This window comes from Chrysemys picta, chromosome 2 (genome assembly GCF_011386835.1).
Source record: "Chrysemys picta bellii isolate R12L10 chromosome 2, ASM1138683v2, whole genome shotgun sequence".
NCBI lineage: Eukaryota > Metazoa > Chordata > Testudines > Emydidae > Chrysemys > Chrysemys picta.
Genome location: NC_088792.1, coordinates 12,718,788 through 12,862,966, shown reverse-complemented (window position 1 = coordinate 12,862,966; position 144,179 = coordinate 12,718,788). Strand labels below are relative to the sequence as shown.

Genomic DNA, 144,179 nt, shown 5'->3' with positions numbered 1-144,179 from the left:
TTAAATCCATATAATCTATACCATTCCCTGCTATAAAAAAGTCAATGGGGGCAGACTCCGTAATGGCCAATAGAGGCGGCACCTCGATGTAGATGCTTTTCTCGATGCTGGTCTGCGTAGGGGCTATTTGAAACAAGTCTAGTTCGGATTTGGTGCACTCTTCAGACCCGCAGTGAACAAAAGCCATGTTGATAAAATATGTCTCTTTTACCAGGCAGAGCGTGTCTCCTCTTTCGCTCAGGCTTCCTCTTGGACTTTCGCTTATGGCCGGCCCTGCGTGTCAAAGCCCTTCTTTTAAAGGATTTCGGGGGACCTGTGCATCGCGGGTATGACGTATTTCTCTTTCTCTTCCTCCTTTTAATGTACATCAGCCCCGATCCTTCCTGTGAAGCTGTATTCCCCACCTTCTCCAGAACAGCACGGGAGACATGACCTATCACATCTTTAGCTATGTTTTGAGCGGCGGTTTTTACGTGGGGTTTAATAATCTCTAGCCCCCTCCTCAAAAGCGGTACGGCTTTTCGAAAGAGGCTATGAAATATTCCACCCACACCCGCCCCGTACATCATGGGGGCCCCATGATATCCAGGAAGGGCGTATCCAACCTGGGCTTTGTAATAGTTCCTGTAGATGGTGGGGTCACCATAATTTTTGGGGATCGCCATAATAGGGTTTTGCTTTTTTAGAAACCTCGCTCTCTCCGCGGCCGCAGATGCAGCTTGATGATCACCTTGCCGAAGCGAAATGAGACATGTCTGTTCTGATCTGTCTTTATTTCAATGGTGATGGTATCAATGTGGTGTTTACTGACAGGGACGTAATGAGTTTTGTCGTAGGTGATGGTAACAAACTCGTTGTTCCTTCCTCGGACAGGGATGCAGCTTAACAGGGGAACAGAAAAGTCCCCCACAAACTGGTGTTCTACGATATCCGTGTATCGATACAAGAAGTTAAAACCTCCTGTGATGTCTGCCGAGAAAGGCAATTTTTGGACGTTGCGTTTGTGGCCCAAACCAGAATGTTAGCTAGCTTCCCGTCAGTAGAAAACACATACATAAAATCGGTAGATTTAAGTCTCACTTTTCTACCCACAGGGTCGTAGTTCATGACCACCTCAGGCGGTCCGGGATGATGAGCCACGTTGCTGTTCATATGCTCCAGTAATTCGGGTATCGTCGAGTAATAACCTCGTCGTAGGATGAAATTCCACGTTGTAGCTCCAAAGGTGATTTCGAAAGGGGTGTCTTCGTTGATAGTATTCCAGCTGTGCGGGTATTGTATTTCCACTAACCCCACCTCCCAGGCACCCGGGAGATCCAAGGGCTTAATTAGCCGTATTGTAAAGTTCGATATGGTGTTTTGGGGAAAAACTGCAGAGCTGGCATTGCTGGGCAAAGTAATGTAAAACCCGCCATCGCTCATTTTTCTCTCTGTCTTTGCAGAAGGAATCTTTCTTTGTTCATGTCTAGATGTCACAGAGTTGAGAAGCTTCCACCCAGCTGTTAAACTTATCGGGCCACCCCAACCATTTCACCAGTAGCTGCTTTTTTCTCCCTTTTCCTTTCTCTGCTAGAACTTTTTCAATCCTGTCTCGTTTGGGGTTTACTTTTTGTAATTCTTCAGCGTAAAAAGATCCAGTAACTGCCTCACCCTCGTAATCTTTTAATCGGTATACAGGTCTCTGGCCCCTGGTTAAGGCTTCATCCACTATGAATATCTCATCGGTAAACGTCTGTTCATAACCTTTTTCAAAAGCGCCTTTGGTTTTAGATAGTTTCACGTGGTCACCTTTTCTAAAAGGGGCAACAACCGGTTTTATTTTAAAACCATCTCCATAAACCTTTTTCCATACCTTCAAAGAATTTGAAGGGTTAACATCAACAGGTCTGGTACGTATAGTTCTGTGAAAGCTCTGGTTGTAACTCTTTATAAAGTCAGGTAAGACGTCAATGTAGCGAAAGGTGTTATGGGCTGTAAAATATCTCCACATCCTAGTTTTTAAAGTTCTGTTAAATCGCTCCACAACCCCTGCTTTGACTTAATTATTGGTAACAAAATGGTGAAATCCATGCCGCTTTAACAATCCACTTAAAGGTTTGTTTAAAAATTCTTTCCCCTGATCGGTTTGTAATTTTTGAGGCACGCGACCTTCACTGAAAATAGCTTTAAAGGCCTTGGATACCTCACCACTCGTCTTGTCTTTTAGGCCTAAGCCCCAGGCATATTTGGATAGAATGTCTATCACTGTTAAGATGTACTTAAAACCACTGTTGTGTTCGGAGAACCGGTGCATATCCACCAAATCTGCCTGCCACTGCGCATCCACATCTGAAACAATGGTCTTGTTTCTTTTAAAACGTATTCAAGCCGGTTTGTGTAAAGTGTAAGCATCCTGGTCTGAAAGCCATGCTGTTACCTGTCTTCTGTTTAAAGTTTTACTATGCTTTCTGGCCACTTGAAAAAGAGGGTTGACCCCGCCGAAGCTCCCAACTTCCCTGGGGCGTAATATATTTTCTTTAACAGAGCCGTCTGTGTAGACATGACTGTTACTGGTACCATCTTTTACTACCACGAGTATGAAAGGGGACACATTCATATTGACACATTTAAATAAGTTTTATTAATCGCCTTGTTTAACACGACCTTTTACAGCCACCTGTAAAAATGAATGCCATGACCCCTACCATAAGGGAGTCTCAGGTGGTTCATTCTTCCATTTTGTCCTTTTCGACTTGAGATCTGTGTCTCAGACATGAGCAAAAACAGTTGACGCATGATATATTTACTCCCACAGGGCTTCCAATGTGTAAGTTCTTAAAGGCCTCTAAAAAGGCATCGTCGACCTGTTGAGAGATTTTCAGAAAAGAAACCGTGTAAACACCCCCACTGCTTGTTTTTTAATTTACGCAACCCCCCGGTTCCTACCCCATTACCCATCCCTCCTTGACCGCCGCTTCTTAATCATTCATTTTACCCGAGCGCCATCTTTTCCGTTCGCTTTGTCCGCTGGTGCCTCCCCCGAGCTGCGATCGCCTTCCACCTCTGAGGGGGTGGAAAAAGAGAGACCATCACGCTCATCAGGCTGCCTCACGAGGGTTTCAGGGTCGGGTTCCGACGTATCCATCAACGGCTGGGTCAAAGGGTCCTCCTCGGAACTGTTACTGATGTAGCCTTTCTCCAAACAAGTCCAAAGGTGGTCGGGCCTAAAACAAAGTCCGAAGCTCTCACGGGGGTGGTGGAGTCCATGTTTCCTCTCAGCACCCTTTCCATGATTTCGAAAACACGTGTCCTTGGTAAGAGATGGCCGCCTCCTCTGTCTGACGCTGGGACTTATGGGGTAATGGTGCTGCACTCTGATTGGCGGAGGGCCTTGAGATGAGTTCTTAGAGGGGTGACATGACCCACTTCCGGACGGGTCACCCCCGCCTCGGAAGTCACCCTGATTGGTCAAAATCTCCTCTCGGGGCGGTCCTATCAGGACGAAACCCCTCCTGATTGGTAGAGGGTGGTGGGAGGAGTTCTTAGAGGGGGTCACATGACACACCTTGCTTCCGGTCAGGTGGCACCTTGACCCCGGAAATAATACCCCCATGGGGTGGGGCTTCCGGTGACAGGTGGGAGGGACCAAGGGGTCAAGGGGCGGGGCTTAAAGGGCGGGGTTAGGGTTTGATTGACGGTAGGGTAATTATACTACTACTGCCAATACATGTGCAAAGATTGGGGGGAAACTGGGAACATTTTGGCATCACCAAAATCAGTTAAAATTGTTTGAATCAGCATCTGTCAACACTAACAATGTTTCCACAGGTGTCTCCACAGGTGAACTACAAGAGGGGAAGGAGGAAGGACTGAAGGGTGATCAGGACGACCAAAGCGACCATGGGGAGGCTCCTGCTGTGGCTCCTGCTGTCCTGTGGTGCTTGAGGAAGGACACAAGTAGTGTGCCATGTGAAAAGGAGGACTGGGAATGGGTCACTAACCCCCCTCCTCTGGGTTTGCTTCACTTTAATTGCCGCACTAAAGAAACACTTAGCTTTTGCAGAACACGTGCAGTGGCCAATAAACAAGTCTGGCCAGAAGTAAAGGTGGCACTGTGGTTAGGACATGAGCACGCAGTAGAACACAAGAAGGTCCAAATAAGATCGTACACTGATGCTCATAACAACAGGGAGGCTAGTAACATTACAATTTTGATAACAGCTGACTGCCCTGTTATCCGCTGGTGTCAGGTACCAGAGATTACGGAGTTTCATGGAGGCATTTGGAAGGAATCATGGAAGTGTATGAGCTACCCCTTTGAGCAGGGCAACACTCTTAGCTTGTTGTGGCCCTCTTAGAGGGACAGTGTCTATACTTAATGCAACCAGTGTCCGAATTACCTTTAAAGGGGGACAGCTGCGTACTACTAGTGAAGGGAACTACAAAGTCTTGGGCTATCCCTCATTTGAACACAATTACATGGCATATTCCATGATGGCTTGGGAGGAAACACAGACCTCGATACTGGAATTTGTGTGGGATTTTGTGGGAAAGAAACCAAACACCCATGAACGATTATGTGCCAATTATACTGACATGGTACCAGTGGAGGTTGGGCCTGCTGAGTCAGGATGGGGCTTACCACTTAAAGCACGGACGTAGGTAACCCCAAAGGCATGGCATACATTTGTTAAACGATGGCCCAAATTAGAATTTCCACGACTGGTAACAATTAACCGGGTTATCAGAGACAGAGTGGAACCACCCGACTGTGTGTCATGCCCTGAACAAACCCCTGTTCCAAAACCAGGATTGATAATGATAGGACCAGCACTACCGGTCCTCACCTCAGTGGTATTCCACACTTATAGGGTCGAGGTGTGCATTCTTTTAGAGGAAGTGAACAGACAATGTGCAAAGTTCAGGCCTCAAATGAGTAGAAACATTACTAGCTTAATAAACCAAACTGGTGAGCGCTTAACTAGACAGAAGAGGGGATTACTAGATACCCTTGCAGGATGGTTTGGTGCAGGTAATTCTGTTGGTAACACCTATACCATAGAACACCAAGCTGAGAGGAGAGACCGACTGGAATCAAGGCTGGCAGATGTAATCTCTAATGCCCGGGGAGGACTGGATACTACTAAGGCCAGTTGATTGATCCTAGACAGCTTAAAGGATCTGTCAAACTCTGTATCCACCTCATTAGATATAACAAAATACCTGGGTCAAGAAGTCACCAGCCTGCTAATAAATGAGATTAAAATAAAGGCACTGGAGGAAAGTTGTTGGAGAGCAAGACAAACTTTGGCTATCACCACACAAGGAATTGTAACCGATCTCCTTGATGGCCGGGTCCAGCCAGCCCTTATGGAAGTGGTGGGACCCTATCTCCCCAGTACCCCTCCGTGGGCTTGGGGAAACAGAGAATCAATGACAGTCCAAAGACCAGTTTGGACAGGTAACAGTATACTCTTTAGCCTTCTGGTACCTTTAGGCATCCCTCATTTACAGCGAGCCAGGATGGTGACCTCCTTGCCAGTATGGAGGAGGGGTCATGTTATTAAAATAGAAGGCATTGCATACGCCAAGGTTGCTGGGAGAGCATTGTATCCTAGTGAATGTTGCACCCACTCTGATAAGGAAATTCTGTGTACATGCCCATATAATGTTCTAACGAATCTGCCTAGGTTTGAAGTGGCCATTACTGAGAAACTGGCGCACATGGAGCTGGTCCAGATGAACGGTACCTACTGGTATGTGATTGCCCAGAACCGCTCCATCGAGCTAAATGGAAAGCCCTGCCCCTTGAGACATCCATCCGTGTGCATGACGGTCCCCTGAAGGTCAACCCTGACTGTTGACAGGACGCGGCTCCACTGTACTCCGCCAATGATGGATAACCTAACATGGGATCCGGAATGGCACTATGGCAGTAAGTATCTAGAGGAGGGTCTACAGACCCTGCAGGTGAAGATTGAGGAGTTGGTGGCCGAGGCCCAGAGGCAAATTGGGGAAGGCCGTCTGAGGTACACTTAGATAGGGGAAACCGTGGACCAGGCCGATGTGAAGTACTCGAAGGCGCGGAACCAGGCAGTGGAGGTTATAGCAATGATTATGGGCGATGCCATCTCAGGCCTGGTCTACACTAGGAGGTTATATCGAATTTAGCAGCGTTAACTCGAATTAACCCTGCACCCATCCACACAACGAAGCTATTTATTTCGACATAAAGGTCTCTTTAAATCGATTTCTGTACTCCTGCCCGACGAAGGGAGTAGCGCTAAATTTGACATGGCCATGTCGAATTAGGGTTAGTGTGGACGGAATTTGATGCTAATAGCTCCGGGAGAATCTCTGTTGACGCTCTGGACAGCAGTCCAAGCTCGGATGCTCTGACCAGCCACACAGGAAAAGCCCCGGGAAAATCTGAATTCCTTTTCCTGTCTGTCTAGTTTGAATCTCATTTCCTGTTTGGACATCGTGGCGAGCTCAGCAATGCTGGCAACGATGCAGAGCTCTCCAGCAGAGGTGACCATGCAATCGCAGAATAGAAAGAGGGCCCCAGCATGGACTGATCGGGAAGTCTTGGATCTGATCGCCGTGTGGGACGATGAGTCCGTGCTTTCGGAGCTGCGATCGAAAAGACGGAATGCGAAGATCTAAAAAGCCATGACAGAGAGAGGATACAGCCGGGATGCAACGCAGTGCCGCGTGAAAATCAAGGAGCTGAGACAAGCGTACCAGAAGACCAAAGAGTCAAACGGACGCTCCAGATCCCAGCCCCAGACATGCCATTTCTATGAGGCACTGCATTCCATTCTAGGTGCGGCCGCCACTACTACCCCACCACTGTATGTGGACTCTGACGATGGGGTATTGTCGGCCGCTTCCTCGGAGATGTTCACTGACGGGGAAGATGAGGAGGATAAGGCAGTTGACAGCGCTTTCGACGCTGATTTCCCTGACAGCCAGGATCTCTTCATCACCCTCACAGAGATCCCCTACCAACCCTCCCAAGGCGGTAACCCGGACTGTGAATCAGGGGAAGCATCAGTAGGTAAGTGTTTTAAACATTTATTTTGAATAGAATAGGCATGGTATGTTAGCAATGGGTTTTTAATGATTAGTTTGCCCTAGGCGCTTTATTTTTTAGTCGTTGCCAGTGCAGCTACTGGAAAAGTCTGTTAACATGTCTAGGGATAGAGCAGAAGTCCTCCTAGGACATCTCCACGAAGCTCTCCTGGAGGTAATGTGAAAGCCTTTGCATCAGGTTCCTGGAGAGAGCGGCCTTATTGCCTCCTCCATGGTAGGAAACTTTTCCGCGCCAGGCTAGCAGCAGGTACTCCGGTATCATTGCCTGGCAAAGCATGGCGGCATATGGCCCTGGTGTTTGCTGGCATTCACGCAGCATGCGGTCTTTCTCTGTCTCCATAATCCTCATCAGAGTGATATCACTCATGGTGACCTGGTTTGAATTAGGGGAATTTTAGTATGGGGACTGATTGCCTGTTCCTTTAAATAACTGTAACCGGCGGTTTACAGCCATGCAGTGGGGGCGGGGAGGCGAACCGTTCCTGCTGAGCGGTTTGCCGGCAGCGTGCAGGGATCTTTCCCCAGCCCATCCACGCGGTGGGGGCGGGGAGGCGAACCGTTCCTGCTGAGCGGTTTGCTGGCAGCATGCAGGGATCTTTCCCGAGCCCAGCCACGCGGTGGGGGTGGGGAGGCGAACCGTTCATGCTGAGCGGTTCGCCGGCAGTATGCAGGAATCTTTCCCAGGGACAGCCACGACGGAGGTGGGACAGGGGCAGAGTTCATGCTGGCCAGATCGCCGGCAGCAGGAACTGGCCAACGCTAGGAGCATTGCTTGGAATGTGAAAGGAGGGCACTGCTGTAAATTAAGCTTTAAGCAGCCAAAAGTCTACGGCTTACCATGGCCGCCTGCTAGCCGAATTCCGTTGTCCAGCCCTGCTTTTGTGATCTGTACAGCAAGACCCCAGGCACTCAATGTGAAGACAGAAAATTCGACCTTGTACTGAGTGCACATGTGATAGGTACTGTGCATGATCTTGTTCACAGAGAAAGACTATATTCATTGTTCACAAAAATGTATGTTTGTGAGGAATTCACTCCCTTTTTCCCATCCCACAGCTGCGAGTGTCTCCCCAGCTACCCCGACATCCCCCTCCCAGAGGCTGGCGCAAATTAGGCGGCGAAAGAAAAGGACACGGGACGAGATGTTCTCAGAACTTATGGTCTGTTCCCGAGCCGAGGCAGCACAGCAGACCCAATGGAGGGAGAACATGTTGCAATACCAGCGATCACACAGCGAACTGGAGGACAGGTGGCAGCAGGAAGACCAGCAGGCGACTCAAAAGCTGCTTGGACTAATGAGGGAGCAAACGGACACGCTCCGGCGCCTTGTAGATGTTCTGCAGGACTGGAGGCAGGACAGAGCCCCACTGCATTCTATCTCTAACCGCCCTCCCCCCGCCACAAAGTCCCATCCCCCCCTCACCCAAAGTCCCAAGAAGGAGGGGCGGCAGGGGCCGTGAAAACAGTCACTCCACCCCTGCAGACTGCTCAAGTAGCAGAAGGCTCTCATTCCCAAAGATTTGATATGTCCTTTCCTTCCCTCCAAATGCACCTCACCCAAGCCCCCGCCCCAGTTTCATCCCCTAACTGTGTAGTTTTTAAAAAAAATACGTTTCTGTTAATTACTGTTTCCATCATGTTCTTTTAGAGGACAGTGTGTTTGAAGGTGGGGAAAGGGGCTAGTAATTGGAGAGGACAGTCACCTTTACCAGGGTACAGACACGGGGGCAGGTTCAGCAGAAGGTCACACACACATTGCAGTCACTAGGCACTGTGGTCAGTCTGGGAGGTGGTTTTCATGTTCTGTGTGGGGGGGGGCGGGGAGGCTATGTGAGTTTGTGCGGGAGAGGGCGGTTACAGATCTTATGCAGCGGTCCTTAGCCTGGATGACAGAGCCACGCAGCAGGGGATCTGTAACCGCCCTCCCCCGCCACAAAGTCACATAGCCCCTACAAACAGAGTCCCGAAAAGGAGGGGTGGCAGGCTCCGTTGAAACAACCAGTCCACCACTGTGGACCGCTCTAGGAGCAGGAGCCTGTCATTCCTCGAGTTTAGAAGCGTCCTTTCCATCACTACACCTGCTCCCCACCACAGTCTGCATCCCAGTTTCAACCCTTTACCACAAAATCCTTAATAAAGAAAACGGTGTTAATGAACAAAGTTTATTTTATTTTTAAAGGTGTGTTGGAAGGGGGGAAGGGGGCTGGTAACCGGAGAGGATAGTCAACATTAACTGGGTAAAGAAACGGGGGCAGGTTCAGCTTCTGTTTAAACAAACGTAATAGTCACAGGTTACCCTGGTCACTCTGGAACCCTAGCTTTCAAAGCTTCCCAGATGCACAGCGCATCCCGCTGGGCTCTTCTAATCGCCCGGGTGTCTGGCTGGGCGTAATCAGCAGCCAGGCGATTTGCCTCAACCTCCCACCCCTCCATAAACGTCTCCCCCTTGCTCTCACAGAGATTGGGGAGCACACAGCAAGCTGCAATAACAATGGGGATATTGGTTTCGCTGAGATCAGAGCGAGTCAGTAAGCTTCTCCATCTCCCCTTCAGACGTCCAAAAGCACACTCCACCACCATTCTGCATTTGCTCAGCCAGTAGTTGAAGAGTTCTTTTTCACTGTCCAGGGTGCCTGTATAGGGCTTCATGAGCCAGGGCATTAGCGGGTAGGCTGGGTCCCCGAGGGTCACTATAGGCATCTCCACATCCCCAACAGTTATTTTGTGGTCCTGGAAGTAAATACCTTCCTGCAGCCCTCTAAATAGACCAGAGTTCCTGAAAACGTGAGCGTCATGAACCTTGCCCAGCCATCCAACGTTGATGTTGGTAAAACGTCCCCTATAGTCCACCAGTGCTTGCAGTACCATTGAAAAGTAGCCCTTTCGGTTAATGTACTGGCTGGCCTGGTGGTCTGGTCCCAGGATAGGGATGTGAGTTCCATCTATAGCCCCACCGCAGTTTGGGAATCCCATCGCAGCGAAGCCATCTATGATCACTTGCACTTTTCCCAGGGTCACTACCTTTGAGAGCAGTAGCTCAACGATTACGTTGGCTACTTGCATCACAGCAACCCCCACGGTAGATTTGCCCACTCCAAATTGATTCGCGACTGACCGGTAGCTGTCTGGCGTTGCAAGCTTCCAGAGGGCTATGGCCACTCGCTTCTGGACAGTCAGGGCTGCTCGCATCCAGGTGTCCTTGCGCTTCAGGGCAGGGGACAGCAACTCAAAGTTCCAGGAAAGTTCCCTTACGCATCCGAAAGTTTCCCAGCCACTGTGATTCATCCCAGACCTGCAGCACTATGCGGTCCCACCGGTCCGTGCTTGTTTCCCGGGCCCAGAATCGCCGTTCCACAGCATCAACATGACCCATTGCCACCATGATGTCCACGGCGCGGGGTCCCATGCTTTGTGAGAGGTCGGTGACCCTCTCAGACTTAATGTCCTCACCGCGCTGCCGTAGCCTCCTCGCCCGATTTCTCAGCATCTGCCTTTGAAAAAGGTGGATAAGGCGTGAGGTGTTGACAACGGCCATAACTGCAGCAATAATCGCAGCGGGCTCCATGCTTGCGGTGCTGTGGCGTCCGCGCTGTCAATCACCAGAAAAGTGCGCAAACTGATGGCCCGCCGGCACTTTCATGGAGGGAGGGCGGGAGGGAGGGTTGAATGACGACAGTTAGCCAAAACCATCCTCGACACATTTTTTTGCCCCAGCAGGGATTGGGGGCTCGACCCAGAATTCCAGTGGGCAGCGGGGACTGCGGGAACTGTGGGATAGCTACCCACAGTGCACCGCTTCCAATGTCGACGCTTGCCCCGTTAGTATGGACTCACAAAGTCAAATTACTGTCCTTAGTGTGGATACACACGTTCGACTTTGTAATATCAGTTCTACAAATTCGCTTTAAGTAAAATCGAACTACTCTCGTAGTGTAGACATACCCTCGGGTGATAAGATCCCCTGGGGATGGATCTGGGTGCTATTTTGTCAAGTTATGTGGGGAGTGTCTATCCTGACATTCCTGATGGTACTGGTGCTTTACCGGCGACACCGCAGTAGGCTGAGTACATTAAAATTGGTATATTTGACCTGGCGGGTTAGGGAACCCTAGGGTCAAGAGGAGGGACTGAAGGGTTAAAATCCATGTGCATTTTATATAACAATCTGGTATATGGATTGTGCCAGCTCTTTTGCAGACCCAAAGTCCAGAGTATGATCAAGAGACCAGAGGCCTAGCAAACAGTGATTAGCTGAGAGAAAAGCAGAATAAACAAGATAACATTGCCTTTGTTAGGATATGCTTGGTCAGTAGAAATGCCAGATGTTGAAGCAATAACTGATTATGTTTCAAATTGAACAAAGGATCCCTGTTCCTATTGTGTTAGTCTCTTCTGTAGGCAAACGTTCTTCCCACAGATCCAACCTTGAGTTTATGAAAAGTTTGCACGTCAGTATAAAATACGGCATCCTTCCACCTCCCTTCCCAGGGCAATGCTTGACCTCTACACGGTGTGGATTTATGTCCTTCAACGACCCTATGATTAACCCTTACACGCAGATAAGATTTATTAAAAAGGCCATGGGGCAATGTAATTGGATGCTGGATGATCAAAGTTTTAAGGGTTGTTCTAACAGTATACAAGATTGGGATGGTTCAAAATATATTTATGCCAGTATTAAATACAATGATAGCGTGACTCTAGGTCCATTCAATATATCCATCACAATGGGTATTGCCCCCATTAATATATCTTCTATAAATATAAAGGTCCTCCTCCCTAGTCATCAAAGGTATCATATTGAACTAAAATGTCCTGCTTGTTGTAATAAGGCTCCTGAGGAGGTTGTAAAATCAACATTTTGCAAAATGGAAGAACATCCCAAAAATTTTGGAGCAATATGTCTCATTTTGTTAAAATTAAATGTTTTTGTAAATGATACTGGGAACTGGGAATTGAAAGGTCCTTTTGGGTTAAAAAGGACATTTAGAATTTTTGTAGTCCCTGTGCCATACATTAATTTTGTGGGACTGTGACAGGGTTGGGACTCACCACCGGAGCATCTCCTACTGGTCGTCTCGGGGAATCGGTTCGATCCAGTAGAGCGCCTCCTTCTGGTGGTGTCCTGTCTGTCGTCCCGCCAGGGGTTGGCGTGTGGACCCGCTGTGCTCCCGACGCACAGGGTCCTCTTTCTGGAACACTGCCCTCCGACAGTGTCCTTCTGTCTATTCGCGCCCCCTTCCGGGGGGGGGGCGGGGGAGGGGTGATCAACAGTCCCACACCTTTAAGTCCAATCCCTACAGTCCAGGATCTGGCGTGGTTCCGGCTGGCCGCTCCCTGCGGCCTATGGCTGAGTGTATGGCCAAAGGGAACAAAAAGGGGGGAAAAGGGAGGGGCAGGCCCGCCCACTACTCTGAGTCCCAGTCCAGAGAGCCTCTAGCGACAGCCTTGCTGTCCTCCTTCTCCTTCCTCCTCTGACTACTCCTCTGGACTGCATCCCCAATGGCCCTTCTCCCCACTAGGCCTTTTCCTTCCCGGCCTGCCGCCTAGCAGGCCAGGGTTGGACCTTCTCCTGCTCTCTAAGGCTGGTCTGCACTGCGCTGTCCATGGTGCTGGCCTCCCAGTTCTGGAGACAGACCTTCCCCTCTGAAGGCCTGAGACAGACTGACTGCTCTCGCCTTGAGCAGTCTTTTATATGGCTGAGCTGGACCCTGATTGGCTGGCCCCAATCTGTTCTCTGATTGGCTCCCAGTAAGCCCTTCTCTGAGTGGCTGTGCGTCTACGCAGGCGCCCGGGCCTGCCGCAGCCCACCTTCTCCGGGCGTGGTGCAGCCGCCCCACCACAGGGACCATTCGTAGTAAAAAGAGATGTATTTCGCAGTTTGATGATAAACTCGCACTTTGTATTGAAAAAATTAGTTCTAAAAGTTTAAGTTTCTGTAATCCCTATGCATGCAGAATGTGCCCGGTATGTAACCCCTTTATTAATGGGATGGATGCCATGGGTACAAGGTAACATCTTGCAACAACCATCTCCCCACAGAGGTCAGAGAGATCTAGCTGCTAAGATCCTAGGAGGGGTGGGAACTGGACTAGGAGTGCTAAATATGGTAGATTAACAGTTCCTGACATCACATATAGGTGAAGTGGGACACGATATCTCATTAGCCAACCCCCTCTCAGCAGCATTGAATGATTTGGATGAATTAGGTTTTAATATTGTTAACACATTACCAACATGGTTAGAAGTGCAGGAAATGGATCACCTTCAGATTATAGGAGCACTGGAGATACTGCTGTCTAATCTAACAGAAGCACTTGCATGCATGCAAGTGCAGCAGCTGCTTCTCGATATTGCAAAGGCTATAATCAGGGATGGTTATAATGGTATAGTGCCACAGGAAACTAAGCACACTGTTAAGATATAGATATTCAAGCCTGTCTGCAAAAGCCTATACTTTAAGAGTTTAGGTGTATTCTTGTCACTTGGCTAGTTGTAGAGGTATAGAGAAGAGAATCAAAATCACTCTCTGTATATGTAAGGGACAGTCTGAGGCCTGGTTCTTGGGCTAAGGCCTTCGGCTAAGCAGCAGAGGCAGCCATAAACTGGGAAATGTATGGTCACATCCTCACATCCCAAACTAGTCAGATTTAAACAAGGTGCTATTGGGCTGTTAGGAATACAATCCTGTCGTGATATTCCTATCACCTCCAGAGAAAGGGAAGAGCCTAGAAGATGTAAAAGGAAACTTAGTTTGATAGCATCCTGTCTGGCAAGAACTCACTTATCAATAGCTGGGATGTGAAATCCTCATTTCTGTATTGTTCTATCACTGTAGTCTTCACTTCCCCATTGTTTTTCTGTATAATCTCTGTCTGGTTCTGTGATTGTTTCTGTCTGCTGTATAATTAATTTTGTTGGGTGTAAACCAATTAAGGTGGTGGGATATAATTGGTTAAATAACCATGTTACAATATGTCAGGATTGGTTAGTTACAATTCAGTAAAATGATTGGTTAAGGTATAGCTAAGCAGAACTCAAGTTTTACTATATAGTCTGCAGTCAATCAGGAAGTAAGGGGGGGATGGGAACAGGGACTGGGGGTGGGGGAACTGGAATCATGTTTTGCTAACTGGGGGGGAAATGGGAACAGGGAATGGGAACAGGGAGACAGGCAAGGCTCAGTGGTGTCTGAGCTGGGGAGGGGGACACTGAGGAAGGAAACTGGAATCATGCTTGCTGGAAGTTCACCCCAATAAACATCAAATTCTTTGCGCCTTCGGACTTCGGGTATTGTTGCTCTCTGTTCATGCGAGAAGGACCAGGGAAGTGAGAGGGTGAAGGACTAAGCCCCCTAACACACACTATCTGGTCTAATGCAACCAAATTCGAGAAGGAAAAACAGCAATGGTGGAGAATGGTGAATTTCACCTATGACCATGCTAATGAGACTATCGTGGCATACACACTTACTTTAAGGGATGCCATAGAGGAAATAATTCACCCCCTGATTCCTTTGGGAATGTTTGTAAACAATTCCCTAATGATGCCTATGGAAAATACCAAATGGGTGCATGTAAGAGGAGAGCCATATTATTCTTTAAATTTACAAGCTTGTGTGGAGCAAGATAAATTGGGTTTTACCTGTACCACTGGGGTACAGGAGGAGACTCATATTTGTTTAGACCCCCATGAAGGGAAATGTAACTACCGGCTTCACCATCCCATGTATTTTTAAAATTCAGCTATAGTGGTTATTGATAGTCATTATTTGTGTATAAGAACTGTATGTAAAATTTTGTTAATTAATGTTTTTTATCATATTGAACATGATGCAGGAGATAATATATGTTTATGTGCAGTTTTTCTGTGAGGGGCTGTGATATAAACATTCTTCTTCGAGTGATTGCTCATGTGTATTCCACAGTAGGTGTGAGTGCTCGCCACGTGCACCGGTGCCGGAAGTTTTTCTCTTAGCAGTACCCGTAGGGGGAGCACCGCTGCGACCCCTGGAGTGGCGCCTCTATATTGCGCCATAAGGGGAGTTGTGCACTCCCCCCCCTCCGTTCCGTCTCCCAAACTCAGTATGACGCCGGGTTTGGTAGGGCGGTACTCCGTCCTGGTAACCCTTAAACTCCTACCCACCTCCATCAGATATAGCTTAGAGTCACCTGCTGTGGAATACACATGAGCAATAACTCAAAGAAGGACAGTTACCTGTTCCGTAAAGTTCTTCGAGATGTGTTGCTCAGGTATATTCCACATCCTGCCCTCCTTCCCCTCTGTCGGAGTTTTCTGGCAAGAAGGAACCAAGGGTGGGGGGACTGCGCAGCTCCCCTTATAGCGTGATATAGAGGCACCACTCCAGGGGTCGCAGCGGGGCTCCCCCTACGGGTACTGCTAAGAGAAAAACTTCCGGCACTGGTGCACATGGCGAGCACACACACCTACTGTGGAATACACCTGAGCAACACATCTCGAAGAACGCCCAGTTACAGAACAGGTAACTGTCCTTTATCAGATGTGGAAGTGCAGAGCATAATAGCATCTTACACTATATATGACCATCTTCCACCTATTCATATAGGAGCAGACCTCCAAGCATTGAAACGTTTAATGAACCATAGGGATATGGTTTACCACCTAAAACAGCTTCAACAGCAAGGATCCCACACTTTACTCACTGTATATCATTCTGTGGATCAAATCAGAAAGGTGTTAAAAAGAATCGGTGATGAAATCAAAATCATCCTACTGGTGGGAAGATGAAACCAAAAATCATCCTACAGCTAGATCAGGTGAATATAAAAAGGCTTGGGAAATCATGCTCCATCCAATTGTAGTAATACTGATTATACCGGTGGTTATAGTCATATATCTAGTAATTATATCTGTGTATGTGTGCAAAAAGAAATCTAACGCTAAAGATTCTGCAGTGATGCCTTTTGTAATGTGTCAACCTGTATAACTTCATTATGGGTTCAAGGTTCAATGGTATTAATGTAACAATAATGCCAGATGTTTGTTGAAATGTTCACATCTGTCAAGGAGGGGATATGTAAGGTAATTTTGGTACATGGTCGTATTCTGTTACAAATGTTGCTGCAATTCAAAATGGAGTTTAGAAATTCAAGATGGCATATATGATAGGAAGGGTTTGAACTCCATCTTGGTACCCTTTCTTCATGGCATTTTCCCGCCAGAATTCTGTTTTCCTCACGGAACCTGAGGGACAGAGAACTGGCTGGAACTGGTTGGGAGCAATTGTATCTATCCCTTAATAAATCTTCTTTCTGTTTAAGGTTATATTCTCTCTATCCTTTATTTCAATACAACACAGGCGGGAGGCACACAGATTTCTAATTCTCCCAGCTGATAGATGCTGGTAGGAATCAAACCTGTTGTATATGTCACATCTTTATTATTCTACACAGAGATTTTGGGGTAACAATGTCTACTCTATCTAGATGACTGGCTCCTCCGGGGCCACTCCCATCAACAGGTGGAATCGCAGGTGAATATAGTCTGAGACACATTAGACCAACTAGGTCTCATACTCAACGTCAGCAAATCAGTGCTCACTCCAACTCAAAGGATAGAGTTCATTGGAGCCGTTCTGGATGCGACTCAAGCGAGAGCATTCCTGCCAGAGACACATCACCTGGCCCTCTCGCAAATAATCAGCAACTTTTCCAGCTTCCCTACCACCACAGCAAGGCAGTGTCTCAGGCTGCTAGGTCATATGGCAGCCTGTACATACGCGGTTCAACACACCAGGCTGCGACTCAGAGCGTGGCTCACGTCTGTCTATCGCCCAGGCTGCAACAGTCTGGACACAGTGCTGACCATCCCTCGCCACACCCTCGATTCGCTATGGTGGTGGCTGGATCCTCACGTGGTAGGCACCAGGGTTCCTTTTCACCCACCCTGACCTTAGTCACAGATATGTCCGCGTTGGGCTGGAGAGCGCACCTCGGGAGCCTAACAACTCAGGGCTTATGGCAAGTAGAAGAACTGGCTCTACATATCAACATCAAAGAACTCAGGGTGATCCGCCTCACCTGCCAAGCTTTCCTGACTCGCTTGCAGCGCCATTGCAAAGCGGTGTTGATGGACAACACCACGGTCATGTTTTATATAAACAAACAAGGCGGAGCCCACTCATCTCCTCTCTGTCAGGAATCCCTCCTATTGTGGGAATTTTGCCTAGCCCACTCCATTCTCCTCCAGGCTTCATACCTGCCGGGTGTTCAGAACGTGCTGGCGGACAGACTGAGCAAACGCTTCCTCGCACACGAGTGGTCGATTCGCCCGGACATTATCCACTCCATCTTTTGCAGTTGGAGGTTTCCCCAAATCGACCTGTTTGCCACACAGGCCAACAGGAAGTGCCCAACCTTTTGCTGCTTCAGGAGCCACAGTCCAGGCTCAGTCACAGATGCATTCATGATCCCATGGACCGGGCAGCTGCTATACGCCTTCCCGCCATTTCCACTGATCCACAAAGTGCTCCTCAAAATCCGCAGGGAAAAGGCGGACATCATTTTGGTGACCCCAGCCTGGCCTCGCCAGTACTGGTACCCCACTCTCATGGACTTATCGGTCCAGCCACCGATACAGCTACCTCTCATTCCCGACCTCATTACACAGGACCATGGTCGCCTCTTTCATCCACCTCATGGCCTGGAGAATCCATGGCTGAATCAGGCAGAACTTGCCTGCTCGGATCCAGTTTTGGCAGGTACTTCTGGAAAGCCACAAACCATCTACTAGGGCCACATACAGGGTGAAATGGAAAAGATTCTCCAGCTGGTGCACCCAACAGCAGGTGCTCCCGTTCCAGGCCCCTATCCCTTGTATCCTGGACTATCTCATGTATCTAAAGGACCAGCGTCTGGCGTTTGGTTCTCTCAAGGTCCACCTTGCGGCCATCTCAGCTTTTCACCCAGGCGATTCTGGATGTTCGGTGTTTGCTAATCCCATTGTGGGTGGTTTCCTGAAAGGCCTGGAGAAGATACATCCTCCAATAAAGCATCCCATCCCGGCTTGGGACCTTAACTAGTCCTCTCCCGCCTCACGGGTCCTCCCTTTGAACCCATAGCTTCCTGTTCACTCCTTTACCTCTCTTGGAAAGTAGCTTTTCTGGTGGCTATCACCTCGGCACGACGCGTGTCTGAGCTGCGGGCCCTCACTTCTGAGCCCCCGTACACGATTTTTCACAAAGACAAGGTACAACTTAGACCTCATCCAGCTTTCCTTCCCAAGGTGATGTCCCATTTCCATATTAGCCAGGACATCTTCCTGTCTATCTTTTACCGAAAGCCACATAACACCCCTCAACAACAAAAGCTGCACTCGCTGGATATCAGGAGAACGCTCACTTTCTACATCGAGCGCACAAAGCCGTTCTGAAAGATAACTCAGTTGTTCATTGCTATAGCAGAATGAACGAAGGGATTACCAGTCTCTTCTCAGCAGATCTCCTGGATCACAGCTTGTATCCTCACCTGTTATGACTTGGCGAAGGTTCCTCCACCTACTATCACAGCTTACTCCACAAGGGCACAGGCCTCGTCGGCAGCCTTTCTAGCCCAACTACCTCTCCGGGAAATCTGCAGGGCTGCGACATGGTCTTCTGTGCATACTTTCACGTCGCACTATGCCATCATCCACCAATTTAGGAACGATGCGGCCTTCAGTAGAGCGGTACCTCGGTCAGCAATCCCCACATCCTAGGTAAGGCTTAGGAGTAACCTAACTGGAATTGATATGAGCAAGCACTCAAAGAAGAAAAAACGATTATTCACCTTTTGTAATTTGTTCTTCAAGATGTGTTGCTCGTATCTATTCCATTCCCCCCCACCTTTCCCTCTGTCGGAGTAGCCAGCAAGAAGGAACTGAAGGGGGGTCAGTTGGCCCCAACCCAATGGCCTCCTTCCCTTAGGGAGTCCCCTGGGAAGGTAGATCAGCATTGTATGTGGCTAACACAGTTGCAAGCATCGCAAAGCATTCTGGGAAGGGTTAAAAGTGTGAGTGAGGAAAGACAGTTTCCTTTGTAGGTCACAAAAGGCTGAGAAGGGGGGAAGAAGAAGAAAAGAGCAGAGAACGAGTTAACTCAACCCTAGAGCTAGCTCAGTGTGAAAATAAGATGGTGGCCCCCACCCAAGGACACTGCTCACAGCCGAGACTTGGCTGACAGCCGAGAAAGACGGGGGCTTGAATGTGCCCGAGCGGCTGTGAGAAATTAAAATCCAGCTGCACAGACCTGCAAAACAGCAAGGCCAGCAGGAAGGAAAACAAAGTCTAGGGGCTGCAGAGATGGAAAACACAGATGAGACAGCAAAAGGGGGACCAAGCCTCGTGGCCCTGAAACCGGTGTGTTTTGGGGAAAGTTGAAGAGACCACAGAAAGCCGGTTTGGACTGGCACAAAGAGCACCAGGAGTAGAGTTCCCTGAGTGAAAACCCCCCAAGGGGCCCAGGACTTAAAACCCTCCTGAAAGCTGAAGCAACTCGGAGAGCACAGCGAATTCTTGGATGGCCTGGGCCAAGGACAGCACTCCTGTCCACCCTTCTCCCCGACCCCCTTCTTCTGATGTTACACCGAGACTTGGCCAGTCTGGGTCGTGCATGTGTGAGTATGAAAGTGGGTTAGAGCTTGGGGCATTAATGCGTTCTTTCTTCCCCTGAGTGACATGGGAGCACTGCCAGCACTCTCTGCTGTTATTTTATTATTTTATCAATAAAGCTTTAAAATTTAGTCACTTGGTGTGCCTAGTCATCTCTTCCCCAAAAAGATCCTGTGGCCCCAGCCTGATCAACCGTTGCCTCAGGCACATTGGTAACAAAAATGTGTCAAAGTCAGGCCAGCAGGGTCGTATATAGAGCACCATATCAGCACCACTCCAGGGAAAAAGTTTCCGACAGCCATGCACGCGGCACACACACACAAACAAACCTAACGGGAATAGATATGAGCAACACATCTCGAAGAACAACAGTTACAAAAGGTGAGTAACCATTTTGTCAATGGTCATGGTCAAGTTGTTGTTTGGACTCCATTTTGTGGGTCCTTTTGGTTGGGTGCTTGATGCCTTTTCGCCTAATGGCTGGAAGAAAAGTGTGGGAAAAGGTTACGTGCCCAAGTCTATTTAAAAGCCAGCGCATTCAGCACCAGGGGCTGTCCACCACAGAGGCAGCCCATGCCTAATTCTTCTGCACACGCGTTGAGAGGCAAAATTCTTCACAAGATACCCCGCAATGGTCTTCAGGTAGGTATCCTGATCCAGCTTCAGTCTGTGTCATCCCATCTAAGGCAGTTACAGGTCCGGAATCCAGCAACCAAAACAGTAGTCCGCAGTCACGACCAGCTGTCTGCCTTTCCATCCGAGTTGCCAGTGGAAGTCATCTCCTGGAAGTAAAGGAGTTCCCATAGCTTGCTAAGGGTAGAAGGGAGCCAGGCTTTATGCCCTTTTGGGTCAAACCTCTGAGCTATTATTCTATTGCCTTTGTTAATTTGTTTAATTTTAATAAATCTTAGTAAATCTATCTTTACACTGGGTTGTTTTTACTTACCTCATGGGTTTTAAAAAGTGATAGAGATATTTATCTGGGTCCGAACCTTAGTCTTATTTATCTGTTATAGAGTTTAGAGGTAACATCAGACCAATCATGGATTAGAAGTGTGAACCAATCTTTAGACTTTCAGTAATAATCTGATCACTAGGCTACTACTGAAACTTTTTGGAGAACAGAATATCAAAAAGGCCAAGTCACATTCACAATTAAAAGCATGTCTGGCAACATATGTTATTCCCTGCTACAGTCTGTTCAGATAATGCAGCACAGCTAAGTTTAAAAAGTTTAGTAAAAAAAGAGTGGATGTGTCATCCTGTAAACTCATCTTTAGGATACCTGCACAAGAGAATGGAGAAACAGAATTTGCAATGAAAGATCTGAAAGGTGGCAGGAAAAAGTTAAAAGTAAAAGGCTTTTACAATAGACTGATGCTGCCACCTGTTGTTTTTATAAACTACTGCAATTAAATAAATGTTCAAGGGCTTTTTTTGGTAGTACAAATTCAAATCAATATATTCTTGAAACAAAAGTAGTGTTTAATTAGACTAATTTTCAAACTTTGAGAGTGAGATTGTCACCACGCCCATGTTTGATTTTGAATATGCAGGTCTTTCAAGAGAGCGAGGCTTGCAAGGCAGTGGCACTCCAGACCAAGGACTAGCTTGCAGTGAAGATTTGTAAACAGGGTTTCAGGAGTGCTTCATTATTGGTTCCCTCTTTGGATCCTTTCTGCTGTAACTTAGGCCTGGTCTACACTAGGCGTTTATGTCGAAGTTAGCGCCGTTACATCGAATTAACCCTGCACCCGTCCACACTGCGAAGCTATTTAGTTCGACATAGAGGTCTCTTTAATTCGACTTCTGTACTCCTCCCCGACGAGGGGAGCAGCGCTAAATTCGACATGGCCATGTCGAATTAGGCTAGGTGTGGATGGAAATCGATGCTAATAGCTCCGGGAGCTATCCCACAGTGCACCACTCTGTTGACGCTCTGGACAGCAGTACGAGCTCGGATGCTCTGACCAGCCACACAGGAAAAGCCCCGGGAAAATTTGAATTTGAATTCCTTTTCCTGTCTGGCCAGTTTGAATCTCATTTCCTGTCTGGACATCGTGGCGAGCTCAGCAGCACTGGCAACGATGCAGAGCTCTCCAGCAGTGATGGCCGTGCAATCTCAGAATAGAAAGAGGGCCCCAGCATGGACTAATCGGGAAGTCTTGGATCTCATCGCTGTGTGGGGCGATGAGTCCGTGCTTTCCGAGCTGCGCTCCAAGAAACGGAATGCAAAGATCTACGAGAAGATCTCTAAAGACATGTCAGAGAGAGGATACAGCCGGGATGCAACGCAGTGCCGCGTGAAAATCAAGGAGCTGAGACAAGGCTACCAGAAGACCAAAGAGGCAAACGGACGCTCCGGATCCCATCCCCAGACATCCCGTTTCTACGAGGCACTGCATTCCATCCTAGGTGCGGCCGCCACCACTACCCCACCACTGACCGTGGACTCTGAGGATGGGATATTGTCCACGGCCGGTTCCTCGGACATGTTAGCGGACGGGGAAGATGAGGAAGGAGATGAGGAGGACGAGGCAGTCGACAGCGCTCACAACGCTGATTTCCCCGACAGCCAGGATCTCTTCATCACCCTTACAGAGATCCCCTACCAACCGTCCCCAGCCGTTACCCCGGACACAGAATCTGGGGAAGGATCAGCCAGTAAGTGTTGTAAACATCTAAACATTTATTTTTAACAGAACAGGAATATTAACAATAACAAAAATGGGTTTCTCATGATTAGTTTGCCCTAGGCGCTTAACGGTTCAGTCATGGGCAGTGCAACTATTGAAAAAAAATCTAACAATGTTTGGTTTTGCATGATTGTCCTGCCCAAGCCGCTCTACTGTTTTGTCACTGCTAGTGCAGCTAGAGTAAAATGCGGTCTATATGTCCGGGGATAGAGCAGAAATCCTCCTGTGACATCTCAATGAAGCTCTCCTGGAGGTAATTGGAAAGCCGTTGCATCAGGTTCCTGGGGAGAGCGGCCTTATTGGGTCCTCCATAGTATGACACGTTGCCGCGCCACGAGACAATCAAGTACTCGGGAATCATTGCTCTGCACAGCAGGGCGGCATACGGCCCTGGTCTTTGGAGGCTTTCCCGGAGCATTCTCTCTTTCTCGCTGTCAGAGATCCTCATGAGGGTGATGTCGCTCATGGTGACCTGCTTTGAATTAGGTAGGGGAATGTTAGTGTTGGGACTGCTTGCCCGTTCCTTTACAGAACTGTAACCGCTGGTTTGCAGCCACGCGGTGGAGGCGGGAGAGGGGCAGCCTACAGGGATCATTCCCGGGGACAGCCGCGAGGGGGTGGGACAGGGGCAGAGTTCCTGCTTGCCGGATTGCTGGCAGCAGGGACTGACATTGCTTTCAATGTGAAATGAGGCCATTTCTAATATTAAAGTTTTAAGCTGCCACAAGTCTATGGCTTACCATGTCTGCCTGCAACAGAAATTCCGTTGTCCTGCCCCGCTTCTCAAATGTGCTGTGCAAGACCCCAGGCACTGAATGCGAAGGCCGAGAATTCGACCTTGTGCTGAGTGCGCATGTGATAGGTGCTGTGCAACAGAGAAAGACTATGTTCTTTGTTCACAACTACATTTATCTTTCTGAGGAATTCACTCCCTTTTTCCCATTCCCACAGCCACATCTGCGACTGTCTCACAACCTAGCCTGGCATCACACTCCCAGAGGCTAGCGCAGATTAGGCGTAGGAAGAAGAGGACATGGGAGGACATGTTCTCGGAGCTTATGGCCTGTTCCCAAGCCCAGGCAGCACAGCAGACCCAGTGGCGGGAGAACTTGACCCGAATGCACCAAGCCAACATGGATCGGGAGGAGAGGTGGCGGCAGGAAGACCAGCAGGCGACTCAAACGCTGCTTGGACTACTGAGGGAGCAAATGGACACGCTCCGGCGCCTTGTGGATGTTCTGCAGGAACGGAGGCAGGAGGACAGAGCCCCGCTGCAGTCTCTCTCTAACCGCCCTCCCCCGCCACCAAGTCCCATACCCACCTCACCCAAAGTCCAAAGAAGGAGGGGCGGCAGAGTCCGTGATAACTCTCACTCCACCCCTGCAGAGAGCTCTAGTAGTAGAAGGCTCTCATTCCCCAAAATTTGACAAGTTCTTTCCTTCCCGCCTGACACAAGCCCCCGTCCAAGTTTCACCTCCCAGTTCCATGTGTAGTTGATAATAAAAAATACGTTTCTGTTAACTACTGTTTCCATCATGTTTTTTTGGAGGAGGAGGGGAAAGGGGGTTGGTAATTGGACAGGACAGTCACCTTTGGCAGGGTACATAGGCGGGGGCAGGTACTGCAGCAGGGCACATACACAGTGCAGTGACTAGTTACCCTGGTCAGTCTGTGAGGTGGTTTTCATGTTATGTGGTGGGGGGTGGGTTGCTCTGTGACTTTGTGGCGGGGGAGGGCAGTTACAGATCTTATGCGGCGGTCCTTATCCTGGATCACAGAGCCACGCAGCAGGGGATCTGTAACCGTCCTCCCCCTGCCACAAAGTCACATCGCCCCCCCCCATACACACAGTCCCGATCAGGAGGGGTGACAGGCTCCGTTGAAACAACCAGTCCACCACAGCGGAGCCTGTCAATCCTTGAGTTTAGAAGCTTCATTTGCGTCACTACACTACACCCGCTCCCCACCACAGTCTGCGTCCCAGTTTTCAAACATTCCCGCGAAAACAGTAATAAAGACAACAGTGTTCATTAACAAAGTAGAAGTGATTTTATTTCTAAACATGTGTTGGAAGGGGGTGGAGGGGGTATGTAACTGGAGAGGATAGTCAACATTAACTGGGTAAAGAAACGGGGGCAGGTTCAGCTTCTCTGTACACAAACTTAAAAGTCACAGGTTACCCTGCTCACTCAGGAACCTAGCTTTCAAAGCCTCCCGGATGCACAGCGCGTCCCGCTGGTCTCTTCTAATTGCCTCAACCTCCCACCCCGCCATAAAGGTCTCCCCCTTGCTCTCACAGAGATTGTGGAGCACACAGCAAGCTGCTATAACAATGGGGATATTGGTTTCGCTGAGATCACAGCGAGTCAGTAAGCTTCTCCATCTCCCCTTGAGACGGCCAAAAGCACACTCCACCACCATTCTGCACTTGCTCAGCCGGTAGTTGAAGAGTTCTTTTTCACTGTCCAGGGCGCCTGTATAGGGCTTCATGAGCCAGGGCATTAGCGGGTAGGCTGGCTCCCCGAGGATGACTATAGGCATCTCCACATCCCCAACAGTTATTTTGTGGTCCGGGAAGTAAATACCTTGCTGCAGCCGTCTAAACAGACCAGAGTTCCTGAAAACACGAGCGTCATGAACCTTGCCCGGCCATCCGACGTAGATGTTGGTAAAACGTCCCCTGTGGTCCACCAGTGCTTGCAGCACCATGGAAAAGTAGCCCTTTCTGTTAATGTACTGGCTGGCCTGGTGGTCCGGTGCCAGGATAGGGATGTGAGTTCCATCTATGGCCCCACCGCCGTTTGGGAATCCCATCGCTGCGAAGCCATCTATGATCGCCTCCACGTTTCCCAGGGTCACTACCTTTGGCAGCAGTACATCAACGATTGCCTTGGCTACTTGCATCACAACAACCCCCACGGTAGATTTGCCCACGCCAAACTGGTTCGCGACTGACCGGTAGCTGTCTGGCGTTGCAAGCTTCCAGAGGGCTATGGCCACTCGCTTCTGGACAGTCAGGGCTGCTCGCATCCAGGTGTCATTGCGCTTCAGGGCAGGGGACAGCAACTCACAAAGTTCAAGGAAAGTTCCCTTCCGCATGCGAAAGTTTCGCAGCCACTGGGATTCATCCCAGACCTGCAGCACTATGCGGTCCCACCACTCAGTGCTTGTTTCCCGTGCCCAGAATCGCCGTTCCACGGCATCAACATGACTCATTGCCACCGTGATGTCCTCGGCGCTGGGTCCCGTGCTTTCTGAGAGGTCTGTGCTACTCTCAGACTTCAGGCCCTCACCGCGGTGCCGTAGCCTCCTCGCCTGACTTATCTGCATCTGCCTCAGGGAAAGGTGGCTGATAAGCTGCAAGGCATTGAGAGTGGCCACAACTGCAGCGATGGTCGCAGCGTGCTCCATGCTCGCAATGCTGTGGCGTCCGCGCTGTCACTGACTAGAAAAGTGCGCGAACTGATTTCCCGCCGGCGCTTTTAGGGAGGGAGGGCGGGAGTGATGGACAGATGACGACAATTAGCCAAAAGCACCCTCGACACATTTTTTTTACCCAGAAGGCATTTGCGGCTCCACCCAGAATTCCAATGGGCAGCGGTGACTGCGGGAACTGTGGGATAGCTGCCCACAGTGCACCCACAGTGCACCGCTTCCAATGTCGATGCTTTCCCCGTTACTGTGGACTCACAAAGTCGAATTACTGTCCTTAGTGTGGACACACACATTCGACTTTGCAATATCGATTCCAAAAATTCGATTTAAGTAAAATCGAACTACTCTCGTAGTGTAGACATACCCTTAGTAGGTATTACTAGTTTTCTGTTCAGCCCGAGGAAAGTCCCTTTAATGTGCATTACTTGTCATATAGTATATTCACACCAGTGAAGCAAACCCACTTAGACCTCCACCCTCCACCATGTCAACCTTTAAATAAATTGACTTATTTGTTTTTCCACTTCCCCTAACTTCTCTCTAGTTTTATCTATTCTCAGAGTTGGAATTACTTGGGACAGGGACTGTCCTTGAATGTGTGGGAAGTACATCTTGGGTCTTATAAAAATACCATCCATCTCAGATTTCTTTCCCAGAGCAGGCACAGGTGTACCAAATGAGGACATGGCACAGAAGAAAGATGCATGCATGACAAGCAAACCTCAAGATCAGGTAAATAAAAAAACCTCGAGAAACTTCTCAAGCAAAACTTTGATTGAAAACGTAAAAAAGCAGAAATGTTTGTTATAATCATGCATGTGTTATTCATTTGGATGTCTGTATTGCTTATGCATATTGATAAAACGTTAATAGTGCAGCATCAGAAACATTACTCACTTGGTGCAGGTAGATCAGATACTTCACCGAGTAATATGGGACTATGGTGTTCCAACAGTCTTTTTTCTGAATTGGATCTTTCATATTGCATCTGAAGCTGCCTGCAGGGACCAGATTCATTCCTCCTACCCCCTTGTAAGAGAGAGGAAGTAAGTTACTGAACAGAAGCTGTGACTTCCACTAGAGGTATAGTGGGAGAAAATGAATGTTCCCACTTGCCAAGGTTATTTGCATATGCTGCTCTTTGGTTCTCCCATGGGGTAAAACTGATGGACTTTCTACTTGATGACAGGTATAAAATAGCACATTATGTCAACAGTCCCATAAAGTGGTCACATCTGTACAATCTGGAGTCACCCTGTGTATATGAATGGTGATAAATTTGCTGTGTAACTGAAGGTATATGGAAGAAAGAAAAAGTATGAGAACATACGGGGGTTAACCAATGGACAGAGGCCCACCCTAATCTCAAAGGCATTGGGCCCAGTTTGGGTAGCCTGCTCCAAGATGGTTAGGAGGACTGAATACCTTTTGAAATACTATTTTGGGAGAACAGAGATACTCTTTGCAGCACCGTTTAACAGGAGGCAGCACGGAACCCCAGCCAACCAGATGGGAGCAGCAGCAGCCCTCAAAATGAGAGCTGACTTGAGAACTGAGCTTAGCAGCAGGCCAGATCAAGTCCCCAGATCGGGAAGGCCGTGTGTCGACTGAACTTGCAGGTGAAACATAGATATGGTTTAAGCTGAGAGCCAGACATTTAGGGAGTTGGCCAGCAATCAGCTGGCCATTTATAGTTTGGTTTTGTGTGCCTCCAATATAATTTGGGAGATTAGTGCCATTAAAGGTGGCCATAAGGGTTAAGTTTTAATTTCCTAGAGCCAGAAATGGGAGTGCAGATGTAGGTGGGGACTTCAAGATTTTTTTTAATGGAACCTCTTGGGAACATTTGAACATGCCTCCCCTTACTACTGGCAGAAGGGTTACACATCACTGAACGGCCATCTAGAGTTATGGTATTCCCGGCCTTTTCAAGATGCAGTGTCAATCCTAAGAGATGAAGCATCTATGGAAATATCTGGGTAATAACTGAAGTCACAGGCAATATTACTCCTCTCCAAACAGGTAATCAATCTCTCAACTACCTCACTGAATTGCAATAAAAATAAGTCATGGACATTAAGTCTTCCCATATAAACATTGCCAAAACATACCATTCGTGACTAAGGGACCAGCTCATTCTGCACATACATGTACAATACCATATGTATAGCACACAAGATTTTGTGAACCCTGTATCTTGATAATCCCTGCTCAGGCCATCTACCGCGGCATGGGTAAGATCGCCATCCCCAGAGGTTTCATCTCCTCCAGGCCCACAGGAACCTAATCAATTCACATTAAACCACATGATCTCCTCACCCAGAAACAAGACCTCTGACAAGGCTGTAACTAGGGCAGGGCGAGCAGGGCAGGCACACAGGGCACAAAGCTGGGGGCAGCATCAGTTGAACAGAGGGTGTTCAGCCCACCTGCAGGATTTGACCCAGAAGCATCAGCCAGAGTGCTCAGCATACCCTCCACCCCCCAGTACTGAAAAAATTCCATGAACTCCATCTTAGCTCCCTAGCTTCCATTTTAAAATAAGTGTCATTTCACCACTGAAAAATTGCAGGCGGTATAGTAACTGGAAGTTGTGGAGCAGATGATTGCTACAAGTAGAATGAAGTACGCCCACGAAGTATCTCTGGACTTAGCATGCCCACTAGAAAGTTAAAATGGAAACAACTAAAGATGGCTATAGGCCTAAAGGTTACTTACGGTCCCATAGCCGAAGATACGGGTCACTAAAGGCTACAGAGTAGAAGCTAAAGGTTACTGGAGGTTGTTAAAACTGCTGGGCACACGCAGAGCAAAAATAGGCTAAAGATAAAACGTGAGACTAAAGGGTGAGATCTGGAGCATGCGCAGTAAAGGTCTCGCTGCTGATAGAATAGTATATCAGGCAGTCAAATGAGATAGTTGAGAAAGAGATTGGAAAGCTGACAGAGCAGACAGAAGAGCTGCTGGAAGGATCGAGGAGTGAGAGACGACCCTTAGGTGTTCTGAGGAGAGAGTGACGGTTTAGAACCCTGAGGAGAACACTGCTGAAGAGAGCACCCACCGCAGCAGCCGCATCACCAGCAGCTGTAGCAGCCACAGTGCCATAACACCAGCTGCACCCAGACATCTACAGCAGCAAGACAAATAACCAACAGAGGAAGTAAGGTTTCAGAGTTTATTATGCTCTAATAAATTTGTTAGTCTCTAAGGTGCCACAAGTCCTCCTGTTCTTCTTTTTTTAGAGGAAGTAAGCTTGCTATTAAATTTCAGTATATAGTGTAACATAGTTTAGTAATAGTAGTTTTATGTATAAGCGTGTGTGTGTGAATGAAAATGTATTCATTAAGGTTCATATAGGAAAATTGCAAAGTACAAAGTAAGCACTGCTGTCTGAGACCCATTACCGATTGGCTACCTATTGCGGATCGTATCCATGTAGTGTCATTTGAACTGTACATCACTGCAGTTCAGATGCTCAAACTCACAATAAGGAATTGTGTCTGATATTTACTTTTAGATTGTAGTGTAGTACAGATTATTTAGTTATATTAATAAAAAAGATACTTTGTTGTGGAAAAGAATACTGCCTGTGGCAATCATTTTATCAGAAATTTATATCCGTGTCCTTTAGTGTGTTTATTTAACTGTCCTGGAAACCCATACCTTGGGAGGGGTAGATTAAGGGGGCAATGAGGTTATTCTAGGGGTGCTGCAATCCATTTTTTGTGGATAATACCCCTCCCCGTAGGATTGGGCCCAGTGACTTTGGCTGGAGCAGTCTCTCTCCACAGCGCTAGGACCGCGGCAACAAGCAGGCAGGGCACTATGTGCTGCCAACTGCGGAAGCGTGAGTCAGACATGCCCCCTACCAACCCAGCCCACCCCCCTCCCATCCTCTGCGGTCCTGGCGGCCCATCAACGTGGGGGAAGGGGGCGTCACTCAGTTTTTACAACCTCAGGTTATGGAGCTGGCGGGAGTGAGTCCACCTTGCCAGCAGCAGTCAACTGCCCCAGCACCTGCAGTGGGGGCTGAGCTCAGACAGTGTGACCGTGAGCCCAGCAACCATGGGGCTGGGACAGGGCAGCCAAAGGGAGGTGGTTCTGCTCTGCACGCAGGGAACATGGGGAGACTGACCTGGCTGCAAAGGCAGGTTTCCAGGTGGCGAGCGCAGTGTGACCGGGCTGCTGAGAGGCAGGTGCCCAAGGGGGATGAGTACTGCAGGGAGTGCCTCAGGGAGCATCTCATGGCAGCCAGGCTCCCCAGGCAGGAATCCAACTTCAGGAAGTGTCCACTGAGCAACTTTGGGCAGAGGCAAGAGTGCGTCAGGGGCACAGCTTTGAGCTGTACTGCCTGCCCTGCCTGGGGAGCACCCAGCCCAGTGTTGGGGGGGGGGTGTGTCTGGATACTGGGGGGACCATCCCAGGGGGGTAGGGTGATGGGGACCATTCCCTGGGTGGAGGGTTGGATGCATGTGAGGGTGCCCCACATCAGGCAGGGCTCCCCATCTTTGCAGGCAGGCTCCGCAGCCACGCTCTCCGGGTGCTCAGTCCAGCCGCGCTGCCAGTAGCTGCATAGAAGTCAAGGTGGCAATACACCATGCTATGCCACCCTTACAGTAAATTAATTGATATTAACAATTAATGTTTTGACTTATTTTGCTAATTTAAAATGACCTTGGTAGACATTTTCCAGTGTTGAAATGAAAGGTGCTGTACTGATTTGAATAGAACCTCATTTTTTAAAATAGATGTACAGGTAGTATATATATTGTGTGGATGCAGTGTTACACTAACCAAATAATACCAACAGGATCTTATAAGAGGGAAATTCCCTGATGTGGTCCAATATAATCCCACTTTTGACACTAAGATTTGTATTCGCCAGTGTCACCTTCTATGTAACCTATTTAAGAGAAGGTACTGTGAGGCAATTTGAGTCTGCGGTTCCAATTTAGCATACATTCTTTTTATTCTGCAACACATGCCACACATAGCAATTAAACAAACAAGATTTAAACCCAAAACCAAGAGCAAGGGGTGTAGCATTACTGATAATACCACTGCAGTAGTGGGAGACCATCCTGAGAAAAGCAACAGAGAGTCCTGTGGCACCTTTAAGACTAACCGATGTATTGAAGCATAAGCTTTCGTGGGTGAATGCATGCATCCGACGAAGTGGGCATTCGCCCACAAAAGCTTATGCTCCAATACATCGGTTAGTCTTAAAGGTGCCACAGGACTCTCTGTTGCTTTTTACAGATCCAGACTAACACGGCTACCCCTCTGATACTCGACATCCTGAGAAAATGTCAGACCAATGGTAGGCTATTATGTTTTTCTGCAGTGGCAATTCTTAACATGTCCCCGTTTGCATGTATAATATGAATGGTTTGGTTTCCCACGTTGCCTTTTTGTTTGTTCTAGGAACTTAACAATCATCTGTTAAAAGGTAAAAAGGTAACTTTTTGCCATTTAATGCCAAGATTGATAGAGAACTCAGCTAACTTAGTGCTTGCAGTAAGCTGAGACTTCTTTGGTTGTGGCAAATAGTATATGTGATTATTGGTAAACACAGTACTTACATTACATTTTCTCCCAAAACACTGCTTCCCAAGAATTAACACGTACACATATAGCCCATTATACAGTACTTTTGATTTTATTATTCAATTTATTTCACATATAGGATCCTAGGGAAGTATCTTTACTTCAAGGATCTGGGGCAACTGTCAAGGTGAGGCATACCCACTTTTGAGGAGTCCATTCGGTACAACCTCTAGTGTCCAATAGTTTTCCTCCCTCCCTAGCCCAATGGCTTGAGGTCTGGGCAGCCAGAATGATTCCATGTGCAATATGGGGAGTGGGTAACTTTCCATATCTTTGCTTTCAGAGCCTGTTGGTGTGGGATTTTAACAACAATTTTTCAATTAAAAGGTTTGGCCTTACTATGCAAGAAACATACTGCATCCATTTATGTTTATATGTATTAAACAAAGATCTTTTTTGTTATTTTAGCAAGTGTATTAAAACCTTGGCATTTCCTGATATTACTCAAAACATTTTGTGTTCCAAGGTGGACAAAGCAAGTATTTGCATTTCAGTACATCCCATAGCTATAGCAGTATGATTGTTTTTATTTGTTTCTGTATCAGGTTGTTCTGTAGCTGGTATTAGCTTTTTCTGATTTTCTGAAAGACAAAAATAACATTTTTCTACCCCTTTTGGGGTGGCATTGATTATTGCTTAAAATATTCCTCTTTCTTTTACAAATACCCTTGCTGATTGCCGGCAAAACAGAGCCCCGTATTTTCCTGTGTTTTTGTTTTATAAGCAGGCCAGGTTTTAATGACTTCTACCTTTTAAGGGTTATGGGGAAATTATTCCACTGTTCACTCATTAAATTCATGAGGTGGTGTATTTCAGTTTTTTTCTTATATAGCCGCGTCCTTGTCAGATGCGCATCCGATGCTCCTGAAGGGTGGTTGCAGAACCAGACTCAAAGTCCCTGAGTTTTTGGTTCTGTTCTTATAGGATTTTGTTCTTATACAAGTCTATGGGAATCGCTTGATTATGTGATGTTTGTTTGAAGTGATTATCAATCAGCAGGTGGCACATCCCTGACGGCTGAGTGTTATCTTGTTCTTCGGAGTCTTCAGCCCTCCATCCGGGGGGACACTTGGGTGGATTCCGGCCTGCCCTGCGGAGTCATCCAGTTATCTCCGTGCTAGGCATTCTTCGGCCAATCGAGACTGAAGTTGTAATTTTTAGGCTGGCACTTCCCTGACCATTCATCCATTATCTAAATTAAGCATCCATCTATTGTGATGGACTCAGGCCAGAAGGATATACGAGGGTAGTGGAAGGCAGGTATATCAGCCTCAGAATGAGCAGGTCCCTGTTCCCTGGATAGCCAAACAAGGGCTACTCCAGGCCAATCAAGACACCTGACGCCAATTTAACCAGTTAAGGTTGTTAGGCTAATACTGGCACCTGACCTCAATTAACTGACAAAGGGTCAGTTAAGGCCGTTAGGCTAATGGAGACAGCTGGAACCAATTAAGGTCCCACTTATACTGCTTTAAAAGCTCTCCTTTCCAGGTCTCTTGAGAGGAGCCCAGGTGGAAGGAGCTGGAGGAGAGGAAGCATTACTGAACCCTTAGGTAAGGGTGAAGCTTGGAAAAGGGGACCACAGGGAAGTGGCCCAGGGAATCAAAGCAGCGTCAGTGGAGGAGGGAAGCCGCTAACAGCTGCTATCATTAGGGTCCCTGGGCTGGAACCCGGAGTAGAGGGCGGGCCCGGGTTCTTTCCTCCCTTCCCCTCCGCATGATCTACAGAGATCCCTTTGAAAGGGGAAACAGACTTTGGTCCAGGCAGGAGACCAAACGGTGCCTATGGAGCTCTAAGGAGCAACAGAGATTGTGGGTATTCCACCTTCCCACCTCCCATACCAGCCTGTGATGAAAGTAGCTCAATAAGCTGTAACCTTTGCCGCCATACTGGGAAAGGGAGGTCATATTGAGGGCCTCAGCGAGCTTCTGAGGCCACTGTATCCGCCAGGAAGCGCGGGACCCACCAATACAGGCTCGGAGCTTTGTCACACCACATCCATTCTTTATTTTAACATACATTTATCACTTATTACTTTACCATTTCTTAACTTCTAAACAACTCTCAGGATGTTGCAAATCTACTTAAACTTTAACATACACAGCAAACAAGTTAAAAGCTATGAAGAGTGGGAAGCTGTGTTCTTTTTTGAAGAACCATTACAGTTGTTTTTGCAAAGCCTTATTACTCTTTAAGAACAGACTTTTTGGCTTAAGATGTGTTAACACAATTAGCAGTTTGGCCTTGCATGTTTCTCAGAGAGAGGGAGACAACACAGAAATGAGAAAGTAAGAGGCCTATTTTGTTACCAATACCTTGGAGTTTAAGCTGTGGGGAATTCAATCTTACCCCTTGTTTCTCTTGGCCTCAGACTTGTTATACACATATACTTTATGGTTCTAATACAGAAATTCCCTGATATGGTCCAACAGCGGCCCATATAACACAGCAAGCTGCATATGTTGCCCACAATAGTAAATAGATTGAGAACTATTGCCTCAGCCTCTCATAACTAGTGGCAGCCCCTCTGGCTCAGACCCCAAAACCACATTGCATCTCTCTGGAGGAAGGCAGCCAGAGAAACACTGATCCAGTGTGGGGGGTAGAAAAGCTGGAGATAATGATGTTCTGCCAGTAAGAAGTTGGCAGCTAAAAATCGTAACAAAACATCATGCCCGATGGATCTACCCCACTCATCCCAATATAGGGCCGCTTCTAAATCCTGTGAGGGCTAGCCATTGACCCACTCTTTTAAACAGCCCCAAGCTATTTGTGTTTCAGCTCTGCATCAGGTCCACTTAGAGAAGCAAAAAGAGCTACAACCTCCTGATTATAATAATAGAAATAGAGCCTTTTCTTCCACTGAGCTCCAGGAAAGAAACATCAAGAAAGCTAACAAAGGAGAAGTCTACCACTCTCTCAATCAGGAGATGGGGAAGATGGGGGATGGGGGACAAGGGAGAAGGATAGTTCAGTGGTTTGAGTATTGGCCCGCTAAACCCAGGGTTGTGAGTTCAATCCTTGAGGGGCCATTTAGGGATCTGGGGCACACACAAAAAAACCCCCACAAAACTATGAGGGACAGTACTTGGTCCTCCTAGTGAAGGCAGGGGACTGGACTTGATGACCTTTCAAGGTCCCTTCCAGTTCTATGAGATAGGTATATTGCAATGGCTACTAAACAGACTCCTGGAGGACAAGATCTACTCCCATCTTCTCCTCTGGTTTCTGCAGGCTCCTCCTCCCCAACATATCAGCTTTGCAAATGCCCATGTTATAGGACCTACTTCAAAGGCAGTATGGAGTCAGGTAGTGATAGACAATTACATCAGTAAGCAGGCGGGTGGCTCACTATGCTCTCCTGTATGCAGAAGCACTAATCTCTGGGACTGCTGTATCTGTCATGATGTTTAGCCTGTGACCCTATACTTGATTTGGCAGGGGAAAACAAACAATGTACTTGCAGATCACCTCAGCAGAAATAGCACTCAGATGCATAAATGCTCCCTAAAGGACAAGCTGGTTCAGACCAACTTCTGCAGCTGGGGTCCACCAGTTGTGGATCTGCTCACAATGAGGTCCAACAAGAAGTGTTGCCTCTTCTGTTCCAGAGTGGGCAGTGTCAGTATCTCTATCAGACCCTTTCTTCCTAACTGGGGAAGAGTTTTGATATATGCTTTTCCATTGGTCCATAAGGTAGTAAGAAAGATACACCAGAACAGGGTAAGGATGATTCTTCTTTGAATGCTTACTCATCCACTCCACGTTAGGTGTGTGCGTGCCACATGCACCTTTGCCAGAGATTTTTCCCTCAGTGGTATCTGCTGGGCTGGAAATAGCGCCCTCTAGAGCCGCACACTCATGCACCAGTATAAGGGATACCGCCGGCCACGCACCTCTCAGTTTCTTCTTACTGCCTGTGACGGTTGCTGGAAAAGGTTGGAATTGGAAAAGGTTCAGAAAAGGGCTACAAAAATGGAATGGCTACCATATGAGGAGTGATTAATAAGACTGGCACTTTTCAGCTTGGAAAAGAGACAACTAAGGGGGGATATGATAGAAGTCTATAAAATCATGACTGGTGTGGGGAAAGTAAATAAGGAAGTGCTATTTACTCCTTCTCATAACACAAGATCTAGGGGTCACCAAATGAAATTAATAGGCATCAGCTTGAAAACAAACAAAAGGAAGTACAGTATTTTTTTTCACACAACGCAGAGTCAACTTGTGGAACTCCTGGCTAGAGGATGATGTAAAGGCCAAGATTATAACAGGGTTCAAACCAGAACTAGATAAGTACATGGAGGATAGGTCCACCAATGGCTATTAGCCAAGATTGACAGGGATGGTGTCCCTAGCCTGTTTGCCAGAAGCTGGGAATGGGCGACACTTAATGATTACCTGTTCTGTTCATTCCCTCTGGGGCACCTGGTGTTGGACACTGTCGGAAGACAGGATAACTGGGCTAGATGGACCTTTGGTCTGACCCAGTATGGCCATTCTTATGTTCTTAGGACCCCTCTTGCTTCGGCAAGTCTTCCCTGTGGTTTTTGGACTCTAATTCTTTGTTGTTGTTCTAAACATAGTTATTAGTGTATGTAGCTATCGTAGTTAGAGCAGTATACAGTCATTGTCTGTATGAAATTTTAGTTTGTACCAACTTCACTAGTGTTTTTTTATGTAGCTTGTTGTAAAACTAGGCAAATATCTAGAAGAGTTGATGTACCCCTTGGAAGGCCTCTGCGTACCTCTGGTTGAGAACCACTGATCTAGAGTATCCATTTGTTTAGGGAAGGGGCCCTCTGTACATAGTCAATTATAGTGTGCAGCACACCAAGTGAAGGCACATCAACAGAAAAGTGAAATGGAAGTTAATTTTTGGCTTGCATAAAACAGCAAAATGTGGCATGCCAACCTTGAGTTCACTGTGATACTCTGAAATCCATCTTAATGCATGTTTTATTATGCATTTCTCTACAATGAACTATGAAAAATTGTTGTATTTGACTCCCTTCAATTCACCTCAGAATTTGTAATAGAAAATGTATAACAGCCTACATACAGTGTTCGTGTTTTACTAAGATCTTACAAGGGTATTTCCACTGCTGAACGCTCCCACCTCTCCAGAAGCTGCCAAGGTAGAAAAATTCAGCTTCCGTGTTACCTTACTAGTTTCTGGTGTTTGAAAAGTGAATCATTTGCCGCTACAATATGATTGCAAACAATCTCTCTACTCTGTATTTCGCACTGGTGGGACTGCAGCCACACTACTGTGAGTAGTTCTGGTGCCCATAATTCAAGAAGGATGTTGAGAAATTGGAGAGGGTTCAGAGAAGAGGCGTGAGGATGATCAAAGGATTAGAAAATATGCCATATAAGAGACTCAGATATCCATCTATTTAGTTTAAAAAGAGAAGCTAAGGGGGTAATTTGATTACAGTCTTAGTATCTACATGGGGAACAAATATTTGATAATGGGCTCTTCAGTCAAGCAGTTATTCCAATGGCTGGAAATGAAGCTAGATACATTCAGCCTGCAAGTAAGGCATAGATTTTTCCCAGTAATGGTAATTAACCCCTGGAACAATTGACCAAGGACCATGGGGGATTACCCATCACTGACAATTATTAAATCAAGATTGATTTTTTCCCCCTAAAATATATACTCTAAGAATTATTTTGGGGAAGTCCTATGGCCTATTTTATATAAAAGGTCAGACTACATGAACACAGTCATGCCTCCTGGCCTTGGTATCTATGAAATTGTTCCTTTCGGATGCCTCCAAGAACTTTAATAGCTTCATGTTGTCATATGTAGTAAGCTTACCTCTAAACTCTAATGCCAAAGTTGACATTTAAATGTGGACCTAGAAAAGTGCTCACTAAAATGAATAGGCAAATTTTCATTAAATATGTTAGTAAATAATTTAGAAAATCTTGGGTAAATTAAGATTTGAGTATTATGATCCAACGTTGAGAATGGTTTTCTTGGAATCTCATGTTTACAATATATTTAACTTTAATAGAAGTATTATGCACACTGGTTGCATACTGAGTGTTAACATGAGCTCTTTTCAGCTGCATGAAATATCTACTTTCTCACAGAGGGGAGGAGTTCTCTGGCCATCTCTGATGACACACCGTCTCCATGGCAACAAATCCATGACAACGCAACAGAGGAGGGTACTGCAGGCTGCAATTTGAGCTGTCTGCTTCAGGAATGCAGTGGTTAATGGCTGTACGGAAGAGCTAGGAAGTCAGCAAATTTTAATGACCAATTTTGATCAAGTAAAGAACACCCCTGTATGTTTTGGAATAAAATGGATAACTCTTTTGTGGAAGAAGTGGCTGCATCTTTGGTTAGAGAATTTCTCAGCAGAAAGGTAATTTTGTCTCATTTTGCTCCAGTCAATGCATGTGAGAGACCCTAGCAAAACAACACATGAACAGCCCCCTCAGTCATCTGAAAGAGATTAAGGGATGCTAGGGGAGAGGATAGAATTTTTCCAGTTTTTGGGTGGTTGTATCTAAACTGTAACAAGCTACTAGAATAAAAACAGTAGACTACATTTCCCATAAGGCATTTCTTTAATAGTAACACTTCTGAATACGGAAGTTGGGTTTTATCTAGCTAAAGAAACATGACTGTGCATATAAAAATCTGTTTTGTTGAAAATGCCCCCATCAACACTTAAAAAAGGTTATGGAATATTTCTGGGGGCTACTGGGAAGTGTCCATTCTGATGCTGTCCAAATATTAGGTGTCCCAAACCTAACAGAGATCAAGCAGTCAGAATGCATGTAGGGAGCAGGGGAATACAGAGAAACAGCACAATCATGAATTACGCATAGATAACTGATTTTATGAATGTAAAAAAAATCCCATTCTAAATTTATTTAGTTTTCAAACATTCATGCAGCTCCCTCTGGAAAGTTTGAGATATTAAAGGGAAAACTGAAATCCTAATAAGGACTTATTGAAAAACTAGTTTTTCTGGAAGCCCGCTACTCCATGTAAGGCATTATGGAGCACTCTAAATAATGTTCTTGGTGCTCATACCAAACTTAGGATCAGAAATCAAAAATCCTATTTTCAGAATCATAGACTGATAGGACTGGAAGGGACCTCGAGAGGTCATCTAGTCCAGTCCCCTGCACTCATGGCAGGACTATTATCTAAATCATCCCTGACAGATGTTTGTCTAACCTGCTTTTAAAAATCTCCAATGATGGAGATTCCACAATCTCCCTAGGCAATTTATTCCAGTGCTTAACCACTCTGACAGTTAGGAAGTTTTTCCTAATGTTCAACCTAAACCTCCGTTGCGGCAATTTAAGCCCATTGCTTCTTGTCCTATCCTCAGTGGTTAAGAAGAACATTTTTTTTCTCCCTCCTCCTTGTAACAACCTTTTATGTACTTGAAAACTGTTATCATATCTCCTCTCAGACTTTTCTGAGTTAAGGGCCTAGTTGGTAGGGATTATAGAAAGCATCACCTTTATACATCTCTGTACTATCCACTCTTCACCTCATAATATTCTCCATCTGCACTGATGCCTATTAGAGCTATAATTTTGGTATATGGGTTGAGATAGTTAGGATTCCAGGATCCAGATGCTGTTCCCATCCATGGGAATTAGTTTAAAACAAGTTTTAATTCTCTATTTGCCTTATACTATCAACTCTTTGTTTCAAAGCACAATGGAAGTTATCTGCCAGGATGACATTTTACCAAGATGTTCAGGTAAAAATACTGCATTGCTTTTTAGATTAGACGTGTACATAGAACACTTAGCGAGCCACTATTAAAATTATCAGTTTAAACTGAGCAGCGGGATGGTGGCAGAATGAAGCAAGCCTTGTATTTGCCCAAGGTCCTTCACATCGAAAACCTAGAACCTGTGCCAGATTCATCTCCCGGAATTTATTCTTCCATTAAGCAAGGGACACATTACAATTGAAAAGAGGCTGCCTTTATTTCATTTATGCCTTAGTGCTTTTTGTGTGTTTATGTGACTTTCTATGGAGCTACTTCATAGCTCAGAACCATGGTGTCTGCAGCAGAGAATCATTCACTAGCAGTTTCGCCACACATCTTTGGGACTGAAGCCAGCCACCTTAACTCCTTAAAGCAGTCTCTCAGCATAACTATCAAGTAGCAATCTCATGTCTCAAGAGAGCAACGTAATTTGCTTAGCTGGATTTTAGCTTCAGCCTTCCCATTGTTTACACTAAAATTGGGATTCTTCTCCAAAGCTAGCATTTCAGTGCAATTTTGTATGGAGTCTTTCTAAAGTAGAGATTTTATAAGATATTCAGGTGTAGATCTAATATTTGAATCTTGTCCTGGGACTGCTGTTAATCATTTTTGTGTAACCTTTCAACTCAACCTGATTCATAAGTTCACTAAGTTTAGAAAGAGACTTCATATAACTAAAAGTGGTGCTTTGCTTCTCTTAACTGGAGAAAAACACAAGAGTTCTGTAGAAGTGTATATTTTGAAGTTTTGGATTGTTTTTTTGCCTGCTTTAAAGTAGTTAGCCATGTTTTGAAATACACTGTTAAGGTCTCTTCAGATCAATTCCAACATTTTATGTTTGACAAAAGATAATACATTACAAAGCATATTCAAGTTATTATTTACTAATGGTCAAATACTTCCTGAAAATACTCAACAGCTTCTGCAACACAGGAGGAATATGAGGACTTCTAGACAGCCATTATCAGATGTCATGCATGCCTGATTGACCTTTGAACATACAATACAGCTTGTTTTCTACACATATAATGAGACCTGATCAGTATTTAGACTATAAAAACACAAGCTACTGTTTCAGATACATTTTATGAATTCTCAGCATCCTCTTAAAGATTTTTATCTGCTGCCTAAATATTCTGGGAATTTATATTCACAACAGGCCCAGTTTTCACTAGTACTATCAGCAGCCCCATCAGATATTAATGAGATTCTGAAGTTCAGCACATATGAAAAAGTCAAGCCACTGGTATACATATTTCATAATCAAGCTTTATTGATTTTTTTATATATTGTGAGCATATAGATTTTATTCCTGATGTAAAAGCACTGTAGCCATGCTTTAAGCGTCATCTTGTATAATGTAACCATTGTGTTTGCAGGCTTCCCTTGATTAATTATAAAAGAAGTTTAGATAATACAGCAATAGTTAAATTATCCAAGATAATAATAGGAAGTTTATGCACTAGTGGTGTATGTACTGTAGCATTTATAGCAAGCTTCAAATTAGGTATGACCTACTGAATAAAGATGTTGTAAACTTTAAAGTTGTACTATGTTTCCTGCAGTATTTCTAAAATTGACATTTCTTCCCTTGAGGGTTTAAAAAAGACAAGTGCCATTATGGACAGAGAATTTCCACGTACTGCACTTAGCATCAACAATAGAAATGAACTGCGAAATGTTTTGCATCTACAATCTTTGTACAAACAAAACAAGGTAAGGGAATTTTCAGTTTTGTATTTAAGTGACCAGAAGTCAGCATCACCAAGAGTTGTATATTACATGTTAAAAGCAAGCTTAAAAACCTGGTCAGACAAGAATCATCATTATGGGGTTACTTTAAAGTGCAAAGAGCTGTTAGCTGGACTTACTACATGTGTCATTTCCCATTACTGGTTGTAAAGAATAGACCTGATCTACATTTTGACTTTAAGGAGGGGCTGAGGTAACAAGGTTGTGTAAGTTGCATAGCACAAGTTTAAGGGCTGGAGATGGAACACTCTTATTATAACTTCAGTCTACATAAACATTATTTAAAGAGTAGGGAGCAGTTAATTTTCCATCAGAGATTATTCACTTTTAGCATATCCATTTTCCAGATGAAGTTCTTTGTACACCAGAATCTAACCTACAGATAGAATGGACAGTGAGCATCATCTTGAGTCAGAATTGAACAAGAATGCGACATTGCCTGGTTTTACAGGCACTGTTATCAGATCATGCTTTCAAAACATTTTGTAAAACTAAGCCTTTACCACTTATGAGCATTGTAGACCATAATTTTTTTTTTGGCAGGGGAGGGTAAGAGTAGGTGTGCTAGCACTGCAGCCTTACCTACATTTCAGTTCAAGTAATTTTACCTACCCAAGTTTCTCCTGCATTTTTACAGGTATATCATGTTCAGCTACTTCACTTGTCCCAAAATATTGTGGTTCTGTATGTGGTAGCCTTGCTCAACTACAGATGTTGCTGGAAACAGTAAATGGTACACATGTAAATTGGTTTAGGATACTTTTGAACAATATATACCAAGGCTAGGCAACCTATGGCATTCGTGCCAAATGCGGCACGTGAGCTGATTTTCATTCCTGGGTCCTGGCCACCAGTCCGGGGGGGGGCTCTGCATTTTAATTTAATTTTAAATGAAGCTTCTTAAACATTTTAAAAACCTTATTTACTTTACATACAATAACAGTTTAGTTATATATTATAGACTTATAGAAAGAGACCTTCTGAAAATGTTAAAATGTATTACTGACACGTGAAACCTTAAATTAGAGTGAATAAATGAAGACTCAGCACACCGCTTCTGAAAGGTTGCTGACCCCTGATGTATACTATGTAAAATGAGTAGCAATTACCCTGATATAACCATAGTTACTTTAGGTTTGTTTTGCTTTTAAGGCTCAGCTTTGTACGGTTAAACAGTGTAGTTTTTTACTGGTTTTGAAGGACTTATGTTTTGTTCAATACCTTTTCCTTGTTACATTTACACAGAAGTGGTTGACACCCAATATTTCTGACTTTTTTTTAAACCAACATTTGAGAAATGTAGTTCAACATGCATGATTGTATTAACTTATATCTAATTGGATAGCTAATGCTAGCTGCAGAACTTAAGATTTTTTTGCAAGAAAAACGGAACAGAAATCAGAAGTTTGAGTTATTATTGCATGTATAATATTCTAGTTCATTCAATCCATTATGGTCAGTTTCTCAAGAAGTAGTTTCTTACTGGAATAAACATACCACTTTAGTCACTTATTTGGATATTGTATTAAGAAATATTTTTAAATATGAAGCCAAGACAAAAGGACTGGGGAAAGAATGTTTTGTTTCACTGTCTGCCTATTCTGTTTTAAGCTTCTGACTCTTAAGAATCTTTAAGGTGTAAAATAAACTGGATCTCTGAGTACTCAACATTCCTTAATATTTTCCTGAATCATACCATTTATGAACTAACATGACTTTATATCTGCAAAACCCCTCAGTGCATCTTAAAAAAACATGAGTCAGTTTAAACTGCTGCACTGTAAAACTAAAATGTTTCTCAATCTTCTGTTTTAACTAAAGTTAATTGGTGACTTTCAATAGTTGTAAAGCAATGTATTCCCTCCTCCCCCTCTCTAGGCAAAGGAGAATCCACTGAAAACAATTCTTGAAGTTATCACCAACTATTTTCTTGAACATTTTGGGACCACCAGATGCATCACAAGTCCTGCAGCTTCAGTTCTACAAGCTAAGAGCTCTCAGTCTAGGTGTATAGAGACATCATCAGTTAATGACTACTCAGATGAAGACATGCATGGCAGAACAACAGTGTCTGATGCAAGTAAAACTGAGGTTTACAGGTATAGTCCCATTTTACTTTACGTGTGTATGCAGTCTAATCCCAACATTCAGAATTACAAGTATGAAGAGGTTTCAGTTTTTACATTCAGTTTTGTCATCTTTTCCTAGTTGCCTTTAGCTTGGCACACTATTAAAAGGGTACTATGATGAATGTAGGTAAATATATTCTAAATTGAGATGATCCTTTTAATTATGTGCTCCTTGAGATTTGTATTAGGGTGCCCTCTGCTATCATATTTGGTGTTTGACGATCTATCCTACATCTTCATTCTGCTGTACAAGGGGCCCTGAGCTATTATACCAGATGTTTGAGAAAGTTCAGATATGAATGCATGCCTTTAAGTCAGTGGTGAGCAACCTGCAGCCAGCCCATCAAGGTAATCTGATTGCGAGCCACAAGACATTTTGCTGATGTTGCCCATCTGCAGGCATGTCCCCCCTGCAGCTCCCAGCCACAATGAGATTACCCTGATGGGTCGCAGGTTGCCCATCACTGCTTTAAGTAGTGATAAATATCTAGGCAACAAATTCTCTTATATGTAACTAGAAATAGAATACATAGGATCAGAATCATAAAAAAGGCATGATTGTATTCATTTCATCCCTACAAACTTAACAACCTCAAGTATTTTGAACCCCTTTCTACCCAAGTGTATATCCTGCAGGGTGGAACTTGTACAAATTCTTTCTATGACTTACTTTTGAATATTAATGTCCCCTTGTTATTATGTTTATGTTTAGTTTATGCTAGATACTATGCTTCAACTGAATACTTTTAGAAGCAGGTTCTTCTATTGGCTAGATCAGGGGTCGGCAACCTTTCAGAAGCAGTGTGCCGAGTCTTCATTTATTCACTCTAATTTCGCACGCCAGAAATAATTTTTAACATTTTTAGAAGGTCTCTTTCTATAAGTCTATAATAATGGAGATATCCTATCCTATCTCCTAGAACTGGAAGGGACCTTGAAAGGTCATTGAGTCCAGCCCCCTGCCTTCACTAGCAGGACCAAATACTGATTTTGCCCCATATCCCTAGGTGGCCCCCTCAAGGATTGAACTCACAACCCTGGGTTTAGCAGGCCAATGCTCAAACCACTGAGCTATCCCACCCCCCAATAATAAATAATAATAACTAAACTATTGTATGTAAAGTAAATAAGGTTTTTAAAATGTTTAAGAAGCTTCATTTTAAATTAAATTAAAATGCAGAGCCGCCCCCAACCAGTGGCCAGGACCTGGGCAGCATGAATGCCACTGAAAATCGGCTCAGGTGCTGCCTTTGGCACGCCTGCCCTAGGTTGCCTCCCCCTGGGCTAGATCAATTGAAGTCCCAGAACCTCCTGCAATTTAAAACATGCCTGATCCCTCCCTACAATGGCTTTCAAGCAATCCGTAGCTGCTCTTTGTTCCTTTAGCGGGGTCAATGAGCAGGCAGACTGAATAACCTGGATTTTTAAGTGTGTTTTAAAAAAAAACCAACAACGCACCCACCCACCCAGCTGTCCTTGGGGCAGTGATGAAGCCTAACCCCAAATGAAGGACGAGCCCTACAGACAGGAGTGTGTGAGAGAGAGACAGAGAGAGAGAGATTTGAAAACCAAACGCTTTTATAATCTTCCACCAAATCCCCCCCCCCCCCGGTGAGACGGTTTGAAACAAGGCTAAGCGGTCTCGCCCCGTCCCCCCGCCCGGGAGCTGCCCCCTGAGGGGGTTGCCAGGTCCCGCAGGGAGCCCGAGCCCTGAGGGCGCTTCTGCTTTAACAAGCGGCCCCTCCCGGGCAGCCCCGGTCCCTAGTATCAGCCCCTGGGAAGGGGGGGGAGGGGCTGAGCATGTAAGAGTCAGGCCAGTGACTCAGCCCATCCCCCGCACAGCTCCTGCGCCACAGCGACCGGCCCCTGTCCCAGCTCGCGCCCTCCGCTCTACTTATACCCCTCCGTCGCGCATGCGCAATGAAGCGTTTGGCCGTTCTTTCCCGCCCGCACCCCCGCGCGCAGGAAGCGGGAATGATTGACCAGCGAGCTCTCCGCTCCCGACGCAGGGCGGCCCCGATCGCGAAGGTTTACTCTCTTTCTTGTGTCTCGCTGGGACTCTATGATCCTCACTCTCTAAAGCCAGACCGCTCTAGTCTCCGGGCTTGCGCAGTGGTTCCCTGGCGGAGGCCGGGGGGGAGGGGCAGGGAGGAGTGCCCAGCTGTTTTTAAAGAGACACACACACACGTTCATCTCTCCCCTCCCCAGTGGCATATGTTGGGGTTTCAGGGTGCAGCCAGGGGAGGGGTGACCCCCACTGACATGCCTGGTCTCACCTCCCTTCTCTGTTGCTCCAAAGGTAGCTTGAGAAAGGTGAGTTGCCAACTCTCACAGGAGGTGGTGCTTTTTTTTAAAGCCCCAGCTCCAGGAGTCAAGTGATTACCTGAGACACTTAATTTTCTTTAAAGAAAGAGTACATTTCTAGCCACTGTGGGTGCAGAGATAAGCTTGATGACATGACCCCAGTGTATTCTGAAAGCTCAGAAACCAGAAAGCAAAGATAAAATAACACAAAATGTATTCACTTAAAAAAATAATGATGATTTTTTTCCTGCCAGGCTTGTGGGTTTTTTGGATCGCCAGACTCATGATTCTTGCACACTTGGGGTTGGCGATGCTGAGCATGGATGGATGTGGGGATGGAAGAAAGTAAACTGAGTGGATGTGCAATGGAGGCATACGTTGTGGGTTTGTTCTCAGCTGGTATACATCAGTGTGGCTCTATTGACTGGAATGGAGCTGTGCCGATTTACACCCACTGAGATTCTGCCCATTTGTATGTTGATCTCATTCCTACCTTCGAGTGGCCTTGGAAGGGATGTGAGGAAAGGTGGGGATTTCTCCTTCCCATCTTTAATACCCTGGGGGCTGCAGATCTCTATCAGGGGGGACAGTGGACACGTTTTGGCCCATGCTCTGGCAACACAAAGGGGCTGCAAAGCTGCCGTAATAAGGAATGGCATGCGGAACTGCCCATCTGGCAATGCTAAGTCCTTCCAGAATGTCAGGGCGGGAAGGAGTGTGGCTGGAGTATGCTACCTCCAGTGACCCCCATAACCAAGGCAGCCCCCAGCAGCCAGAGGAGAAATGGGCAATTAGAGTGTAAAAAGCCAGTGCCTGAGATGAGTCCACATTTCAGCCTTCCTGATAATTAAAAAAAAAAAAAAAAAAAGTGAAACAGCACAGAATGAGAATTAGATTTTCTGTGCCAAGAGCTGGTTCTTTGAGTCATGATCTAATAACCATCTCTTATAAATAAGTTTACCTCTTCACGTCCTTTAGAGAGGCTTTGACAAACTCTAAAAACAGCCCCAGTATTTACACACTGGGCCAGATTTTTAGAGGTAGTTCGGCACCTAAAGTTGCAGATAGATGCCTAATGGGATTTTCAAAAGCACGTAGGTGCCCATGGGGCTTAGGTGCCTTGGCACGTTTGAAAATCCCACTAGGTACTTATCTGCATTATTAGGTGCCTAAATACCTTTTAAATCTGGCCCACTGTGCCCTTTGCCAGCCAAGAATTGCATGGCCCTGAGTCACAAGTCATGGTCCCCAGCACCTCTAGAACTTCTGTGTATCCTTTCTGTATACCGTGCCCTTCCCTCTTGTACAATATTTTGGTTGCTTCTAAAAAGTAGCTGTTTAACTATTTAATGAAAAGGAATATTTTATAACACAATATTTTTTAACTTCATGGAACTTGCTGGTGAAGGATCATAATGATGAAAATATTTAATTAGAAAAAAAGGTTAAAAGGTTAGAAATTGAAATGAACATGTTAATCACTTAATGTTTTATCCTCTGCAGTTACATTAGCTGGGATACAAATTATATTGGTATATTTGGCCCCCGACCTGGAGCGATGGGGCTCATGCATCAGGGAATAAATTGCTCACCACCTATAGTCAGGAAGTACAATTCCCCCCCCATGACATACCAGTTACTATATACTATACTATAGATAAAAAGCAACAAAGAGTCTTGTGGCACCTTATAGTCTAACAGATGTATTGGAGCATAAGCTTTCGTGGATGAATACCCACTTCGTCACCCACGAAAGCTTATGCTCCAATACATCTGTTAGTCTATAAGGTGCCACAGGACTCTTTGTTGCTTTTTACAGATCCAGACTAACACGGCTACCCCTCTGATATACACCTCTACCTCGATATAACGCTGTCCTTGGGAGCCAAAAAATCTTACCGCGTTATAGGTGAAACCGCGTTATATCGAACTTGCTTTGATCCACTGGAGTGCGCAGCCCTGCCCCCCCAGAGCACTGCTTTACCGCGTTATATCCAAATTCATGTTATATCGGGTCGCGTTATATCGAGGTAGAGGTCTACTATATATACACTAATACAATAGATCAGAGGTTCTCAAACTGTGGGTCAGGACCCCAAAGTGGGTCACGACCCTGTTTTAATGGGGTTGCCAGGGCTGCCGTTAGTCTTGCTGGGGTCTGGGGTTAAAGCTGCAGCCCAAGGGCTTCAAGCCCTGGGTGGTAGGACTCAGGCTTCGGCTTTGGCCCTGGGTGGCAGGGCTCAGGTTACAGGCCCCCTGCCCAGGGCTGAAGCACTGGGGCTTTGGCTCCCGACCTGGAGCGATGGGGCTCAGGCAGGCTCAGGCTTCGGTCCCTCCTCCTGGGGTCATGTAGTAATTTTTGTTGTCAGAAGGGGGTCGCAGTGCAATGAAGTTTGAGAACCCCTGCTATAGATGCTTTATGGGGTTTTATACCTTCCTGTGAGTCATCTGGAACTGGCTAAAGTCAGAGGGTGAAATCCTGGCCCCAATGAAGTCAAAAGGAGTTTTGCCCGAATTTCACCCATCGACCAGATACTAGACTAGGACCTAATCCTGCAAAGATTTATGTACGTGGGTGACTCTACAATTTGAGTGCAATCCCCATTGACTTCCATGTGGCTACTCATACATAAAGATAAGCACCTGCATAAGTCATTGCAGGATGGGAGCCATATGGTATTTTTGCACATCCTATATTCAAATAAGGAGTCAGAGAACTTTTGGCAATGTAACATTGCAAGACACAAAAATCTAAGCCTCACAGAAACACATTACAAAACGTAAATCATAAGAATGAAATACTTTAAAAACATCCTTAACGTTAATCCAAAATCAGTGAGTCTCATTCCAAATGAGAGACTCTTGGCAAGCTTCAAAGGAATGGCAATGATTAGGCTGCTGGTTTGCTGCGAACCGTGCCTACCATGTTGACCAATTTTGCCTCATTGTTTCCTGGTATTCCCCCATCTGGCTGTATCCGTCTTGTTTTATACTTAGATTGCAAGCTCTTTGGGGCAGAGACTGTTTTTCTTGGGTGTTTATACAGCGTATAGCACATTGGGGTCTTGGTCCATGACGAGAGACTCCTAGACGTGACGATATTACAAATAGGGCTGTCAAGCAATTAAAAAAATTAATCACGATTAATCACATGATTAATCACACTGTTAAACAATAATAGAATACAATTTATTTAAATATTTTTGGATGTTTTCTACATCTTCAAATATATTGATTTCAATTACAACACAGAATACAAAGTGTACAATGCTCACTTTATATTTATTTTATTACAAATATTTGCACTGTAAAAAACAAAAGAAATAGTATTTTTCAATTGCACTGTAGTGCCATCTCTTTATCATGAAAGTTAAACTTACGAACGTAGAATTATGTACAAAAAAACCCCTGCATTCAAAAACAAAACAATGTAAAACTTTAGAGCCTACAAGTCCACTTAGTCCTACTTCTTGTTCAGCCAGTCACTCAAATAGGTTTGTTTACATTTGCAGGAGATAATGCTGCCCTCTTCTTGTTTACAATGTCACCTGAAAGTGAGAACAGGCATTCATATGGCACTGTTGTAATCGGCACTAAAGATTCATATATCCCTTAATGCTTCAACCACCATTCCAGAGGACATGCATCCATCCTGATGATGGGTTCTGCTTGATAACGATCCAAAGCAGTGCGGACCGACGCATGCTCATTTTCATCAGCTGAGTTAGATACCAATTTCAGAAGGTTGATTTTCCTTTTTGGTGGTTCGGGTGCTGTAGTTTCCGCATCAGAGTGTTGCTCTTTTAAGACTTTGGACAGCATGCTTCACACCTTGTCCCTCTCAGATTTTGGACAGCACTTCAGATTCTTAAACCTTGGTTTGAGTGCTGTAGCTATCTTTAGAAATCTCCCATTGGTACCTTCTTTGCGTTTTGTCAAATCTGCAGTGAAAGCATTCTTAAAATGAACAACATGTGCTGGGTCATCATCCAAGACTGCTATAACATGAAATATATGGCAGAATGTGGGAAAACAGCAGGAGACACACAATTTTCCCACAAGGTGTTCAGTCATTAATAAAGTAATTAATGCATTATTTTTTTAACAAGCATCATCAGCATGGAAGCATGTCCTCTGGAATGGTGGTTGAAGCAAGAAGGGGCATATGAATGTTTAGCATATCTGGCACGTGAATACCTTGCAATGCCGGCTACAAAAGTGCCATGTGAATGCCTGTTCTCACTTTCAGGTGACACTATAAATAAGAAGTGGGCAGCATTATCGCCTGTAAATCTAAATAAACATGTTTGTCTTAGCGATTGTCTGAACAAGAAGTAGGACTGAGTGGACTTGTAGGCTCTAAAGTTTTACATTGTTTTGTTTTTGAGTGCAGTTATGTAACAAAAAAAAATCTACATTTATAAGTTGCACTTTCACGATAGAGATCGCACTACAGTACTTATATGAGATGAATTGAAAAATACTATTTCTTTTGTTTATCATTTTTAAAGTGCAAATATTTGTAATAAAAAATAATAATACAAAGTGAGCACTGTACACTTCGTATTCTGTGTTATAATTGAAATCAATATATTTAAAAATGTAGAAAAACATCCACAAATATTTAATACATTTCAATTGGTATTCTACTGTTTAACAGTGTGATTAAAACTGCGATTAATTGTGATTAATTTTTTAATCGCGATTAATTTTTTAAAATTAATCCCGTAAATTAGCTGTGATTAATTGACAGCCCTAATTACAAATAAGAAATGATAATAAATTAATTCTCATTGAAGACAGCTAATGGTTTAAAAGCTATTTAGGATTTTATACATACTTTCTCCTTTAGGAGATGGTATGTAGCACATTAAGATATCATAAGATTAAAATAATGATTTATTTAATTTATAATTCATTCCAGAAAAAGTGCAGGATTAAAAACTGAAGAGCTGTATGCAGACATTTTAAGTGATGAGCTATCAGTCATATATAATTGCTAGATAATTCACAAGTAACTCAACCACGTTATTATTGTAATTTTTTATTGATAGTATTTGTGTATAATTTCATTTTAAATATGTTTCTTCCCTGATAGATATGACATTGATGTTCCACTAGATAAAGTCATTCCATCGAAGAGACATCAACATAAAAGTGAGAAATCCAAGACTGTGGTAGTACCCAATAGTGGCTCATCCTCTGAAGGAGATAAAAAGTCAAAAAATAGCAGAGATGATTTGAAAATAACAGAAACTTCTGAGGAGATGAAGACCACAATGAGAGAGAAGCAAAGGTCCAGGTCTGGTCTCATTGTCAGAGGAATGATGGCTGGACCCACTGCAAGTTCACAAGAGGTGCTTTCCTGTACTTCTAGAGAGATTAAATAGAGGGTTAGAGTTATAGATTTCTACATTATATTTTCTAGTAAAGACATGTGAATATAACATGCAGATTGTTTTTGTATATTAAATCGCTATATTTAGAGTTTGTAGTAGAGCAGTAATTTAAGGAAGAGATTGTAGTTAGTAATTTAAGAAAATCTTTTAGATGATTTAGAACCATCAGCGATCATCACATTGTGTAATAACTAATCTATGCAACTCTCTGATCTTTGATTACACTATGTATAGTTATTGTTTATTTTCCATTCTCATTACTTTTTATTTCTTTAAGACTGGAATTTTTAAAGGTACCTAAGGGAGTTAGGCACTCAAATCCCAATGCATTTCTTTAGAAACCCCAGCCTAAATCAACAACAGTTCTGGGTTCCAGCAATTATACTTCAACGAACATTCTCATGTGTTTTGTACTGTACTCTTTCAGTGAGTATTCTGGAAAACACCAAGATTCATGTTTTTGGTTTTTCTCCCTATTCTGTTTTTTTTTATGTCAACGGGAGTTTTGCCTGAGTAAAGAGTGCAAAGTTGGACCCATGATCATTAGCAATGGAAAAATCTCTCATGATCAGTTTGAATAATTTCTGAGATGCACATAAAAGTTTGTGTGTGTATCTGAACTTGTCTAAACCACTTGGGTCTAGAAATAGGACTGGATACTTTTCTGTACTTCATGATTTCATCTGAACTGGGTAAACAACAAGGTTTCGTGAGCTATTTAATTTCTGATCCTGGATGAAAAGAAGGAGTGCCTGAAAATGCACAATTAAGAGACCAAAAAAGTTGATCCTTATTATTAATAATAATATTTATGTATGTATTTATGTATTTTTATGTTGTAGCACTAAGGAGCCCTATTCATGGGCCAGGTGGACCCCACCCCAAGTGACTTACCATATAGTTCTGGCTTGATACTGTCCAAATTTTGGGTGAAGATGCAAGTCAGTTCTTACTATTATTATCCAAACAGGCTCTCCCCATCCCTAATAACAGAATAAACTGCATATCCCAGTAGTTAGACTAATAGAGCCTTCTGCTTTCTTGTGTGTTTGTTTAAAAAGGCTGAACATTTAATCTGGTATGTTCTTTATTGACAATTTATCCTAGGATTCAGTAAAAAGGAAGCTTCTAAAACGATCCTCTGGCATAAATAGCACAATGCAATTCAAAGAGGAAGATCATCAGAAAAATTCTTCAGTGGTGCCAACTAGTGATTTTCAAGAAATTAAAGGAACTTCCACAGAGTCCATGAGTTACCTTTCATCACATAATGCCAGTGGTCTGAAAGAAGATATGGAATTTTCATCAAAGATTTCATCAAACTCATACACAACTTCAGTCAGTGAGAAGCTAAGACATACGTCCAAAGACACAGCTGATCCACTTGCCAAACTCTTATCAGAAAGAGAGAGAACCAAAGCTGAAGAAAGGAAATCAATGGCAAGCTTTGATATAGACACCAGTGAAAAAACCCTCAGATTAAGTGTTCTTCACAGACATTCAGAAGCTGGAAGAGAAAAGAGAGAAAGATCTCCCAAAAACAATGAGAATCGGTTATCAGGCCGCAGGTAAGATTGTTGGGTATCTTTCAAGAATATCTGTAAAACTACTGTACTGAAGAGTTCAGGAAGTGTTGTAGTTAACTAATATTGATTTGTGCAGGAAGCCTAGATATGATTTCTATTTAGCTCAGAGGCACAAAAGGAGGTGCTCAACAAAGAGCCCTCTTATGCATTAAGAACTAGCACTGATGAGCTTCAGATTGTGTGAAGAAGGTGAAAAAGGAAGTATAATTTATCTCTTCACATAACCTAAGAACCGGGGCTCACTCAATAAAATTAATAGGCAGCAGATTTAAAACAAACAAAAGGAAGTATTTCTTCCCCTAACATGCAGTCAACCTGTGGAACTCATTGCCATGGGATGTTGTGAAGACCATAAGTAACTGGGTTCAAAAAAGAATTAGATAAGTTCATGGAGGACAGCTCGATCAATGGCTATTAGCCTCTGTTTGCCCGATGCTGGACTGGACAACAGGGGACGGGTCACTTGATAATTGCCTTGTTCTGTTCATTCCCTTTGAAGCATCTGGCACTGGCCACCATCAGAAGACAGAATACTGGGTTAGATGGACCATTGCTCTGACTCAGTATGGCTGTTCTTGTGTTTTTATGAACTGAGTCCTGTTGCATCTGAGAAGTATGAGAATATGGCCTCCGGGTGCTCATGTAAAATGAGGGAATATAGAAGGTGATCCTCAAGTCTGTAAGAGGAAGAGAGAACTTCCTTAACCCCATGATCCCAAAAACATATTGATGACTTTCCCTCTCCTTCCACCCTTATATGTCACTATCTTCACATGGATTATAAACTCTTCAGTGCAGGATCTGAGGTATTTTATATATAGGAGCTTTGTACAGCTCCTAGCACATTGGGAACCTGATGCTGATCCATGTTCCAGGGCACTAATGTGAAATAAATGCACATTGTCTGAATGGGGCTGTGATCTTGATTAGGCCTTGAAATATATCTATATCTGAACAGCAGAAGAAGAAAATGCTGGAGACAGTGTTGTTTTCTTCCCTTTCAAGTGATGCTAGGACAGGTTTTATTTAAGAGTTATCTTGCCTGAAGTTAGAATGAAGTTCTCGGTACTTGGCTAAAAATTTCTAATTTCTAATGGGCTTCATTGGCCCATTGCTTATAGCAGTCTATAATTAGTTGCATAAATAAGTGGCCTGAATTGCAAAGGTATTTCAGTCAATAGAAATTGAGTGTGGTCAACACCTCTTAAAATTAGGAGACTTGGGTAGGTGTCTTATTGTGGGTATAGAAGAGTAGCATTAGGCACCTGGTTTGAAAATCTTAGACTGAATGTAATACTACTGGTTATTATAAGAGTAGATTGATTTAAAAACAAAACACTGAGGATGACCTGATCGCTATTCCAAACTGCAAACTTAAATTCTTTCTTTTGGTTTATTGGGTTTCTATACTTAAATTCTGCGTCCTAATGAGCACAGGACACTGTTGACATCCATGGTAGTATGTTAGGTCCCTCCATCTTTCTTTTCCGCGGACTGGAGGAAGCAGTGAGCAAGGGTCTCATTGAAGCTGCATGGAGACCAGCGTGGCACTTTCCTCTTCTTAGGAGCCAAAAAACATTTGCAGAGGCCTCTGGCTTTCCTCCCCTTTCCTCTTCCTTCACCTGCATGACACAGTTATTTGTTCATGTTAGCAGATTTCATCTAAGTGATGTGGATTGCTGAACAACCTGTCAGAACACCGACTTCAAGGTCCCAGCATCCCAAGAGATTTACAATAGATGGTTTAAAAAAAAAAAAGCCTTTATGTCACGAGTAAGAAAAAATAAGTGTTCTACACTAACAGAAAGAATTGCTTTAGGGAATACAGGGTGATAAGAGTGAGTATGTTCCCAATATTGATGAAATAATAGGAGTATAGCAGATTATGTATCACTGCCTTGCTCTGTAGCAAAGGGCTGGCTAAAACCGAGTAGGAGGTTTTGTTCAAACAACAAAGCAGTTGTAATACCTCCACGCAGCTGTTGCTGGGCCTTGTGGCATCTACCATGCTAAATCAGCACCTGTGGGACAGAGATGAAAAGCAGTAGCTGTGCTGGAAGGAACTGACACCCCATGAACAATCCTGCACAATGTATGTATGTCCCTGTGAGTTAAAACAGCTTTGATTCCTCTGATGGAATGAGCGGGTTTCAGAAAGAACAGTAGAGGGAGCTGTTTCATAAACAGTCTGTTTAATCATTGCATTGGTATTAGTATCGTAAAAGACTTTGCTGACATAGGGCTCACAGGCTCTTGCATGGTGCTGAGAATTCTGGCCAAACCACAAAGTGCATAAGTACTTTGAGCACATGAAGCACATGACTTCTCTTTGAAGTCAGGGGGACTGCTCCTGTGCTTAAAATTAGCCATATGCTTAAGTGCTTTGCCAGATTTGGGCAGAGAGTTTAGCACTGCAATTGTAATTGTACTTTTAGGTAGGGATTGTTTTTTTGTTCTGTGTTTGTACAGTGCCCAGGGCCGGCTCCAGGCAACCAAGCACATGCTTGGGGCGGCACCTGGTAAGGGGCGGCCAATCTTGGGGTGGTGGGGGGCATCGCGGCGCGGCATTCTGCGGGGGGGAAGGCGCTCCGGCGGCGCTCGGTGGGGGGTGCTCCGGCGGCGCGGCGCTCGGCGGGGGGGGGGGCGGCGCTCAGGGAGGGGCTCCGGCGGCGCGGCGCTTGGCGGGGGGGGGACGGGCTCCGGCGCGCTGCGCTTGGTGGGGGGCGGCACGGGATCCGGCGCTCGGGGGGGGGGGTGTTCGGCGGTGGTGCGGGGGGGCTCGGCAGGGCGGCGCTTTTTTTTGCTGCTTGGGGCAGCAAAAAAGTTAGAGCCGGCCCTGACAGTGCCAAGCATGACTGGGTCCTGGTCCCGAAGTAGGGCTCCTAGGTGCTAGAATAATTTAATGAATAAATAATAATAACTTTGCAGGATCTAGCTCAGAAAGTGTAACAGTCACTATTTATTTGGAGCCAAAGTCCACTCTCTGTAACTCGCATTTCAGTGTTAATGATGACAGAATTTGACCCTTCTCGATTAATATTTGAAATGTAGTTTAGGACTGATTGCAGCTGGTTCACCCGCAGGGTTTTGTAATCTTTTCCTTTTTTCCCTTAGCAAAGTGAAGACATTCCAGTCTTATTTTTCATTCCTGTTTTCTTTGCCTTTTTCTGGCTTGCCATGTTCAAAGGTTCTGATTGTTATTCACCACCCCAGGCACCTTTTGTCTATAGATGCACTCGGCAAAAGAAGAAGGCAAAACCACAGCACTGCATCAAAGGACTATCTGAATATCAATGAATAACGGCTGCTGACAGAGCAGAGAAAAATAACTGTTTATAAAAATCTACAGGAGAAATATGGATTCCTCAATATTTGGACTCCCACACTTAAGTAAAAGGGAAGGATGAACACCGTGCTGTGTTTGCTGTTTTGTGAGTCATTATATCATTGATTAGTCTTAGACAAGGCAAGAATTGGGGGGCACAGGAGGGTATCTGTTAACTAACTTCAGTTTAATAATGATAATGATCATACTGATCTCTTACACTTTTTATCAGGAGGTTTCAAAGCAATTACAAAGGAGATCAATATCATTTTCCCTTTTCAGATGGAGAAACTGATGCACAAAGAGGTGATGTTACTTTCCCAAGGTCACCAAGCAGGCCTGTGGCAGAGCTGGGAATCAGAGGCAGATTTGGGGTTTGTGGGGCCCTGGGCCAGAGCAAATGATGGCCCCTCCCCACCCCTTTCACCTGCAGTTCCTCCTGCCCCCACCTGGTACTCCTGCTGGGGAAATGAGGTCAGGGCGGGAGAGTTTGCCCCACCCCACCTCCCCTCCCGGCACTCATGCCGGGGAGCTTGGTCAGGGCACAGGGGCTTCCCCTGCCCACCCGGCGCTCCTGCTGGGGAGCGGGGTCGGGGCATGGGGGTGCCCATTTTTCCAGAGGCCTCCAAATTGGCCGAGGCCCCTGGGCACAGGCCCAATTGGCTCAGTGGCTAAATCCTCCACTGCTGGGAATAGAACCCAGGTATCCTAAATCCCAATCTAGTGCTCAATTGACTAGTTTAGACTAATATATTTATATTTTGTACAGTATTAAAAATATAAACTCAAAACTAGTCCTCTATATTCAACGGTCTGTACTGAGGCCAACATTGCATTAGCTTTGTTGGGAGTTTGTCCTGAATAAGAACTGCAGGATTATAATCTTATTTTTACAGGCACATTTTAGCCAGGTAGACAAACCAAGAAGACATTTGGATTTCTCTTACAACCAAAATGAAATGCTCAGCCATTTTGGATTTACATACAAGAGGAATGATAAACTGACTATGAATGGAATCCTTCCAGAAATGATCAGCTGTAGTAATACAATTATTCTCCAAATATACTTAAAAAAGCAAACTTAGTTGCTATTGTTTCTTAAGTAGTTTTTCATAAAATAGCTAACTGAATTTATGAAAATCAATTCGAAACAAAGAATATGGATGTAGCTTGTGGTATTTATTGGTTTATTTAAAGGACACCATTAGGCATCTCTGGATTAATATCTGATTTATTTACCTTAACAGATGTTCTCCATTTTCTAGGTCTGACAAAGATTCCAAACATCCACCATTAATAAGTCAATATTTAACTACATTTACTACACTGCCACTGGTAATTGTGGTAAAATGTTGACTTCTTAATGGAGACCTCTCTATTTTTCAATACACTTCTGACTTACCATGCATCCCCTTGTAGATATATTGTGTCTACTGCCATGTAATAACTTTTAAAACATCCCTTTAGTCACAGAAGTTAGAGATGGAAAAAATATCTAGCTTACATAGAGCCTATCACTGTGGTGTCTTCGTGCTTCTACACAAAATTAAGGAGTGCAAATGAGAAGAACAAAGCTGTTATTTTCTCTGTGTTCCTCAAGAGTTAGAGCTTGTCAGGGTCATATGGTCTCTTCCACACCACTGCAAATTTGTTCCAAAAATAGTGTTACATGCTTTCAAGTGCTTTATACAATTTGTGCATTCACTCGTGGTAATTTCGTGCACAAAATGCATGCCTTTACTTTGAAATTTTATCCCTCACTTTTTAATATAACCCTACAAAAGAAGAGAAATCATAGGTAAGTGGCAGCAAATCTGCATGAATCCTGAGTTATAAATAATTGACAACAAATCTAATTCCCTAACTCATCCTCTTCTAGCTATGTATTAAACCATATAGGATATATGTCTCTAGCCTCTATTTGCCAGAAGCTGGGAATGGGCGACACAGGATGGAGTCTGGCATTGGCCAGACTCCACCTGGCATTGGCCACTATCGGAAGACAGGCTATGACTGTTCTTATGTTTGTGAGAATCACTGTTTTGGTTCCCATCAGGCCTAGACACAATAATTTGCAATAAGCATAGAGTTTCAACATGAACTTCAAATTTATGTTCTTGAGTAGTTATAGGTCATACTTGTAATATTAGTTTTGAGATGGTTTTGAGTCTTTTAAGTCCAGTTGGGCAGTGTATGTTTCTTCCCCTCAAAAAACTGTATATATAATAATAGGAAAAATAATTACGTGCAGAATGTTTACTTTTCTGGTATCATTCAGCTAAACAACAATTAACAGTGTGTCAATTTGTAGGGCTTATTCATGGGGTTTTATTTTATCACATAAGACTTGATCATTTAAGAAGTATGCTCCTTAAAACGTACGGAGTTCTCAGTATTCTTGAGCATTTTTTCGTAAGTTCACATCACATCATCATATTTATCACAAGGACTATAAAATATACCTATTACTTAGATATAAACCCTTACATATATATATACACATGCACACACATTGTGAAGTGTTATTCATTTCTTTAGAATGTAAGGGTTTATATCTAAGTAATAGGTATATTTTATAGTCCTTGTGAGGGTCTATATCTAAGTTATATGTATATTTTATAGTCCTTGTAATATATAGAGATATATCTATGCACACACACATACACACACACACACACACACAGAGTATATACTCTTTTACACTGTGAAAAAAGGCTGTAAATATGACACCTTGACATGACTTCATATCAACATTGCTCAATTTAACAAGTCAAAAATGATTTTTTTAAACTTCCAACGCCAGTCAATGTAAAATCTCAAAATCAAGCTGTTTTTTTTTCTTACCCTTTCTATGTTCATCACCAGTAATGCTCATCATTCTTCAGCTATCCCTTTCTATCCGCATTATCCTTTCATTTGAATTTATGGTACTTGAAAACATTGTTAGTGATGTGCAATGCAGCTCAGTCTTCTTTAACTGTTTTGGCTCTAGCAGGAATAATTTTTTTTTTTAAATAAGTGCATAGCACAAAGAGATGCACAAGGATCAAATATGTTAAGTGTGACAGTGACTTTTCTAACCATAACCACACTATAAGTTCAACAAATACACCTCTACCCCAATATAACGCGACCCGATGTAACATGAATTCAGAAATAATGCGGTAAAGCAGCGCTCCGGGGCGGGGCGGGGCTGCGCACTCCGGCGGATCAAAGCAAGTTTAATATAACGCGGGTTTCGCCTATAACGCAGTAAGACTAACGAGAACAGCATTATATCGGGGTAGAGGTGTAGTCTGAAAGAGCATATTCAAATATGAGGATATAAACTATCAAAGACCTCGCCAAAACTTCTAAGCTCCTACCTGAGCAGAGTCTTGAATGGGAATACAGTGCAAAAAGATAACAAAAAATGACCTTCACCTCTGATATATTGTCATTGATGCTGAAACCCCTAAGGGTAAGAATGCTATTATCAGTGAACTGAGCACACAGATTAAGGAATTAAGATCAATCATAGAACAGAATATATGATCACTGTGGATGGGAAAAATTAAATAGGTAAGATGAATGTCTAACATGGATGAAATTAATTCTATTGCTTGTCTATACCTCATATAGAATTGAGGGCATTTCATGGCACCTTTTGCCCACTTACAGAGTCATCCTGCTGCTGCCAATGCAGCCTTAGGATGGTAGTAGCCTTCTAGTCTGATGTGTCCCCAATCTTCTCATTGCAAGAGTGAGGGATATGAATTGGCAGGTGGATCCTTGTATTTGCTGATCCAGCAGCTTTCCATATACCCCTAAATTTCTTTCTATATTAATGCAGATGGAATCCATGGAACTTCATGGCATCTCTGAGGGTAGGCCCTCTGTGTAACTGCAACAGTTCTGATGTTTTCAGGACCTCTGTCTACCCATAGCTAGGTGAGAAGATCTGGCCCATCAAAAGGTATCCTATTATGGGAGTTTTGACATCTGTGTTCTGCCTGCCATGGCATATGGAACTGAAAAAAATTAATTCCCCAGGAAAACAGAGTAGAGGCTAAAATCTCAACAGCAAAGGAAGCATGAGAATACCTATGGAATTACATGGAGAACCAGGAGACCAAACAAAGAGATCAGGCTCAGTTCAAGAATATCTTGCCTGTACTGTAGAAGCTAAAAAGGGAAGGGAAGACAGCACCACAAAAAGAGACAGAACTGTTTTACATTAGAATAGTTTCCTTCTTCCATAACCAAACAAAAGGATATGGGTTGCCTGTGATAACAGAGGACTGAAGTCGGTGACTCAGTAGGTCCCTTCTGCTTCTGTGTTCCTATAATATCTCAGAATATTGTCCAAAGGAAGGGATCAGGAATGAGGCACTTAAGTTTTTACTCATACTTTCACTGTGAACACTAGTCATCCCTACCTCTTCTGTACCTCTAATTACTCCTTCTATACTGTCCTCTTTACTGCCTGCAGTCTTGGCTAGAAATGGAATGTGAGCTAGTGATTTCCTTTCGAGACTCTGCCAATGTAGCTAGGTAATTTGAAGAGTAGGGGCTGTTTTATGAGCATGTGGCTTGGCGTCAGCCATCTTCTTCCAACCAAAACCTTAGCATCTCTGTGATGTGCTCCATCTCCACTAGCTGTGGACTAACAGCCAGATGAGACCTCTGCCAGAATTTCTTTTCCTATATGACAATGCATAGCCTTTTAACCAAAATTCCCCAGATGAGAACTTTTTTAATTGTTCCAAAAATATCACAGCAAAGACTCATTATTCTGTCATGAATTCTTTCCAAGCTGTGCCTGCATCCAAACACAAACAGACTAAATGTAGGGAATTGCCATAGATACTAATGCCTTCATTGGAACATTAGTCATATTTCATAGAATCATTGAAATTAGAGATGGAAAAGACCTTTTTAGGTCACTTTGTTCTACAGTATATTATTCAGTACTATATATATATTTGCTACAGCACATTTTCCAGGGTTTTGTCCAGTTCAGTCTTTAAATGGCTCAAGTGACAGAACTCTCACCACTTCCCTTGGGAATCTATTCCAAAGTCTAATAGATCTTAGTTTTAGGATTTTCCCTCTTATATTCTGCCTAAATTTTCTTTTGCTTAATTCTATCCCATTATTTGTAGTTATAACTGCTTTTACCACCCTGGTCATTCCTCTCCCTGCTTTTCGTTTACCCCTTTTAAGTACCCTGTAGGCAGTTATCTTATTCTGTTAGTCATCATTTGACTAAAATTTATATATAATGATTTTAATATTTGCTCATAATTCTGTCCCTCCAACCTCTGAATTTTTGTCTTTTGCTGCTCTTAATTTCCTTCCTATTTCTTTCTAGTACTCAGAGCTCCCATAATGGTACAATATCCTAGGCATGTCTCACCAGTGCCACATGGAGATTAAAAATCTTTCTGTTGATGTTATACTTCTTAGTATGTGGTGAAAAATCACATTGGTGTCTCTTGCCATTACATTGCATTACAAGCTCATATCTTATTAGTTTCAGTTTTGGACAGTGATGTAAACATAATATTTCCTGAGTGTCTTCTTCTGAACCTCTCTTTATGAGCCAGTGCTAGATGTAGGATACTGGCTTAGATGAATCTGTTGTAGTGCAGTAGTTCTGCATTCCTATGCCTTGGTGAGTACAGGCACTTTCTCTATGCTTTGCAATACTGCATTTCTACATGTGACTATCAGCTGTGAGTCTGAATCACTTTGTTTTGTCTTCTGAATCATCACTCACTTTCTCACTCTTACCTTAACTGAGGTCAATGAAGGTGGACATTTGTATTATGCTACTGACAGTTCTTACTTAGAGATGATGAAAAAGTCTTGGCTATGAGAGGATTTTCCCTATTTATACATTTCAGTAAAAAGGATAGAAAAAAACCCAACAACCTGAAGATACATTTTGGGGAATAGAAGTAGAGCTGGGTAGGAAACGGCTTTGCTGTCCCACAAATATATTCAAGAGTTTGAAATATTTTCCCATCTATAATCTAGACAAAATGTCAAAATCTCTAAATCATTCATGAACCAGAAAAGAATTTTTTTTTTCATTTCAGGTCAATGAAAACATTTCATTTCTATCATTCTGAAATTTTTGGTTCAGTTTTGATGGGGTTTTTTTAATCCTTTTTTAGTCAAATTAGCTTACATTTTGAAACTTTGGATTGGGAAACTGGAATTTTTCATTTTGAAAATGTTGCAATTAAATATTTTGACAAATCTGAAACATTTTTTCTCAACATTTTTTTGAGTCAGGAGATTTGTTGACTCTGACCCCGTTTCGCTAACAGTTTCAATAGCAACAAATCAGCTTTAAAAAAAATTGTCCAAAAATTGTTGACCAGCTCTAGACAGAAGACTTCTTGAAGCAAACAAATATACCTCTTGCCCCCTAAGAAACTCAGTAGAAAAATCAAGATGACCAATTTTAAAACACTAATGTTATTTCTTAGCATTTCTCCAGTTATCTGAAATGAGCAAAAAATATATATATCTTAACAAAAACAGTGAGTTGGCCCTTTAAATAATCAGTGTTCTTGCTTTAAATGACTGAGTTTTAAAACTGGAGTAAAACAGCTTAATTACCTATTGGAGGACTCAAGCCTACGCTTGTCAATTCTCTATGCTTAATTAGTTTTAGAACTGCCTTAGAGCTCAGGATTTTTTTTTTCTCCTGGTAAACCATTGCATGCTTCCCACCCACAAGCCATCTGTGCTGGCATACATTAAAATATAAGCACAGAAGTTGGATATTCATTTCTGAAGGACTAACCGACCGCACATGCGCGCGCGCACACACGCGCGCACACACACGGACACACACACACACAGAGTTTGTCCCTTGGACTAAATGAGAAATGAACCTGGAGGAAGTCTGTTATGTTGGAGCTGGAACAGTTGTATCCTTGGTTTGAGTGGGCAATTAAGGGCTTGGCTCCAGTGGAGAGCATTCCAGTGAAGGTGTACCATACATTCCACTAGACTAACTCATTAAGAATCTTGACGTTGCTAACTTCCTTCCATTTATTTTCAGCTTTGCTGGAAATGGCCAATCCTTTTGGCTCTTGGGAAAAGAGGGAATCCTTCCATTTCTCGGGATTCCTCCCAGTTTAAAGCTGGTGTCAAAATAATTGTGTTGATCTAACATCGTAAATATTGATTTCAGTGGAAGTGTACATCTGGATACAGTCAATATTGCACTTGAATTTTAACTGCATTCTCTCCTTGTCTAAAAGGAAAATAATAGCTAATACACAAAGCACTTTATTTCGGAACTTCAATGAAATAAGAAATTCTTGTTCTAAAATGTGTTCATATGGTATACTCTGGGTCTGATCCACTCTTCTCTCAGGTTTACAACGGTGTAACTCCGTTATCTTCAGGAAGGTTACTCCTAATTTACACTGGTGTCGGTGAAATCAGAATCAATCCATTTACCCAAAATTTTTGTAATACTCTCCCTAATCTGAGTGACAGTAATATCAAAAAGAAAGAACAGGAGTACTTGTGGCACCTTAGAGACTAACAAATTTATTAGAGCATAAGCTTTCGTGGGCTACAGCCCACTTCTTCGGATGCTTATGCTCTAATAAATTTGTTAGTCTCTAAGGTGCCACAAGTACTCCTGTTCTTTTTGCGGATACAGACTAACACGGCTGCTACTCTGAAACCTGTCATCAAAAAGAAAATCCTTCTTGGTTTTTCAGATAAATGAATGTCTTCTTATTTTTCACAGTTCATTTTTGATAAGCAGGAGAGAGAATTTTCAAATCCAGAACAGAGCTATTCCACTTGGAGTAACAGATGTGGATGGCTTTCAGACAATACTTGGCATATCACACTGAAATGACTTTTCAGCAGCCTGGGAAAAATGTAATAGCTGACTGCAAAGGAAAAGTGCTTATCAGCATTGTAACTTGTTTTTTAGTCTTCATAAACTTTTATCAGAATAGTAAAGTGGAGAATCTGAGCCAAAGAAGTTCCTCCAGATAGAATAAAATAAACATCTGCAGACATCCACTTTCAGCATAGAGCCAGACCCTGTCACCCTTCACCAGGCAAAACTCCCATTGACTTCAATGAGAATTTTGTCAGGTGGAAGACTACAGGATTTGGCCCAAGGGATGGAAAAATCAGTGCTGATGTGATGTTATGAAGACATGATTAATTACTTCTGAGGCAGCGTAAGGGTGAGCAGGGCAAGGAGGAAGGTGTTGGACTCTGCTTTATTCCTAACATTACTGAACTCTTGTGGAGTTTTCCCATTTTAGTTTTGCATCCATGATGTTATCGTTATGCTGACATTACTAACAATATTTATAAAACAAGTTAAAGGTCACAAAGACCTGCAGCTGGATTCAACTGTTTATTATCTATTTAAAATAATTTTTCCACCCAACTTTTCTGCCCATATATTTTCCAATTTGTGCTTCAAGAGGAGCCTTTTGTGAAGGGGGGCATTAGAACTTGGGTTGCCGCATGAGGATGTTTCTTGAAATTATATGTAATTAGTAACAGCAAGGAAGAGACAAAAAATATTCCGGGATGGAGAAAGTCATGATTTCACAAAGATTTGTGATATTGAAAAATCCTAGTAGATTCAGAGCTTGATTCATCACTTTGTTAACTCCATTTAATGCTGGTAGCGTCATGGAAATCAGCGGAGATGCATCAGAGTACAACTGGTATAAAAGCCAGGTGAATCAGGCCCTCAGAGTTAAAATGGCTGCTCCTTCTTTAACATGTGTTGTCTTTAAGGGTGGGGGGTGGGAAATCATACTGGCTTCAGTAAAGGATAAGGTTTCATCTTTAACTTTTGATTCCCTAAATTTCATTGATCAATGTTCCGGATTTAATGGTACCTTTTTAAAATTTAATTTAATGTCTTTGTTAAAAACAATAAAAATCTTTCCAGGAAGGTTATATAATGCATATCGTTTATCCAAGAGTTATGAATGGCTCCAATCCTTTCTGTCTGGCAACTATGTGGATAAGTAGTTTTTATAAGTATAATAAATATTTTTAAATGCGCTGTTTACCCAGTGGGCTGTGATGCTCTCTTGTTAAATATGTAACTTAATTTATCAGCTCAGACTGTTTTATCTAAAATAATTAAACCTGCTAATTAGGCAAGCATTAGTGCCGTTATCCTACAAGCTGCTGGGCAATGACTGATGGAGCTCAAACTATGCTCTGAGAGGGTGTGGCCTGATTTGGATGACTGTGTAATGGGGTCTAATCCAGATCCCACGGAAATCCAATTGGCTTCACTGAGCGTTGGATCAGGCCCTAGATCAGCGTGTGGTAGATTTGTTTGATGTTTCAAAAATGTGTTTAATTGTTCCCATAATAGGCAGGAGAGGATGAGCTTTACAATGGTAGCGTTTGTAGAAAAGGTCAGTTTAGTCTGGGTTCGATGTTCAACATTAAAGCATTGCAATTAACGTAATTACCTGTAATTCCTTTCCATCCTCTCTGAATTCCCAACCCAGCTTGTCTGTGTCGCCCCATGCTATACCCTTTGCCATGAGAGTAGGCGTGTGGCTTGATCTTCAGCTGACGTCAATGCTGCTGTGTGATTCTGCAGACAGGAAGCACTGTAAGAATAGGGCAGTCAGCACCTCCCCACAGAGACTAAACACATCACCTCTACAGTATACTCAGTCGTGAGCCTGGGAATAGGTCTCCGCTTGACTCTCTTAACTGGCAGCACAGTGAACTGCTGTCAAACAAGATCAGGTCAATTTAGGAGTTACGGATTTAAAAAGGGTAAATAAATGAGGGGAGAAAACCTTCAGCTATCTCAAATTGCATAGCACCTTTCATAACGGAAAGTCTGGGCGGGTAAGAAAAGCTAAAAGAAAGATTAGTAATCTATTGTGGCCTTTTGCTTGGTGCCAGTGGATTCGTGGCACCAGATGTGTCAACGCAACATCTGTGCATGCTGCCATCTGCCCTTTCAATATTTTCCCAAAACTTCATAGGAAGAGGCTGTGTGCAATTACTGGAAATGGTGAATTGCTTCTTCATTATATTTTATTTTTGGAAAGCACATCAAACTGGAAGAGGACAGCCGCATGACCTAAAGTGTAGTCAGTCAACAAGACAACTTGCTTAATCAGAGCACTGGAAACATATGTAGTATCTCTAGAGCATACTGTATGTAAAGCAGGAAGGCGGTACACATTAATTTATGCACTTAGGGCTTTACACGTTTCCTTTTCAGTATGTCTGCTTGGGAACATCTGGTGTAACACATTAGGAAGGCGAATTAGCGCAAGAAATAGCTCAAAGAGTGTGTTCTCCCAAAGCTTTATACCCCTTCTGATTACTTTAACAGGAGGTAAAGGCTATCTCTACAGTACCTGTTCTCACCAATCAGCTATCATCTTTGTTTGGTTTTGATCATAACAAATGGAGATAAGAGAGCTTCTCCGGTGTTCACTGTAAGCTCTCTTCATGTTCCTATTTCAGGTTTGACATTACTTTTCAGGAAGAGAATTCATTTGGCTAGAAACTGTTAAGTTAGATTGTCTGGGATTGTTGAAAGTCCTAAGCTTTCTCACAGGAAATGTCAGGCCAGACACTTTCCACGTCCTTAAAAACAAATGAAGGTCAAAAACTGAAGAAGTGGCTACTTTTTATTAGACAAGCAAAAGAGAGAGTTCCTAAACCACCCACACTGAGAGAACTCACGTGACTGTTAAATGTTGAGAACCCAATTTTATGTGGGTCCTGAATTATTTAGGGTTGCCATTGCCACATGTACAATGGACAGTGTCTTGGATGTGCCTTTATTTAATGTAAATCAATTTCTCTCCCTTAGCTCTTCTATTGGTTGCTACCGCCATCGTTTGAGTGTCTTAGCGTATGTCTGCACTGCAGCGGAAAGCAAGCTTCCCAGCCGAGGTTGACAGGCTTGTGCTAGCAGGGCTCAATCAGCTTGGGGGAGGGATAGCTCAGTGGTTTGAGCATTGGCCTGCTAAACCCAGGGTTGTGAGTTCAATCCTTGAGGGGGCCACTTAGGGAACTGGGGTAAAAATCTGTCTGGGGATTGGTCCTGCTTTGAGCAGGGGGTTGGACTAGATTACCTCCCGAGGTCCCTTCCAACCCTGATATTCTATGATTCTAAAAGTAGCAGTGTGAGCATTTCAGCTCAGGCTACTTACTATATATGGTGTTGGGATGTGAGGTACTTCCAGTAGGGAAGTTTTAATTTGGAATTCTTAATTAAGAGTAGAATCTATAACTGAACTGCACCTTCTTCATGTTAGCTCCTTGTCCATACCCAGTGATAATTGTAGTTATTTATTGTACTAGTGTTACAAATTGTAGTTATCTGCATTAAAACATGTTATTCAAGCGAGCCCAGCATACCGTGCAATCCATATTGCTCAATAAAACTGACCTGTCATCATTATTTACCACTTCTCCAATTTTTGTGTCATCTGCAAACTTTGCCAACAATTATTTAATTTTCTTCTAGATCATTGATAACGATATTGCGTTACATTGGACCAAGAACAGATCCCTGTGGGATACCACTAAAAATGCCCCATTTGATGATGACTCCCCATTTACAATTACTTTTTGAGATCTATCAGTTAGCCAGTTTTAATCAATTTAACGTGTGCTATGTTGATTTTGTATAGTGCTAATTTTGAATCAGAATTTCATGCTATACTCAGTCAGATGACTTACAGAAGTATATTATGTTAATAGAGTTACCGTTGTCTACAAAACTTGCAATTTCATAAAAAAACTATATTGAGTTTATCTGACCAGACTAGTTTTCCATAAAACTATATTGACTGGCATTAATTACTCTGCCACCCTTTAACTCTTTACTGATTGCATCCTGTATAAGTCTTTCCATGATTTTGCCCAGAATCGATGTCACTCTAGTCAGCCTATATGTACATGGGTCATCCCATTTACCTTTTAAAAATATTGGCACAAAATACTTTAGTTTTTTCCCAGTCCTCTGAAACATCTTGTAGCCCAATGTAGTAATATAATATTGATTATATAATTATATTGATTACTTAAGAATTCCAAATTATCCCTTTGAGGCGTGACAGGTTCTTGTCCCAAGATCAGACTCAGTTTTATAAAATGACTATATAGTTGGGAACCAATGTGCACAGTTGCAACACTCACACTATAGGAACTCTTCTATATTTTCAAATATTGTATTAATACTTTTAGCAAAGTCACAAACACTCTAACTCAATAAGGTAGATAGAGAGACTATAGAATGTACCTCTGCACATCCATATACTCACACCATGCCTTGCAGGACAACCTGAAATGTTAGCCATTATCCTCATCATCATCATCACCTTCCTCCTCATCACGAGTGGTCATCATTCTGGTCCCTTCCAAGGGCCACCTTTCTCTCTCTCTCTCTCTCTCCTACCCCATCATGCTGGGATGCGACTTGTATGATATGTTGCACCGACACCACTATATCTAATGCATATTCAGTAACAGGTTTTCCCCTTTTCCTTATTTGTATTTTCTCATCCTACTAATGCTGAGGTTAGTCATTCTTCTATAGGTTAGTATATTGATACACGTACTACCACAGGGATCGGCAACCTTTGGCACGCGGCTCATCAAGGAAAGCCTCCATTGGCCTGGAGAGGCAAACCGCGGCCAGTGGGAGCTGCAATCGGCTGAACCTGCGGACGCTGCAGGTAAACAAACCGTCCCGGCCCGCCAGCAGCTTTCCCTGATGGGCCACCTGCCAAAGGTTGCTGATCCCTGTCAGCTCATGATCATACCCATCACCCCTTGCTTAAGCAGATGTTGGGTTATTACTTCTATGTTCCTTGTGGTGGCACTTACTGGAACATTCCACCTCCTACTATTGAGCAAGCTCTCCCTAGTTCCTAAAATCTAAAGGTAATAGTTGATCTATGCCACGGGTTATGGCCTATTTAACCACACTTATGCTAACTTATGCTTCATCTAATGTCTTACAGGATACAGGATACTGTAGGTTTCTTGTATTACAGCTGAATATAATGAAAACAGCTAAATATAATGAAGGCAGGCAGTGAATATAGTAAAGGCAAACTAGTCCTATGGGCTCCAGTATCACAAGAATGGAATAAGGGCTGTATACGTCTATTGTACTGTGTGTATAGCAACAGAACAGTATACAACTCTAGGATTGTTTCAGAACCTGTAGGAATTCTTCTGAATCGCTACATTATTTCAGAGGCAAGATGTAAGTACCATGCAAGAGCTGCAGAATACATTAAATTGACAAGGAAACCAGGGTTTTCCAACACAATTAGTTACTCTGAAATAGCTGGTGACCATTGCTTATTTTATAAGCACGTTTGTTTGTTTGACCTCCAGCGTAGGTTAGTATAAATAGGAAACCGTAGAGGACACATGCATTATTGTGCAGAGGGAAGAACTTTCTCTGAGTTTGGTTGTCCTATGTAAACAACATTTTCTATGCATGGAGTTGAAAGAGGAATGTTCAAATATTTGGAGAAAGTACAGTATGGTATATTTATAATAAAACATATTTTCTTCCTGCCCCATTTTTCTGACATGACGGATGACTTCCTCCTTGCAAAGTGCTTTAATTGTATGATTTTATATGCACAATAAATGTTCCTGGAATGGTAGCCATCTGTTGAAGTGGAAATAACAGTAAAAGTTCTGACGAAGTTTCAAGTAATTTAAGAAGGGAGCTCACAAATAATCTCCACCTGCAAAAATACCCTTCTGTGCAGGAAACCATCCTACGTGGATCTCTGCTTTTGGTGCTTTCCACAGTGATATACGCCTTGGAAGTTCTCTGAGATCATCCATTTAGACTTTCTTTCAGTTCTTTCAGTGGTGGGTCTATGTATTTTTTTCATTTGCAATTGCTTTCAGGTTGAGGATTTTTTGGGAGAAGAGGGAGTTTTAACCTGTTTCCAGTCCTTTCTGTTTCAAAAGGCAGTCAGATACTAAGGTGATTGGGCACATTATCAAAGCTCAGAAGGAAGGGTGGTCTTGTAGTTAAAACCATGGATGGAGATCTGGGTTTAGTTTCTAGTTCTGCCACACACACACCTTGTGTGGCCTTGGGCAAGTCACTTAACTCTTCTGTGTTTTAGTTTCCCATCTTTAAAAATAGGGATAATAATACTTACATACCTTTAGAGTACTTTAAAGAGGATACATTTATTAATGTTTGTGAGGAGCACAGATACTATGGTTGTGGATCCCATAAAAACTATATATAGAGACAGAGATTTAAATGCTGATGCAAGGCTGCATGATAGGCTCCTTCTAAAGGGGGAAAGAACATGACTGGTAAACCCTGTCCTTCTGTTTCAGACTGCCATTGGCAGCATTTGGCAGTCATCATCTCCGACAATCCTAATCTGTAATCTCTGTAATATATCCCGTCACCTTTGTGGCTCAATTCATGATCAAATCTTCGACCTGGGCCATGGTGAAGTGCAGTATAATGTAAATGGGGGTGAGTGGCTTTTTTTGGTGACACACACACACACGCACTCTTTTAAATGTAAACAATGCTGATGTAGATAAGAACAATGACTTATACCAAATGGCACTTTTTGTAACTTTCCTTTATATCCAAACCCTATGTGTATTGCGATCTCAGCTTCCAGTTACTGTATGTGTAAGACTAGACCCAAAGTGGTTGACCTTGAAAGGAAGAACATTCTTGCTAGGAAGCCAGGTGGAATAGTTTGCAATCTCAGAAACAAAAATAAAAAAGCATGTTACTGTTGTAAGCATGGTTGAGTAACTTCAGTATTCCGTTGAAACACATTCTATGTGCAAACATCAATTTTCTTGGGACCCTCCACCTGACCAGTAAGTATGAAAATATTAGCAAGTAGCCCATAAAAAAAATGAATTGAAAAGAATGATGGAAACCAATATTAGTAAGATCTGTTACAATGTACTGTAATTTACTTGACAATGGTTAGTCCGCTGGTGTGCCATTGCCTATCATACTGACCAACATGTTTCATTGTTTTCTTGTGCTCCCCTGTCCTTCTGTATCCATCTGGGGTCTCTTGTCTTATCCTTTGATTGTAATCTCATTGGGGGCAGGGTCTGTGGTTTTGATCTGTTTCTATGGAGCACCCAGCACACTGGGGTTCTGCTCCATGATTATCACTCCTAATGCATAATACAATTAGTAGTAGTATTTATTTTAAAATACACTGTAGTAAAAGGTACTGCTATTTTCCACTGTACTCAGAATCTTTTAGTATGTTGCTATGCATATTTGCTCTCAACCCACCTACTTAGCTCTCAGGACTGAGCCCATCAGGAGTGCTGCCAGCTTTTTTGTCGCCCTAGGCGGCAGAAGTCCCGCCTCCGAAGTGCTGCCCCCGACAGAGGCGGCGGAAGGTCCCACCCCCGAAATACTGACGACGACCGGGGCGGCCGAAGATCTGGCCGCCGCGGTCACCGCCCCCAAATGTTAACGCCCTAGGCGACCACGTAGGTCACCTAATGGGTTGCGCCGGCCCTGGAGCCCATGAACATTAATTCTTTTACTTTGACTTACTAGTAATATGGGTGATTCATTTCCCACTGTAGAGTGTCTATTTGTTGTGACTCAGTGCATGCCGCCAGATTTAGTTGAATCAATCCCTTAATGCTTTTATGGCGAAAAACAGCATGGTAGTTCCTACTTTTATGTTCTAGAAAGGCTTGTAAGGGAAATAGGTGCCAAAAAGTTTTTAGACTGGAAAAGTCCTGAGTGTGGTGTGTGTGTTTGTGTGTTCTGCTTTCATTCCTCTCCTTTTACACAGTGAAAAAGGGAAATTAAGTTAATGGAAAGTATGTGATATGGCAGCAACTGTTGCTATAATAATAGCGTGCATACAAAGAGTGTTTCTGAGGAAATTATTCCATACAGTTTTTGAAAGGACTGTCATTTGCAACAAAGTTTTCCAAACAAAAGATGGATGAAAAATGATTCAGTGTTATTATTTTGAAAAAAAAATCCTCTTTAACAGTGGCAGTAGGAAACTTTTCCTTGGACTGTATTCACTTTGGTGTGAATTCAATGGGAGCAACAGGCCTGTGCTACCTCTGAAAATCCGACTGATATTTAGGAGTCTAACTTCATAGCCAAGTTTGAAAAAAATTAGCTTTTATCACCATTTCCTTATTTCTATAAACGTTTAACTTGTTGAGACACAATTTACAAATAAGGCCAGTGTGTGAGCCAGCACAGTTTATATCCCACTTAAATTTTATTTTAAGGATTTAAGTTGGATTTAAGGGGTCCATAGGCCTCATGCAGGAGTGAATTTCAAGCCATGGGTCCCAGTCCTGCAAGCTGAGTTCTGGGCACCCAAACGTTGTACTCATGCAGAGCGCCACAGATGTCAGTTGAGACTCCATGAGGGTGTAGAGTCCTGCCCATGCAAATGAGCTTGCAGGATCTGAGCCATAGTGGAGTTACATTTATTGATACAAATTGATTGCATTATGTTGCAATGTGCAGACTGCTCTTCTGGCTTTAGTGATTGTCTATATCCCATATAGAATGCCATATACTTCTGTGAAAAATTTGATTTTGCCCTAATAAGATTTGATTGTTTATACATTGTTTAACCTAATCTTCTGTATTGCTGTTTCATTAAATGCGAACCTTTGGTAATTTGTTCTTTAATTCATTTTAATTTAGAAAGACTCCATCATCCATATCCAATAAAAGTGACCAGATGAAAGATGTCCTAGAAGTAGGTATGTCATGTCGTGCTTCGCTTTGGTCTATCTCTCATATTTTTCACAGAAAATAAAATTTACCAGCAATGTGCATAATGGTCTGTTTTTGATCAAGTCTTAGTTGATTCAGGGTACATACAGTTGTGTTTTAATTTCGTAGATAAGATTGTGTGCTCACTTCCATCCCATTTTAACTTTTAGATGCCAGGCCAAGAAAATGCAACTAGCACTTAGGAAATTTAAACAAACAAATGAACCATTTTAATTTAATTGTCCTTTGAACAAATTTAATACAAAATTATTGGGGCATAAGAAACAGTGGCTTTCATGATCTAATTTGTATCATCCCTTTTCAGAGTGGAACCGTACTCCTAACTTTTTAAAGATCAGAGGTATTAAAGTTGTATAGGTCATTATGATAAACCACTAGCTGTGGGTTACCTGGAGGTATTGGAGGGCAGAATTTGGTTTACCAGACAACATTCTGCATATTACAAGGTTTCTTCTCTTTCAGTTGATTTCGATGATGAAGCAACGATTGGGGAAGTTAGTAGGATCCCAGAACTTTCAACGCTGTATACACTTGAAATAGTATCAAAGGCAATTGATATTTCCCTAGCAAAAGTAAGACAAATGTATGATGATAAACACAAAATGATGCATTAAAACCTGTTATTTTTATTGAGTAAGCTAAAGCTACAATAGATTTGTTTTTTATATTTAGTGCATCTGAGATTCATAATCCAGTAAATCCTAATAATCATTAAAATTGCATTTTTACATTCCTTTGTTAATGGTTCCAGTCAATTCTACATCTTTGACCTTTTCTAATTTTTAATCAGTTATTTCAAAAGTAGTATTTTAAGGGGGGGTTAGAATAAGGAAGGAGGACTACTGGGATCTCTTATTGATATTCCACTGACTTCTGTGTGACCTTGGGCAACTCACACTCCTCCATCCTTCATTTTATGCATTTGTAAAATAGTAATAATTGTATTTACCTTCCTCATACTTATATTGTAAGGCTTCATCCATCAGTTATGTAGAGTGCTTCAAGATCCTTGGATAAAGTGCACTATACAGGTGCAATGTATTGTTATTATTTCATAGAATATGTTTGGAGCTGAGAAACCTCACAAACAAGTACAAAATAAGAATTTATTTTCCCCATTTCACTCGGGGCCTAATGCAATGTCACTGAAGTCAGTAGAAAGACTCCTAATTGACTGACTTCAGTTCAAGATGAATCAGGCCCTTGGTGTGTTGGTATTGTATGTTTATGAGTGGGAAGGTGTAGACTTGGGGATCGGCGGGTAGTGCTCGATCTATCAGGGATCGATTTATCATGTCTAGTGTAGACGCGATAAATCGATCCCTGATTGCTCTGCCGTCGACTCCTGTACTCCACCACAGTGAGAGGCAGAAGCAGAGTCGACGGGGGAGTTGCAGCAGTCGACCCCACGCCGTGTGGATGCGAGGTAAGTTGATCTAAGATACGTCGACTTCAGCTACGCTATTCTCATAGCTGAAGTTGCGTATCTTAGGTCGATCCATCCCCCCCCTCCCAGTGTAGACCAGGCCTTGTTCATTAGCACACCTGGGTTCTCACTAGATGTGGACAAACTGGTTTGGATAAAATAAGAGTTATTCTGTATCTTCATCTCTCTCTCTCTCTCTCACGGAAACAAATTTGCATATTTACCTATCCTCCAAACCAAACCTTTCATGAGGTTTAGAGTAATTTTGATTTACTTTATTCCCTAGTGATCCCTCCATTTTCTCATGCATCTTTATCTCTTTTATTTCGGGCAGAAGTATCTAAAAACCATGTGAAGTGCTATTCTTATAGTACTTCCCACTCAACCAGAGCTAAAAAGCACTACAAATCTCATGAGAATGATTCCCAACCTGATTTCTATACCAAAATAGTCTGAATAAGTATCCAAACACTGAAGGAGTCCGATTCTTACTTACATCCAATTTACACAAGCATAACTCCATTGACTTCAATGAAGCTACTCCTGATTGGGGTCAACAGTCCGAATTTGGTTGGTGCTAATATCCGAATTTCACAGTTTGTTACATGTCCCAAGACAAGTGTTATTCAAAACTTTGAACAACATGGGTCTCATACCACTATGTTTGGTAGGTGAAACAGATTGTCTGTTCTACATAATGTGCCAGCTAAGGTACTTCTTTCACAGCTTATATTTTATCCCATTGGATGATATCTTTTACTGAGGTGTGGGAAATTGAAAACTCTTCAAGAGAAGACCATAGCAGTAATCTTTTTTTTTAACCAGTAGTACATATTATTCCTCTTGTAGTTAAGTTTGAGGCTGTCTTCTGTGAACATTTCAAGAAGCACCATTTATCCAATGATCTACAGAAAAAAGCTCATAATGCGGAGCAACACATAGCATTATGTGCTGAAAGAAAATAAGTGCTGAAGGAACATTGCAGGAAAAGGAAAAAATGACTCCGTTTCAGTGGACTTGCCCTGCTATTTACAGTATTTATAAAACCGAAATTAAAAGGGTGGTTATATAGAGTTAGTAATTATCCTGCCACATGCCTCCTTTCTTATTATAAATTATGGAAAGAAAATATGCCTATTGGGTTTGTTTTTAAAATGAGAGCTTTTTTCCTTTTTTTTTTATAGGAAATAAAAAATCTTTTGTTTGGCTCAAGCCTTTGTTGCTTCAGTGAAGAATGGAAAATACAGAACTTTACATTTAACAGTATACCACAGCTAAAATACGGCATCGTTCAAAAACAGGTACAGTGAATGACTTCCTTCAAAGCTCAATGATCTTTACCTTTAACCTAAAGTTTCCAGAAGTTGGGTGTTACCTTAAGAAAAGAAACCATCCTTCTTTAAAAGATATTCCTTTTTCTTTTTCATCACTGGTTAATGAATGAAATTTTACTTCAGAAATCTTCAAAATAGCTAAATCTTTTAAGGAGAGTTGGGCTAGATGGAAAACTTCAGAAGAAAACTCAGGGTGCTCCAGGATGTATGGTGAATCAGTAGGTAACATTTATTCCTTTTAGTCAATTTTGAACCAATGCTTTAGGAAACATTCTGCTACAAGCGGTGCCATCATCTTGAGGTCTAGAATATGTTTCAGAGTAGCAGCCGTGTTAGTCTGTATCCGCAAAAAGAAGAACAGGAGGACTTGTGGCACCTTAGAGACTAACAAATTTATTAGAGCATAAGCTTTCGTGGACTACGAAAGCTTATGCTCTAATAAATTTGTTAGTCTCTAAGGTGCCACAAGTCCTCCTGTTCTTCTTTTTGTAGAATATGTTTGGTCATTAAAGATGTCTGTCTTCCATTAAAGGTCCTATGGAGACCAAAAGAAGGGGATGAAACCCTGGAATTCTGGTTACATTTGTAAATTTCAAATGTATACTGTATTTTTCTCTTCACTTCCTAACTTGACTTCACTTAACTGTTTGTATACTGCTGCTTTACAGTGTTAGTTTCTGTGTTTCACTCTAGTTGTTAAACCATAGTAGTTCTGAGTGATATGAAACAGTTGCTGTGTTTCATGTAAACTTTTAATATCGGGAGCTTTCCTTGACAGACTGAAATAAACCCTGCTGTTTTCCACAGGTCAGTATTCCAAAGTTTCACTCATTAGTTATTTAAATGATTTATTGAGAGAGTGAAGAAAAAGTTAAGTTTCTCTGCTGAATATTTGTTCTGGATGAAATGCATTTATTATCTACTATTTATATTGTGGTAGCACCTAGAGGCTTTATTCAGGGACTGGGGCCTCATTGTGCAAGGCGTTGCACATACCTATAATAAGCAACAAAATGAAGTTCCTAACTAGATAAAAATTGCATAACTGGATGCGGTTTAAAATGTGTGCTTGTGATGGGCCATGCCTCTCTAGGACTTTGACAGAAGAGTGGATTGAAGCCTCTTACATACTTTAAACAATATTGTGGTTTTTCATAATGCTCTAAGATGGCAGATCACATTAATGCACAAGAATATAAAGGGTTGGCTCATATATTTAAGTATGAACCTGGACTTGAAAACAGTAATATATGCAGAGAGAGGAGCTTTTCATCTTCCCGTGACAGTGTCTGAATCAAGCCCATTTAGCACACAACTTCCATCTCTCCCTGTTATTCTCTGTGGGTGAAATTCTTCCCTATGCAGAGGGCCCACACCAGACATATGTACCACTGAAACCCTATTTTGAGAGTTTGTATGGGATTTAATTCATGAATAGGCTGTGGGGGCAGGGGGTGGGGGGCTCTGCCTAGGGGTTAATTTCAACGAGTAGGAATATAGACCTTCCTCATTTTATTTTCATCTTCAGGTAAGGTGCATATTCAAGGGGCATTAGGAGCAATATTTTTGCTTGATGGTGGAGGAGATAAAACTCCTGTCCTTGACTTCATAGATGTCTGTACAGAATGTTCTAGGCACTTTCAAACAGAGCACAGAAGAAACAGACCCTCAATTAGTAATGCTGACTTTTCAGTTGCTTCAAAAAGCAGCACAGTGCTGCAAATTCAGTAAGCAAAACACATAGATCAAAGGATGGCTTTAAACTTGAATGAAAACACATGGGTTGTGAAAAGTTCTCACCAGCATCAAACAGTGCTAGTTGTTTTGTTCATCCAGTGTATTATTCGTTTTAGGGCGGCCCATGTGGAGTATTGGCCGCAGTTCAAGCCTGTGTCCTGCAACAACTTCTCTTTGGAGACAGTAACAGAAATAGCCATGTGCGGTGAGTCAACAGCTGACACCAAAAATATTTTCCATTCTAAATTAAACTAAAACTTTATCTTAGTGTGGCCAGAAAAAAGCCTTTCTGAGCTTGGCCCTGTTGCCTTTGCATTTGTATCCAGAAGAGAGAAAGTATCAACTGATTTACTTGTTCTTCTTGAGGCTAATAGAAGTTGCCTTTTAACAGTGGATTTAAAGGCTAGCTTTTCATTCACATACTAGTTTCTTGTGACTAACCAAGAAACTTTAAAAAAAAAGAAACCCTGAATTATGGCCAACATCAGTTACTGAACCTGCGGAGTCCCATGGTGAAGCAATGATTTAAAAGAGAATGCAATCATGTATTGTAAGACCATGCTATGCATGGGGTCTTTCATGGCAATATAAAATCCCAATGAATTTGCAAAAAGTTAGTTATACCAGCTCTTTTGCTTGCTAATTTTACACAGCTAAAGTCCCTAATGGGATTTAAAAACTGTATGTCTTTTAATAACTTTACAGAAAAGTTACAGGATATTCATAGCATCAAGGGAAAATTACTTGCTACGTTCCAATAAACTCAGTGCACACAGCATTTGTGTCGGTGCTAAAGAGACAAATCTTATTCACTGTGGGATTTTATCATAGTGGGATTTTCAAAAGGACATGGACACCTAATTCCCATTCATTTCAATGGGATTTCTGCACCTAGACTCTTTTGGAAAAGCTTTAGTGCTTGTCTGAATCTTTAGGTGCCTAAATACCGTTAAAATCTGTCTCTCAGCCTCTTTCTTTACTTGTGGACAGAAATTCTGGCCCCATTAGGACTTCAGTCTGGCCATGTAAATGGGACTTAAAGTGAGTGTAAGTGTAATTTACTTCCACTTTAAAATTTCCTTTCCTTGCCAGAATTGTGTAAAGGGACAAAGGACTTTTTACATGAGAAGGAGAATCTCCACCAATATATGCAGATTCTTGTGGAAATTATGTGATATCTGTTAAGATTTTCAGCAGTGATTCCTGATGATGCAATATACAATTTTGAGTTTTTCAAGGGCAAAAATTATGATTTGACATAAAATGGAGAGAATTAGCAGTTAAATTGTTCTGTGAACAATTTTGGATCTCCACTCCTAAGTAAGTCTCAGGGGGTATGTCCTCAAAGTGAAACAGTGATTGTATATGCCTCTAATTGCTGGAGATCTGGGTTCAAATTATATGTTAGTATACAATTGAAAATCTATTTTTGGATCTCATTTTATTCCTCATCTCTCCTAAAGACACCATTAGTGCACAGATTGGTATAAATCAGCACCGCTAGCCAACTAATCTCAACAAAGGCCCAAATTGAAAATACCAGAGGCCAAATTATGCCCATTGTCACTCTGGTATAAATCTGCAAATCAATTATTAGTTCCTCACCTTCACTCCCACAGCTTTGAAGAAAAAAAAGTTGAGATTTGGGAGCTACCGCATTGTATTTTATGAAAGGAAAACAGGCTGAGCCTTATATGTTGGATGGGACTCAAATTCTCTCTCTCTCTCTCTCTCTCTCTCTCTCTCTGTTTCTCAACTAAACAAAAAAAATTTGAACATGTAAAAATTACATTGGTACATCCCCAAATGTCAAATGACGTTTGTGATCCCTATCCTATTATATTTAGATTCTTTTACTGCACTCACCTCCACAGCATCAGCTCAAAAAAGAGCTCCACAGGAATCAGCACTTAGCACATAATGGTTCAGACCCATCATTCTTGAGTAGATAGGGCCAACACACCTCTGCTGCCAGTAACTACAGTACTATCTGGAACTTGAGAGGTCATCGCCCTTTAGAATATTGCCAGACTCAGAAGCCCCACCCTTGCTAATCGATCTGTTGTAGACATTTGTACTATACATGGCATTATAATATTTAAGCACCAGATTCAAAGCTGGTGGGGTGCTTGAAAGAAATGTCCAGCAGAGGTGGGCCTGGTACTAACCTTTTAAAACATTCGTTTTAACCTCAATCTTTGTTTAACTTCACTTTTCTCAGTAATCTCTTTGTGACACTAGTGCGAAATTAGTGCTCTAATTATTTGATATCAGTTAAGGAATTTTCATTGTTTTGTCATTAGAAAATATTACACCTTAATGGAAAATATTATTTTGATTTGTCTTTAGATAAAGGTCTGGATATTCTGTTTGTTTTATATATATATAATATATAAAAAATATATAATATATATATAAAAATTTCAATTTATCTTTTTCTGATAAAAAACAACTTCACTATCTGACGGCTATCTCAAATCCCTAATCTAGGTTACTTAGGCAAACATATACTGTGAATATATACATACGTACACACACACACACACACACACACACACACACACACAGACAGAGTATACACTGCACCCTATTTTAAACTCAGTTGAATAGATTTTGAAATGTAAGCCTCATTTTCTTGAGGAATATTGTCAAGCTCTTCGGCACAGCTTCCCTGGTCATCCTTTCATTAAATGATTTTGTAACGCAGAGTGCGCCACGCAAATGTGGATTTTGAAATAGGCTATTTGGTAGACAGATTCAACTTTCATTAGGAAAACGGGAATTCTAACTAGAGATGATAAGGCAGAGACAGCTATTGCTGGGGTAGCAAATTCTTCTATCTATACATGTATTGTCAGAGGTGGACCATATTTCTAATATTTATGAGGTTCCGATTAATATGTCTTTAAGGATATGTGTATGCTGGAGTTGGCGGAGTGATTACAGCACATCTAGCTATACCCAACCTCACTTTGATTTATCAAGTGCAGCTAAAGAAAACAGTGGTGATGAGACAGCATGGACTGCAGTACAGACTAGGAACACAAATACCCAGAGTACCAGGTAGGCCCGTGCTGAGTCCCGTGTCACTGCACTTTTTTAGCCATGTGACCTAGATTAAACTTAGCGTGAGTATGCCTGCACGAATTGCACTCACACCTCTGATTACAGTTAGACATACCCTGAGTGTCATAGAAAAAATGAATGTAAAACATTAACATCAAATAAAGAACCAACTCTCCCAACCTATCCAAAATAAAGTAACCCTGCTTTCAAAGGCAGGGATCCCTGGCACAAGAATCAACCCCATAATCACGAGGAAGCCACCTTACCAGGTGAACAGGACTGATTCCTCATTGACCGAAAGAATGGGGATGGAAAGACATGAGACATAGTAAACCAAGAGAACAGGGGAGGGGCCCCAAAACCCTCAGGGATGAGTCTCTTGCAGGGCGTGTGATCTGAATCATCCAAGGCAGCCAGTGAATTATTCTGGCAGACCACTTCTGGGAGAGAGTTCCAAACAAACAGGGTGTGACATCATGTTAGTTCCACAATTTTTGTTGTTTTGTTTCTTTATTTTTTCTCAATTCTTCCAGAAGAGCATATTTCTCCGTAGCTCCACCAGCTAGCCTCTCGTTCAGAACAGACTTTTTTAAATACACAGTGATCCACCGTGTTTTACATTGTGATGCCATGCTCCAGTTTGGACAAGGAGACAAGAAATTTCCTGAATTTTAGAAGGGACTGTCTCTGGTTCATCATTTTACAGAATATGAGGGAAATATGATAGAAATCATTTCTCTATCAATGCAGTGAGAACAGAAATTAGCTACAATGGAGGGGGAAATTATTAAAACATTGCAAATCGATGACATCTGACATATCAATCAACTAAGAAATAAACTCAGGGGTGGCTCAAGCACTGGCTAAAGGAGCATTAAGAAATATGTAACAGTGTATTCTCTTCCAGATACAATGACGGTATATTTTTGAAGACAGTTTCTAACCTTTGTCCATATTCATAGAATCATAGAATATCAAGGTTGGAAGGGACCTCAGGAGGTCATCTAGTCCAACCCCCTGCTCAAAGCAAGACCAATTCCCAACTAAATCATCCCAGCCAGGGCTTTGTCACGCCCGATCTTAAAAACCTCTAAGGAAGGAGATTCCACCACCTCCCTAGGGAACCCATTCCAGTGCTTCACCACCCCCCTAGTGAAATACTGTTTCCTACTATCCAACCTAAACCTCCCCCACTGCAACTTGAGACCATTGTTCCTTGTTCTGTCATCCGGTACCACTGAGAACAGCCTAGATACATCCTCTTTGGAACCCCCTTTTAGGTAGTTGAAAGAAGCTATCAAATCCCCCCTCATTCTTCTCTTCTGCAGACTAAACAATCCCAGTTCCCTCAGCCTCTCCTCATAAGTCATGTGCTCCACCCCCCTAATCAGTTTTGTTGCCCTCCGCTGGACTCTTTCCAATTTTTCCATATCCTTCTTGTAGTGTGGGGCCCAAAACTGGACACAGTACTCCAGATGAGGCCTCACCAATGCCGAATATAAGGGAATGATCACGTCCCTCGATCTGCTGGCAATGCCCCTACTTATACAGCCCAAAATGCCGTTAGCCTTCTTGGCGACAAGGGCACACTGTTGACTCATAGCACACTGTTGATTCATAAAGACATATGTAAATGTATTGTAGATGTCTGACACCACCATGAGGCTTAAATTCAGTTTTAGAGTTTGTTGCTTAGGAATCTACTTCGGAGTCAGTAAAGGATTATTTTCTGACCGTGAGGACCAGGAACCTAATTTCATCGTGGAGGTCAATGGGAAATCTTCCTCCTTTTTCTGGGGCTAAATGTGGCCTAGAACATTTAAGAGGCTCAGGCTCCCATGTTTAATGGAGAAACGGAGTCTGATATTTGGTAGTTTACAAAAAGGAGAGCAAGAAAGATTCAGTGGTCAGGATGCTGTCCTTGTTCTTAAGAGACCAGGGTTGACTTCCCAGCTCCTCAGACTCCTTTAGGCAAGTCACAGACAGATTTTCAATAGTTTTTAAGTGCCTAGTGGGATTTTCAAAAGTGCCTAAGCAGGTTAGATGCCTAAGTCCATCAATGAAATCAATGGGAGTTAGGTGCCAGAGCTCCTTAGGCACTTTTGAAAATCCTACTAGCTATCTACCTGCATCTTTGGGCACCTACTTACTTTTGAATATCTGGTCCTTCGTTTCACTGTCTCACAATTCCCCATTTGTAAAATGGTAATAATAGCACTTCCCTAACTTATAGGATGATTGTGAGGGGCTCAGATATTACAGTGATGGCAGCCATATAAGTACCTAAGTTAGATTTTTTTGCTCTAACGTGACTTCTTCCAGCCCTGTTTATCTGGAGATTGTTCTCCTCTCCTCGTGTTTCTCATCCTCATTTGAAAGGATTTTATTTTCCCCTATTTTGTGTATGAGAAGGACTGTTGAAGTATGCAGAAATTCCCAAGAGAATTCTGGCTAACAGGCAAACTCTTTATGGGCAGAAACAAAAAAGGCCTTCAGGCATGTAAAACCTGAATAGCGAGATGGGTTGTTTTATTCATGAGAGAGGCATATTTTTCTTCAGATGTGTCTGCCTAGGGTGGAAGCTGATTCTTGATCAGAAAAGGACAGGAGTCTTCATGGTTGAACTGTTTAAATTAACATCTTTCTGTACTGTATCTGCCTTTTCAAGGTGTTGACTGCTTCACTTCAAGCATTGGGCTTCAGATTTCTTCCAGCTACATGAATAAAATAATGGATTTTCTTATTGCTCCTTTACCTACTCCATCCACAGAATATAATTTTGACACTGCCCACAAATACCTGAACAACTCAGAATACAAGAACAGATGTGAAAAGGCTATGGGCACTTTTTTTTTTAACCTGAGTTCTCTCATCTGTTAGTTCAAATGCCCCACATCCGTCAGAGAGGGAAGAGTTTTCTCACTAAACATTATATTCCAGACAGACATACAACTTAGAAATGTGTTATTTAATTTTTGTTGGTTGATGTTTAGTGTTTTGAATTATTAGATCTTTTAATTCAAGTGCTGCACATGTTTGTTTTACCTCATCTCTCAGGCTGGCAGTGCTCTAAGACTAATATTGTCTAAAACTCAAAGAAGTCACCCTTAAAACCAGGGGAGAATGACTCCAAACTTCCCATGGGGAGGGGTGTATAATTTAGTTGTTAGAGCAAGGGGCTAGGAGTCAGCACCCCTAGGTTCTATTCTCAGGTCTGCCAGTTTCTCACTATATAACTTTTGGTCCTATAATCACTTAATCTCTCTGTGCCTCAGTTTAATTAGAATAATGGAATCATAGAAGATTAGGGTTGGAAGAGACCTCAGGAGGTCATCTAGTCCAACCCCCTGCTCAAAGCAGGACCAACCCCAACTAAATCATCCCAGCCAGGGCTTTGTCAAGCCGGGCCTTAAAAACCTCTAAGGACGGAGATTCCACCACCTCCCTAGGTAACCCATTCCAGTGCTTCACCACCCTCCTTGTGAAATAGTGTTTCCTACTATCCAACCTAAACCTCCCCCACTGCAACTTGAGACCATTGTTCCTTGTTCTGTCATCAGCCACCACTGAGAACAGCTGAGTTCCATCCTCTTTGGAATCCCCCTTCAGGTAGTTGAAGGCTGCTATCAAATCTCCCCTCACTCTTCTTTTCTGCAGACTAAATAAGCCAAGTTCCCTCAGCCTCTCCTCATAAGTCATATGCCCCAGCCCCCTAATCTTTTTCATTGCCCTTTGCTGGACTCTTTCCAATTTGTCCACATCCTTTCTGTAGTGGGGGACTCAAAACTGGACACACTACTCCAGGTATAACCTCACAGTGTCGAATAGAGGGGAATAATCACTTCCCTCGATCTGCTGGCAATGCTCCTACTAATGCAGCCCAATATGCCGTTAGTCTTCTTGGCAACAAGGGCACACTGCTGACTCATATCCAGCTTCTCGTCCATTGTAATCCCCAGGTCCTTTTCTGTAGAACTGCCAGTTAGCCGGTTGGTCCCCAGCCTGTAGCAGTGCATGGGATTCTTCCGTCCTAAGTGCAGAACTCTGCACTTGTCCTTGTTGAACCTCATCAGATTTCTTTTGGCCCAATCCTCCAATTTGTCTAGGTCACTCTGGACTCTATCCCTACCCTCCAGCATATCTACCTCTCCCCCCAGCTTAGTGTGATCTGCAAAATTGCTGAGGGTACAATCCATCCCATATCCAGATAATTAATGAAGATGTTGAACCAAACCAGCCCCAGGACAGACCCCTGGGGCACTCCGCTTGATACTGGCTGCCAACTAGACATCAAGCCGTTGATCACTAACTGTTGAGCCCGACGATCTAGCCAGCTTTCTATCCACCTTATAGTCCATTTATCCAATCCATACTTCTTTAACTTGCTGGCAAGAATACTGTGGGAGACCATATCAAAAGCTTTGCTAAACTCAAGGTATAGCACATCCACTGCTTTTTTGACTCATAAAGCATATTCAGCGTATAAAACAATCATATCATAAATGTAGAGATGGAAAAGATATATTAAGTCACCTGGTCAAACTCCCTGCCAGTGCACGATTATTCCCCAAGGGGCAGTTACTTGTATTTTGACAGATATAATTTTAAATGTGCCTACTGATGGAGTTTGTACTGCTTCCCCTAGAAGTTTAATCCATAGCCTATTACTGTAGATCTCACTGTCTAAAAGTATTTCCCACTATCCAGACTAAATTGGCTCTTTCGTGATTTTTACCGCTTTACTCCTAGTTATAACCTTTTATATTATGCTAAATAATTCTCTGCTTCATTGCTTGACACCCTTTATCGTGATCCCTCCACCCAGTCATTGCTTCACCAGGCTCCACATGCCAATTTATGTGAATTTTTCCTCGTAAGTTAGGGTTACGATACGTCTGGATTTTCCCGGACATGTCCGGCTTTTTGGTCCTCAAATCCCCGTCTGGGAGGAAATTCCAAAAAGTCGGACATGTCCGGGAAAATAGGGAGGGGTCGTGGGGCTTGGGTCCGGGCTGGAGCCGCTGGGGCCGGAGCTGCTGGGGCCGGCAGTGCTCGGCCGCCGGCCGGCGCCACTCAGACAGGGCCGGGGCCGGGCCAGAGCCGCTCGGCCAGAACCGGGGCCAGAGCTGAGCTGGGCCGGAGCCGCCGGGACCAGGGCTGGGGGTGCTCGGCCACCGGCTGGTGCCGCTCCCGGGGCCAGGGCCGGAGCCTCTCGGCCGGGGCTGGTGCTCCGGGGCCCGAGCCGAGCTGAAGTCGCTAGGGCTGGAGCTGGGGCTGGAGCCGCCGGGGCCGGGGCGGGCCGGAGCTGCTCGGCCGGGGGGGCCGGACTGGGTCGCGCCTCCTCGCGCCCCCCGCCCCAGCTTACCTGCTGCCTGCCTGTTTCAAGCAGGGGAGGAGCAGGGGGTACAGTGTTCAGGGGAGGGGGCGGAGTTGGGGCGGGGACTTTGGGGAAGGAGCGGAGTTGGGGTGGGGCCAGGGCCCCGTGGAGTGTCCTCCTTTTGTTTTATTAAAATATGGTAACCCTATTGTAAATGAATCATGAAAAAACAGAGGCCATCCTTTAAAGTCAAACCCCCAGAATTAAAGATGTTTGTGTGTATCATGCATAGTGTACAAGGCATGTTCTACCAACAGTGCAAAGAGCATGTCCTATGTGAGGCAACTATACTCATTGATTTTAGTCATTTAGTCTCGGATTCTCAAAGGTATTTAAGTGCTTAACTCCCATTGACTTCAATGGGATTTAGGTGCCTAAATACATTTGAGGATCTGGGCCTTTGTACATACCAAACCTGCTGTGAACCTGTGCACACTGAAAGAGATGTTCACCTTTACAAGGCTGCCTCACTAATAGTGTCAATTTTTGCTTGTTTCTCATATGTCCAAAAACAACAGGTGTCTGCAGCCTTCAGATGCTCATAGGACCAAATGCCTCACTCTGGCTATTGCAGATATTTTATGGCGTGCAGGGGGCAATGAAAAAGCTGTGGTTGCACTGTAAGTGGGAGGAACATTTTTAATTATCATGTAAGATTCTCATGTGTTTATAAAATGATTGTTTCTGTTTATACACCTAAGTAGCTACCACTATGTATGAAGGACAGTATCTATCCGTATAGTCTGAAAGGGTTTATTGCTAATGGGCACATGCTCGCTGCAGTTACCTGTCCTAATAGTCAGAGAAATCTCAGGGTGAATTCCTGGCCCCATTGAATTCAATGGGACAGTTTTTGATGAAAATTCCTTCCTATTAATCTAGAAGTAGAACTTTCCCAAAGCAGCTCACCGACTATTGTAATTATATTTTTAAATTTTTTCAAACTACAATGGGTATCTCAGAAGAGACTTTGAATGTCTGTTCTACTTTGTTATAGTATTATTATTCTTATATTTTGTTGCAGTGAAAAATTTCAGTAACTTCTTCAATCTATACCTTTCTTCTTTCTAGATACAGAAACATGAACTGATCAATTGCAAACAAATCTAAAGGCTATCAGAGCTCAGATAAAGTAATATTAAAAGCCAAAGGTCTTTTATTTAACATCACTTGTTTTTTGGTTTAGTCTTTCAATTCATTACAGCCCATGGATTTCTCTTTGTTGTGTTGTTGGTTCTTCTAAAGTGAACTGCTGTTTCATTTAATTCTCCTCTTTAGGCCTTCAGGAAGGCAGCAGTTCACTCCAGCAGGAAAATACAAAGCAGATGGAATCTTCGAAACAGTAAGGTTTTATATGTAATCTTCCTGTAATATATTTTGTAACTTCACTTATATAAAGTGCAATGGGCCTGATTCTCCCCTGTCTCTAATTTACTCTAATTTACTCCAGTGTCAGAAGAGAATCAAAGAGGAAGTGACATAATTGGCTCCCAAACTGCCGCACCCTTTAATGGGAATTGGGCTTTCTGACATCCTCCTTCTTCCTTTCCTTTCATTCCTTCTTCTCTCCCAGGCCCCACATAATAGCAATTTCCCCTCTAGTTACTGGAAATGGATCCTTCCATAGCTCCTCACAACACAGTTAGAGAAAGAAACCCTGATTTTCCCTTCTTGTCCTTCCTACAATATTCCTTGCCCTTTGTTTTTTTGAATAATAAATAATAATTAATTGTAAACTAAATACTTTCCACTTATACATTTTTTCCATCTGAAGATCTCAAATTGCTTTAATAATCCAATGAAGCAATAATGAATTAAGCCTTACAAATAATACCTCAGTGAATTAGGGAAATATTTTTATCCCCCAAAACTGAGACAGAATGGGAAGAAGGGCTTTCCCACAATCACACCGGAAGCCCATGGCAAAGCCAGAAATATAACCATCTCTCCTGACTCTGAGTCCCATGTTTTGGCCTCAAGACTATTACTCCCCTCAAAATCAAGGGGTGTAAATCAGTGATAAAGAACAGACACTGTTGAAATAATAGAATTGTAGGACTGGAAGGGACCTTGAGAGGTCATCTAGTCCAGTCCCCTGCACTCATGGCAGGACTAAGTGTTATCTAGACCATCCCTGACAGGTATTTGTCTAACCTGCTCTTAAAAATCTCCAATGATTTGGTATTCCTAAGCTGGTTCCAAGAATTGCCCTTCCTCCCACAGATCATTCTTAAATTAATAATGAGCTTCCATGCAATAAATTTCACATATCAGGAACTAACATTTTAAAAGAGCTCTCAGAAGATAGGAATTTTATAGCTAAAATAGGATTTAAAATATATTATTTTGGTAAGTGTTGTTGTAGTCATGTTGGTCCCAGAATATGAGCGAGACAAGGTAGGTAAGATAATACCCCACCATATATTACCTCACCAATGTTGTCGCTCTCATTTTAGTAACTTTGCTGAAAAAAGTGAGAGTTGTGAACATCATGGGTTTCAATGGATCCGATCCAATTTACACCAGCTGAGGATCTGGCCAAACATTCAGATTTTGGTTACTTAAATAAATCAGGCTTGATTTATACCAGCTTATTGTTATCTATTTTAATTGCATTATTTTACATTTTTGTTCCAGCTAATACTACATAGTGTCACAAAACATGAAGATCTGACCATTTTTCTTCAGCAGAATATTCATCAGGTATGGTGCATGGAGAGGAAATTAAACTTGTCATTGTTCAGCTGTTATTTTTTCATTATTTAACGTTTTGTAGAAAACTGTATAAACAATGTTTTGGGTATGACGCTGATGCGTCCCATGTTGGAAAAAGATGAAGGACCAAATTCAGACCATAACGTAAATGGGAATGAGTCTTATTGACCTCAGTTGGAGGTGCATCTCCTTATGCGAGGGCTGAAAAGCATATTCAATAAACAAACACATGTAAATAAAGTGGAACTTTTTTTTCTTCCAGTTTGAAACTGGTCCATTTGGGTGCATTCTTCTTACCCTATCGGTTATCTTTACAAGATCTATCGACCTGTGAGTATTTTTATATTCCTCTTTCATAAACTTCAGAGTTGCCTTAGCCATGTGAAAGGTGTAACACAGGCAGGGAGTGGTCACCCTTCAAAACTTTCTAGTTTCCACAGACAGTCCCTTGGCCCACTTAATAATATGAGTTCAGCATTTACAGCATTCTAAGTGTTCTCTTACAAGTATAGGGAATACTGCTGATATTGACTGATTCCTATGTTTGGCTTTATCAAAAGCTCAATAAATCAGTAAAAGGCTTTCTGTTAGTTTTAGATCAGGCTCCTAATCTATAACTGGTGAGTTTTTAAAGGCGTCCACTGTGGAAAGTGTTTTAGTAGAAAGATGCTGAACCCAGTCCTTTGGACCACATGGAGCCTGGTTTGTGTGACATCTGTAGTGAGGTACACAATACATCCAGCCAGCAGGTGACGTGCACTGTGCCAATTGGGTTAGTCTTCTCTAGTGTCTCTCTGCCACATAACAAATACAACCAAAACAACAGACCGTTTTTGTTCCTGGCTCTCCAATTCTAGCAGATTTTCTGATAGCCTGAGCACTTTTACTTCATTTCAGTTTTGGATGGTGATTCCGTTTTATATGGTCAGATGTCACTCAGGAAGCAATGATAGCTAAGTGAGTCAGTTGTTTAGTGTAATATACATGCCGGCTCTAATTTAGAAGCATTCTTTAAGATAGCCTGTTTTACATTCCATTGAGGGTCACCAGCATGTGAGACAATGGGTGAGATGTTGATTTGCACTTAATAGAGTTCACTGCCATCTGTGTCAGGGCTAATCCGTGAACTCTATACCACAATGTCAAAGCACACCCTGCAAAAGCCTTTAAGAATCATACCCAAGCAAAAGAGAAGTGTCGATACATCCATTGTATATCCATCTCTCAACAATAACTCTCATGAAGAAACCATTTGTGTTTACAGAAGATTATGCATTAGGATTATCAAAGCGCTTTGCTGCAGTTAGGATTTTCTTCCTCTCACCCCTATATTGTGTTGAAAAGAAATCACAATTTGGAACTGAGTTTTATATATATATTCAGTTGCTAATCCACTGAGTTTTCTTCCAGGATTCACAGATTTTTTTAAATTAACTTCACATTAACATTGCACTATATTTCCATTATGCAGAGCTGGCACCCAAGCAGTTCATAGAATATCAGGGTTAGAAGGGACCTCAGGAGGTCATTTAGTCCAACCCTCTGCTTAAAGCAGGACTAATCCCCAGATGGTTTTTTGTCCCTGATCCCTAAATGGCCTCCTCAAGGATTGAACCCCCAGCCCTGGGTTTAGTAGGCTAATGCTCAAACCACTGAGCTATCCCTCCCCCAGTTAATTTAATACAATATCTGTATTTTATAATATAAGTAGCTGGGGAACTGAGGCCCAAAGAGATGTGGTGGCTTTTCTTAGGCCACACAAGCATGAGATTTTAAAAGATATTTGGGTGCCAAGTAGGTTTTTCATAAGCACCTAGATGCCTAACTCCCATTGATTTCAGTCCATGAACCAGCCATTAACTAGTACCTATTTCTAAATGATACAAGCAGTGAGGTTATATCTCCTGTTATTTTTGAAATCCTAACAGAAGGATTATGCCATGTCGACTTATCTGTAATTGATTTCAGTGGGAGTTAGGTGCCGAGACACTTTTGAAAAATCCCACTTGGCACTGATCTGCATTTTCAAGTGTCTAAATGCCTTTATAAATCTGTTCTACAGTTGCAGTGCTGGTACAAACTCCAGCTCTCTTAAATGCCAGATCAAGCACTGTCCCGCTGGACCACCTTCAGAAACGGTGCTGCTTTCCTGGCCTTGAGTGAGGTATTGAAAGTAAATAGTACCAAAACCTCTCTTTTGTTTATAAGAAACAGAAATTTAACACTAACGACAGTGAAATGTGGACTCAAACCTCTGCACAGCCTTTAAATAGCAAACTAAACCTTCTTATGTATATTTCAATTACAGATGAGTGAAGATGTCATAATCATAGGTTAGGATTTGAAAAATAACAGCAGATATGACCTCACTATTCATATCTTTCAGAAATATGTGCCATTTAGCGGCTGGTGCATAGATGTAGTGAGTGGTTGTTATTTACATAACTGACATAGTTCTGGGTGAGAATTCAAAGGCCAGGGAGAACTGTTATACTCAGAGCTGTCCCTAGGGGGGGTGTGGGGCCTGGGACAAATCAGCCTATATGGGTCCCCCCTTGGGGCAGGGGGTGCACTGGCTCTCCCATGGGGGCACTGGATGGGGCACGGGGCGCACCCATGGGAGCAATGGGGCTCCAGCTGCTCCACGGGGCGTAGGCCGAGGAAGTTTACCTGGCGCAAAGCGGATCCACTGGTGGTCGGGGGTGCCCTTCCGCTGGGTGACAGTGCTGCCTCTTGCCCAGCCTTGGCTGGGATCCCCACACACTCCTTGGCCTCAGCATTCAAATAATGGCGGTACCAGGGTGGGCGCACGGGGCCGGGGAGCTGCGTGCGCAGCAACCTCCTGTCAGCACTGCCCCGGGGCCCGGCAGGGGCCCAAGAGCCCAGGGAGGAGACAGGGACCGCGTGATCTGTGCGCAGGTGCCACAGGGGAGCCCAGCTGTCTGGGGGGGAGGCAGGGCCAGACAAACCACACTGCCTCCTGCTCGCTGGCTGCCTCTGTCTGTTCTGCTCACTGCTCAAGGCAGACAGCTGGTGTCCTCACCCCATCTGGCACTGAGATGTCGAAGTGCGGGGCCCACCAAAGCACGTTGGCCGGAGCGGTTGCCCTGATTTGCCTTACCCAAGGGATGGCTCTGGTTATACTTAAGGGGGTCTTGTCCAGCAGTAGAGCTGATCAGGAATTTTCTGTTAAAACATTTTTTTCCACAGAAAATGAAATTGCCACAAAATTAAAACTTTCCATGCAAAAATTTCAATTTTGCCAACATTTTTCAATTTTACATTGAGAAAATCAAAACAAAATATGTCAGCCCAAATCAAAATATTTTGGTTCCTCTAACTGAATCAAATGTTTCATTTCAGGTCAGTTTGATATCAAATTGTGTCTGAGTGGTCATGATGCCTCATAGAAGTTGTAGCTTGGGTGCCTCATTCCACACTTCTCTATAGGCTACAGTCCTTGGCTGGACTACTGATCTCCGAGAGTGGACTACAGTCTCTCCTCTGGTTGAACCGATGCAGGAGCCCAGCCCTTGGTAGGGAATGGGGGCACGAGGCATTCAAACTACAACTCCCACGAGGCTCTGCTCAGCTCAGAGTTACATAGGTGAGTGTCAAACCAGATGAAATAAAATGTTTGAATTCAGTTCATAAATTCACTCAGAAATAAAAATTTTGGAACTTTCTGTTCCACCAAAAATTTGAAAGTTTTGACTTTTCACCACAATTCAGGGTGAAAACAAATTATGGAATTTCCCACAGGATAGAAATTCCAATTTTTGACCAGCTCTATCCAGCAGCCATTGTAAGTCAGTAAGATCATGGGCATTTTTTTAAATAGATCTACACAAGTAAGAAAGGTGAAGGGTTGTGCTTTCATGCTGCTCTCTATATTTTGCTTATGATTTTATCATACCGCATGCTCACATAACCCTCAGCTGTGGAACTGATAACAAATGGAAAGAGGCAAAAGAGAATTCCTAAGTGAGTTCCTCATGATTTGTTGTTGCCTCCGGTTTGGGAAGCAATGCTAGTTGCTAACGATTGTAACTGCATTTTGACTGCTAGTGGTGAAAAAAATCAGAAATAATTGCAGTCTTACATTAGATGCTGTTGCATCTCTTCAAACTTCCTCCTCAAACATCTTACTCATGCATGCAATGTTAGGCATAGTCTGTTGCTCTATTAGGACCTTGCTGGCACTGATCCATCCATCCAGAGGCCTACTTTAAAGTCCTGCATCCCACCAGAATGGTCCTGCGGTGGGCCCCCATTGTAGCAACATAAAATCTTCTTGGCCTCTCTCCCTCCTCTGTTATACATGAGACCATCAGTTCTACAACCAATTGCCAAACTGAGGCCCGATTGACCGTTCGAATACGTTACCTCAGATACCTGTATGTAAGCACAGTGCATTGCCACCTTGAAACTATCTTATCATCCCCTCAAGACTAAATACAATATTGGCTGCATCACACACACTGTTAGTGTGTTTACTCACAAACTTCAGGAACTTATTTGGCCAGAGTGGACCATGGGCATTTCACTGCTTAATAGTAGCTCATTGCAACTAGATTTATGCACACAGGAGTGCTTATTTGAACCTTTTAACTTTTACCTCTTAAGTGTTTCTTGTGAATGAAAAAAACAGTCGTTTGATCTCTGAAAAACCACCAAGAAGTTAGGGGTCAAGAGGAGGCTGTGTAGATCATTAAAGGTGACTTATTATAAACCCAACAAAATGTGAGTCAACCTGTATCTCCTTATTGTGATCCCCAATCTCTAGTAACTGCGTCTTTGTAGTCTTTTCTCTTCCACAAATGTGGCCAGCTCCTTCTTGAATCGACGTATGTAGTTCTTCTTCAAGTGTTCATACATGTCCATTCTGCTGTATGTCTGTGTTCGCCTCGTGCACAGTTATTCGAGAACTTTTTCCCTCAGTGGTACCTGTCAGGTCAGCTCAAGCTCCCGCTATTGCCTTATGCTGATGTGCACTGGTATAAGAGGATGGAGCTGCCCACTGACCCCTCTCAGTTCCTTCTTACTACCAGCGATGGTTGTTGGAGTGATCTTAGACTACTTATCACAAGTGCTTCCCTCACTCCTTTGTGTTAGGAATTAGTTAGTTAAGATAAGTTAGTTTTAGCTAGTTTTTTTACTGATAGGTTTAGTCTTAGGTCTTTTGGACTACATTTTTCATTCTTTAGTACAGGGATGGGTGTCAGAACGATGCCACGCTCACCAGGGTATATGTCCTACCACACTTGTGCTAAATCCATGCTGGCCAGTGACCCATGCCTGGTATTTGGGAAAATCAAATATCAGCGACAGGTGTCACATCGTCAAGGGGTTTGAATCACACTCAAAGGACAGAGTGGCCAGGCTCAAGGGTCTGCTCATGGAGGCAGCACTTCAGGTACCATTGGACTCATTTCACACAGAGAGAGCACCAAGTGCGAAGCACACCAGAGATGACTGTGGTTCCTTGGTCCCTCTTGTTGGTACCAAAGGAAAGGCTTAGACCTTCCTCAGGCATGGTACCATACTTGATTGTGTCGGTGCCTAAGCCTAGTAAAGGCAGAGACTCTAGTCTAGGAAACATGGTGGGAAAAGTCTTTTGCTTGAGCAATCTTCAGCTAAAACGAAGGGATCGCTGGCGCTGAGGAAATGTATTCACTGATGTGTGATAAATGATTAAATATAAAATAACCACAAAAGTGACATTCATGCTACTCCACTTGTTAACTCTCTCAATTCAGCAGATGTCTGAGGGCTTGTCTACACTACCGTGCGGGGTCGATCTATGAAACGCAACTTTGGCTACGTGAATAGCGTAGCTGAAGTTGACATACTTAGATCTACTTACTGCAGTGTCTTCACTGCGGTAAGTTGATAGCTGATACTGTCCCGTCGATTCCACTTGCACTCCTCGTTCTGGTGGAGTACCGGAGTCGATGGGAGAGCGCTCAGTGGTCGATTTATCGCATCTATACCAGACGTGATAAATCGACCTCCACTTGATCGATCGCTGCCTGCCGATCCGGCGGGTAGTGTAGACAAGCCCTGAGCTGCAGATGGAATAATGTGTCCTCCACCCTTGACTTGTTCCCTTTTACTGACACCATTTCCCATCCCTGAGCCAAACTCTAATCTATAGTTCCTTAAAGCATACTTGCTCTCCTTTTATAAACTGCTAGTGCTGTGCAGGAGGATAGAGAAAGCTTTCCTGAACTAACAATATGTCCAATGTCATAACCGGTCTCAGGGTCAAGTAGCATGTCCAGTAACATGGGAGACTGAGCATGTCCTTGATGTAAATTGTTCATTGGCCATTTTAACAGAAAAACTGGTTTCCAATAAGCAATTCCCCCACATCCTCAGAAAAACGTTGTCCCGGGACAAGAGGGAAACTGTGTGAGAGAGGGAAATCATGTTGAGAGAGTTCAGTGTTGAACATAAGAACATCCATACTGGGTCAGACCAAAGGTCCATCAAGCCCAGTATCCTGTCCTCTGACAGTGGCCAATGGCAGGTGCCCCAAAGGGAACAAACAGACAGGTTATCATCAAGTGATCCATGCTTTGTCACCCAATCCCAGCTTTTGGCAAACAGAGGCTAGGGGCACCATTCCTGCCCATCCTGGCTAATACCCATTGATGGACCTATCTTCCATGAATCTATTTAGCTCCCTTTTGAACCCCGTTATAGTATTGGCCTTCACAACACCCTCTGGCAAGGAGTTCCAGAGGTTGACAGTGCGTTGTGTGAAAAAATACTTTCTTGTGTTTGTTTTAAACCTGCTACCTATTAATTTCATTTTGGTGGCCCCTTGTTCTTGTGTTATGAGAAGGAGTAAATAACACTTCCTTATTTACTTTTTCTATACCACTCATGATTTTATAGACCTCTATCATATCCCCCCTTATTTGCCTCTTTTCCAAGCTGAAAAGTCCCAATCTTATTAATCTCTCCTCATATGGAAGCCGTTCTATACCCCTAATCATTTTTGTTGCCCTTTTCTGAACCTTTTCCAATTCAAATATATCTTTTTTGAGATGGAGCGACCACATCTGCATGCAGTATTCAAGCTGTGGGTGTACCATGGATTTATATAGGGGCAATATGATATTTTCTGTCTTATCATCTATCCCTTTCTTGATCATTCCCAACATTCTGCTAGCTTTTTTGACTGACGCTGCACATTGAGTTGATGATTTCAGAGAACTATCCACAATGACTCCAAGATCTCTTTCTTGAGTGGTAACAGCTAAGTTAGACCCCATCACTGTATATGTATAGTTAGGATTATGTTTTCCAATGTGCATTACTTTGCATTTATCAACATTAAATTTCATCTGCCATTTTGTTGCCCAATCACCCAGTTTTGTGAAATCCTTTTGTAGCTCTTCGCAGTCTGCCTGGGACTTAACTATCTTGAGTAGTTTTATATCATTTGCAAATTTTGCCACCTCACTGTTTACCTCCTTTTCAAGATCGTTTATGAATATGTTAAATAGGACTGGGTCCAGTACAGATCCCTGGGGGACACCACTATTTACCTCTCTCCATTCTGAAAACTGACAATTTATTCTTACCCTTTGTTTCCTATCTTTTAACCAGTTACCGATCCATGAGCGAACCTTCCCTCTTATCCCATGACTGCTTATTTTGCTTAAGAGCCTTTGGTGAGGGACCTTGTCAAAGGCTTTCTGAAAATCTAAATACATTATATCCACTGGATCTCCTTTGTCCGCATGCTTGTTGACCCCTTCAAAGAATTCTAGTAGATTAGTGAGGCATGATTTCCCTTTACAAAAAACATGTTGACTATTTCCCAACAAATTATGTTCATCTATGTGTTTGACAATTTTGTTCTTTACAATAGTTGAGATTTTTGTTATATAAAAACTTGTGCCATCATGTAATCTACTGTCCATTTTCTGGCGGCCGTAACAGAGAGAGCAGGAGGAGGAAATAGCTGTCATTTACCTCCAGTGCAAAAATAAGCAACTTGGACCTATTTGAAATGCCCACGTTCCACAGTCTAAGCTCTATTTTGTGGTTTTAAACCAATGAGAAAGCATGGAGCTAGGGGCAATCAAGAGGTGCCACATAGATTTGTGACTCAATAGACATTAGTAAAAGTTTAAACTAGAATTCAGCTTCAGTAACAGGGACAGAGATCAAGTCTGAAGTAGCAACTAGAGAAAATGTCGTGATATTCCATTCAAGAAAATAACTGGGAAGGTCATGATTTTCCACTAGAGAAAATAAAGGGAGGGTCACATTTTGGCTGCTCCTACTCTGGTGCAGGTAACGATTGTTTCCCACCCACACCCCACAATGCTGCTTCGTCCATCACAATAGTGTGAACCTGAGCTAAAGTCTGTGAAGGGTCCCACACTGATGAGCATCGGAGCTAGATAGAGGGATTTGATTGTCTAAAAATACATATTTACATGGCATAAATCAGCTTCAAAATGACGCATTGTTCTGTGGGGTCATCGTCCATGTGCTTCTATGAAGAACTTTTCTCCTTTAAAAAGTACTGTAAAGAGAGAGCACAGCAAAAAGATAGAAACTAACACACCAACTGCTCTAGTTCTGCTAAGGTTGGGAGAAAATGTATAGCAAACACAACTTAAAATCAAGTGCTGAGGCTGCCTTTAACTGTCGTGTCTAGAGGATGACAGTCTCCGAGCAGTTTCTCTTTGGCTATGGAAAGCAGATGCTTTGCATTTCCATGGCACCTTTCATCCCTCGGGGTCTTGAAACTATTTGCAAAATCCATATGCAGAGCCTCACTGAAATGCAGCCACCTCTCCAGAATTCTAGTTACTGCTCCCCTGTAACTGTAAATGGAATTCCCCCCACGTCCCAGTCAAATCCGAAAAATTCAAACCCAACTTTTTTCAATTTCAAAAGCAACAAGTTCCATTAAAAACAAAAAAAGGACAAAGAAACAACAACTAACTCAGAATACGCTGAAAATGAAACCTTGGGCTTTTATGAAACAGAACAGAGTGGAAAACGCTCTCAAATTTACCAGAGTTTCAGCTGATTTTCCCTCCCTTAAAGCTTTGATCAGTTATATTTGCTAAGCTTAAGTATCAACATCAATGTGGACAAATAGGTCGGTCTTGGTTTAGTATCTTTGTTTACTGTGTCAGGCTTTGATACAGAAGAGCTTGACATGGTAAATACAGAAAACTATTAATATACTTTGGAAAAATGAAGGCCTGAGTTGAACCTGCCTGGATCTGAATCAGTACCTACATGGAGTAAGTTGTATTAAATCAGAATACATTATATACTGTATAAAAACCTGACTGTCTTGTAATGGAACTACTCACATGCTTGAAGTTAAACACGTATTTGCTGAGCCGGGGACCAAACAAGAAAAAACAGTGAGTTAAGAACAACATTGTGTCCTTGCTTTTATTGAGTCGCATCACAACCTTCACAGTTTTTAAACATAGGTTTTTTCTGCCCTTTTAAAAACATCTGTCACCTTTGTAAAAGGACTTTCATACTGTGCAAATTTGAAACAAAATAGACCATTAATACAAAAAGTCATTCATCCGTCCTTTATAATTATTTAAGATCTTTACATTCAAAGAGGAGTTTTTCTCCTTCTTAGCTCAAATTTTATTTCTGTAGTGGACTCCTAATTGTGTGTTTGTTAATGTAACAGTGTTGCCATGAAAATGGGTGTGATGTCATCAGTTTACTACTACAGCTTTACCACAGGATTAAGGAACCAGCACTAACTTAAACACACAAGTTTTTTTTTATAGCTAACAAACAGAAGGAAAATCTAAGATAAATAATGAACAGTTTTATGCTTGTTTTGCTATGTCAGCGTTTTCCCCAGTAGTAAATGTATGCCTGGTTTTTGGATTTAGTGTGCAATTCTCAGCTGTTTTCCATTAAAGACAGGGCATGGATTTTCCTTTGAGCCTGCAGGTTCTTGCAATCAATAGATTGAGAACATAAACCGTTATGGAACATTGTTTTTTTAACATGAGTGTAACGCATCTGATGTCCATCTGATTAAGTATTTCAAACCGTAGTATCCAGGATTCAAGTATTTTTGTTTCTTTACATTTTTTGAACTTGTATGTGTGCATTCTTAAAAACTGGATAGAACCTGGATACATCTCACTAGAAATCCCATTCCCACTACAGTTTCAGTTAAATATGTTTTTTTTTCTTTACTTTTCCTAAACTCTTGTGTGATTTGTTTGTATTTTCTATATCAGGAGTGGCTGCAATGTACTGGTGGGTTTAATAGGAGGGATGGATAGAAGTAGATGAATAGACACAATTAAGTTTTGGGGCAGATGGTAAGCTGATGTAAATTGTATTAGCTCCATTGATTTCAAAGAAGCATTGTCAATGGAGCAATGAGAATTTATATCAGCTGAGGCTCTTACCCATAGAGTTTGTATAGCTCTTTGAGATTCATGGCACGGTAATGCTTATAATTCCAACAGGACTCAAGATTAATATATAATAATACAGTTGAGCCCAGGCAAAATGAGATTAATTATATGTAATGATATCATTCTGTAATGTGTATTTTAACCAGTCCTGCCTCTAACAACAGCCTTCTGAGACAGTGTTGGAAAGTATCAGAAAAGTGCATACAGGCCACTGGATTTTTTTATAACTATAGAAGGGCTCCACTAGGTATTTTTGTCATGAAGGGATTTCTCTAACTGATACAAAGCAAAAGAATTACACTGAGAACTTACCATCGCAAAAAAATGTTTTAAAAGAATAATATGTGATGATAGAGATGACTACAAATAATTAGGCATAAGGAGTGGAGTTTTAACATCAGCATTTGGGTTCCAAATGGAGAAAATGTGTTTCCGTAAATACAGTGCAAGCTGAAAATAGAAAATACATCTAGTAATGATAGTTCATCTGTAAGCCCTTTGAGAACAATCTGGAAGCCCAAAGCTATCATTATGGCTTTATGCAAATAGGTCGCCATTCAGGGCAGCACTTAAGAATGAACTTAACTGTAAGCACGTGCTTAAGCGCTTTCCTGAATCAGAACCTTGGTGTCTAACTGGACCATTTTCTTTACAGACTATTGCTTATGATCCAAACCCCATATCTAAGTTGATTTTGTGTTTTCAGCCTCCAATCAAAATATTTTCTCCCACTCTACAGTAATACTTCCACGCTATCGTAACAGAGGAAAATACTGATAATGTCACACCATGAAGATGCACAAAAGCCCTATAGGTAATGAAAGGAGGCAATCCCCCCTTTTTAATGGCCTTGTACTTGAGCAGCATCTTTTCATTGACTTGAGACCCTCCTGACCTAGCGAATAGAGCCAGGAGACTTGGATTTTATACCCAGCTGAATCACTGATGCACTGTGTACCATTGGACAAAATTCTTAGTCCCTCAGCTTCCCCATCTTTAATTTAAGGATAATGATACTCACCACTGTAGAGTGCTTTAAGACGTAGGGCTTGTCTACACTGGCCTGCTAAATTGGCGCTGCTGTGATTGATTCAGTGGCATCGATTTAGCAGGTCTGGTGAAGACGCGATAAGTCGATAGGAGAGCGCTCTCCCATTGACTTCAGTACTCCACCTCCCCGAGAAGTGGAAGCTAAATTGGCGGGAGAGCGTCTTCCATCAACATAGCATGGTGTAGACACCGTGTTAGGTCAAGATAAGCTACGTCGCTCAGGGTGGTGATTTTTTCACACCCCCGAGTGACGTAACTTACATCGATTTAGGCGGCAGTGTGGACCAGGACTTACAGATGGAAAATGCTATTGAAGTGGTATCATTAATAACAATAATGTATTTATTAAGGTTCTGTAGACAATTTATTACCAGGACATCAAAATTCATGGCCCTTTCACAAGCTGCATGTCTTCAACGTACTGCATTGCAAACTGACAAAAATATACAATGCAATGTCATTACCTGTATTTATTTGCTGTCTATAAAGTGCCTAAAGTGTGCTAGGCCCGTCAAATACTACACCTCGTATTGTACTGTAAATAAACACGCTGGCTCGCATGCTAACTTCTTGGGACTGGGGAATTGTAGTGACAGTATGATTAATAATCGTTGTAAATCTTATAGCTATATGTTTGGTGGTTGTTTCCTCCCTAGCAGAAATGATTTGAAATGCAGATGTGTTTCTTCTTGAAAATCTGAGATACACCTCTAAAGTCCCATATTGTTTGCACCTACAGAAGCAATTAGAACTTCCTTCCATTGTCCTGCTTGTATGTCCCATCGCCCCTAACTGACGTATATTGTATAGTCCGCTCATTTCGAACAAGGCTATGTCGTTTTCAAGATGCAACTGTTTCTAAAACTAACGAGTGGCCAAAGTCCAAAGATTATTATCGTTCCATCCATGCCTTGAAAGGTTGTAATCTCTTTATACAAGACTTTTCCACACCACATACACAGTGTTCATGGATTCTTCTTAGCCCTTTTGATTCAGTACTAGTAACATTAGCTAGTATGGCACTTAGACATCACTGGAACTGGCTCTTGGATTGCCCTTCTCATTTATACACATGAAGTAGTGCACAGGTGAACCTCAACAGGTTCAGTTCAGATATAAGAAGAACAGGAGTACTTGTGGCACCTTAGAGACTAACAAATTTATTAGAGCATAAGCTTTCGTGGACTACAGCCCACTTCGTCCACGAAAGCTTATGCTCTAATAAATTTGTTAGTCTCTAAGGTGCCACAAGTACTCCTGTTCTTCTTTTTGCGGATACAGACTAACATGGCTGCTACTCTGAAAAAAGTTCAGATATAGTGATTCTAAGGACCTCTTCAGTCCTGAAAGCAGGCTGGAAATCTTAGAAGATTTACAGTACATCCTGCTTTTGGCACTACAAGTAATATCACAAGAGACATATCTCTGCAATATTTGGGACATAACCAGGAACTGCAGAGATGCCCCAACTTTTTTATTCTTGGAACCAAATTTTTGAACTGAAAATATGTGTTAAGTTCAAGTTTTGGATGAAATGTCAGGTTTAATCCTATTTTAACCACGCCAAGTCAACCATAATATCTATTCCATTATCACAGATATATTATACTGCTATATACTTTTTTAAAACTGCAAAAAGAAGAACAGGAGTACTTGTGGCACCTTAGAGACTAACAAATTTATTAGAGCATAAGCTTTCGTGGACTACAGCCCACTTCTTCGGATGCATTTAAAACTGAAATTTAAGGGGTCCAAAGACAGGCAACAAAAATTGCTAGATGCGTGGAAAGACTTACATATCCGGAGAGAGTGAAAAGATTAGGATTGTTCAGTTTAGAGAGGAAACAAAGAAGAGGGAACATGCAACAGGAGACAAATAAGAGGGAACATGCAACAGTTATATAAAACAATGAAATATATAGAGAAAGTCCGATAATCCCTTTACCTTTTTACTAATACAAGAATAAGGGGAACCAATGTAATTGAAATCAGCACATTTAAAACTGAGAGAAGAAATACTTTTTAAGGCAGCACATAATCAGTGGAATTTATTGCCATAAAATTGTCATAGGGTCCAGTTGTTTGATTGGGTTCAGAAAAGGATCAGACATTTATATGTATAATAAGAATATTCACAATTACATTAGATAGAATAAAAAATATAAGGCATATAAACCCTCATGTCTCAGGGCATAAACCAACCACTAACTGATGGGATTTAGGAAAAAAACTTCCTCTTTTGGGAGGGTATTCCATAATTGTCTACTAGGATGTTTCTTGAATCTAGTATTGTATTGAATCTAGAGTATTGGAGTAGCTGGACCAGTGGCACGAAGCACTATGATGATTCTGATGTTTCTAAGAATAAAGGATCTCAGAATGGGGTTTTAAATTTGCACATTGTTCTTCCATGTTGTATATGGTGGATTCTACTGTGTACAGTGCATATACAGAATTGTCTGCAGTTAATGGACAAATCCCATTGATAGCAATGAGAAACTTCCCTAGAGATCAAAGGCAGACTAACCTGGTGGATGCACCTTTGTTAGTAATATCTATATTTCATATCTGAAACATTACATAAAATACAAAATCAAGTATGTTCCTAAAACAATCATCCTTGGAAGTAATTAATATATATGAAGAATACTTGCATATCTTCTTCTAACACTCTTTTTTTGCTCAATAGTCATTTAAGCAAAACACTCAGTAGCTGTATGTTTTGTAGCTTCAACTATTGTTGAAAACAGCGTCCCTTTCTCTTTACTGCTACAGTTTGCCACTTAATTGCTAATTTCTTGTAAATCAACTTATATCTGCTATGTCTTCAGCAGGCTTTAGGTAACTACATAAACAAGCATATTTTTTCATAGAGAAATGTACCCCCCAAAAATTGAGCCATGTTTGCAACTTTCCAAACCTTAGAAATGTTAAATCCTGTGAAATTATGATTACATCTTCCCAAACCTTTTTCAGGGTGCGCAATGATTTTGATGTGCTCACAAACCGATTGATTGGCACCCACGGATACTGCACACAAGTAAGTAGGGGAGGTGGGTGAGTGTTAAAAGACAGCACATGCAGAAAGCCAACATAATATGAACTATACTCCATGAAGAAACAACACTGTTGATTTCACGTTCCTCGTGTGTTTTTCCCTCTGTCAAGTGTCTTCCTCCTTTTTTCTTTTATAAGACTTTTGTTTTCTCTTCTTTGTTCTGAGAGTCTCTTGCTTTCTGAATCTTCTCCTTAGCTGCCTGAAACAACATTTTTTATTATTTGCTATTTTTCTAATTTTGCTTTGTTTTTCTAATTTTTTATTTTTGCAAGCTCAGTTGGGACCTAATCAAAAGCCTGATATAGTCAGTGGGCTTTTGATTGATATTTGAGTTGGGTTTCTGGTGCATCTTTCTTCCATCCCCATTTAATGCTCACTTGGGGGTGGGGGGGGGGAACCTAACAAATACCACTGAGTTGTCATGTAAGCATCAATGATGCAGGAAGCAGTGTTTGTTGCTCAGAAGTTAGTGTTCTTCCTTCCGAGTTAGTATCGAACTAATGCTGCCGGGCTGGTGGAGTTCCTGTCTTCCAATGAGAAATAAAATTAAGGTCCTGAAAATTGTAATAATTAAATTGGCATGTCCTCATAAAAGAAGTAGTTGTAATCTTATGGCCATGGTCAAACTTAAACTCAAAACAGTCTGTCTACAGTACCTAAATTCGCCCTGCAGGAAAAAGGCATCATTCACTTCCTTTCCCAAACCTGTTGTGCAGTGTTGCTGTGTGCTGTTAAACATCTGCAGTGCTTCTTGTAAGAGGGGGCTGCACTTCCCTGGTGGACTAAGAGCTCCCTTTATGTAGTTTGTACATCAGTGCAAGTCTATAAAGTTCCTGGGCTCCTTCGGGATAAAAGCTGGCTATAAATATGTAAATCTATTATTGCTATCATAAATCCAGTCTAAACTGGCAACAGCTTAATTCTTTCTGCCTTCGCGCTATGGCAACTTGAATCTGTTTTCCTCAAAATTCTCTTCATATTTTGTTTTTTCTCTGTGGACCCTCACAATGTTGTGCGTTAATGCTCAGCCAATACCTTTCTGTGGCATAATCTGCTTCTGTATGTTGCCATGTGCCATTAGTGTCAGCGTGTTTTGTGGAGGTCTTATCCAAAGTGAGATGTGTGTGGTGTCCCACTCAGTTCCATAGGCTTTATACACCCCTCCCCCACTCTGACTCCATGGACTGGCCAACAGTAATATTAGAGGGAACAGAATGAGCAGACTGGCAGATGTAGTGGGTAGGCTGTAATGGGTGGCACAGGTGACATCTGACTAAGCCCACCACTGATTATTGTAAGTAAGTGGCAGAGAAGGGTGTTTTGGAGTTGTACTGGGTGAATTTAATACATTGTTAAAGCATGGAAGGATGTTTTGTTCAGGCAACATTTGTTCTCATCTCTTTCATTAGAAAATGAACACATCCACATAACACTCGTTTCTTGGCCTTTCTTTATGAAAAAAATGTTAGGCATCTACCCTGACTGAATTTGAATTTCAGTGTGAATTGATTAACTTTTCTCCAGGGATAGCCACCCAATGGCTTTATGAATATTGGCTGTTTCAATTCACAGGGCATGGGAGGAACATGTTCTTTGGTTTAGATACACATGGCATTTCGCCCTTTGAGATGTGCTTTGGGATTCAGGTTCCAAGAAGCCCAAACCATCAAAGCACAGCTCAGGTCAAACCCCTAATGGCTCAAGTCCTTGCCACAGTCACAGTTTTCTGAGGCCCTTACTGTATTTTAAAGCTGTCCTTCCAGAGTGGATCCACCTCCTTGCAGTGTTCTCCAACATGATCTTCAATGGGAATACCATTGCAGTGAGAGGCCTGGGTTTCACACTGGCTTTCAAAGGCAGCAGTGATAAAAGCCATATAGATAGATACTGCATCTCCCTGCCTCCATGAAGGTAAATCCATCTCTGAGTGAGTCCAGGTTCTCAAACGTTAGTAAACCTTTTGGCAAATCAGATCGGATAGAAAAAATATGCCCATACACATGCAGAAATATCAGGAAGATACTATAAAATACTTGTTTACTCAACTCCTAGTTGACCATATCTTGATAATGTCTTCTGGTATTGCAATGTTTCTCAACCAGTGGGTTGCAGCCCCTCGAGGGGCTGGGTAATGAAAGTCAATTGGGGGTGGGGGTGTCATAAGTCAGCGAAAATTTTATTACAATCTAAAGCAAAGAAAATCACGCTCCTCCACTCCCTGCACCCGCTCACCCTTCAAGCTCAAGTATGTCAGCCTCTCAAAAAACATGTGCACATGGATTACATAGGCTTAGCATTAATGCTGATACATTTTTTACTCTTACTTTTACAGTACATGTCAGGGCTAGTGAAATGATTGACTTAAAATAAGGGGGTGCCAACCAAGAAAGGTTGAGAATAGTATTGGATGTAAGGTTGTATTGGATGTAAACTGGCTTCCCTGCCCTAATCTCACTGGCCTTAATCCAGTTGATGTTTCTTCATTGCACTTTGGAGTCGGAATCCTGAAGCACATCCTTTGAAAAGTCCACTGCTTAGCTGACGCCTTTATTCCAGACAAGGTTAACTCCCCACTTAAATAAAAGCTGTAGTGCAGCCTTAACTATGCTGACCTACCATAATGTGTTGTGTTGATTCTTAGTGCGCTGGCGAGATGTATAGTTGATGACTTTTTTTTATATTGTAAACAGGAACTTGTGAACTTGCTGCTGACTGGTAAGGCTGTGTCCAACGTGTTCAATGATGTAATAGAGCTGGACTCTGGAAATGGAAATATCACAGTTTTGAAAGGAATCACTAACCGCAGTGATATCGGCTTGCTGTCTCTTTTTGAGCACTATGATGTTTGCCAGGTATGTACCATTTGCTTTTGAGTTTAGTTAAAAAAGGAAGCAATTTACAAATCTGAAACTTGATGTGGACTGAACACTTGCAGGCAAACATTATATTTCACTTACTGTGTGATTGCACATTTGGGAGCCGTCCTGGATGAATCCGCTAGGTGATGCCACCATACAATTCTGCTACTACCACTAATAATAACAGGGACATAGGACTGGAAGGGACCTCCTGGTTCACTGAGTCCAGTTCCTTGCTATTACAAGCAGCCCCATCATATAATCACATATATGAACTTATCAAACTTAGGTTGTTTGTCCCCACTTCTCCTGCTGGGAGGCTGTCGCAGAACCCAACTCCATTAATTGTTAGAAACCTTCTTCTAACCTTCAGCCCAAATATATTCATGACCAGTCTATGCTGCTTTGTTCTTGTGCCAACTCTGTTGTTGATCTTAAATAGCTCTTTCCCTCCCTTGTGTTTACCTCCCTAATGTATTTGTAGAGAGGAATCAAATCCCCTCTCAGTCTTCATTTTGCTAGACTAATAAAAGACAATGATAATACCCGGCAACATAAAGGGACATGTTTCAACATTTAATTTTGAAAATAATATTTTAGTTACATTTAGAATGAAAATGCAAAATTAGATGGAAATTTCAAAAAGACAGTAAGAGTAATTAACTGTTGGAACAATTTATGTACAGGTGTAGTGGATTATCCATCACTTGAAGTCATTAAATCGTGACTGTGTGTCTTTTTAAAAGATATGTTCTCTCACAGCCAGAAGTTATTGGGCTTGACTCTGGAACAGGTTTGAAATTCTCTGGCCTGTGTTATACAGGGGATCAGACTTGATGATCACAATGTTCCCTCTGGCCTTTTCAATTTAGGAATCTGTGAAAAGACACCCATCAAGCAATAAGCTAATAATTTGTTTTAACTGATCGAATGCAAATAAATGTATCTGAAAACAAATCCTGACTTCAAATATTTCCCATATGGCTGAAGTTAGTGGGATTTTCTTAACACTGATAAATTCTAGTGTTTCATAGTTGTAATGGAAAAAGAGTACTACAGTATTCAGGACTAAAACAATATAGTCAAGAAAATATCCCAACATGATATTAATGTCCAAATTTGATGAATACTCATCAAAACAAAGCAAGGAAAACATTTGCTGCATCTGGTTCATGCTTCTAGTCCTTCCTTAGTATTATTATAAGGAATGTATCACTTCCTTGGCTTGAACCTCAAAAAGATTAGCACCTCTTACAGATGTTTTCCATGCTCCAGAGTGAAAGATATGTTATATGTTTTGTAGCACAACATTAAGTGAGGTTAGTATAGATTATAACTCACCTACTTCTCCACTCCCCCCAAAAATTCTATGTTACCAAATCCCAAAACATCTGAAAACCAAACACCTTCAGCTTATTCTCCAGATACTACACTTACGGAATGTGGCGCCTTCTATTAATATGCAGTTGCTTGGGAATTAGAAGCATGATCAGCAATATATTTTCCAAGTCAATTATTCTTACTCAGTTGCAGAAACCCCAGTAGACATAATTTCATTTTTTTTCGTCTACACTAGTTCAAGCATCTGATGCAAACTTTATTACGTTTTATTCAGAACATCTGTCACTGCTGTACATTTGAGTTCTTAGAGTACACTGCAATACATGCCGGAGGGAATGTAACAAAAATCGGATTCCAGTGGACTTATGTCACCAGCCCTGGAACTCATTGTCCTGGTTTCAGAATTAAGGGCCAAATTCTACTCTCAGTTACACCAATGTGAATCTAGAGTAGCACCAGGAAAGTCAGTGAGGTTACACTGTATTTACTTTGGTGTAACTGAGAACAGAATTAGGCTCTAAGACTTTAGAATTGACTGTTTCCTTCTTAGCAGCATTTCAGTAAATAGGTTCTGCATGAAATTACAGTGTGGCAATGAGAATGGTAACTGGAACCAGAAATGGAAAAGAACAGTAATTTTTTCAACAGTTAGAGGCTCATGTATGTGACTTATAGTGAATCACAGAATGAGAACTTAGGGATGGAAAAGTACTTTGAGGTCATATCCAGTCAATCTCCCAAGTGTAGGATTGTACCCATTTTCTAGTGTTTTGTGAAGTCTATCTTAAAAAGTCTAAAGCAATAGACTTACCATCAGGGGCTCGTTCACCTGCACATCTACCAATGTGATATATGCCATCTTGTGCCAGCAATGCCCCTCTGCCATGTACATTGGCCAAACCGGACAGTCTCTCCACAAAAGAATTAATGGACACAAATCTGACATCAGGAATCATAATACTCAAAAACCAGTGGGAGAACACTTTAATCTGTCTGGCCATTCAATGACAGACCTGTGGGTGGCTATCTTACAACAGAAAAACTTCAAAAACAGACTCCAACGAGAGACTGCTGAGCTGGAATTGATATGCAAACTAGATACAGTCAACTCAGGATTGAATAAGGACTGGGAATGGCTGAGCCATTACAAACATTGAATCTATCTCTCCTTGTAAGTATTCTCACACTTCTTATCAAACTGTCTGTACTAGGCTATCTTGATTATCACTTCAAAAGTTTTTTTTTTTCCTCTTACTTAATTGGCCTCACAGAGTTGGTAAGACAACTCCCATCTGTTCATGCTCTCTGTATGTGTGTATATATATCTCCTCAATATATGTTTCACTCTATATGCATCCGAAGAAGTGGGCTGTAGTCCACGAAAGCTTATGCTCTAATAAATTTGTTAGTCTCTAAGGTGCCACAAGTACTCCTGTTCTTAAAGCAATAGAGCTACTCTTTAGTTGAATACCGTGCACACCATTAAAAACTCAATGTTATCCTCGCTGCAGTGATCCAGACACTATCATGTCTTTAACCCTCACTGCCTTTTCCCATAGCTACTTGATCATCTTAACTCCTCATTTTCCCACTCTTTCCTAACGAGTTAAGTGAGTGATCTGAGAGGAGGACTCAGAACCAAGAACTAATCTTGGCTCTGCCAATGGTTCCCGCTGTGGTGGAAATGGGCATGTTACTAAACTTTTCTACCTATATTTCTTGATTTAGAAAACTGGGACAATGACAGTTACCTGTTAACTCAACTTATTCATTAAAATGCCACTGATGGGAAATATTAGCTTCAACCCCTTTGACGCAACCAGCACACTCTGTGCACTAACAAGATCTGCTTTATATTAACTCACAAATTTACTGCATATTCTCTGTCTTTTGGTACTTCGTCTGTTTATCCGCCCTGTGCAACTCTCTTCCCATAACCTTTTGCAGCTAGGGAATTTGTCTGTTTCTCAAGGCACCTCTCACACTTAGATGTATTAGAAGCAACTCATCTAAGGGGAAACGATATCTAACCATCTTAGCTAAGTTTCAGAGTAGCAGCCGTGTTAGTCTGTATCCGCAAAAAGAAGAACAGGAGTACTTGTGGCACCTTAGAGACTAACAAATTTATTAGAGCATAAGCTTTCGTGGACTACAGCCCACTTCTTCGGATGCATATAAGAAGTGGGCTGTAGTCCACGAAAGCTTATGCTCTAATAAATTTGTTAGTCTCTAAGGTGCCACAAGTACTCCTGTTCTTCATCTTAGCTAAGAAATAATTGATGAAAACATGCAAAATGTGGGCAAGCTTTATAATCCATCAGTTTGGTTTTTTATTGTTCGGTAATGAGCAAGCAGTAGAGATTCTGCTTCATGTATGGATTCTGCAAAGGCACTGTAATATCTCTATAAATTACTGGTGAGCTCCATTTTGGAGAAAAATGTGTGTTCCATCTTAAGGTATCCATCATTTTAAAAAAATTGTTCTTGACTCCTTGTTTATTCAAATCCCTTTCTAGCTTAGAAATGAAATGTGTTTCCTTACAGAAAACTTTTTGTCTTCTATCTCATCCACGGATTTGTTTTCCTAGCGTTGGTCATTACTGTTGGGATATTAGCATTGATCTGATTCTAACTTGCTTAAGAAAAGAAAAAAAACAAGATTGTAGCATTTCTTTAATTAAGCCTTAGATTTTAGAGATTTTCACAGATTTTGCAAGCATATATAGCAGAACGAGATTGGTCAAATATAGCCCAAATTTCTGTAACATTGGACTGTCTCCAATACCACGGCGAGTAAATCTTGGCTTCTTGAAAATGAAATGTTAAGCTTTTGCACACGGAATGCTCTACCAACCCCTGTTCTCAAAGCCATCACTGTTATTTTTACATGTATTATTTATGTTGCAGTACACCTAAAGACCCCAGTCAGGGTGGGGGCCCATTGAATTAAACACTGTGCACCCATTTAATGAAAAGAACCAAAGAGCTTACAATCACCATCCCTTGGACCTACCACTCGCAAATTACGATTGGTGAAGTCTGTAACTGATGTGGAAATTCATTATTGTTACCTGTCTGTCTTGGATGACACGCTTCACTCGGCACCATGATGTCTGCATGGCTTTTCGAGCACGAGTTGCACAAGGCTCACAGCCATCACTTCATTTGCTATAGATCTCTTTAATCTGACCTGTGTAGGGCACCACTAATATAATAATTGGTCATAATTGTATGTTGTGGCTGCATATAGGGCCTTGTTCAAAACCCACTGCAGTCAATGGGTCTTGTCACTTATTTCAGTGAGGTTTGGATTGGACCCCTATCTGTTTCCATTCCTCTCCATTATTTTTCCCCTTTTCATCTGTTTCCTATTTCATCATGCAAGACAGTTCTTCTTCTTTATCAAAACTATCCAATGCCATATTGTTCTGTGTTTGTCCAGCGCTTAGCACAGTGGGGTCTGGGTCCATGACTAGGGCTCTTAGATGCTACCACAATACAAATAATAATATTAATAAATCACATACTGCTTCTGTTATGCTCATGACTCTATTTCTAGTTTATCTCAAAGATCTTTGTTTAAAACTTTTTTGTTTCTGGCAGGGCTAGTCTTCTATTTATCAATATTCCCAAACATTCAGAATTGAATTTTGTTTTCTTTAATCTGCTTGAAATCTGCTACCGTTTAATGGCCACAACTGATCTGCCCTCCATGCCATCCTAGAGCTGGAAAAAATATATAATTGCAAATTCAGTAGCATTGGCGAGTTTTTAAAAGGGGCATTAATGAGTTAGCAAACTATTGCCTTGATCCCAGACAGTGATCTGTGAGGCTGGGCCTTTGCACCCACATAGAATCCTACTGACTTCAACAGTGGTGCTGGGTGAAATTTTAATAATATATTTGCTGAAAAAATGCAGTTTTGTTGACCCAAAACTATTTGCAAATTCATGTTAAGTTCACTGAATAGTTTCAACTGAACTGAAAAAAATCAAACTATTTTGGAAATGTCAAAATAAAACACTTTTTTCCTACACAGAGTTGTGTTGACTTTTCGATTCACTGGAAATTTTGAGAAAAAAAACCCACGTTTTTTGGTTTGCCCAAAACAAAACTATTTTTTTTTAAATTTTTCAGAATGGCCAGGGAACTGATGTTATTTATTTATTTATTTTTGCCAAGCTCTACTCAATCTTGCAAGATGGGACTTTGCAGGAGAGGAGCTTGTAAGTGTAACAGTCATACCCGAGCAAACAGACATAAGGCAGGAAATGGCAGGGTTGATATGCTGAATAAATGCAATTCAAATGTAAAGAGTGTAAAACACAGCAAGCATAACAATTAAAACCTGTGCTAAATAAAATGGAACTAAAAAAGGATCAGCCATGGCCATTCACACACCTGTTTTTTTCTGATGTTGCATTCTCTTCCCCTCTGAATTAGAAACATTACAAGGAATGATGGGCAGGGCCGGCTCTAGGATTTTTGTCACCCCAAGCAGAAACAATTTTGGCCGCCCCCCCCCCGTTTTTTTCTTACCCCACCCCCGGCCCCACCTCAGCTCCGCCCCTTCCCCAAATCCCCAGCCCTGCCTCCTCCCCCTAGGCTCTCAAGCCTAGGAGGGAGAGAGGGAGGGGTAGAAGTGGCGCGTGCGCCGCGGCCACTCGGAGTCTCGCCCTCCCTCCCAGGCTCTCAACCTGGGAGGGAGGGGGAGCAGCGGCGCACGAATTAGCTGTTTCACGCGCCGCGGCTGCTCGGGATCTCCCCCTCCCTCCCAGGTTTGAGAGCCTGGGAGGGAGGGCGAGCAGCGGAGCGCAAAACAGCTGATTCGCGCGCTGTGGCGCGCGAGCGGCAGCAGCGGAGGTGAGCTAGAGCGGCCGGGGCACATTTTTAGGGGCGGCATTCTGGTGCCGGCCATGCCGCCCCTAAAAATGTGCCGCCCCAAGCACCAGCTTGTTTTGCTGGTGCCTAGAGCCAGCCCTGATGATGAGAACATTGATTGGTTTCTGCTCAAGCTTTGTGGCTTACTAAAGCCCGAAAAACGGGGGGAAAAGCCTCTGCCTCATATTATTGCTTCTGAAGCAAACTTCGCAAGAATGCAGTTGTCCTGTGCTATAAGAAGATAAGAGATGAATGGTGAAATATGTGCAGATCAGGAACTTTCACAGTGGAAGATACATTGGAAATGATTCTGCCACAGTAAGTGTTGGGGAGGAGAGTTCAATTTGCCATTGTGCAAGTATGAAATTAAGTCAGATGTGTAAAAAGACCACCCATAGAGTTGGAAATGAGTCTTTCTTTGCAGGTGCTCCCTTCTGAAAGGTTGACATTTTCCAAAGATGAAAATTGCCTCAGTGAAATTTATGAGAGTACTTAAGGGATTTGTAAGGGAGGGGCAAAGTGGTAGGGAAGTCTCTGTAGGATTGTAAACATGCAGCATAAAAGATACCTTACTCCCTATATCCCCCCCCCACCTTTTTGCCTGCAATAGATTAATAAGCATCTGTCAAAAGTGATGAAATATTTTAAAACTGATGCATTATAGTATTCATTTGTGATACGAATATAGGCTCCTTGAGAGAGGACTCTCTTTATACTTGTCTCCTGTAAAGTACAAAGCACATGGCTGGCCCATTACAAAAATAACAATTGTTAAACACTAATAGGTCCAAGAGCCAGATCTCTCTGCAAGCTCTTAGGGTTGGTTGACACTACCGTGGTAAGTTGACCTAAGTTATACTACTTCAGTAACGTAACTGAAGTTGACACAGCTTAGGTTGACTTACTGCAGTGTCTACACTGTGCTGTGTCATGGGAGATGCTCTCCCACCGACTTCTTACTCTTCGCAGGGAGCTGGAGTACCGGATTTGACAGGAGAGTGCTCTGCCATTGACTTAGCAGACCCGCTAAATTGACACCGCTGCATCAATCACAGCAGTGCCTATCTACCGGTAAATGTAGACCTGAGTAAATAGGCCTTGTCTAAAGATTTTCAGCAGCCCAAGAGGAGAGAAGGGAATCTTTGGGTTTTTATTTACACACTCTGAATTCTGCACGTGCATCAGTGTGATTTCAGCAGACAATGAATGAGTCTCCTGAGTGTGAGACATCGGGAAAATATGCAAGCTCTTCTTGCTAGTGGGTGAGGCTGGGGCAAACAACTGGCTTCTTTGGCCAGCAAGAGGCATGGGCACAGAATTCATCTCCTCTTGCAGAAAACTTGGGGTATTTGACTGCCATTATCTTCTTGAAGGTGACTACATCAGAAATAGTATCCAGGGTGGGATTTTCAAAAGCCCTCAATGTTGGCCTAAATTTGAAGTTTGACCCTTGACTTCAACAGAAGCAAGTTAGGCCAGCAAATGAGCACTTGTGAACATTCCCCCATTAGTCTATATTCCCCTTCTCACTGTGTTATTGGTCTCTGGTCTCAAATCTTGGGGAGAGCTGATAGTATTTGTTTCATTGAAACCCTTGATTATCAGTCCAACTAACAACACTATTTTATGATATAGTTAAGACCAACTCTTCCTCTAGTGTAATTGGTGTAGCTCTGTTGTTTACAATAGCTGAGGATTTGGCATGCAATGTTTTAAACACTAGTGGAACACATATTATGTTAATGCAGTATGTGCTTTTAGTTCTTTGTGCAATATACATATCTGAGGCTGCAGCGTGGGGCACGGGTCACTTGCTGGAAGATTCTCTGCCTCTTGAAGTCTTTAAACCACGATTTGAGGACTTCAATGGCTCAGACACAGGTTTGATACAGGAGTGGGTGGGTGAGATTCTATGGCCTGCGTTGTTCAGGAGGTCAGACTAGATGATCATAATGGTCCTTTCTGACCTTAAAGTCTATGATTCTATGATTCTGCAGGGCTTACTCACATGAGCAGCCCTATTGACTTCAGTGGGACTGTTCGAATGCATAAGAACTAGAGTGGAACCTTGGTTGGAAAATTTTTCTATTTCCTTAATCTCACATCAGCACATATTGTTCGAAGCCTTTTGGGCGTTATTTTAGCAGCCATTTATGGGATGACAGCATTGTTACAAGGAAGTCACTGACTATTCACATTTGTCTTTGATTTACATGAATACTAATATAAGCGTCTTTGTAAAGTGAAATCTTTTCATCAATTTCCCTCTCATTTGAAATCTTTTGAAATCTTGGATCTATGTACTTCTCTTATTGTTATCCCTTTTATGATGATCTATTTTTTTAGCTTTTAACTTTGCAAGATTTCTTCTGTACTTTTGAGCCAAGAATTTACAACCCCTCCCTCTCCAAACTATTGAATAAAAGGATGTGTTATGTAGACATTAACAAAGTAATGAGTCAGGGAACAGTTACTTACTGATCTAGAGAATTGTTAGCTAACATCCCAAGGAACTCTGCTTCAGGAAGATGCTTGATTTTGTGTTTATATAACATTTCAGATGCAAAATATGTATCTTATTAACAAAAGTGCATAATTCACAATGCTGAGAATGTTGTTTAGATTTTTGTAATAGAATGGCCTATACAGCATATGCTTTATTTTTTCTGATTAGCTCACATTGGTGTCTATAGGCAATGTGCCTGAGAATTGGAAGCAGCATTACATGTGCAATATATACCATAATGTCCACAGTAGCAACTATACCTGCTAGAACCCTCTCCTGACATCTTTATTCAGTCCCAGGAACTCAGGAATAAAGGACTTATCAGATCAGATCTAGAGCAGCGTCCACCTAGTCCAAAATCCTTTCTCTGCCAGTGGCCAACACCAGAAGCTTTAGGGAAAGTTGCAAGAAGCCACAGAGTGGACAATTATTATGGAACATCAGCCCAAAGAGAAGGTTTCTTTTTAGTTAGTGGATGAGGATTTAGAGCCTTTTTATATATTTGTATTCACCCTAATGTAATTGTGGATATTCTCATTATCCATATAAATGTCCAAACTTCTTTTGAAAGTTACTGACCCTCAGAACAAGTAGTTCTGTGTTGGAGGATGACAATTGACCTTACGTCTCTTTGTAGAGTCATTGTCCAATACCTTGTACCAATGACAGCAGTTTTGCAGAGAATAGAAGTGGCATAAAAAGTGTGGCTAAACGGAAGGCTTCAATTTCTGTGGTTATCAGTGCAGCAGTCATCAAGATAAAATTCACAATATTAAAAAAGGAAAAATAATATGAAGGAAAGAAGAATACTGGATCTATGAAAATCAGACATACTGTGGAAGCAGAGAAAGAACTGACAGGAAGGGGATGCAATGCCCTTCTAATGTTAAGCAGTTCTAAAGTTAATGTTTGTACAGCACCTAACACAATAGAGTTGGGGTCTCTAGGCACCACCTCAATGGAAATAATTATAATCCTAATAAAAGCTATCCTGTTAACATAGAAGCTTTATTTTTGTCTTTAGTTTCCCTAAACAATTTCTGGAAGATAAAACAGTCAGCAGTTCCATGGGGAAAACAAAGCTGCTTTGTGTTCAGATGCCATATTTCAATTACAGGAATATAGCAAATAACTAAATATCTTTTATAGCTGAAAACTTAAATCCCAACAGGAAGAAAAAAGAAAGGTGTTCCTGGTGCATTAAACAATCCAGCTACTATATTTATCCATTTACCTGTTAGTAGAGGGGCTGAAATCCTGAACTTGCTCCCTGCTGTAATATGTACTGCATGATAGACTGGTCCCAGTAAGTGAACACATCTGCTGCTGCTCCCTGTGAACCAATACCTCTGGACATTGCATTGATTTCAGGAGGGTGTCATCGTAAAAGGGCAACACAGGACTTGGGGAGGGAAGGGGATGGTATTGAAGTGGGTTTTAGCCCACGAAAGCTTATGCCCAAATAAATTTGTTAGGCTCTACGGTGCCACAAGTACTCCTCGTTGTTTTTATCATGGAACAGATTAAGGCAGGAAAAGAAAATCTAGAATAAATCTCTTATTGACATCAGTGGATATAGGAGCATGGCCTAAATAATTTACATATCAGTATGTTGTAAACACCAGAAATATATATATATTTGTGCAATATACATACCTATATTATATAGACATATATAAAATATACATATATAAAAAAACAGGCACCCCAAGAAGAGTTTTTACCGCAAAAAGGAAGAAGTGTCAGAGACTCTATGAAGTCCAGTAGGGACTTTGCTATTGCTATCGATTTTACGTGGAAGGTGGTCAGATTCTACAGTGGTGGGCAGCAGGATAAAACCCTATGATAGATAGATAGATAGATAGATAGATGATAAGTTAGGTGATTATTCAAAAACCATCAATAATACTGTATTTACTTATATTTCAAACTGTTGGAAGATTTAAAAATAATGGCCATTCAAGTAAGTTACACTTTATATTCTTTTTCCATGAAGAATGCTTAGGGCTATATTTAGTCTGTGGGTGGACCTTCCATATGAGGTCAGCAGGAGTTGCAAATGTGACTTGAGAGCATGATAAGGTCCTTGCAATTGAAGGTTAAAAAAAAAGAACTGAGGTTTATCAAAGGTGGCCAATACTAATGCGTTGATTTTACTCCATCTGAGATTCTGAGAATCTTTCCATTTTAGTAATAATGGAAAAGGTTGTTCAACGTCAAAAGATTGTATTGTTTTATTCTACTCATTCAAAACCAAACCCAACCCAACCCCCTGAATTTGAGATGCCAATGAAAAATGTGTCGATATGAGGGGATTGTATTCGATTGTAAACACTTCAGAGCAGGGATTTTGTCTTCAAATATGTCTGTACAGCACCTAGGAATAACTAAATCATCATCATCGTATTACTCTACTCTTTTCAGTGTGGTTTAGTAGCTACTGCAGGTAACTGGGTTCTCCTTGCTTCTGAATTCCAGGGATGGAATCCTGGGCCCATTGAAGCCAATGGGAATTCTCCCACTGACTTCAGTCAGGCCAGGATTTCACCCTCTGTGAAAAAGAGGTGTTCTTAACTGTGGTTAGCTAACTCAGGTTACAATAGCAGTGAAGATACAGTAAATCGGCTTTTAACTTAGGTTAGTAACTTGAGTTTAACCTCAGGTTCCCCTATAGGCTTTAACTCAAGCTGCTAAGCTAAGCTAAAGGCCAAGTTGCAATGTCTTCACTGCTAATTTAACCCCTGTTAATTAACCCAAGCTAACACACCTTTGTTGCAGTGAAAAACATATCTGTGTGTAACCTTGGGCGAGTTACTGGGCCTAATTGTGCCTCGGTTTACCTAATTGTAAAAATAGGGGAAATAACCTGTACCAGCTTTAGTGGTGTACTATGAGCCTTAATTAATTAATGTTTGTTGAAAGTGATAAAGTGGTGAAAATTATTGTTATTTCTATTATTGTACACCATCAACTGTTTTGTTTTTCATGCTCTCTCTCTTTCCTCCAGGTTGGCTGCTATTTGAAGACCCCGAGGTACCCAATTTGGGTCGTGTGCAGTGAAAGCCATTTCAGTGTGCTTTTTTGCTTGAGAAAGGACTTACTAGGTGACTGGAAAACGGAACGGAGATTTGACCTCTATTACTATGATGGCCTGGCCAACCAGGAAGAGGAAATCCGGTTAACAGTTGGTATGTATAGGAGAACCTTTGCATTTCCTCTGCAGTGACAGTAGCAGCATCACACCTGAAAGAAGAGTCCTGATAAAATGACTCAAATCTAGCCAGCTGTTGATGGTATCAGACGATTAGAGGTTTGGTGCCCATTGCCTAGGTTTCCATCATTAGTTACAATAAATAGCGGTTCGCATCATGATCATTTTGAGGTTAAGGGCCCTTAAAGGTTTAAAAGTGAGCATGCACTAGTTCCCAGAATCTCCTACACCCTTAAAGAAAGCTGATTTCTAAGGGCTAGATTGTGATCTGGTCTATCCAGACTTACAGGGCCATAAACCAGTTGTGCGTTTGGATAGGCTCCACATCTCTGCAGGCGCAGGGGACAAAGTAGGTACTGCAGGCTCAGTGTTACCCCCTCCCCTTGCAGGATGGGTGGGAAATGGCAGAGAGGGTGGGGAATGGTTACTGCCTTAGCTGGAACCTTAATGCTCCTTCGGGGACCGCTGAGTTGGTGCAGGGAATATAGTAATCTGCTGCTAATAAGGTCCAGTTCCTTCCTTGGACTGCTTGTGAGGCAGCACACCTACACACTGCCCTTTAGTCATGGCTAGTTGTAAGTGGGCAATCTGGCCACTCATTAAACAGAGCTGCTGTGCCCAACCTTGAGAGTTGCAGAGTGGAGTTGTGGGTGCCCAGGAGCACCTTTCAAGATTTGGTCTTTGGTAAGTGAAATTGTAGCAGCACCATAGTTTGGATCTTCTTACTCAAATTCACCTAGAGTCCGCCCTACTGGGATGATTATGAAGGTTGTAAGTTATCTCAGTGATGAGCTGCCAAAATCTTAGGAACCAGTTCCCTACCGGTTCTTCGGCGGCGAGTCCTTCACTCGCTCCGGGTGTTCGGCGGCACGGTGGCGGAGGCGGCGGGTCCTTCAGTGCTGCCGAAGACCCGGAGCGAGTGAAGGACCCGCTGCCGAAGTGCCGCCGGTGAGTACAAGCCCGTTCCGGTAGGGAACCGCCCGGTGAGTACAGGCCCCACGTGCCTCCCAAAACAGCCTACCCCCCATCCGACCCCCACCCACGTCCTGCCCCCGACTGTCCCCCTCAGAACCCGCAATCCATCAACCCCCCCCCGCTCCTTGTCCCCTGACCACCCCCTCCAAGACCCCCCCACCCTAACTGCCCCCCAGGACCCCACCCCCTACCCAACTCGCCCCGCTCCCTGTCCCCTGACTGCCCCGACCCCATCCACCAGCACCCCAACAGACCCCCGGGACTCCCACGCCTACCCAACCCCCCCCCGGTCTCTGTCCCCTGACTGCCCCCTCAGAACCTCCACCCCCTCCAACCGCTCCCTGCCCCTTATACAACTCCTCCTGCCAGCCCCGGCCCAGCCCCCTTAGCATGCTGCTCAGGGCAGTGTGTATGGATGCCGCGCGGCCCGCTGGAGCTCGCAGCCCCACCCTCTTACCATGCTGCTCAAAGCAGCAGGAGCTGCAGAGCTGCCCAGGAGCGGTCCAGAGCGCTGGCGCCGGCGGCACGGCACGCTAGGGCTCTGCGAGAAGGGGGACGGTGGGGGAGGGGCTGGGGGATCCTCCCCAGCCGGGAGCTCAGGTGGGCCGGACAGGACGGTCCCGCGGGCTGGATGTGGCCCGTGGGCCGGAGTTTGCCCACCCCTTTAATAACCGGTTCTAAACCGGCTTCTAAATTTAACAACCGGTTTGCGCGACCGGTGTGAACCGGCTCCAGCTCACCACTGGGTCATCCCCATAAATAAACAAACTTCCAGGTACCCATATGTGGTCTATTTCAGAAGTGAGAAGACTCACTAACATATATCGTATAAAGGGCCACTAGGAGAGAACGTTTATTATAAATACCTCCTGCTACCCTTACACACAGCTACTGCATTTATTTTTTCATATGCCCCCAATTTTTGTGAAACGTATGCCTCTCGGGCTGACCTTTTCCGTGATTTTTTCCAATGTTTTTGTAAGTTTGAGAAAAAACATTTCAGTTTTTGAGTTATTGACACAACAACACACCCTTTTGGTTCAAGCCAGTCTTATTAGTTGTCCATGGTCAAGGAGAACCCTTACTTATTAATTATTTCTAACGGTGGTGAGTTTGTTTGTGGCAAGGACGTCATTTGTCAGCATAATAGTAGAGACCTAGGTTCTATTTACTCCTCTGCTACTAACATCTGTGTACTTGGGCAAGTCACTTCACTTCACTGTTGTTCTTAGTTTATCCATCAGTAGAACAGGAATAATAATACTTGCTCACACTTTGAGATCTGTGGATGAGAAATTGCTAATGATTATTTTGTGTATTGTTTCTTTGTACCTTTCAACCAACTCTTATGACTCCAATTTATTTCTCCTCTGGAATTAGGCTTGGATTCAGAAATATGTTTTAAGTTTAAGGCATCACACCCCCAAATGGTTTGCACTACTAAATCTTTTCTTATCTTTGGAATTTTGCAGTACGGCATTAACTCCAAATAGTTTCACCATTCCAGCTAGAAAATCTCTCCAAGAGTCCTCTGAGCCTGTTGTGTGTCTTTGGAGATAGCCATCCTGCTCAGTACAAACTTTGTTTGATCTTGAGAAATATTGGAGTTCTTTAACATCTCCTAAAAAGTGGAACTGAGTCTTCTGAGGCCGTATGTGCTGTGCTTTCTTTGACCAGATGTGCAAAAGTAGTGTTCCTTGAAATGATACCCTTTGCCGAGGGCTGTAGTTTGTAACCAAGGAGGCAGAATCAAGGCCTGGTAAAGCCTTTTGTAAAAATAGAGAAAGAGTCAAGACGTGGCAAGCAGAATTAACTTCATTCGGAGTGGACCAGAATACAATCTATGTAGGACTTTACTGATGCACAGTCTCATGCTCGCCCTTTGCATAGGGGCAGATTTTATCTATAGTGCTCACTCATATGGACCCATTTGCCACAAGTTAGAGAGAATACCTGTTATCTCTTGCCAAAAAACAGAGCAAATCCCTGGTCGCAGAACTTCATTCTGCCTTTACAGGGCAAAAAGGACCTTCTTCCCCACAGAAAGTCCTACTCAGATATAGGCAGCAAATAGGCTGATTTATTTGGAGGGAACGATGCACTCCATGAGAACTTTCCATGACTGTCCTGTTTCACCCATGTGCCTTTGTCAGTCATTCAGGGACTCTCCGTGGGTTCAGGGATATTTATTATATATTTTACACAGAACTTTCAGAAAAGAACGACTTTTTTTGGACTTCTGGAGAGATGTCGCTGATCTTTATAATGATTACAGATGATGACCATCTATGTATCTTATCCCATTCAAACATCCTTTGAACTCAGAACTCTTTAAAATGGGGTTCTCAGGAGCATACAGTCATTTCCTAATTGCTGGGGAAAATATAACTGTGGTTGGAGTTATTAGAAGGTGGCATTTTCTCCAGAGGCACATTCACCACCCATAATTCCAAGGCAGCTGCCATAGGTTACTGTAAATAGTTTGATTGACTTAATTGAAAAGTAATTGATTGAGGCTATTGGGTATTGCATGTATATTGATTGCTGTACTTCCCGTTAAAAAGAGTTTTGTCCCGCATTTAAGAAGAGAGGTCATGTGTGTGCCACTATAGGCTTTGTGGAAAAATGATTGGTAAAACGTAAGTGGTTCTGAATGGCAGGGTACCATTTTTAAATAATAGAAGTACCACTTATGAGGTTTTCAGACTATCATACTTTTCTTTAAACTACACCTTTGCTCATAGTACATTACCAGACTCATCCTGAATGGAATCGGCTCTATATGATAATATTTGATCTGCCATCCCATGCTAATACGAACTGTTTGCAGGATTTGGAAAGACGATTTAGCATGTAGATTGGAAGCTCTTTGGGGCAGGGACGATCTTCTTGTTCTGTGTTTGTACAGTGCCTAGCGCAGTGGGGCTCTGATCCATGATGTTGACTCCCAGGCATGATGATGGTGATGATAAATATCTGAAATGTCTCTGCAGATACAGTTCAGCCTTACACTGAAGATAAAGAAAATGACCTTATTCCTCCACTTGAGCACTGTATTAGGACAAAGTAAGTAACCCTCATCTAAAATTTTATGGCCCTGAGTTTCAGTTCTCTAAATTTTTTCTCAAAATGAGGTTATGACGGCTGAGTCATACAAAGTTGTTGGTTAACATAAAGAAAGGACCTGAATGAGCAAGAGCTGGATAACAAAACATATCAAAAATAGGGTTCTGTTCCTGTATGATGTTATGATGACCACATTAATGGGCTGGGATATTCAATTTAGTGCTTAAAGAAACCTTCAGTAAATCACTAAGAGCTGGCCGTATTGCAGTAATTCTCCTTGACTTCCATAGGACCAGAATTGGGCCCCCAAAAGCAATTTGTTACAAGAGCACAAAATGCATGAACATAAGAACGGCCATATTGGGTCAGACCAAAGGTCCATCTAGCCCAGTATCCTGTCTTCTGACAGTGGCCAATGCCAGGTGCCCCAGAGGAAATGAACAGAAGAGGTAATCATCAAGTGATCCATCCCCTGTCGCCCATTCCCAGCTTCTGGCAAAAGGAGTGAAAAGGAGAAGAAAAGCCCTTTTTTCTGTCCTTTAAAATGTCCAAATTCAAAGTACAGGGAAGCACGAGCAACTGTAATATGAATGGGATTTAGACATGAATGGGAAAAAAAACAGTAACAGGGCAGACAATGCTGTGAGCTTAACAGAGCAAACAGTACTGTAAGATAAACATGGATGCTTTAAATAAAACATGAGCATGGGGGCAGAATAGGGTATTTGTATGGTTACTCATAAATATAGTGGATATGCTGCTATAATAGCATTAACTCAGACAGCTGATGGTATAGAAGTCATCCTGGTGATGGCCATTATAGATAAGGTTGCAGAACCGTTTCTATTATAATTTTCTGTTTTCACATGCTCACAACTTTCTGAAACATTTAACCTTTTAACCAAAATATTCCCTGCTTGGGGTCAGCCTGATGGTGCTTTTATTTATTGATTTATTTTTTTATATTGAAGGTTTGAGTAAAATCCTTTTTATCTTTGGTGATGGTGAAAAAAATCTCAAATGTTTCCATAGTAAAAAAAATTGTGAACACTCTTTCTTTTATTGCGATAACTACAAAACAAAACAAAAAAAAACACTGCTATTTGAAACTGCAGTCAGTCCTGGCTTTTTAACAGGCATCTATGAGGAGTACGTGATTTCTTAAGATTGCAAAAGCCCCTGTTTTTACACAATGTTCTGATTGTTTGAAGAAATGGGACTGAGCATGCACAATAGAAATTGTTTTTGTTTTGTTAGGTAAGCTCTTAGGCCAACTGCTGCCCTCAAATATGCACAACTCCCACTGCAATGGGAATTTCATGCACATGTTGGAGGACAGATTTTGGTACTTAAAAATAAGTGTGGTAGTCATGGTTGTGCAGCTATTTAAGGGCTTAATCCAGTTCACACATTAAAGTGGATGAGAAGATTCCCAATTGTGTCAATGGATGGTGAGGGGGATTATGTGTGTAACTAGCTAAACAAAAAAATGTATCCTCTCCACTGGCAGAGCTTGGAAAATCCCGTAACTGGGTATCTCTGAAGCAAGAAACATACACGCATCATTGGTGAAGACTGTAGCACTTGTTAAATCAGCAACACAAACAGCTCCACATTTTTTAATTTCCTATTGTCATCACCCCTCCCCCCTTCCAGTTTTCTTTTAAAAAACAACTGGGACATTAACTGTCAAACACCATTGCAATGCAAAGCTGATATTACACAGTCAACATCACAAAAAGTTAGAAAAGGCAGAACATAACATTACAACAAATACATTAGCACAGCTACATTGCATGTATGGGATGCATCTATTCTCATGACCTGGCTAAACACACAGCCTAACAAATGACAGTTTAGGATGTGAAACCTATATCCAAAGAATACGCAGGATGGGCAATGCAGACAAAGTTAAATTTGTTGAAATAATCACTTTGATTCCTGACTTTTGGGGATTGCCACATTGCAACACAATTCTACACAGCGTTTTTTTAAACTTTTCCCTACATTAATTTTTAGAGGGTGGAATTAAAAATGAATCCCACTATCAACAAAAAGAACGAGGAGTACTTGTGGCACCTTAGACTAACAAATTTATTTGGGCATAAGCTTTCGTGGGCTAAAACCCACTTAGTCTCTAAGGTGTCACAAGTACTCCTTGTTCTTTTTGCTAATACAGACTAACACGGCTACCACTCTGAAACCTGTCCACTATCAACGTATCTGGTTTGTGTCAGTTCTAAGCACTAAAGGCTGTCTCATTGATCTGTCTGTCTGTCTGTCTGTCTAGTGCTCTTATTGATAAGTTGCTAATCATTGTACTGTAGCCTGTCAGCAGGCAGCCAATCAACGAGTAGCAAGTCTAGAGGGTGGTCATGTTATACTCCTTCCCCCAGCCCCCATTCGATTACTGTGTTCCTTAGAATCACCAGTAGGCACAGAGGGAAAATGAAAAACAAGGATTGTGTGTTCTTATGTGTAACAGAAAATCCATATGCTAAGTATGTTCTGGAAACAAAGGTTATTATAAAGCAGGCACTGAAGTATACATGCAGAGAGAAAGAGAGAGAGAGAGAAGGAAAAACTACTTTATATGGTACAGGCAGAGCAGAGGAAATACTTCAAAAAAACCCTTGTATTAAACAAAAACAATCCCTAGTCCCTACTTGATCCCTGTTGCCATCAGACTCTCACTATGGAGGCAAGAATAGCTGCAAGATTTGGGGGAAGTTTGTCATTTGCCCCTCTAGATTCTCAGAACCAAGTTGTTTTGCAGAGGGCTCCAATCCTAGATTGGGATTTTCAAGAGAACTCAATTTTTCCCTTTCTTTCCCGCTCTTCTATTCTGTTCTATACAGGTTCTTACATCATGCCCATCACCATAGTAACTGAGAACCTTCCAGTAGTGCAGGAAGCAGTTTCACCTAACATCTGTCATGTGTGGTTTGTTCTCTCATCCTCTTCCTAGGGGGAGAAATGGGTGTGCAGTGCAGGGTTTTTGTTTGTTCTTTTGAGGGGCATTTTGAGGGGGAAGGTGTTTTAATTTTATTTAACGTCCACGTTGCTCTGAGAAGACAAGGTCGGAGAAGTGCAGTTTGCCTTTGGAGCAGGAGGCAACACAGTCTGAACACTGTCTCCTCATGTCGCTTCCAATTGCAAACTCCCAACCAATGAGTCAGAGCAATCGCATGCCCTTCCATTGTGCCTCCCAGCTCCAGACATCTGGGGAAGCAGTTAGATTCTGACCAAAAGATGCCTGGAATGTGCGTCCTTGGGTTGTTTTGGCAATGCCGTGCAGACTTCAATAGAACACGCTTGTGTCGTAGTCCCCGTCCTCAGTTGTTTTCTGTCTTCAACGGTTGAAATAACATCTGTCAGCTCTGCCTGAGGGGACAAAACTTTGATCTTACTTGATCATCTAAATTCAGCAATACATTTTATTAACCCATAGCCTCTACCTTCCTCTGCAGTTTCCGGGCTATACAGTAGCAGAATATAGCTGTTGTCCTTTGAAGTGACACACTCCACTGGGACAATAGGGATGTACCAAATACCATATGCAGGGCAGCACTGCAGGTACATTTCACCCCAAGTTACTCACACATTATGCAACAGCCAAATAATTAGCACAGCACCAGCTTTATGAACTTTATTCTAGACTGAATGCTCTGCAAGGGATTAATTCAGGTTCCTTTGGAGTCAATGGCAACACTCCCATTAACCTCAATGGGCTTTGGATGAGGCCTCAAGTGAATGGCATGAGTAAGAGTTTCTTGTTACTGTTAATCTGATAAAGTAGAATTGAATCAGAAGCAAAGATGCCAGGGTAGAGCTGAGGTAGGGTAGCTTGGAGGGAAAGCTCAAACTGTCACTCTCCATGCCCTGCCTATTCTGCCAATAAGGAAAGAACGTGCCCAGCACCTGACAGTTCAGCATTTCATGTGAGTTCATGAAAAGAAAAATACTGACATTCCAGCATCTTCAACTCAAGCTTTTATGGGAGGTGAACAACAAAGGGATTTTTTTTTTCAGCCTACCAATAGCTCAAGGGAAGTGGTTTGTAAATCAGTAAGGAAAATCAGTGTTGTTGTGGGAGTTGTCCTGACTTTTGTAACAGAATCGTTTTTCTACTTTTGTTTTTGCTGAAGACTTAATTACAAAGAAAAACATCGTCAGTGTAACGTGACTAACGTGTCTCAATGTGCAGCAGGAAGAGTGGTGTCCGCCATAACTATGGTATTTCAATACTTTAGTTGATAGCACATTCACCAGAGTGCTTTTTCTACCATGTGGTTTTGCATTTGCCAATCCAGACAATCGTATCATATCATCCCACCAGCTCCTGATGATGGAAGATGATGTGGCAGGCAGAGCGTGCATGGAATGGTGATGTGTCTGAGCTGTGTAGCAATGGCAAAGAGGCTAGGAGAGGATGGGGATTATATTTCTTAGCCACATATTATTTCTTTTTTGGTCACATCAGGAAGGATGTTGATAAATTGGAAAGGATTCAGAGAAAAGCCACAAGAATGATTAAAGAATTAGAAAACCTGCCTTATAGTGATAGACTCAAAGAGTTCAATCTATTTAGCTTAATAAAGAGAAAGTTAAAGGGTGACTTGATTACAGTCTAGAAGTATCTACATGGGGAACAACTATTTAGTAATGGGCTCTTCCATCTAGCAGAGAGAACTATAACACTATCCAATGGCTGGAAGCTCTAACTAGACAAATTCAGACTGGAAATAAGGCGTAGTTTTTTAACAGTTAGGGTAATTAACTATTAACAACTATCAGAGGGGTAGCCGTGTTAGTCTGAATCTGTAAAAAGCAACAGAGGGTCCTGTGGCACCTTTAAGAATCTACTATGACCCTTGGTAAATTGTTACTAGTTGTTAATAGAGGGTCCTGTGGCACCTTTAAGACTAACAGAAGTATTGGGAGCATAAGCTTTCGTGGGTAAGAACCTCACTTCCTCAGATGCAAGTAATGGAAATTTCCAGAGGCAGGTATAAATCAGTATGGAGATAACGAAGTTAGTTCAATCAGAATCAGTACCCAGAAACCTCCTGCTACAAGACAGGCCCAAAAAAGAAACCAACAGAACTCCACTGGCCATCACCTACAGTCCTCAGCTTAAACCTCTCCAACGCATCATCAGTGATCTACAACCCATCCTGGACAATGATCCCTCACTTTCACAGACCTTGGGAGGCAGGCCAGTCCTCACCCACAGACAACCTGCCAACCTTAAGCATATTCTCACCAGCAACCACACACCGCACCATAACAACTCTAATTCAGGAACCAACCCATGCAACAAACCTCGATGCCAACTCTGCCCACATATCTACACCAGCAACACCATCACAGGCCCTAACCAAATCAGCTACAATATCACCGGCTCATTCACCTGCATGTCCACCAATGTTATATATGCCATCATGTGCCAGCAATGCCCCTCTGCTATGTACATTGGCCAAACTGGACAGTCACTACGCAAGAGGATAAATGGACACAAGTCAGATATCAGGAATGGCAATATACAAAAACCCGTAGGAGAACACTTCAACCTCCCTGGCCACACAATAGCAGATGTAAAGGTAGCCATCTTACAGCAAAAAAACTTCAGGACCAGACTCCAAAGAGAAACTGCTGAGCTCCAGTTCATTTGCAAATTTGACACCATCAGATCAGGATTAAACAAAGACTGTGAATGGCTATCCAACTACAGAAGCAGTTTCTCCTCCCTTGGTGTTCACACCTCAACTGCTAGCAGAGCACCTCACCCTCCCTGATTGAACTAACCTCGTTATCTCCACACTGATATATACCTGCCTCTGGAAATTTCCATTACTTGCATCTGAAGAAGTGAGGTTCTTACCCATGAAAGCTTATGCTCCCAATACTTCTGTTAGTCTTAAAGGTGCCACAGGACCCTCTATTAACAACTAGTAACAATTTACCAAGGGTCATAGTAGATTCTTCATCACTGACTATTTTTAAATCAAGATTGGATGTTTTTCTAAAAGCTCTCCTCAAGGAATTATTTTGGGGAAGTTCTATGGCCTGTGTTATACAGTTCAGACTAGATGATCACAATGGTCCCTTCTGACCTTGGAATCTATGAATCTCTTTCTGAACTTTTTGCAGTGATTCCAATGTGATTCCAATTCAAAAGTCCACAAGACTTTCAAGCCAGATCAAAGTAACTGGTGTTTTGGAATGTATTAGACTGGAGGTGACTCATAGACTCATAGACTTTAAGGTCAGAAGGGACCATTATGATCATCTAGTCTGACCTCCTGCACAATGCAGGCCACAGAATCTCACCCACCCACTCCTGTAACAAACCCCTAACCTATGTCTTAGTTATTGAAGTCCTCAAATCATTGTTTAAAGACCTCATTTTCAGAGGCTTCCAAACACGCACTTGCAAATATTACATGTACAAGTGGCTGTTTGTGTGTGTAGCTCAAGTAATGCTTCATCTAAATACTCAATTGTACTCTCCATGGGCCTGATCTTCAACCCGATGAGGTCATCAGTAAGACTCCCATTGACTTCAATGGGCTTTGGATCAAGCCCGGTGTCTTTCTCTAAGTTTGACAATGCCTAGCACACTTTGGGTTCTACTGAAAATTACTGAATAAATATGTTGATGTATACAGATGTAGAGGCCCATTTGAAAATGCTCTCCTAAATATGTATCTTAGCATTATTTCCAGGGCAGGGCAGTGGCAGATAAGAGAAGATATAGAATTTTCCAGTAGACATGTGTCTATTGAGCATTTGAAAGAAATAAATGCTAGCAGCAGCTGCAAAATGTACTTTCCTGGGCTTAGGGTCACAAATACAAATCACCTATTGAGAGGCCCATCTATTTAGGAATGTGCAAATTACCTAGTGACATTTGAGAGTTTAGAGCAGTAGCAGTTGCTTAGGGTTAACCCTTATAGAGATCACTAAGAGACCACAAGAAAGATGTCAAATCTTTTGGGGGCAGAGAAGTTAAGGCAGAAGACAGTATATAATAGGAACAACTATTTGATTTTAAGTGTGTGCCTCTGATTACAGTGGAAGGGGAAGATAAGGAGTTTTCAAGTATGTCCCCCCCTTTGTCTCTCATCTGATGCTTGGCCTTAACAAAGTTTAAATAAGATCAGTAATATTATCCCCAGAAAACACATTAGGAAGCCTGGAATTTAGGCAGTAAACTGGGATTTGAAAAGGAATCTAAGGGTACATCTACACTACAGCGGGGAGTCGGTTTAAGATACGCAAATTCAGCTACGTGAATAGCGTAGCTGAATTCGACGTATTACAGCCGACTTACCCCGTTGTGAGGACGGCAGCAAAATCGACTTCTGCCGCTTTTTGTCGGCGGCGCTTACTCCCACCTCCGCTGGTGGAGTTAGAGCGCCGATTCGGGGATCGATTGTCGCGTCCCGACGGGACGCGATAAATCGATCCCCGAGAGGTCGATTTCTACCCGCCGATTCAGGCGGGTAGTATAGACCAGACCTAAGTGGGGAGCTGCTCCAAATCCCATTGAAATCTAATGGGAGTTGGGCACCTAAAAGCCTTTGAAAGTCTCACCCTTGAATATTAAGGGCAGAAACCTAATAAGAGACCTCTTAGTCTCCAGGCCAATTCAGTTTTGGGGGCCCCTCTGCAGAGAGTGCCAGCCAGCATGCGAGTGGGTTCCAGTTGAAGCCGTGGTTCCAGAGGGGTGGATTCCTGTTGAATACACAAAGGTAGTGGTTGACATTCATGGGTCCACCCCAATTAAACACACCCTACACTATTTTTTTTGGAGGGGCACCACTCCAACTGGCACCATAACCCATTAGAATAAAACTCTCTCTTTCGTCCTTAGGTGGAAAGGAGCCGTTATTGACTGGAATGGCACAGAACCCATCTTGTGACTGAACTGAAATAAAAGGAAACTGCTAGAACAGCACGTTCTTATCCTCACCAGTAAGGAAGCAGGGCGAAACTCCTGGCCGCTTTTGCAATGTATGGTGAAGCTGAGTGACACGCTGCATGCAGGCGGGAAGAATTTCACCTTGCGCTTCAGCTATTTCATCCATTGCGTAAACATCATTTACGTAAATTCTCTGTCACTTCCTTTTATGCACAATGCGTGAAAGTAGACAGAACCTCCACTGCCAAAATAAACTTTCAGACAAAGCAGTAAAGCTGTCAACTTCTACTTGAGTTCCATTGCTGGGTTCATTCTGCATCTTGCAAGTTTCTCCAAAGATCAGACAAAAGAAGCCGCACCCAGATTTCTTTGACATTGGCTTTTCCTTCCTCCCCGTCACAGCCCCCACCCAAGGAAACCAAGGTACAAACGTGAAGCACTGCTAGAGAAAGAAGTTATCTTCTTTCACTAGTTTTTGTAGTTCACACTTTCCAATGAACTGGTTATTAACACTGTAGGCACTTGCAGTATGGCCTGGACTACACACAGGTTTTGTACTAGTGTAACTAGGTGGGGATATAATATTTACTGATATCATTATACGGGTACAAGCCCTAGTGTGGAAGCCAGAAGGGTCCTTATACCAGTAGAATTTATTCCTCTGCCTGTGGACTATGTCTATATTATGAACATCTGCAGCCATAGCTGTGTCAGTCTGAGGTATTAAGAGGGAGATCCCTGACCAACATAGCTGTGCCAGGAGAAGCTCCTAGAGTAAATACAGCAATACTCGCAAAACTTTGCTTTTACTGATATAGCTTGTTTCACGCATGGGGGTGGTTTTACTAAATCAGGACAAAGTGCATCTATGCTAGCACAGCTGCATCTACACTAGGGATATCTCTACACTACTGAGACAATGGGCTTGTCTTCACTATGGAGCTAAATCAGCGCTGTTGCAATCGATGCAGCAACATCGATTTAGCGGGTCTAGTGAAGACATGCTCAATCGATGGGAGAGCGCTCTCCCATCGATTTCTGTACTCCACCTCAATGAGAGGCGGAAGCAATGTTGGCGGGAGAGCGTCTCCCATTGACATAGTATAATGTGGGCCCCGTGGTAAGTAGATCTAAACTACGTGTACTTGAGTTACGCTACTAACGTCACTCAAATGGCATAGCTTAGATCGACCGTCAGCAGTAGTGTAGACCTGCCCTAAATTGGTATAGCTATGTTGGCGTACCTATGCCACCATAGCCATGTAGTGCAGACACAGCCTATTCTGACAGAAGAAGTTTTTCTTTTGGTGTGGGAACACCACCTCCCTGAGCAAAGTTAGCTATGTTGGTGGAAGCCCTCTTTCATCAACATAACTGTGTCTATGCTGGGATTATATCAGCATAGCTAGGTCCATCAGGGTGTGGTTTTTCAACCCCCTGACAGACTGATGTCGATATAACTTTTCATTGTAGCCCAGGCCTCAGATCACTTTGCTTGTACAGTATACTGGCATTCCTGTACAGGTAAATGGTTCTAGTGTAGACGTAGCTGGAATAAGCTATGCCACTATAAGCACTTTTATACTGGTATAACTGCATCCACACTAGGGGCGTTGTACCACATGAACTATTCTGACATAGTTAAAGCCATACCACTTTTGTGTGTAGATAAGGTCTAAGATGTTTTGCCCCTTCGCAACTGTAAAAAAACAGAGGCACCATAATGTTCTACATTTAAGATGCACATATCTGTGACAGGTAATGTTCCTAACAGTTAAATAAAAGGCATGTGTGAAAACATATTCTTTCAATTAATCCAGAGGCTACCAAACCCAGAGCTAGGGGTTCATGAATGAACTGTGTGAGGGTTATGTTGCAAATAAAATGTGCAGAACTGGGCCAGATCAATCAATGGAACAAAAAATTTGAAACAAGGCAACAATATTATTTACTAATGGAAAGGTAACAGAGAAGTGGTGTATCTATAATTTAGTGCTATGCCTTTGGGAGCAACTATCATAAAATACGTTTTAATGAAGGATTTTTAATGTCTGTTTTTTATGTTCAAAATGGTACCCTAGGAATATCCATTTTTTCAGTTATCTACTTTGTCGTCATTTAATATTTAGTTTCTACTTTTCTATCAATAATAGTAAATTTTTTCAGACTGAATTTTCAGATTAAAACTTAATTTTACATTCGCATGTATTCAGACAAGTTATAGCAGAGCATTCAAATACACAGAAACATATACACACCTAGGGAAATTATCACTAGCTATAGATTGATGAGCCTGTCTTAATGTGAGCCAGGACACCAAACCTGAACAGAAACTTTTTTTAGTATAAATAGTCTTTGGATATGTATCCTCCTCCTCCGTTGCTTCCAGTTCCCAGCAGGCCTTCTACCTTCACATATCCAGGTCTCTGCTGGTTTGGTAAGGTTAGCTAGGCCAGATACTGTACTTAAACCTTGTGAGATCAAAACCTTCCATTAAAGGAGCTGGCAGATCTGGTTTCTATTCCTGGCTCTGCTACAGATATATGGCCTTTGCCAAGTCCCTTAACCTGTCTGTGCTTAGGTTTCCTCATCTACAAAATGGGGATAATAACACCTACCTCATAGGTGTGTTGCGAGGCTTGATCAATTACTGTTTGTAAGGTGCTTTTTGAATCCTGAACAGAAGGTACTATAAGAGAGCAAAGGAAGTGGGTGATGAATTCCTGGGGTCAGATATAATGAGAGAAAATATCTTTGTGGGCCTTCTAGTCTGGAAAAACCCAGGTGCATGTGAGATGTCAATAGAACACCTAGCTGGACCCTTGTAGAAAGCGTGCCAATCCCAAGAACATCTTCCAAATGGAATATCAACAAAGGTAGAGGGTCTATTGGGGTTTAGGGAGCTGTTTAGTGTCAGGAAGATATAGGGAATCTTCAGGATGCAAGAGACAGGAAGTTGGGACTTAAGACAAAGGAAGTATAGAACCAGGGAAAGAGGGAATGTTTTGGTTAGGCCTGGGAGGGTAGAGGAGTGGAGGTAAAGGAAAAGGGGAGTTTAGGTAAGCATGTGAACATCTGAGTCTTTCTCCAAACCAGACTGTAGAGACTTTTGAGTCTCTTCTGTGACTGGCAAGTATTTTCGCTGAAAGTTAAGTATCAGAGGGGGAGCCGTGTTAGTCTGGATCTGTAAAAAGCGACAAAGAGTCCTGTGGCACCTTATAGACTAACAGATATATCAGAGTATAAGCTTTTCTGGGTGAATACCCACTTCGTCAGATGCATGTGCTGGAAATTTCCCACTTCAGCAGACGCATGTGGTGGAAATTTCCACCACATGCGTCTGACGAAGTGGGTGTTCCCCCACGAAAGCTTATGCTCCAATACATCTGTTAGTCTATAAGGTGCCACAGGACTCTTTGTCACTGAAAGTTGTTTTTCATCACAGCAGAATCCTATGGATCCAACTCCCTCTGATCCAAGAAGACCTGTTATCTGTAATTGTTATGTCCTCCCACACATACCATTTGCTTTCAAAAGTGCCCTGTGTATCTGAAATCTTTTTATCTGATTAAAATCCAAGTCCAGATACAGTCAAATCCTGTATATCAGAAAGCCAGAAATAAATGTGTTCAGTACAATTCCACAAAGCCACTGTATGTATATATTGATTAACTTCCACTCCTACAGCATAGTTCTCCATGACTTGGCTCGGGCCCTGAGGATCTGCATATTGCTAATATACTTCCACCCCCCTCAGAGCTCACAATACAGCCACCATCCTGGCTAAAGGGCACTGAAGGGTTCGATCTTCAGAGCTCAGAGATAGCTCTCCAGGTGAGAGGAATCACTGATGAAAGATGTTTGGTAATCCTTCTCTCAAAGGTGATGAGGGCTTATCTTGGTCCTGAGACCAAGATCCTGGGACCCTTACTCAGATCTAATTCTTCTGCATGACATTACAGAGCATCAACATTATCCCTGTTCACACTACCCACAGGCCTGATGATTAAATTCTGTTTCATTTAAAATACAAGTAAACACTGATGGTTGCAAATGTATAGATCTCTTTTTGGATCAGACAAGCATAAAGGGCCCCCCAGACTTTGTTTTCTCTAGGGGCTCAGTGGCAATATAGAAACACAGTTCTAGGCAGAATCACATCTTGTTCCAGCAAATTGACTGTTTTTTAAACTACATTTTCCTTTTCATTGTTTCCACTTTTGGTTTTCATTGTCCTTCAAATGGGACTTCCTGAAACTAACAAAGCAGCAACTCTTTGCAAAACTGCATTTAAAACCTGTAATATTCATAAATTGCAGTATATCTTAATTTCATGCTCATTTCTTCTATAGTGTTATAAATGTACCCTCTTCTGAAAACAGACCTCTTAGTAGACAACAGAAGTGACCTATTGCATATTCAGAAGAGGATTTGATCAGAAATTGAGTAAATTGTTGTATCTAATCTGTCACCTGCATGGGAAATATACCTTTCAAACCAATAGTAATATTAGCATCTTTGATCCCTCACCCTTTTTGAATAATGAATTTGTTAGTGGGAATTAAACCAAGAGATTTGAAAATGAACATTTCATGGGACTAGCTGACCCATGAAAGTTGTTACGATCTCATAGCTCTTTGGAGTCCTCTGTGAAATTAGTTTGATGGCCTTTATCTTGTTCTCAGTAGAAAGGTGTCCACAATACAAAAGATACCACTTGTTAACTTGTTAATGTACATTGGCCAAACAGGACAGTCACTACGCAAGAGGATAAATGGACACAAGTCCGATATCAGGAACGGCAATATACAAAAACCTGTAGAACACTTCAACCTCCCTGGCCACTCAATAGCAGATGTAAAGGTAGCCATCTTTCAGCAAAAAAACTTCAGGACCAGACTCCAAAGAGAAACTGCTGAGCTCCAGTTCATTTGCAAATTTGACACCATCAGATCAGGATTAAACAAAGACTGTGAATGGCTATCCGACTACAGAAGCAGTTTCTCCTCCCTTGGTGTTCACACCTCAACTGCTAGCAGAGCACCTCACCCTCCCTGATTGAACTAACCTCGTGTGATCGGCGTCGGCCCACCTACCCGCTAGGAGGCGGTGGGGAGCTACGAGGTCACTGGCCGGCCTGGGTCACGCCTCCGTCAGCGGGGAATTAGCGGCGGGGCGGCCGCCAGCCAGAGTCTGTAGCGCGCCCCTCAGGCAGGGGAGCGCCGGCAAAGGTCAGTAGCGCGCCCCTCAGGCAGGGGAGCGCCGGCAAAGGTCAGTAGCGCGCCCCTCAGGCAGGGGAGCGCCGGCAAAGGTCAGTAGCGCGCCCCTCAGGCAGGGGAGCGCCGGCAAAGGTCAGTAGCGCGCCCCTCAGGCAGGGGAGGGCCGGCAAAGGTCAGTAGCGCGCCCCTCAGGCAGGGGAGCGCCAGCAAAGGTCAGTAGCGCGCCCCTCAGGCAGGGGAGCGCCGGCAAAGGTCCCGGCGTGGCTCTGCCGGGTAGGGGAACGCAGGCCCACCCTACACCACTGCGCTCCAGCCCAGGGCCCTGACAGTGGCAGAACGAGGGTCCCACCACTTGGTCAGCGGGGTCGTCCCGCTACATAGACTCACCACTGTGCAGCTCTGTCCCTGGGCTACTTCCTACCCGATTGCTCGCCCGAATCCCTCTGGTCCCGTGAGTGCGTCGGGGTAGTCCGCTGCTGGCAGCTCTGGCTCCCCCTCAGGCTCAGGCTCCTCCAGCTCCTCTGGGTACTCGGCTGCTGGCAGCTCCCGCTCCCCCTCCGGCTCCTCCAGTTCCTCTGGGTACTCGGCAGCAGGCAATCCTGGCAGCCCCAGTCCGTCCTCCAGGTGAGGTTTCCACGGGTCCAGGGCCTCCCCTGGTGTGGCAGCAGGCTCTGAAGGGAGCAGCCCACGATCTGTGTCTGCCTCCCTCCCTGGTGCTGCCCTAACTGAGCTAAGGGCCCCGCCCTTTATACTTCCTGTTCCACCCCTCCCCTTCCGGGGGGTGGAGCGAGCTTGGGCTGGCCCCGCCCACTCAGGCTGAGGGAAAGGCACTTTACCCTCAGGTTCGGAGGGAAGCCACCCTGGCTCCCTACATACCCCACCCCTCAAATCCAGCTCCCGAACCTCGGAGCTGGCGTCCTCAGCCTCCCCCAGACGGGAGAAAAAGTCCGCGTTGGCGTTGTCCCGTCCCGCCCGATGGCGGATCGTGAAGGCGTAGGTTTGTAGTGTAAGATACCACCGCTGCAGGCGGGCATTCGCGTCCTTCATTTTGTTGAGCCACTTCAGGGGTGCATGGTCCGTAACCAGTATAAAGGGGGCCCCGAGGAGGTAGTAGCGGAGAGCATCAACCGCCCACTTAACAGCTAGGGCCTCCTTCTCCAGGACGGAGTAGTTCCACTCCCGGGGGAACAGTTTCCGACTGATGTAAACAATAGGATGCTCCTCCCCGTCCACCTCCTGTGAGAGGACCGCCCCAAGCCCCACGCCGGAGGCATCGGTCTGGACAATGAAGTCCCGATCAAAGTCCGGGCTGAAGAGAACGGGCTCGCTAGACAGGCGGTCTTTGACAGTTTGAAAGGCCCTCTCGCAGTCGTCAGACCAGCACACTCTACGGGGGCTATCTTTGGTCAGGAGTTCTGTCAGAGGGGCCGTAATGGTTGCAAAGTGGGGTACGAACCGCCGGTAATAGCCGGCCAGGCCCAAGAATTGACGTACCTGCCTCTTCGTTGTTGGCGCCTGACATTCCTGGAGGGCTTGAACCTTCCCGATGAGGGGGCGTACCTGTCCCCGCCCCAGGGTGTACCCCAGATAAGTGGTTTCTTCGCGCCCGATTCGGCATTTCTTAGGATTGGCTGTGAGGCCGGCGGCGCGGAGGTCCCGGAGGACAGCCGCCACTTGGTTGAGATGTTCCTCCCAGTTGCTGCCATAGATGACCACATCATCCAGGTAGGCGGCGGTGTACTTGGTGTGAGGTTGCAAAACCCGATCCATCAAGCGCTGGAAGGTTGCTGGGGCCCCATGGAGGCCAAAAGGCATCCGAGTAAACTGGTACAAGCCTGACGGGTGGCGAACGCAGTCTTCTCCTTGGATTGGGGTTCCAAGGGGATCTGCCAGTACCCCTTGCTGAGATCTAAGGTGGTGATGTAGCAGGCTTCTCCAAGCCGGTCAAGGAGCTCATCGACGCGGGGCATTGGATATGCATCAAACTTTGAAATGGCATTGACTCTCCGAAAGTTAATACAAAACCGCGGGCTCCCATCTGGCTTCGGAACCAGGACGACAGGGCTCCGCCATTCGCTCTGGGAATGCTCGATAACACCCAATCCCAACATGGCCTGGACTTCCTCCTCCACAGCCTCTCGCATTCGCCTAGGCAATGGCCGGGTCGTCTCTCGGACCACCACCCCGGGGTCGGTCTGGATTGCATGGTAGGCAAGCGTAGTCTGTCCGGGCTTCGTGGTGAAGGTCCTGGGGAATGCCTTCACTAGGCAGAGGGCCTGTTCCCGCTGCTCAGCCGTGAGCGTCTCGGCTAGCTGGGGTTCCCCATTATCAGACTCTTCGGGGGGTTGTGGCCCAAGGTCTGGTTCAGGTGGGTATGGGGCAATTAGTAGTCCTTCCCGTTCCCGCCAGGGTTTTAAAAGATTCACGTGATAGATCTGCTTTCCCTTCCGGTGATCAGGCTGCCGGATTTCATAATTGACAGGCCCCACTTGGCGAAGGACTTCATACGGGCCCTGCCAGCGGGCAAAAAGCTTTGATTCCTCCGAGGGGAGCAGGAGGAGAACTCGGTCCCCGGGGGCAAATAATCGGACCTGGGTGCCCCGATTATATTGCTGCTCCTGGCCCCTTTGGGCCGTGTTTAAGTTTTCCCTCGCGAGTTCTCCCGCCCGGGCCAACCGTTCCTGCAGCTGCAAGACGTATTGTAAAAGGCCCTGCGTTGAGGATGGTGTATGTTCCCAAGTTTCTCTCAGGAGATCCATCACTCCGCGGGGCCGTCGCCCATAGAGGAGCTCAAATGGAGAGAACTTTGTGGAAGCCTGTGGAACTTCCCGAACCGCCAGTAGTAAAGGGGGAAGTAGTTGATCCCACTGACGGAGGTCCTGGGTGGGGAAGCGTCGCAACATTCCTTTCAGGGTTCGATTAAAACGTTCGACTAACCCATCCGTCTGGGGATGGTAAACTGAGGCCTGCAGCTTCTTAATCCCCAGCAGGGCACATACCTGACGGAACAACTTAGATGTGAAGTTGGTCCCTTGGTCAGTAAGTAACTCTCGAGGGAGGCCTACCCTGGCGAAGATCTTCACGAGCTCTGCCGCAATAGTGCGGGCAGTGATACTCCTTAAGGGGACAGCCTCAGGGAAGCGGGTGGCGTAGTCCATCAAGACAAGGACGTATTGGTAGCCCGCCTGACTTTTCGGGAAGGGTCCGACCAGGTCCATCGCTACTCGTTCAAATGGAACGCCCACGGTTGGTAATGGAACTAGGGGGGCCTTCCGGATCCCGGCCGGGGCGGCGCGTTGGCAGTCCGGGCATGACCCACAGTAATCCTTCACTTCGCGGTGGATGCCGGGCCAGAAGAACTTGGCCAGGACCCTAGCTGCGGTTTTCTCCGGTCCTAAATGGCCTGCGGCTGGGATGTCATGGGCTAGCTTTAGGACCGCCCGTCGATGAATGCGGGGAACCACGAGTTGGGTCCGGACCTCTTGAGTTTGAGGGTCCCGCTCCACACGGTAGAGACGATCTTGGTCAAGCTCAAATCTAGGCCATTGGGTAGCCCGCTGGGCCTCCACGACCTTCCCCTCTACCCGTGCCAGCTGTTCATAGGCAAACCGGAGCGTAGGGTCCTCCCTTTGGTCTCAGCTAAAGTCCCGAATGTCCACCGGGGGGCCCCCTGTCTCCTGGCCGTCCTGCCTGGGTGAAAGGGATGGGTCACCGTCGGGGTCGGGGCTCCGCCTGGGGCCTGGGTCCGTCGCAGAGGAGGCTCCCTCGAATGCCTCTTCCGGAGATAGGGACCGGAGCAGCTCGACGAATTCTGGCCAGTCCCGGCCCAGGATGATTGGGTAGGCAAGGGACGGGGCCACCGCCACATTCATTACCTGAGTCACCCCGTCTACCGTGAGAGGGACCTGCACGGTGGGGTACGGTTTCACATCCCCATGTATGCACTGTATCCGTACCTCCCCGATGATCTGCTCGGTGTCCGGGAGGAGGGACTGGCGGACAAGAGTCTGCCCACAGCCCGAATCAATTAGACCCACCACAGGTGTCCCAGCGATGCTCATGGGGGCTGTCAATTTGGCCGCGGATGGTATGCAGGCCCGGCTCTCCCCGGTGTACACCTGGCCAAAATCGCATTCCATCGCCGTACAGTCTCGTTGCAGATGGCCGTACTCACCACACCGAAAGCAAGGTCCTACCTCTGTGCGCCCCGGCCGTGCCGGGTCACCCGGGTGGCCGCGGGGTTGGCCGGGGCCCGATGGACGGGCCAAACGTCCAGACGGTGCGGGTTGTGGGGCCTCGGGCCGTCGGGGAAAAGTAGTGCCGCCGCCGTTTGGTCGTCGGGCTCGAGCGGGCACATTGACTTTGGGGGTGGACCCCCTTTCCGGCTTCTGAGCGCCGGGTCCAGAGCTTGGGGGTCGGGCTGTCGGTCCTATTGGGGCCTCGGCCTCTAGAAAGTTCTCCATAAGTGTGACTGCTGCACTTAGAGTTTGAGGTCGGTGCCGCAACACCCACGCCCTCCCTGGAGTCGGAAGGATGTGCACGAATTGCTCGAGGATGATCTGTTCTGTCACCTCAGCCACAGTTCGATGCTCGGGTTGTAGCCATCGGCACGCTGCATCCTTTAATTCCTGTGCCACGGCTCGGGGCCGGGCCCCCGGGGGGTACAGCTTTCCCCGAAACCGTCGCCGAAAAGTCTCCGGAGTGATGTCGAAGGCATCCAGGATAGCCGCTTTTACTCTGGCGTAAACACGGGCTTCATCGTCTGGTAGCCCCCGGTAAGCCTTCTGGGCCGGCCCCGTTAGATAGGGGGCAAGCAGGGTTGCCCATTGGTCCGGCGCCCAACCAGCTACTGCAGCAACCCGCTCGAAGGTCACGAGATAAGCCTCTGGGTCATCCTCAGGCCCCATCTTGGCCAGACGGATTGGTGGAGCAGGAGGGTTGGGGGTGGTCACCCCGCCCGGCTGGGCTCCACCGGGGCTCGGCCACAGGGTGGCAAGTTGCTGGAAACATTGAGTCTGTTGTTCGCGGTGCTGGGCCCCCAAGGTTTGAAGCAACTGCTGCTGGTGGGTACCCAGCTGCTGTATGAGTTGTTGCTGCTGCTGCTGCTGAGTCTCGGCCAGCACCTTGATAAGCCTTTCCATCTCCATCTTCTGTTTAGGGGCTGTCGCTGCCTCCTTGCTCTAATCCCTTCTGGCAGGGATAGGGGGCGCTGCCCGCATTCTCCACCACTTGTGATCGGCGTCGGCCCACCTACCCGCTAGGGGGCGGTGGGGAGCTACGAGGTCACTGGCCGGCCTGGGTCACGCCTCCGTCAGCGGGGAATTAGCGGCGGGGCGGCCGCCAGCCAGAGTCTGTAGCGCGCCCCTCAGGCAGGGGAGCGCCGGCAAAGGTCAGTAGCGCGCCCCTCAGGCAGGGGAGCGCCGGCAAAGGTCAGTAGCGCGCCCCTCAGGCAGGGGAGCGCCGGCAAAGGTCAGTAGCGCGCCCCTCAGGCAGGGGAGCGCCGGCTAAGGTCAGTAGCGCGCCCCTCAGGCAGGGGAGCGCCGGCAAAGGTCAGTAGCGCGCCCCTCAGGCAGGGGAGCGCCGGCAAAGGTCAGTAGCGCGCCCCTCAGGCAGGGGAGCGCCGGCTAAGGTCAGTAGCGCGCCCCTCAGGCAGGGGAGCGCCGGCTAAGGTCAGTAGCGTGCCCCTCAGGCAGGGGAGCGCCGGCAAAGGTCAGTAGCGCGCCCCTCAGGCAGGGGAGCGCCGGCAAAGTTCAGTAGCGCGCCCCTCAGGCAGGGGAGCGCCGGCAAAGGTCAGTAGCGCGCCCCTCAGGCAGGGGAGCGCCGGCAAAGGTCCCGGCGTGGCTCTGCCGGGTAGGGGAACGCAGGCCCACCCTACACCACTGCGCTCCAGCCCAGGGCCCTGACAGTGGCAGAACGAGGGTCCCACCACTGGGTCAGCGGGGTCGTCCCGCTACATAGACTCACCACTGTGCAGCTCTGTCCCTGGGCTACTTCCTACCCGATTGCTCGCCCGAATCCCTCTGGTCCCGTGAGTGCGTCGGGGTAGTCCGCTGCTGGCAGCTCCAGCTCCCCCTCAGGCTCAGGCTCCTCCAGCTCCTCTGGGTACTCGGCTGCTGGCAGCTCCCGCTCCCCCTCCGGCTCCTCCAGTTCCTCTGGGTACTCGGCAGCAGGCAGTCCTGGCAGCCCCAGTCCGTCCTCCAGGTGAGGTTTCCACGGGTCCAGGGCCTCCCCTGGTGTGGCAGCAGGCTCTGAAGGGAGCAGCCCGCGGTCTGTGTCTGCCTCCCTCCCTGGTGCTGCCCTAACTGAGCTAAGGGCCCCGCCCTTTATACTTCCTGTTCCACCCCTCCCCTTCCGGGGGGTGGAGCGAGCTTGGGCTGGCCCCGCCCACTCAGGCTGAGGGAAAGGCACTTTACCCTCAGGTTCGGAGGGAAGCCACCCTGGCTCCCTACACCTCGTTATCTCCATACTGATTTATACCTGCCTCTGGAGATTTCCATTACTTGCATCTGAAGAAGGGAGGTTCTTACCCACGAAAGCTTATGCTCCCAATACTTCTGTTAGTCTCAAAGGTGCCACAGGACCCTCTGTTGCTTTTTACACTTGTTAATAGTTTCAGCCTGGATACTAAATGTTTTTCTCACCCCTAGGCAGGCCTTTCTACACTAGAAAAATGACTTCAACTTCCATCAATGGTGCAGCTATTGCATTACAGCTAGTAGCAACGTAAGTGCTTGTGTTGCTAGGATTCTGGCTTTGTGTTACATTCATGTCCATTCATGTCATGAAAACCTGGTAAAATAGCTTGAGCCCTGTCTATGCTAGTGGCTTAGTACAAGTGCAGCTACACCATTGTTTTCTATTGCTGTGATGTGCGCATTGATTTTTCCAGTGTAGATCCACCCCTAAGGTGCTAGGAATATCTAGGAACAGGTATCTGGCCATACCTATGGAGAACTTTGTCCTAACGCTATTTGTGCTGTCCCCACCCTGTGCAAAGAATGGCAACTTGTTGTCAAACCAGCATCTTCCAGGAACATGACATTCAAATTAATTATTTTTTAAAATGACATACTAGGCTCAGTGGAATTGAGCTGACATGAAGTGGTTGCTGAAGAACGCAGCCTTAGGCCAAGATTTTCAAAAGCGACAAGTGTGCTTCAACTTTTGATTGACCAAACTGAGACACTTTAAGGAGGCCTGATTTTCAGGAGGCAGGTACGCAGTCATTAAGGAGGACCCTGTAAAATATCTCAGGTTGGGAACCCCGAAATTGGGCATCCAAAATCCCTTGTCCCTTTAGAAAATCTTGGCCTTAATTTCTGAACTAATAAAATGTATAATTTTCAAAAATGCCTAAGCAATTAAGGTGCTTAAATCTCACTTGACTTTCAGTAGGACGTAGGCATCAAAGTCACCATTATGTCTGGTGTCTATTATTTTTGTTTTATGTTAGTAAGGGCTGAGAACGAAAGAGGTTAATCCACAGCCAGAGAATAATGAGGGGTAGCCATGTCTGGTTCACTTTGCTATGTAAACTGTGGAAGCTAGTCACAGCAGGCTCCCATTAAAGTGACTTCCTATATATTGGTACTTTTTATTTATTTGTTTTCATTGGCTGGAAGATAATAAACCCAACTGTGCGCTCTGAATTGAGGAAGTTGTTTTCTCTCTAGCAAGCTTATTTATAACTGGGAGGTGGGAAAGGAAGGTTTCTCTTCAGACATTTTCTTTTGTCATTTCAAACAGCATGGAATGGGATCGGAGCCATTGTAGAAAACAACTTATTTTAATGATGCTCTAAATTAACAAAAAGCTGCCAAATGAATTATATGAACATGGAAACAAGAGCTGTATTAAAAAGAGAACTGTAAGAGATGGCATGTAATGTTCTTTAGTGATACTTATTCCAAGATTTCAAAGTTAATTTCCCAACCTCATTTTACTTGACACAATGATCTTTAATTATAACACTACATTATAACAAATATGTTTTGCTTAACCCTAATGCTTCATGAAAGTTGGGTATTAAGGATATGCAGTGTATTGGTTATTAAAGGTGGAATTCAGCACTATTACGAAGACCTGCAGACTGTCCGTACACCACCTAAGCTTTCAAATTAGAGTACCACTGGGCCCTAAGCATTACACAGGTTTTAGCCGGGGGTGGACATCACCTTACATGCAATTCCATTGCATTGTAGCTCATGAACACACCACATTGTTATCCGGTTCATTGATGTAGCAGAGCCTAGTTACATGTAGGCCAAGATTTTCAAGAGCATCCAATGATTTTCAATGTTTCATGTGCCCACTTGAGACACCTCAAAGGGATTTGAATTTCAGAAAGTGCTGAACACCCACCTATGAAAATCAAGGGCCTTTAAGGTGTCTCAAGTTGAGCATCCAAAAATGGAGGCACCCATGTTCATTAGTTGTTCCTGAAAACCTCATCTGCAATGGATGTTATATATATAGCAACCTGCTCAAGTGGCTTCCTGCTGCAGTAGCTTTGCTCTCACCTGTGGAAACTCTGTGAAGGGTACAGTTTTTGATAGATACATATAACTGGTGAAATCAATAGGGATTTTGATGGGTGGTAGAATCCTCCTTGTATATATGCCATTCCCACCTCTGCCTTCCATATCCTTATTCACGTTCCATTTATTAGCCCAAGAAACCTCCCACTCAGTTCAGGAGCTAGTCAAGGGGGATTATGAAAAGAAGTCAGGAGGCTTTTGACAGCTCAGAGATTTGCCAATGTGGTGGGACTGGGTTGGTGATGAGGTTAGATAGCTCAGGTCAAAAAGTAGGAGGGGGAGGGATGGCTTAGTGGTTTAAACATTGGCCTGCTTAAACCCAGTGTTGTGAGTTCAATCCTTGAGGGGGCACTTAAGAATCTGGAGCAAAATCAGTACTTGGTCCTGCTAGTGAAGGCTGGGAAGGGGCTGGACTCAATGACCTTTCAGGGTCCCTTCAGTTCTATGGTGTATATCGCCATATATTTAAAAAAAAAAATCAACACTGGGATGTTGAGGGAGGCTGATGCAGAGGGAGTAGATTTTGTTGTATAACCACCCTAAAACTGAGTAAAAATCCCAAAGGCCACTAATATAGCAAAGATGCACTTCTCTTTTACGTGTGCGTTCTGTTTATTTCCTAATCATTATCTTGAATCCATTTGTCATGGAAGTCCAAATCATCAGCAAAAATATGCCAGGAATTCAGCACATTGGTATTTAGCAAATATTTATTAGTTAACGAAATACTAGCAAAGAATGTACAGCAGAAAATTTTCCACTCCAGTCTTTCCTTTGTGCAGTACACAAAGAGAATAAGGTTAAAAAGTTATATTCGGGAAACAGATTTTCCACTAAGATGTATTTAGTTTGATAAGTGTTGTGACTAACAGCCAAGCTCTTCAGACGCTGGATTTTGTCCTATTGATATGACATACTGCAGTGAATAAGGAACATTTTAGATTA

At 43.4% G+C, this 144,179-nt stretch overlaps 1 protein-coding gene across 4 annotated transcripts; it reads left to right on the top strand.

The window, feature by feature from the left end:
- The first annotated feature begins 37,601 nt into the window (after positions 1–37,601).
- MINDY4 (MINDY lysine 48 deubiquitinase 4) lies at positions 37,602–131,516 on the top strand. Of its 4 annotated transcripts, none has more exons than XR_010598194.1 (18): positions 37,602–37,822; positions 40,808–40,915; positions 42,830–43,050; positions 50,483–50,741; positions 51,891–52,351; positions 72,412–72,470; positions 72,967–73,076; positions 75,115–75,231; positions 77,118–77,206; positions 85,963–86,064; positions 86,723–86,786; positions 88,082–88,147; positions 88,422–88,489; positions 102,631–102,694; positions 105,403–105,564; positions 117,307–117,487; positions 121,394–121,551; positions 129,431–131,276. XR_010598194.1 is itself a non-coding variant. In XM_065582664.1 (18 exons), exons 1-18 carry the CDS (start codon positions 37,745–37,747, stop codon positions 129,477–129,479), a joined length of 2,343 nt encoding a protein of 780 aa, XP_065438736.1. In that variant the 5' UTR covers positions 37,604–37,744; the 3' UTR covers positions 129,480–131,516. The 4 variants fall into 4 exon arrangements, 2 of the variants coding, with proteins under 2 accessions (XP_065438736.1, XP_065438737.1); XR_010598193.1 differs by having other exon boundaries at positions 37,604–37,822; positions 40,796–40,915; positions 129,431–131,516; XM_065582664.1 differs by having other exon boundaries at positions 37,604–37,822; positions 40,796–40,915; positions 121,479–121,551; positions 129,431–131,516.
- The last annotated feature ends 12,663 nt before the right edge of the window (positions 131,517–144,179 follow it).

Bases quoted from the DNA above. Each gene is read 5' to 3' on its own strand.
- MINDY4 (XM_065582664.1), top strand. From the start codon at position 37,745: ATGTTTTGGAATAAAATGGATAACTCTTTTGTGGAAGAAGTGGCTGCA. The intron at 37,823-40,795 runs GTAATTTTGTCT...TCTTCCCTTGAG, and splicing joins GAGAATTTCTCAGCAGAAAG to GGTTTAAAAAAGACAAGTGC. The intron at 105,565-117,306 runs GTATGTACCATT...TCTTTCCTCCAG, and splicing joins AGCACTATGATGTTTGCCAG to GTTGGCTGCTATTTGAAGAC.